Raw genomic sequence first — 144,179 nt, 5'->3', positions numbered from 1 at the left:
TCAGTGGAGTGGGAGCTGAAAGACACCCTGGTCTTCCTGTGATGATGATTTTCCTTTCCAGCAAGAAAGGGGAGAGAAATGAAAAAAATTAAACACTTGTCTCACATGAAACATGCTGAAAGCTCACTGGTTAGAAGCCACAAGACCCAGATCTGGAAACATCAGAAGAACACAAGAGATCTCTATATAAACCATTACAAGCTCTCCTAGTCTTCAAAATGCAGTGAGATGTGTTAAATGCTACCAAAAACTGGCTGACTACTTATTTCCATTTTCTGTGCTGAAATACCACGGTGGCTACAAGCAACTGAAGCCCACATAAATTAGAAGCCCAAGCCAAATTTTCCAGCAGCTATTCTAAATTGCATCCAACCAGAACAGCACTTGCTCCAATTTTGCTGTTAGCCAGGGTTCAGGAGAACAACTGAACTTAAAGGATTTGTTCCACCATGGCTGAAAGTTTAAAGCATCTTAGGGAAGTATGCTCTTAAAACTCCAGCTATTAGAGCAGCTACTTATTCAGCACCTCTGAATTAAAGGTTTGAGGCCAAAATGATCTTCCACCCCCTACAGGCTCTGGAAGGAACATGCTCCCACCACCATGGCAAAATGTTCTCAGACATCCACTTGTGCGGGTAAAAGAAAAAAAAATCGGGCATATTCTTGTCTTAATAGACAGAGGAATTATTGATTGCACATGAAGAAGACAGAAGATACTTATTTCACCCCTGAAAAGTTAGTCTTCACAGAGACAGACATTCAGAATACTCTTTCTAAAGCTGGAAAGATTTGAAGGCTGCTGCGATCTTGGTGAGGCAACAAGTATTAATCAATTATTTCCTTTTTCTCCTGGGGAAAGATAAAGAGTTTTCTACATTGGAATTGCTGTAGCAAAACCGACTATACACACAAATCCAGAGAGCTGAAGAACAGTGTTGGGAATATGTGACAGCTAAAGGCTTGAGTGAACCTTTGTTCAGCAAAGACTTAAGATCTGGGGTAATCCCAAACGTCCAGGATTTTATTATGAAGTGCCCAATAATGTGACTGCAGACAAACAAAAAAACTAATTTGGCTCCTTGAAGTCTTCAACCTGAAAGCAGATAGGCTCACCCTGAGAAGATGCCCCTGAAAACAAGGGAAGTAAAAATAATTAGAGCTGTTGTGGCCTCCTTGAGCTGCCTTCAACCCTGTCTGGACTGCATCCCTCCTACAAGTCTGACTATCTTCTACCTTTTTGTTTATTCTCAATGTCAAGGACATGCTGGTTTGCTCAGGAATATGGACCAGAACATCAAGAATCTCTCCTCTGATCTCAGGGTATCCCATGAAATTAGGTAAAAATCAGGCTTCAGGGGAGTATTATTGTAAAGTAAAATAGATTTGCTCCTAAGCCAGCAGAAACATTCAAATTTTTCTTCTCCGTAAAACAAATTATAAGCTACTCACCAAAATTTGTCAAGTCCCGCTTTAACAGCAGGATAGCAGAGTATTCACACCCACACCAAGTTTGCATCCTGGGAAAATTATTTTTTTAAAACTTTGATAGATTAATTTTTTTGTTTGTTTGTTTGGTTTTTGTTTAGACACCAGAATGAGGCTGGATAAACAGGTCTGAACCAATTTGTCAATCTAGCTAAATTTAAACAAATATTTAAGCATTATTTTAGCTAAAGAAAACTTTTAGTCCTTAAACCTTCTTGTTGCCCTGGTCATATTACTAAAAAGATGTTACTTGAAACATTTAAGCAGAATTAAATTCAAAACCTTCATACAGGATCAGCTAGAAGATTTAGGACACTGCATTACTAACACAGAGTAAGATTTCCTATGGCATTGACATCCTATGACATTGAGATCCCTCCCAAAGTTCAGCAAGGTTTGGTCATCTATATCCCTTGGGCTCCTTGGAACTCTACCCTGTTTTGATAGATTCAAAACAAATACTTCAAAAGGTTGATTTATTTCTTGTCTTCCAGCACTTTCCCTTGTTTCTAAAGGAGGACAAAAATTTAAAGAAAAAACCTCAACACCTAGAAGACAGTTGTCTACCCCAGGGTGAATATAGCAGCAAGTATCTTGAATTATTTTGAAACTTTCTAGTGATTTCTCCAGAAGGAAAACCAAGCCCTCACTCCGGGGAAGGAAAGAAGGGGGAAAAAAAAAAGAAAGCAACTGATGGCCTCCAAGAGAGGGCAGTGTCAGACTGGGGATGATTCACAGAAAGCATTGCAGTTCCACCTGTTTTCTGCCACATTTTACTGTGTGCATCTAAGAATTTGATGTTTAAATACCACCACCCATCCAAAAATTTTGGGTAAAAGTCCTGCAACTTACAAGCTGGCCTGCTGCAAGTTTCAAAGGAAGGAAAATATTTCCATTTTACAGATGCTGTAACATAAGGAAAGGTGCTCCACACATGGATTTAGTCCAACAAATATGGCTCATAAATACTGCTCACCTTTAAACACACCATCAATTTTATAAAAGCCAACTCACTTTGCTTCCAAGTTCACCACCAGCAAGGTCATAGTGAGATACAATCACATAGATTCTGCAATATCAAATACCAGCACAGCAAAAATGATTTAAAAATTTGTAATTTATGTAACATATCTCCTCAAAGACAAAGGTTCTCTGGGACTTTTTTGTTTGGTTGCTTTTAAGTCACTAGAAGCTAGCGAGTGGCTATGCCAGCCCTACTGTCCATTTGTCCTTCTGAGCAGAGGCTTGACTACCTAAACAACTGGAGAGAGAAAACTACACCAGACCAGAGCCTTTTCTACTTTTCACCAAAGCCATGGTGTCAGCCCCCAAATACAGCCCAGTATCTTCTTTCTTGCCAGTGAACAGACTGGCTTCTGGAAAGATGCAAACCTTTCCACTAATTCCCACCACTTCACACACCTCCAAAGCTTTATTCCCATCCTTTTAATACTGATATTTCAGCCAAAGCACCAACTGACTGATGGCACTCTCCATGCCCTGTGGAGACACCACATGTTGGGTGATTACACTCAGAAGACAAAAATAATAATTCCTAGCTGGAAATAACCCAAGTTGTATAAGCCATTTACCTCTGCTCACAGCAAGGTTGAAGGCAGAGCCAGCTGCTGGCACACAGGAAGCAGCACCCAGAGCTCTGGGCACCAGAGGCAGTGCTGCTTGTGTTGGAGCCATGCAGAGCAGCAGCACACTGGGGACAGACACAGGCTATCCCTCAGGAGCACTGCAGAAGTGCTCACCAAACTAGGGATGGAGGAACAGCTGTGACCATGGCACTACTTCAAATTATTTAAGTAACAAGACCCTGATTCACGTCCATGAACCTCCTGCTAAGACCCTTAGTCTGGCTGCACACCATCCATCACATAACACTTTTGAGATTCATCTGCTCCTGCCCTGCAAGTGGCAAAGCCCACAGACAGGTTCAGCAGTCAGAGAAACTGGAGTCCAGTCAGTTTTGTCCCTTCAACTAGAATCACCCTCATCATCTCAGAGATGCACCTCATACTTTTCTTACACCTCTCTCCCTAAAGCATTAACACCTTTGTTTATGCTAGTGACCAATTTCAATGAAGTTCAATTTCATTAATTTCACTAAGATGGTGAAAAAAGTCATACACCCATGTTTTTTCTCCAGTGAGATTGACCCATGTGGAGTCAGGAGTTTTAGACAGCAGTGAAACTTTCAGGGCCAGAATACAAAAAAAATGAATGCAGGGGGGAGATATCTTAATGAAAATTTAATTTCTTTAGTGTGATTTCAAGGTTGCATAAGAAAACACACAAGGACCTATTTTCCCGTTTCTCTCACTGAAGAGGTAAAAATCCTCCAAACAAACAAATACCCTTTGCTGCAACAAACTCCACTTTTGCTGCAAGAAAATTCCACCATGGGAAACCCCAAACAACTTTTATCTAAGGTGGTGCCCAGTATGCAGACCCAAAAGGTTTTGGGTCTGAAATGATACTTTTACAGCTACAATATGCCATTGGTCTCTACAGTGATAATCCTCTTGAGTGCTTTTACAAGCCAGAAGAGCTAAGCCAGCTACCACTGAGGTTAACAGAATGATTTTCACTGGTTTCAGTGAAAGTTAGCCTCAGTGCTACATGGTAAGGTCGTTGGATAAAAGCATCAAGGGTGGATTTTAAAATTCTCTCTGCAGTAATAAAGTAACAACATATCTCAGGATATCATGGCTTTTAAGGAGCCAAATCCCCATTTGAAAACCCCACATCCAAAGTCTGGTATTTTAAGTCAATTGAAAGGATTTGAGTCCATGAAGTGCTAAGCAATTTGAGTTCCTAAGCTCCAAACAAGTAGGGAATCCCAGAAGTGCAGTTAATTACCCTAACCACAGCACCACAAACACCTTATTTTTAAGAGAAAATCCAGGAGCACAGATGTTTATGCAGACAGGTACATTTTTGCAGAAAGGTAGTATCTTGCTTTTAAACATGCAACACCTGTTGAAGCCAGCAGTTATTCAACCAAGCACACACAAAAGATAATTCAAAAACCTTACTGTAATTCAGGTTAAACGGATCTTGGCCAAGAAAATGGAAGATGACAGAGAGCACTAGAATTTAAGGTGTGAGGCTCTTTGGAGGAGCCTGAGTCCAGACCTGGCTATGATCAGTGGCATCCCAGGTTCAAACACTTACCCAGTCAGGCCCCAGTTCCCATCACTGCGAAGAAGCAACTTGCATACACAAACCCATACTTTTTACACATTAGTATTGTATTTTGGAGATTCTTCCTCAGAACTGTAATGCAAGTGGGGACCTACCTCATTCTGTGAGACCTACAAAGACATTTATAAAGCAGAAGGCAGCAGGCAGGATCCAAAATATTTATTGCTGCAAAATATAGCAGCAGCCTATGTCTCAGAGGACCTGAAAGCCTCTTCTCCCCACTCCCCCAAACACAGAGTACATACATTACACCTAGAAGCTGGCTACTCATGTCTGCTAACAAGTGTTGTACTGGCCTTTAAGCCAGTCCCAAATGGCCTTGGAGCAAAAGCATCCAACTGAGACCAATAGGAGCTCTATATTCAACTAGCAGAACAGCACCAAACTCTGCCACAGACAAATTACTCCATAAAACCAATGGGGCAGGAGTCCTGGCAGATGCCTTTACTGACAGCCTCTTTCCTCACCTGTTCCTACCATGCCCAGGGTGACAAGGGGCACACCTGAGCACCTGGGACACTGCTGCAGCTCGCCAGAAACAATTTCTTCTCTTCCTATCTCACCTCACCCCTAAGAACGGCAAACTGAAAATCATTCTTAGCAAGTTAGTACAGGTTTTCTATCTGAGCAGCACTTCTGGAATTGCATTGGTGAAAATAAGCAAAAGTAACATTACACTGTCCAGAACACGCAAACGCACCCACAGCATCCTCCTCCCTGTTACAGAATAGTTGAAATCACTCACCCTTGCCGGGCACTGAAGGTCTCCAAAGTTTCTTTGTGCCTCGCTGCCAGGGCCAGCCGGCGCTTTCCCCTCACGGTCACTGCGATGTCTCAGCCCGCCCCCGGAGGCGCAGCCGGCCCTGCCCCGCTCCGTTCTGCCCCGCTCCGCTGCGCTCCGCCGGGCTGGGCCGGGGCGGGGCTCCCGCCGCGCCCGTCCCGGGGCACTCCCGGGGCACTCCTGGAGCACCGGGACCCCCCGAGCCGGCAGCTCCCGAGCTCGGCCAGCGAGCCCCGGTGCTGTCCCGCCTTGCCGGAGCGCCCGCAGCCGCCAGCTGCCTGTGGCTGCGCTTGGGGCACGGCGGGAGCCAAAGCTCCGCTGCAGCCCCGGCCGGCCGAGCGCTGCCCCTGTTACTGAGCGCCGTGAGCCATCGCCTGGAGCCATCCTCCCTCCCTTCTGCTGCACTGCCCCGGCCTCGTCCCCTTTCCTTAGCCTTCCACTGCAGAATTAAAAAAACAGGACGGTTTTGATCAGGTTTGTTAAGCCTGTGTAGAGGTAGGAGCTCACCTTGGGCTCCGAACGTCCTTTCGAGCTCTGCAGTCACCAGTTCACTGAGTCGTCTGTGCAAACTTTTGGCAACAAACCCTAAAGCCCCCTCCAGCTCTGAGTTTAGAGAAATTTCTGGCTAGAGGGTCCCATAATGAAGTTGCTAGATTCGAAAAAAGTTTCAATTAACTAGTGAGTCAGTGCCTTCCTTCTGCTTCCACATTTGCCCTTTGATTTGCTGCAGCCTTTGGGAGAATGCCAAATAAAATACGTGAAATGTAGCCTTGACTGAATTAACAAACTTTTTGTTTTGCCAAGGTCAGTAATTCCCAACTTGGGTACTAATAAATCACAAATTAGTTGCCAAAAATGTGGGAATTATTATTACTGTCAATCATGAATCTGGGGCTCTTCATGTGGCTTATGATATTTTAGCTTAAGGTACAACCCTGATAGTAAAAAAGCTTTTTTTTACCTGCTGTGGTCTCTTGAAATCAAGCCAGCTGTAAAATACTGCCCACTTTCAGGCTTAAAATAGCTGAAACCACCATTTCCTGTGGTTTCACATGAAACCATACATTTGGTGATGAGTGTGCCTACTGTTGTAAAATAAGGGCACAGGACGTGGCCAGGCAACTCAAAGGGGTTGTTTGTCAGCCCAGAGAAGGGCAAGAACTGATCACAGCCCAGAAGGGCCTGAAGCAGAGAGGGAGGATTTTGGATTTTTCTGTCCCTTGCTGTATTGCTACTTCTCATGACTTTACCAACAATTATTTTTCAACAGCTTTTTGATCTGCAGGTCCCAGAAGCTAGGCAGCTACACAGAAATTGCCACTTAAAAAAAAAAAATCTTGCTTTCATCATTATGGGAATAACTTTGGAAGTATAGCATGGGTACCCACAATGGCTCAGAAAGAACCTATCAGGGGAAGGCTAACCGATTTTGCTCCTTGATTTTATGATTTAGGGATATATTTAAGACTATTTAGTGTTACTTCCTGTGTAACTAAACTGAAATGTTACTAAAATGCAAAAGATTCATTCTTCCCCTCCCCAAAAGTTAACATTGAATAAGGGTTAAAGTCATGCTTTTGTGCAAACTCTGTATTCTGAAATTTTCCATGGTCTTATATCCATGCCTGTGAATTTGAATTAATATTGGATACAAATGGTTATCACCTTTGCTGCTGATGAAAATTCAGGGGTTACCAACAATGAAAATAAGTATTCAAAGTTGATCATGGTACTATAAATCATATTTCTATACAGGTTATGTACAGAAAACGTTGTCAGATTCAGCAGAAAACAAGACCAGCTTTGCGACCCAGTTGTCCGGGTAACATTCTTATTGTTTCAGTGAGAGAAGAACAGAGATTTGAAAACAGCTTATTTACAGGTCTTACTCTTGAGTAATTTTAAAAAATAAAGTCAAATCACCGCCTCCCACAGAAAAATTAAAGCAGTGAGGGGGCTTAAAGTGATTTTCCTGTTTAAACCACAGTGCAAAGAGAATGCAGACTGAGACAATGCTTATTTAAATAGAAAACAGTAAGGGATGTACATGAGGATATACAGATGAATTATGCTCTGATCCTAACAACCCTGAAAGTTTGATAAGACTGTACCTACTTTAACCTGACATACCATATGGTGGATGACTCTTTACCTTTTCTCAGCTGGAATACCCTCCACTGAATGACTAAAGTTGTATGGAAAGGGTCCAGTCATGTTGTCACTAGACAAAATACCTTTTATTTGGGTTATATTTGATATCTTCCCTTATCAGTATGGAAACTTCAGAAGTCACAGTACTTCAGCTACAAAGAAGGTATGTGGTCCCTGGTCTATTGACGACAGAAACTGTCTGTAACTGCAGAGGGTGGCACAGCACAGAGGACAGTGCTTCTGTCCCAGGGGCACAGACAGCCCTGGGGCAATGCAAGGTGCCTGCCCAGCAATGGAGTGAAAATACAGCAGAAAATTAAATTCTCCTGAGCACCTCCTTTCAGGCTAAGAAACTTGGCTCTGAAATCTCTCTGTGATTTTTTTTTTTTAAAGGTGAGCCCAAGTCACCAAGGAGATAAAATAGAACATATTCCAAAATTATTTCTTATTGGGCATGACTTTATTTGGATAGATGAATGCCCTTGCATGATGCCAAACATGTTGGCGATATGATGTCAAATCAGTCACAGTTTTCTTGAGGAAATCAGTTCATTTTCCATAATTTGGCTCCTGTGTGAATAACAGCTGAAATCCTCCATGTATGATTAGTGTAGTGAGGAAAAATAATTAAAAAGCAGAAAAATAAGGGCAAAGAGAGTATAATAAGCTGCATTTTTAAAGAACACTTTTTCTTATTTTTGTAATAATGCTAAAGCATCTTCAAGGATGTTCTGGAACAGAATGGGGATATCTATGTGCTGACAGAGATGTAGGTTAAGGAAAGGAGTGACTGAAGATAATGTAGGCACAGACCTACAAGGCAGACTGGAGCCCATAGGAAAGTGGCTAGGAGCTTAACTCTCATTTATGGTTATCATGTTCCTTGCCTAGAAATTAATTTTAAAATGGATACTGAATATGGGCCTGTAGGTAAATCTTCCAAAAATCTCACCTGTAGGCTTTTGAGGAGAGAATTTGTCAGCAATCCCTTGTACAGTACTCCCTGTGGAGTTGGCTAGGGGCCACCAGGCAGTAAGAACAGTGTATCACACTTCTTTAAAATGTAACATAACAAATAACCTTTTGGTAGCTCAGACAAGGAAATTTTTCATGGAAATCTACCTTAGATAGGGGGGGTTCTTACTGTCTCGAGTACAGCCAGAGCACAAATTTTGGGGTATTGTCTAGTCCTTAGCTAGAAGTAAGTCCCATCCTTTTAACTGACCAGAACTAGGCTGACATTTCAGCATGTGAACTGAAAGTCAAACCTCTTGTTTCCAGGTTTGTAGGACTTGCTGCAATATATAGAAGTGGGTATGAGACATAGATTTCATATCTTAGAAAATATTTGGGTTTATACTAAGTCAATCAAATTGTTCATTATTGAGTCTGAGGAAGAGGAGCAGAAGAGGAAGAAAATAAAGCCAGTTATTATGGTGGCTAACTAATGTCCAAGGACAGGGCAGGCAGGAGGTAACAGACTCTTCTTTCCAGGTTTTCCATACAGAAAATGTGAAACCAGCTGTCCCAGTTCAAGGGCCAGGACACAACCACCACAGAGATTCTGCCCTTGGCTGACTTCATGACTGGTGTGTTGCCACAACAAACTGATGCTTATTGTTGGCAAGGTCATGTTCTGTCACATTTCTGTTTTGACTGCTGGGGCAGTATCCAAGCTCCTTGAGGGGACAGAGCTTACCACCTCCATCACAGACCGTCCTACTCAGGCACTGTTTTCTCCCCTATAAATATATCTACATGTTGTAGGGAAGCTTTCTGCCACAATTTGTGTGCTCCCCAGACTCTCCTTGTGCACAAGCTTTTTTTCTGGGAGGCAGGTTTATTGGATCAGAAAAAGCAACATGAAAATGGCTATCCCATTTCAGCCTTCCTGAAGAGTTTCTCATCAAGGTGTTGCACTGAATCTCATAAATATAATTAATCCAGGAATCTCTGCTCTGTTCTCTATTTCCTACTGTAGATACACCAGCATTACCATTTCCCAGCTGTAAACTGGAATTCCTTGCAGGAACTGGTCACAAGCTCACAGTGACTTTGTGATACAGCACAAATGTCTGTAGTGAGGTAATGTAAGGCCTTTAACAATCTTACAAAAGTCTTTCTTCTTTGTTATTCAGGCATAGGGAGACAAAGTTCTTCTGCTGTTATTAGTCTATATAAACTTTCAGAAAAGGATCTATCAATTACAGTTTATAACATATAAATAAACACAGCACCTCAGTTGCTTTTTTGCCCTGTTCCATCTATCATACACACTAGTGCAAAGTGAGTATATTTGCTCAGTAGGTGATGTGTGGAGAGCTGCATGACAGATACAGTGAAGATAAGAAAGACTAATGGAGTTACTGAGACCACTTCCTGTTGAATCATTTATCAAGTGTTCTGTCAGTTTACAGTTTTTTCAAATCCCAAAGCACACTGAAGACAGAATGATACACAGTTCTCCAGAATTCCATTCATTAGTTCTAACTGAATATATTAGTTTTTAATTGCTTTTGGTGCCAGCGACCCAATTACCTAGTTAAACTATTATTCTAGTTACTGAATAATCAGTAAAAGAGCAAGAAGGGATAGAGGGTACATGTGTATTTGCATATTTACCTTATGCTTTCCATATGTGTATTTTCTAAGAAGACACTGAAATGGAGCTATGGCAGTCTCTTTGCTTTAATTAGTTAGCTTCCCTGAATTCCTTATGGAGAATGCAGATATCATAATGCCTTAAATGCTTTCTAATTATGTATTTGTTCAGCAAGTCTCAAGACATCCTCATGAATTTCTTTCCTCATAAATCTTCAAGAACTGAAAAAAGGATTTTCATCTCTGTCCAGGGATCAAACCTTGTAGTGCAATCAGGAAATCAATTTGGTTTTGCTGAATGACTTAATTGGCAAATGGGAGGCATAGGATACTGTTTGGCAGACATTACAGTAAATAGGTACATACAATATCCCTCATTCTCCATGTACCCAAGACTTTTCAATTTTAAACATGCTCTTGGTTTACTGATTTAAAATATGTCTTGATATTCAAACCAGAGAAGAAGCTAATATCACTTCTTCTTTCGCCCAAAGATGAGGCTGCTACTTCCACTTACAAGTTATGGTCTCTCTTGCTCTGTTTTACTTTCCTTTTCTCTCTCCAAACTTCTTGTGGCTTTGCCAGCAGAGCTGAAGTTAAGTCACAGCAGGACAGTATATTGTTTTCGTCACTTCTGCTGCAGTTATCGCCAATTTTTACTTTGATTTCCTTTTTCTATAAATTTTCCATAGTTGCAAGGGCCCAGTAGGGTACATAACTGCATATGTTTCAAGAGTTAGAGATGTTCATGCCTGAGTAGCAATTGTCTCTTCACTATGTATTTCAATATCTGAAGATAATTTCTCAGTAAAGCCTGATGCATCTCATACCAGCAACTATGCTGAAGGCCAAATTTAGAGTAGGATGTCAGTAATAAGGGATTGTGAGTAGGTGCAAAGAATTCCAAAGGAATTCCAGAAGTTGAATTTTTGCTAGTCAGCCACTGAAAAATTTCTACAAAATATTTAATAAATGGGCAAATCAGCAAATGGTGTTGTATGTAGACACCAGCTGTTTCAGAAGACTCAGGTTAGACAACATTCCAATATACCGGATCAAAGCACTGTTATTTGGAAAAAATGAGATAGGGCTGGCAAAATATTTCCTTACATTGCTGCTTTTAGGCTGTTAAAGTAGCCAGGTTGTCTTCCTTAGATGCCTGTCAGGAAATAAAACATTAGCTGCTCTGCAGGACACACACTATTGCTATAGATTGTTTTGCAGTTGGGTTAATTTGTGGTTAAAAAATTAATCAATAACATTGTTAATGGTATGGTAAGAGGAGTTATCTCCTCTTTACATATGGGGAATTGAGCCACTGGCTAAAACAAATGATATATCCAAGCCTATTCTTTAATCTTACACCCTACATGTGCAACCATCCTTCTTGGCTCATATTTTCTCCTTCCAACTGCAGCAATAGATAAAATAAAATTCCTCTTAGAAAGGAAACAAGTATCAAAATTCTCATATGTGCATTGCTTTTTAAAAGCAGCCAAAGGCTAAAGTGCCTCCTCTATGAAGTTTTCGATCCATCTCCATGAACTTTTAAAAATTATTCTAGCCAGCTGTGCTTCATTGTTCCTTTTAGTGAATTTTGATGACCACTCAGAATATACATTTGAATTTCCTGAAGATAAGCACAAATGTATGTACATACACCCTGGCTGTACATAGATAACAAAGACAATACTACTTAAAGTGTACTGAGAGAAAGTAATCTAATTTTACCATGAAACACATTCTTTCGTTTTTTCTACAGCTTATCTGATAAACTCAGGATCTGTTCCTTTGCCAGCACTGGGTACTTCACTTTCATAAGCTGATTTATTACAGTTTCTTTTCTTTGTGCACCAAGAAAAGAGGTCTTCAATTTTGTACAAATAGTGAAAAACTATTTACCTGTAAAATCTGATTACCACATACAAACCTACTTACATATCTACATATATGGCTATTTTAAGATGTTTGTTTGTCATGAAGGACAGAACAGGAAATATATATAATCCTGTGACCCATTAGGGCACATTAATTTTCTGAATGATAGTTTGGTTGAATGATATTGGTGTTTTAGTAATTTGTGAAGATATTAAAACCCTCCAGGGATCAGATTATCATCTAGACTGGTTTAGCAAACCTCATTTTCTTCCATGAGATTCCACTGTTTTTCATCATCCAGGAATTTAACCTAGAATAGTTCACAAAAATTCTTAGGCACTATAGATAAAGCAGTGTTCTTTTGCCCAAAAGATAATGACATACTCAAATCCAAGTAACTTCTTATATCAGTTATTTATGGAATGACAGAATTGTTTCATTAGGCCTATATTTTGGAGCTTCCTTAATTTCACACTTTACTCTCTACTCATTAAAATTCTAACTACACTTCAGAAAAGCTAATTTCTTGAAGCCTGGGACCAACCCTACTCAGTTTGGTGAAAAGGTGCAGCATGGCTTCTCCCATGACAGGTATTGAAACAATACTGTCAAGCTATCTAAGCTTGAAAGAGACTTGAAAGATGAGTAGAAGGCTGTGCATGTCATGTCTGACTCCTCTGAGTAAGCAAAGAAAACCAACATGTGCCAACAGCCAGCTCAAAAGCCTGACCAGTTTTTTTTTCCTGAAATTCTACATTAACTTCTGCAGTTTTCCCAGGTAATATTAGAAATTACCTCTGAAAAAACCATAAAATTATTTGCAAAACCTGAGCTACATTTGCTGCATGTTTCACTGCAGTCAGTGTATCAATTCACTGAAGCATTACAGAAATTTTTACTTCCAAATCTATTGCTCCATGTTCTAAGCCCCAAGTTTTGTTCAGGTTCTGGATCATTGCTAGAGTCTGAGCCAAGAAAAAGCCAATCCTGAAAGATGAACACATCCTTTCTTCTGTTGGCTGTTCCAGTGCTATGGAAATTATTTCTCCCATTGCTTACCCACATGAGTTTCACAAGTGCCTGCAGCTCTGCTGGAATATAGGATTCCTTCAGAGACTGGTAGCTGACAAAATGGCATTTTTTCCTGTATAAATGTTGGTTGGGTGTTTCACATTTGAGATACTTTCTACTTTTCTCTCTAGAACCAAATCTTACTGCATTTGTTATAGGCATCGAAGCTGGCAAATCTCATTTTTTTGAATATTCAGGATATGTGTGTTCAGATGAAACAATTCAGTAAAATTAGGGTTTTCAGAAAACTGAGCATCTACAATGTAGCTACTTGAGAAGCCATCTCCAGCAGTCTGAGAACAGAGAGGTGCCACACATGCTGTTAGCAACTGGACCCTTGCTCAAGCCTCATACCACCACAGAGCTGGTGGATTTACTTGGATACCTGCTCTTATTATCCTCCCACTCTGGGAACTGGCTCACGATGACAGCTGTACTTAGAAGAGCCCCCACACTAATACTACTCACATTAAATGTCAGCCTAGTTACTCAGCCTGCTCCAGCTCATACTACGTGGTCAGAACTGCCTCAGAATGACATTAACATTTGAGATGTGCTTCTGAGTTATCAGCAATCCTTCTCCAAAAAAAGAGTTGTTACTTTAAAGAGAAAAAAATCACTTCTCAAGCTATCAAAACTACAACATCCCTTTATATTTGGATATGAAATACTGTGAACATTCTCCATTTCTTCTCTTTTTTCTAATATATATTTATATACACATCTGTCATTTCTATCAGCTTTTGGGGTGGTGCTTTCCTCTTTCAGACTAACTTTACTGAACACTAATATATCTGTCTTGATACACATATGTCCCTTGTCCCAGAACATTACCATATAAACCAAGGTCAGATGATTCAGTTAAAAGCCAGATTGTTCCTGGCACAGCTCTACTTCTGTAAACGGAGCACATTACTTATTTATCTAACTTTTTTTTTTTAAACAAAGCAGAATTCCAATAAGAGCAATGGAAGCACAAAGTACTTCTCAGTCCACTGGTTGGAAGTTGATAATTCAGGACACACATATAAATAGCTATTTGGGACATGATGCTTGGCATTTTAGAGAAGATAGGCAAAAAAAGAAGGCATGAAAATCCATGTAGGACAAAGATACAAAAGTAGAAACAAGTCAAATACTTGGACTGAATAAAGAAAGCAAGCTAACAAATAGCTTTAAATGGCACTTGCTCCCAAAAACAAAAAAAAAAAATTAATATCGCTGAGACTCAACTCCCTCCCAGAGAAGCTCAGAGAAACAAAGAACAATGGATGACTCAGAGAGGAGCAAAAGGGCAATGAAATATTAACTGAACATAGACACTCTTGATGTGAAAGGCAGTCTCTGTCTTCAGTCTGCATTTGTGTTTATTGCACAGAGAGGAAGGCAGCACTGCACCATCCCAGGGCACGCATCCCCTTGGCAGAACGTAACCTTGCTAACATCGTGTCTTGCAGCTCCCTTTACATTCTCCCAGCAAGTTGGACAGGTCCTAGACAGCATCTGCCTTCTGGGGATTTTCGTTTACTGAAAAATTTAATAAGCAACACAAGATTACCCACCCAGCCTTTCCAGATGGCTCGAGATCTTCCTTCTTAGTCCTGAGTGTAATTCCTACCAGCACAACTCATCTTTGTCATTGAGGCTATCAGCCTCCTGTTTCCTTACATATTTTCTGTCAGCTAAAATGTCTAGAGAAACTTCCTAAGCATCTCCCTTTTTCAAGAAGCAGATCACAGTTTGCCCTTCAATACTTCTCTGAGACAACTAACAGATGTTCTTTTAATGTTAACTGGGACATCTCCACCTGGTAAGCACATGGCCCCATTCCTCAGCTTCTCTCCTGCTGTCCCAAGCAGCCATCTCTTTAAATGGCAATTGTGGGCTAGTGCAGAGGGAAAGGCTGCAGCACAACCTGCACAGCATAAATCAAAGAATGGTGCTGGCCATCCAACACCATCAAGCTCCTTTACACCTGGTTTAAAAGACAATACTTATAAGCAATGACAGCCTTATATAATGAAGAAGCAGAATGCTGTATGACCCTAAAGCGACCTGCTGCAGTTGTCATTCCTGCTGCCAGATAAACTACTGTGGCAACATAATAACAGCAAAGAAAATGCATCAGTCTGTAAGGCTTGGCAAACCATTCTGGAGTGAGTCCAGAAATGACAAATGTGTTTGCAGAGCCAGATGTAGCAGCATGAAGTGATTAGGCTGTATGGACAAAGACAGAACAAACTTGAGGGAAGTGTCTATCACCAATACAGTTATAAATAATTGTCATGTTGGGAGATGGAGCACACATGCTGAATATTGTCATGATCTGTGTCTCTAGTTAAATAGCAACTAGGCAGCCTTGGAGTAGATATGGATATGTAACTGGACAGGAACAGCCTATAGGAGACTTTCCTCCGTTACTGAGCTTGCTGCAAAAGCACACTACATTGAAAAACTTCTGGTGCTCTGCGTGTGTGAATTTTATGCCTAATTATTGCCTATATTGTCTAGATGGCCACCTAACATATAATCAGTATCCAGAAACAAGCAACAGCATTGCTAACTTACTCTTGGACACAATTTGTCCTGCCTTACTCCACTTCCAGTGGAGAAGCTAAAAGAGCAGCATCTCATCTAGATAATGAAAAGGAAACCAAGAAATAAACAGCTGTGGTGAGAGAGCAGAGAATACCTGCTGCAGCCCTGCATTGCATGGCCACAAACTCTTGCTGCAATTTGTGTTTGCAGAGAAGCTAAACATGAGTCAGCAGTCTACTTTAACGGGGGAGGAGGGTCAATGGTGTGCCAGGCTGCACTAGTGAAAGTGTAGACAGCAGGTCAAGGGAAGTGCTTATTCTCTCTGTTCAGGACTTTTGAGATGACATCCAGAGTACTGTACCCAGTCTGAGCTCCCCAGGGCACAAAAAGACACTGTGAAACTGAAGGAGGTCCAGTGGAGGTATCCTAAGAATGACTCAAGGACAGCAATACGTGAATTAGATACCTGTATTTGTTCAGCCTACAGAAGAAACGTCTGATTTGGTGGTGCAAGTTCACATATTGCACTGAGAAGAAAATCTAGAGGAGTGAAGAGTACAGCAAGTTATAAAAGAGGGCTTTCTTTTCCTGTGGATATGCCTTTTCTCTCATGGAAGGAGAAAAACATATCCAGAAACTCAGTGTTTAATGAGCCAGATATTAAAATATCTTTTTTTTTTTCAATTTCTCTTTTTTTTTTTCCCATGGAGAAAAAGGAAGAAGAAAGTACATTTATGTTATTGTGAAAATCCAAAAACCTAAAGACTATTTTGAAAGTATTGTAAACTTTTTTTTCCAATAGTATTGTGGCCATCAAAAAAACATGCTTTCTTTTGTGTAAACCACAGCATTCTCCAGAAATCAATTAACTGAGAATGAAAATAAATCTTTTGCATCCACAAGAACTCTTGATTTTAGCACCATTTTGGTGATAAATGCCTGTTTAGATCATAGACATATGATGTGTTAGTATTATGCTCGAGCTTTCAGAAAGCAGAGATGAGGGTAAAGGTTTCAAGTCAATACATACCAGCACAATGATATATAATAGCTATGCTGTATGACCATCAGGTTCTCTGCTAGCAGTGGTAAGAGGAAACAAAAAAAGAAAATAGAAGGAAGAGATATTGAAGCAGAGTTACGGCTGTTTGACACTCAATATCTGAAGGAAGATGAAAAAGAAAAGAAATTATGCTCAAAAGAAAATACCTATAAAAGAGAAAGTAACCTGTGTCAGATCTTAAGAATGGATGATGGATTTACTATTAGCTCAAATAAGCTCATTGCTATGAACAGTGTCCAAGCCTTTCAGACAGTATCTCTATAGTCTGATATTTTCCAAAAATGGGAAAAGCAGTGTGAATAGGTCACTGGATTGACCCATAGGTATCCCATTAGGATAATATATGGAAAAATATGCCTAAATGAGCATTTGTCAAAGCTGATTAAAGAGCCTTATCTGCAAAACATCTGAAAGACTTAGAACATCTTTGAAGCATGAAGTTTACAGAATATTATGGAGGATGTGGTAGGATTCAGAAACAAAAATCCCAAAACCCCTAAACATAAAAGGTGTTTGAGGAGGAAATGGAGAAGACATGTTGAGAGTCAGCCCACAAATCTGTAAGCAAGGATGGGGAAAGGAAGGCTGGGCAGGACACAGAGGGGAGTATCATCTCCAGCTCAGTTGTGAAATGCTTCTGCATTTTGCTAACATCTCCTTCCTTCAAAAATTACTCTTCAGAATCCTCTTAGTCTCCTTTAAATTAAATCAGGAAATATGCCAATAGTGCAAACACATTCACAGACAAAGCCAAAACACTCCTTGGAAAGCTCAAGTAGATGAGGTAGATTATTAAAGTATGATGAAGTATGATGAGTTCTGCCCTGAAGAATGAAGGTGAAAAGTTCAGAAGAAAAAAAATATTAAAATAGAGAAATATATTCAGACTGCTGAGAATAATTGACTTGATAGATGACTTCAGTTTTTCACCTATCCCCTAAGGAAAGTTATCCCATCAAAGTGACCACCTGACACAGATTGTCAGGTCCTTGCGCCATTACATCCTCAGGTCCTTATTCCCCCTTGCTTCACAGAGCATCAAAACTCTAATTCCTGTGGACATGGGCCTATTATGTGTTTTGTCTACTTTGCACAAAATAGGACCATAAATCTGCCTTCCATTTTGACATCTACTAACACAGTGATTTGACTGGTCACTTGGAGTGATGTGGACATCCAAATCCATATCTCCACTCCAAACCAGATGAAGGATGCAAATAAATCCAAATTCTACATTTCAGTTTTTCGAAGAATGTCACAGCTTGAAACCCACAGCTCCAGCAATCGTGAATCATATGAGGAGAGCAAAAAGCTGTCTATGAAGAAACAAAAGAAAAAGTCTGTTCCTCCACTTAACATTTTCAGATGGTTATCTTGAAGGTCAGAATACTGATCAGTAACTTTTGAATTCCATTGAGCTACAGTTGAATGCCGTAGCTCCTATGTTTCTTCATGGTGAGTCTGATTGCTGATTATATTCACATTTCTATTCTATGCACATTGTGATGGTGCTACATGAGTACTTTCATCTGCTCTTTGAAATAGCTTTGACATTAATTTTGTTCTTCTTTTTGTTTCATTTCTTTTGGATATCCATGAAGTTATTCAACAATGAGTACATCTGTCAAAGCCCAAGCTTTTATAGCTTTCCCTGTGGAAAACAACAGGCTTTAAGGAGTTTGAGCACCCTCATCTGTTCTTTCTATCACTTCTGTGTACTTAGCAGTGTAGACTCATGCTCTTTCAGGATTTCTTTTTGCCCAATTTCTATTACAAAAGAAAACTGTCTGGCTGTCAGATTTTTTTCCTGTCTCGGTTCCTCTGAAATACAGTTCTTATGATTATTCCTTTTTGTTCAGTTCTTCAAGTCTGTTTCACTTCATATTCTACAAAAGAAACACAGATCATCTTTTCTTCTTTTGATGCTCTCAGTTGTCTTCATTAAAACTGTTGATAAGAAATGGAGAACCTAGGATGGGGCAGAATAATCAGATATTTCAAAGGTACATTTGTGCTTAGCTGTTCAGTTCACAGGGAGGAGAGAAATGGCATGAGGAAATCAATACCTTAGAAACACATTGTGAAACTCACTTTAAAACACACATAAATGGTGAATGTCTATCTAATGGTGACAACACTTCAGGGTTTGCTGCAGGCCTGCTATTATAGTCTGACTAAGATTCAAGCTTCTGCCCATTTTTCCATCTCCTCCTCCTCTCTTCAGGGGTGACAGCATCATCTTCCTACTCACTACACATGAGCAAGGCACCATCCTTCCTCATGCCATCTCCCATATTCCCTTATATCTTGCCTCTGTTTAAATGTTACTACTCCTTTCTCCACAGCTTTGCAAAGACCACCATGTTTTGCCTGAGAGGCTGCCAAAGTGTTTCTCCATGGGCCTATAACCATTTGCTTGACTATGCTCACCTCAACCTTTCCAGCTCTGTTGCCTCCAGTCTTTTCACCACTTTGTCTATGCCAGACGTTTTCACTACTGTTCACTTTACCCTTTGCCTTTGTAACCAGCTCCACCTTGCTTTCTTTTTGCCATCTTACTACTTTAAACATAAGCTTTCTTAATGCTTTAAAGACTGCTACAAGGTAACATCATAGATCTCCTTTGATACAAAAATGAAATCTAGCCCATGTTATTTTTCTAACAAACACATCCGTAAATAACTTTCCTGATCTGTCATGATTGATACGTGACACAATATGAAAATCGCTTTCAGAACTCAGAAAAGCTTCACCAGCACATTCTTCACTTTCCTTCTTAAGTCTTTTCTTCTCCAGGTCTTTCAGTTAATCATAAATATCTTGGAGGGTGATCTAAGACCACTCTATAGCACACAGAATCACACAGATAAAAAGGCATCTCCCAGCACAGGAAACAGGTGTCACCATAGGACACGAAAGGACACAAGTGCACAGCGCTGCTCCCAAGGTGAAGAAAAAAGGGAAATTTATTTTCTGACTCCAACATTTATTGTTTTCCAAAGTGACAGTGGATTGGAGGGTGACAGTGCCACCTCTCCAATGACACTGGACAAGCCAACAGTCCATCAAATTTCTCCTCCTCCATAAAAGAATGCAAAACAATGAGTTATTTACAGAAAGTGCGTGAGAAAGTTCATTACAAGAATGTCAACATCAGAAGGCTTAGAGAATCTTAAAAAACCAGGGGGACATCCAGGAGATGGGCAGGAGAGAAAATAGGAAATGTGGGTTAGAAATGACAGCTTTAAATCAGGTGTCAGGTAAACTGCATATTGACCTGGCTCTACTCTAAGCTGCATAAATATGAGAAAATTCAACATCATCCAGTATTCCAAGCCAAAGAGACAATGGGGTCTGCAACCCCACAGGGAGAATCCTGGTACAGTGGGTGGGCAGCTCAAAGGTAATAGAAATGCTGTCTAGTTTCATGTTTACTCACTCTTTTTTATGTGGACTTTGAACTGTGGCAGAATTTAACACCTGTAACAGGAAGAGTTTACCTCTTCTGTTTGACCTTTTCTTATGAAAGATTTTGTCCAGGTTTCCTGCACCTGTTAAATAAAGAGATGTTCAGACAACATCCACTGGCTTACTTCAATTGATGCCATTTTGAAAGGGCACAGAATTATGCAAGCTTACATGACAGTACCCTTAAGTCCTTTCTTTAAATTTTTATATGCAGCTCTAACTAGAAACCTCCAGTCCTGAAAACAGCAAGAAAGACTTTAAAGGTTTAGTCATGATGATAGAGAACCCAGAAGACAGAAGGGGATGCAAAGCAAGAGAGTTCATGTGATATAACAGGACTCAGAAGTGAGGTAAGCTTCAAAAAAATGAAGTGTGACAGTAAACAGTCCAGTTTTCCTAGCCTTTTTTTTCCTGCTTGTAAGTACAAGTGACCTTTGCTTTGAGAAAAGAAAGGCAAGCATGCCACAGTCATCCTGACAGATGTTTGTACCATCACTTAGAGCTCAGTCCCACATTGCTGGTCTGGCATTTGGCACAGATGACAGGGCAAGACATTTCAAGCAATGGAAAGGATATGAGCCTTTTAAATTGATAAATAAGTTTGTGAAAATGACAGTCAATAAACTAGTTAACATTGACAAGCTTTAGAGATGCTAAAATATAAAAAAAGGCGAAAAAATTCTATCTTATTCTCACTTTCCTTTACTGGGTCCCCTCTGTCTTTTTTCATTCTGATGTTAGATATCTGGGTCTTCAGTCTCTGCTTGTCAGGAGGAAGCCATGCTGAGGGTTAAGAGACCCTCTTTTTCCTCTAGTACAACAGAACTGGAAGAAGTTTCCTGAAACTCACCACTATCTTCAGCTCTGATATCTGACTAAAGGAAGCAAGTCCATTTTTCCCTTCCTTGCCCCAGGCTGTCACTCTTCACAGATGCCTGCTGTCTCATCAGTGTCCTCCAACAGGCAGATTCTTCTATACTTCCCTTCTCAGCCAGTTTGCTGTGTGGTACCTTGAATATACTGTTGCACCCTCTGCAAGGAGGAGAGGCCCACAGCCCATTCTCTCCTACACTCCCTCTGGAGCAATTTCATACAGCCACTTATCTTTCCAGAATTCCTTGCTGTAACTGCCTGGAGTGTACAGCCTCAAATCTCTTTGGTGAGAGGGGACTATAAGCAAGGCATGGCAGAGGTTGGAACCTACACCACACAGGTTACATTTTTTTCTGAGGCAAGGGAATACTCATTCAGTCAGCTCAAAAATGCTCTGTGACTGAATAAATTCTGAGGGAACTGAAGAGGAGATTAGAGGAGCAAATCCCAGGCAAGGGAAAACAAGCAGTTGTGATGGTTAATAGACACAAGGACAGCTCATAGGAAAAGAATAATGAGACATGGAGCATGATGTAACAGAAACAGGCCAGATGGCAGTACAGCTGTGGGGAAACTCTGCTAGCTCTGAAATGAGTCCTCAGTTATTCAGGCTGCTGACTGCAGACCCGAGCCGCTGACTGCTAAACAAGCTCTGCTTGTCTCAAGCAAGGGGCAGTTTGTTAACAATTACCCAATTGAAAGCAAAGTGGAGCAGGTGATAGTAAGAAATCTGCTATGGCACATCTGATGAAGAGCCATTCAAGAATGTCCACAGCCTCTTTTTCTTTCTATAACACAGATTTAGAGATACTTTAGAAAGTAGAAATATAACTTACACTTTAAATAAATCAACAGCTAATAATTTTACTTGGTACTGGATTATCCAGTTGACATCAGTTCAGGAAGTCTTTTGAAATCATGCAATACCTGCATGGATGACTCAGTGTGAAAACAGGAAAATTAATCCAGAAAAAGTTTGAAAAAAATAGTATTTTTGGAATTTCTGTGATATCTGTGAATGCTTCTGGTCTACAAGTGATAAAAGCCACAAAGGCAAAAATTTAACACTACTCTAGGTCAATTCTCATGTGAATCAGAATAATTCTTCAGAAACACCAGTGCTATTAAATTACTAATTTTCATGCTAGAATTTAGCAGCTACCAGCTACCCAATATACAGCATGGTGCTGTTGTTACAGTAACAAGAGTTAAATGGAGCAGTGTTTCAGTTTTAGAACAGTGTGCTGAATGTATGTCCCAGAAGTCTCTTCTGGGGAAATGGATTATGCAATCAAATGCCAGTCTCCAAAGGAGTGAAAAATGAGAAGTAGCAATGATTTCAAGGGACTGTGCATACAAGTTCCTAGAAACTGTGCAAACTCTACAATTGCCTGCAAGGAGGTTGTAGTAAGTAGGGGGTCAGTCTCCTGGGTAACAAGGGATAGGACAAGAGAAAATGGATTTGAGTTGTGCCAGAGGAGGTTTAGATTGGATATTAGGAAAACATTCTTCACCAAAAAGGTTGTCAATGTTTTGAACAGGCTGCCCAGAGAAGTGGTTGTGTCCCCAGCACCAGAGGTGTTTAAAAGACGTAGATGAGACACTTGGGGACGTATGGTTTAGTGGTGAACTTGGCAGTGCTGGATCAATGGCTGGACTCAATAATCTTAGAGATCTTTTCCAACCTAAATTATTCTGTGATCCTATGATTCTATTACTTAAGTAATCCTTTAGGATTTAAAGAAAAAATCTGCAGCTGATATAAAAGTATATAGAATATTGCTGTTTCTGCCTCTGGTAGTGGAGAAGAACTTCATGCACAAGAAAGGCAGAGTTCAGTGCCAGAATATTCAGAGACATTTAATATTCATCAACAAGCACCAGCTGAATGGTTTCCCTAAGTAATGCCATTAGTCTGCAATTCACTGACATTCTCCCATGCAGTTCAAATGGTTTTCAGTGGATCATGACAAGTGTCACTGACAAGTGCTTGCCCTTGATATATTCATGGCTGAATGTCATTCAGGTGGGAAGTCCACCACTGTATGAGCAGTGCTGAGGAATGCAGAAACAAGGCACTGGCTTTCCCCACCTGATGAAATCCTCCCACATGTATCATCAGTTTTTACTCTTTTTGCCTTGCAACCTATTGAAACATCACAGGACATTTACGTGTCCCAAAAGCAGAGTGCCTTGTTATTTGCATTGCTTTATCATCAGGCTCCTTATCCACACAGAAAATGAACTGCTGTTCTTTTTCATTGACATGCATCAGCTGTTTGTTATTGTATTGACTCTGTTCTACATAATTTAAAAATCTTTGGAATTGTTTACTTGCTATTAGATCTTCCTCTCCAATATCATCCTTCACCAAAATTTCTGATTGCAATCCACTCTGTTCAGATGTAAGGATGAATGGCAACTTACAAGAAGGATCAGCCACGTGATAAAAGCTGTATGTGTTTTTTTCTGGCATTTCACATCTGAAGAACTCATTCCATCCTTCAGATGGCCTATAGGCCCAGTAAAATATTTCACTGATAATAAACTGATTTTAACCAAAACCCCCCCAAAATTTAACTGAGTATGGTATAAGAATGGATGAAATGAATATCCACCACAGCATTTTGTCAGCTCCTTGGGAGCTAACAAACTCTCTTCTCTGATGCTATGTGCAATACCATCTTAAATACCCCAAGCAAGAGCGATCTGACTTTACCATGAGAGGTTATTCTAGAGTATAAGAGCTATTGCCAGGAGCATTGGACATGGTGCATTTCTCTCTCCATAATTCCAGCTATTTTCTCTTCCAGCTATTACTCTTAAAGGAAGCCACCACCAGGGAAAAAGGGAACCCTTACTTTTTAAAAGTAATGGCATGTTCTTCTGTTGTGCTCCCTTGAAACAACACTGACCAGTTATATCAGTTACATTAAACAGATTTCTGTCTGGCTGCTAAGCAAGGGGAAAAAAATAACAAAAGATTAGGGGAGCAAAGAATAGATTTGGGAAGAAAATACTGGGAAAGATTTAAAGGATGACTGAAGTTCTCAGGTAAAGCCTTAACATACTGCTGGGATCACCAGAGCATGGCATGGTTATTCAGAGAGCTGAACCTGTTCACTGAGACACTCTGCATTATTTTTACACTGATTAGGGCCAACTGAAGGGTATAAAAGGGATTACAAGGCATGGCTGCATATAATATCTGAGAACAAAACTGAGGAAGTCAGTTCTAGTCTTTTCTTTGTAATTCAGCCTGAATTAGACAAAATCCCTACTGTGAGCCTAGAAACAACTTAGAAAGAGAATATTCATGTCTCTCTCTAGTCATAAATCACAGTGCTCATTTTAAAAAGTTCTCTATGAGTCTCGGCTTGGCATGACTATAAACTATTTAGATTATGCAAGCTTAGACTTTGCCTCAAAATGAATGGGCAAAAAGAAGAAACGTATATCAAAACCTCATTCCCACTTCTGAACTCAATTTGGTAAATAGAACCAGCCATAAATCCTGCAAATGTCCTTGACTAGCTCTTTTTCATTAAACTTTATCACCCATGCAAGTCTGGGTTATCAGCTGACACACACACATACTAATAAAGAGGAAGAACTTGTACAGCCACTGGAATAAGAATTAGGAATGTTATGTTTGATTTAGAGTTTGATGCAGAAGAAACAGATTTTACATCTGCATTACTGGCTCAGTGCTGTTGCTTTGCAGCTAGGTTGACATTTTTCACTTCAGGAAGAAGAAAGTTACTGCCAAACTGCAGTTTCAGTCCACTAATTTTCTATTGCAAGGGGACACTTAGACACCCACTGTTCAATAGCATCACCCCATTTCACCATAAATCATCTCTCTCACTCCCCTTGTGGGAGTCTTTGCAGCTTACATGATCTCTACAATCTTTTTCTCTAAAACCTCCATGAATTTCTGTTCTATCCAACTGTTCACTGTTTACATAAACCCCTCTCCTGAGGATAAAGATAAATATTTCATCATCTGCAGCTCTCTTAGAAACCTAGAAGAAAAGGGAATACTAGGCATGGTTTCCTGGACAGACTCTGATCTCCACACACACATTGTTTTTTGAAAAAATAAATAAAATCAAGTCCAAACAAATTATTTACTTTATTGAGAGAATAACTTCAATTTCAATATAAGGCCCTAAAGAAGATTACTGATTGTGTTGAAGATCTAGGTCCTTCAGGATCTGAAATCCTGAAGAACTTCTTCACAGGTGTAAGAAGTAACTCTAGCTGATCGACAGGACCATGGAGGGCAGTGAGGAATTTTACCTTTAGTTAAAGAGTGAAGATATATACTGCCAGTTTTAGCTATGGCCTGCAGTCTTATTTCCATCTCAGTCCCTTTTATGAATCTATTGTCACACAGAGTTCTCATGAAGTAATTCCACTGAGGAGGGTTTGTTTTTTAATGTCACTGAAAAAAACAGTGTTTTTACACAGAAACTGTCATGAGAGCTATCCCCTGGAAAGTTTCATACCTGCATGTGTTTCTCAATGTACACAATAACCATACTATTATCAATATACAATTATACAACATACAATTATAAAGAGATACCAGTCATATGACTTCTAAATTACAGCTGAAACAATTTGTGGTGAAATAAAGGATAGGCATCTTGCACCGAGCAGCAAGCAGTAACAAGAATTCTTAGCTATTTTCAAGATCAGAAAATTCTGAGGACACAATAAAGAGCACTGACAGAAGCTTAAACACTTTGCTACAACAGAAAGCCAGAGCTGTCTCTGGGCAAACACCTGCCTGTTATCAAACACCTTAGCTATTAATTTCTTGTATGGTGAGATGCATGGAGAATACTTCCTTTCTCTGTGCAGGGTGAAAACTTGAGAGGGCTGACCAGCCTTAAACCAACAGATTTTTGTAAACATCTTGGCAAGTCAGAGAAAAATGTCAAGTGTTTGGAAATAAAAGAACAGGTGATATGATTACCCCTGCAGAAAACCAGAAACTAACCAATTTAATCTCTCCAAGCAGGTCTTCCTGGAGTGCATTGTTAACATACCCTAAAGTATTGATAAACTGTGACAGTTTTAGAATTCTTTTCCAAACACAAAACATTGTCCAGCCATTCAGACTGAGGTCTGAGATGACTATGTGCAAAATACCCATCCATTAAAGTCTAAATTTAGATTCCACAATACACAGCAGGAACAGGACGAGGGTTAGGCACAGGCCTTCCTATTTTCTTCAAATCTGGGGCAGAAAGGATCCTCTCTGGTCTCTGGCATGATTCAAAGTGACTTTCTGTCTTCTTACAATTAGAGCCTGCTTCACTGAGCCAGTGGCCTTTGTGGAATTGTCTCTTGTCCTACTTCCTTATTCTAAGGGATGTCACCTTTGTGGGTGAATAAGGTTGATTATCTTCCCTCAATAGAGAACTATTTTGAATTTATTTTTTTTTTTAGGGAACCCTGTTAATTATCCATGTAGACTGATGGCAGCTGAAGCAGACCCAAGAGTCAGGTCCTACACACATTATTAAGGATTCCTTTCAGGACAGGAAACCAGCTTGATACTCTTCCTTTGTTAATTCACTTTCCTGGGTGATGAAATGAGCTAAATCGCAGGTGCTGGCATGTGTAGTGGAAGCGTGCATAGGAACAGGAAAAGCGGAAGAAAACTGCTACAATAAAGAAGAAATTAAAAGAAGCAGCAGTGCCATCAGGACAGGGAAGAAGTAAGCAGCAGATTTAGGGTGACAGGCATGATGATGCTGTAAGAAAAGAGGAAACAACATGCATTTCAGCATACATAAGTTATGCATAACCATAAATGATAATTGAAACAGCCATCATTAGAATGCCTAAGAGGTGAAGCATTTCCTATGGGATATAAGGGTAACAAAGCAAGAAAAATAAGAGGCAACCATTTAAAAATACTTTTCACCATTTCAAGTAAAATGAAATTTTTTATATTTTCCACATGCCACTTTTTTTGAGAGCTTACTTGGTATATGGGGGGACATCTGTGTATGAAGTCCATGTAACAGTAATGTACTTAATGTATCTGATAAAAAAATCCATTTTAGAACCTGTTTTATATATTAAGACACACTAGTCTTTATTCTGCTCAAAATACCTCCTTGAGCTTAGTGGAATACAGAGCCTTCTGGGCGAACAAACAGCTGCTCTGATGTGAAAATTCTGTGCGTTTCTGAAGAATTTTGGGAACAGTAAGGATAGGCTTTCTAGCCACCGGTGAAACGTGCCCAGTTTTTCCGCTCCCGGGGCGGGGGAGGGAGGCAGGTGTCGGACGGAGCTGGGGGCAGGACGGGGGGTTCCTCACACGGAGGAGCAGCCGCGGAGGGAGGGCGGAAGGTGCCGGCGGCCGGGGCCAAGGAGAGGACACTCAGGCACACAGAGCCCGATTTAATCGCCCCGAAGCGCCGCCGGCCCGGCCCCGCCGACGTGACCGGCGCGGCGCGGTGGCGGCCCCGCTACGTGCGGCCCCGATCGCCGCTTCCCGGGGCCCCCCCGGCTACGTGAGCGCCGGCAGCGCCCGCGGCGGGGAAGCCGGAGCTGGAGCCGGAGCTGGAGCCGGCCCGCCCGGCCCCTCCGACAGCGCAGTCCGGCCCCGCCGGCGGAACCGGGGCAGCGCCGGGAGGAGCGCGTCGCGCACGGAGCAATGCTGGCCTGCGGAAGCTGAGGTCATAGAACTGGGATGAGCCCCAGTCTGTACATTTCAGGGATGAAGAATCGCAGTTTATGCTAGAGACTGAGGATAGATCAATTTGGAAGTGACTGAGAAGGAGGGATGCGGACTATGACCTGCCCTGCTTGCAGCCGTGAGAAAAGGATACTGCGTCCAGCTCTGGACTCCTTAGGACGAGAGAGATGTGGAGCTCCCAGAGAGGGTGCAGTGGAGGGGCACAAAGATGATGAGGAGTCTGGAGCATCTCTCTTATGAGGAGAGACTGGAAGCTGGGCCTGTTTAGTCTAGAGAAGAGAAGCCTAAGAAATGATCTTTTAAGTGCATATAATTATCTCAAAGGCAGGTGCCAAAAGGATGGGGCCAGACTCTTTTTGGTGGTGCCCAGCAACAGAACAAGGAGCAGTGGCCATAAACTAAAACACAGGAAGGTCCATCTCAACACAAGGGAGAATTTCTTTACATTGAGGGTGTCAGAGCACTGGAACAGGCTGCTCCAGGAGATTGTGGAGTCTTCCTCTCTGGAGACATACAAAATCCACCTAAACACATTCCTGTGTAACCTGCTCTAGGTGACCCTGCCTTAGTAGGGTCATTGGACTAAGCTGATCTCCAAAAATCACTTCAAACCCCAACAACTCTCTGATTCTGTGAAATGTGATCCTAGGTGCTCCCAGTGTGAAATGCCACAGCACAAGTGTGAATATTCAGTAGGCCACAACTGAGATGCTACCTGCAACTCTGGTTCAGTCATCTGATTCTGGTCACTCACACTCAAATACAGGTGAACTGGGACGTGCATACCTGCTGAGAAGACTTAAAAGCAAGATAAGGAGGATGGAATCTTTTGCAAAACAAAAGGAGAGGGAAGAGTACTGAATACTTAGCTAGCTGGAGCTCCATCAGTTCATGACAAGTTATATATAAAAGTATATTTGCAGCAGCAGGAAAATTGGACTTAAGCAGGGTGTCATTTCCAATCTTCTGGTAGGTGGGCCAGAAGTGTCTAGATATCTCAGTGATAAATCATGCAAATAAGTAAATACACAAACACACAAACAGAAATGACATTCCTAATGTACTTATGCAGGGGCCTCCAACAGCTGTGCAAATGTGAATGCCAGACACATATCTATCACTCAGCAAAAAGCCAAGCAGGAATTATTGGCTTCATGTAATTGCTGTAACTGCTGTATAGGGAGGCTGAGTATCTGGAATGAGCCTATTCCACAGGTTTTCTTGGCAGTAACCACAAAGCTCCACTGGGCTGGACTAGCAACATACAGAAGATCTGAAGTGCAAATACCCTGCCTGCTGTAAGAACCACCCACTGCTTAAGATGGGATGAGGGCCCTGTCAGTTTCTGGGGACTGGCCTATGCTGTACTCTAATGCTGTATTCTTTAGAGCCTGGGGATAACAGAAAAGAATCAGAAGCTTCTCTGTCAATTAAAGCAACCTTGAAGTGGCTCTATATTTTGCTTGGGCACATCACAACAATGGAACAGTGTTCCCCCTAAGTGAAAGAACCATGTAACTGGGGGGAAATAAAAAAAGTGTGTATGAGACAGAACTGAAAGAAACCACAGTAACCCTTAATTCTCTTCTACCACAGTAAACGCAAGTCTTCATTTACATTCAACCAGCAATAAAAATTGCTTTGCATCAGCTGTCCTTCACTGGCCCATACTTCCCAGATATTTGTCCATGCTCTCAGCATAAGCCTGTAACTACAGACAATCTAGTGAAAAAGCAGACACTTTCCTTTGGCCCATAAAGAAAACACAAAACAAAACCAACCAGCTAGAAAAACTCAGCTACAGGCTTTTAAGAATTCATCAAAGAAAATGTGTTGGCCTACCTATGTAGGCACTGGCCTCATAACAAAGGCCGGTTCTCAAAATACACAGCAGCAGCAGGAAAAAAAGTGAAGTCTCTCCCTGGTCTCACTCACTTCTTCATGTCCCACACACCAACCCAGTGGTCTCAGGCAAAGCTAAAACACAAATCTTTTCATCTAGAAACCATCATTCTCCCATTAGGCCTGAATTCAGGGCTGAAAAAAATCGTAGAGAGCAAATAATGCATCAGTCTAAAATAGGTTCTCTGCTTTTTCCACTTTTCACCCACAGGTTATATTTCTGTTCCTTGAACACCCAGCTTCTTCCCTGAAGCATGAGAGGAGCCCAGCAGAGCCCCAGCACTTTAACTTTCTAGCACTCCTGATGGCCACAGCCTTCCACTTAGTGGGAAGCTGAACCTGACCTTCCTCCATTATGCTGGGTAAACCTTGGGAGTCTCTCCCAGCTCTTTCATTGCTTTGCTACAGGATTTGTACAAGTGAATTCCTTTCTGTCAGTTTTCTCTACTAGAAAAATAATGGTTCATTTTAGTCTCATGATGTCTGAGTGTCTTCTGAGTCATGAAAGGTTGAAAGTCAACCAGAGAGAAGACATTCCCCATGGAATGACATCTGTTTACATAAGTTTTATTGCATAAGTTTTATTGCAGTTGAGTTATTGGGCAGCTTCAGCTCATAATTTTTAATCCTATCTAGTTATGTTCCTGCAAACAAATCTCCACATTTCATTTGCCTGGGAAATTAAATAAGTTTGGGGTTTTTTTAAATGGCATTAAGCAATCTGTTTCCTACAGCAGATATAATTTTTCCTCTCTGTGAGGCATTCATCATGACACAGGACATATAGCAGAAAAAAATTCTGGGCTGGACTCTGTAGCATTGCTGTTGAGTCACTTACACCATTGCTAGCAGCCACCAAGTGAAATGTTTGAAGAAACTTTTTCCTGGACCTGTATAAATGATGTCAAATGCAATGCACTGGAGCATTGTATATTGTGTTCTTTCTCACATGTTCTAGGCTTCACATTTTGGCACAAACATATAATTTCCCCACATTTCTAGGCAGTAGTAATATTTTTATTTAGGCCTGCATCAAACAATTCTATAAACTCATGTGAGATCAAAGCTTGTCCTAAATAACTAAGAATGACAGGTAGGAAAAACTATTTATTTCAAATTTATGAAAGCTGGATAAAGCTATAAAATTGCTGTACTGTGGAAAGGTTAATACTGTAGTGAATCAGCAATTTTCTATCACAGCTGGTGTCATATAACTCCCTGAGAAGGGAAAAATGCCTATGTGAGTCACTGCCATTAATAGCCTTCCACTTAAAAAGGACTGAAGAACTGTCTTAGAAGAAATGCACGACTGCCCTAGCACCCAGTGGTCTGTAGGAACTGGAGATGTGTCATGGAAAAATCCCAGAAAAAAAAGAAGGAACAAAAAGCAGGAAGTGGCTTTTGAAAACAAAGATGTTAAGAGTTAAGGGAACTCAAAGGAGCACACTTTGACCAAGGGAAGTCTTTTGACCATTGTACTAGGAGAAGGAAGAGGTACTGAGTTGTGAGGGAAGGAGATGGGGTTTGGAGTACACACAGACAGCGAGTGGCAGCCTACCTCTTGGGAAGAGGCGGGAGAGAAAAACATGAAGCTGAGCAGATTCTTCATGCCACAAAAGAAGTACATGTATGAAAAAGACGAGGCATGGGAATATTGCACTTATGGAGAGATGCAGGAACTCATAACACCTGCAGTGAAATCTTCCCACAGAAACTAAAAGGCATGTTGTGTCCCTCATTGGTGGAATTGGGTTTTTTACCCAAGAAATCTGAAAAGCTGTGGGTCTTTGGTTTGCTATTGTATCAATTTCAAGAGTTTGCTTTCTTCTGTCTTCCAGTTTCCTGCATAATCAATCTCACTGTATTAGGATGACTGTACTAAATTACCTGGTCTTGGCCAATGGTCCCACTTCCAAAATACTTTCCAGGCAGAGTAGCATCAGAGCCAACCTACAGTCATCACAATTTGTGTGTTCATAACCACCTACTGCAGCTGCATCTCCCTACAGAAAGCAGAAAAACTTCTGGGCTGTGATAGGAACCTAGAAAACAAGGTAAAATGGTCATAGGGAAAGGAGCATCTTCATGTTAACCTTTGAGATGATTTCCAGTTGTGAGTTTGCACTGAAGCAGAAGAGAGCACAATTTATGAATCTGTTTCTTCAGCATTGACATGGGGCTGAAAGGACCACTGCTACACCCTTCAGCAGTGGAAATTTCTGTTTTCTCTTCCCCTTGTGAGGAAAACTGAGCAAGCAGAGAGGGGAAATGGCCCTGCTTTGTCTCCTCTGTGCAACCCTCAAGCCCCAGTGAAGACTTGCCAAGCAGCATCTCAGGTTTTTGGTGCTGATATACTGAGGACTGGCAGGCAGTTCAGTGTCCTGTTCTCTAAGTAGGTGCAATGGGAAGGAAGAAGAGGCACTACTGCTTAGTTAATTGCTCTTTATGGACTGGCAGGGCTGTACCCCTTTTTAGTGGTCACAGGGATAACAGCATCTCAAAGTTTTAGGGGAAAGATGGTACCAGTGACCTACAAGTGGGGAACAACAAAGCAACAAACAGTGGTGCAGCTGCCCTTGGTTTTTCATTATCTCCACACTGACATTAGATGCAAAAAGAAACCATGAGAACTGAGCCATCAAATAAAAATGCTAATTGATGTAAATTAAAGCACAATTAATCACAGGTGAAAATTATGCTTTTTAACTGTCCAGAGAGTACTGCTATTGATGCCTAAGCACTTCTTGTGTAAAAGCAATAATGTCCCAATGTGTTTGATTAAAGAAGGAATGTTTGCCAATAACAACAGATACAAAAACTGAAGCCAAAAGTTTAAAATGGTCACACAATATTTTCAGATATGAGAGTCATGTTAAACTGTGACTTAAAATTGGCAACAGCTATTTCTTAAGGACCCTGTCTCTTGGTGACATTACTCATTAACTCAGTCCTTCACTGTTGACTCATTCAGACTCTGTCTAAGCAGGGAGAAGCTTACATGCTTCTCTTTTCAGCTATGAAATGTAAACATTTTTATGAAGGCAGAAATTGTGGTTAACATGCTACATGCTTGAAATTACATTAGAAGTCTCATGACTTAGCTGAAAGTAGCTGACAGGAAGAAGAAGAAAATGAGAGCTCCCTCAAAGCATTAAATATCTATCTCTATACCAAAGGTATGCTTGTGTATAGAAGTTATTCAGGCATGAGGTCTCAGAAGAAAAAGCCCAGTGATGCCTCTTCAGTTCAGCAGAAAGCTTTAAAGTAAATAGTAATCCAGTAATAAGGACCTCACTTGAGAGATGAGGAAACAGCCTAATTTAGAGAAGGGACAAATTGTGTCTTCCATCACTTAGTGAGTGTCCTAATCCATAGGCAATAGATGATTCTAGGATTGGAGTTTCTCCTTCTGTAGCAACTTCTGTTGTGATTCAGATAGTAAATATGGAATTGAGAAAGGCAGAAGGAGTTGGGCCTTAGAGCTAAGAGTGGTGTTCTAGGAAGTCTGAGACTGATGACACTCTGGCCTTCTGGACTCTGGATGCAATCTTGCACAAAGCTCTCTTGTAAGCAGTGAGTACTTTGGCTGCCATGCCTAGACTTACCAGATTCACCTGGAACATACTTATCCTGTCCCCTTAATATTGCAATATTGCAACAGGGGATTTGGTTCATCTGCACCTGCATCCTAATGGGCTGTTTTCCCTCTGACCTAGTTGCCAGACCTAAAACTTTGATTGTCTAGGTCAAGCTCAGATGAAATTGGAAAATCTAAGCATGTCATTAAAAAAAAAAAAAAATAAAAAAAAAAAAAAAAAAAAAACAACCTTGCTTTCTGGAAAGTTCATGGTTTCTTTTGATACAAAATGAAGAAATACCTTCAAGACTTCAGAAATTTTAATGGCCTTTTAATGGCAAATTATTTCCTTACAGTTATACTGCAGTTGTGGATAACTGGGATAACTGTAACAGAAACACTGAGAATGGTATGAATGTGAATTGAGTGTGGAAATTCTGAAAGGGACCCAGCCACCACACTCCCAGCCACCATCTTCCTAGGGCAAATCAGGAGCACCCCAGGAGCTCTGTGTCATTATTGCAGTGAATGAAGCCTGCCAGTCCTAGGACTTAGACCCAGGAATGTCTGCAGGCACCCATTTTTCAGTCATCTTGGGTACATTCACGTCCTCCTTTGCCTTAGGAAAACATTCTGGCCTATTTTGGCCAGAAAATTTGTGCATCCATTCTCTATGCTGTCCCTCAGAATTCCAAAAGCAAAAGTTTAGGTGCTTGACTGTAGTGAATCTAAAAGAAGACAACTCTAATAGTCCAATGGATGACTAAGGACTGTCTTAATGTAATAAATAAATAATGTCTTCAGTCCTAGCTCTTTGTCATGCACAACAACCAGTAGATGGAGCTTATTTACCAGCACTGGAAGAACCAAAAAGCCTCAATTCCAGCATTTTTTGGATGGTAAATAGCAGCAAGTCACATCAATGACAAATTTATGTACTGTGCCTTACAGTGCACATCTTAATGTACAGCACTGGCCTTGGTTGTGGCATTTTGTCAGTCCTTGAGTTTAAGAGACAACCCCTTGTGTCATGGATCTCAAGGTCCCCAATACAACTGGAAAAAGAATTACTAGATTAATGTATCTTAAAATGGCCTTATTTATACACTCAATAAAAAACATCTGTAAAAGATGAAATGTGTATACAGACTAAGACATATAAGCACTTGTGTGCAAAATTTTAAAAAATGTGGTTTCTAAATGAATTGTTTCTTCCCTCTTACCATAGTTTTCTGGCTATCAAGAACCTTTTCTTTCTAAATTTTCTAATTCCATTTCATAAAAGAACTTGTATAAGAAAATCTGTTTAAAAAGGAAAATGCAAAATAATTAGCACATTTCAACCATCTCATCTAAGAATGCTGCAGATTTTACTTGGGCATTTCCTGCCTTGAAATCTGTTTTGGCATTATCACACAGAGGTGAGTAATCTGCTGACAGCACTTCCTGCTCCAAGAGTCCCTCTGGGCTATGAAGAACTGGTTTAGGACTGACACATTGGCTTTTCTCCCAGCTCCAGCACCCAGGGAAAATCAGAAGCCCAGCCAGTAGTCACTAAGCTTGGGGTAGTCTCTGCTTCCCAGCACCTCAAGAGGGGCAACACAAATGGCCCCAGACCTGGGGAGGCTCCAGCTCACACTAACAATTGTTGTGGCCCCTGCGGGACTCCAGAGTGTGGCCCCAAAGGTAACTGGACAATTTTGCTCCCGTGCCTGCAATCATTCACCTCTTGCCTGCAGTGCACAAACTGAGTAACAGGGTAAAATTCTTTAGGTTCCTCTGCAGCATTAAGCTGTAGAAGCATTTTTTTCCCCCCTGTGAAAACTGGATATACAAATCAAAACCAGTACTGCTGGCTCTTACAGATTCTATTGTAAATCACAGCCATCAGTCAAGCAATTACACAGTAAACACTTTCAAGTTTCCAGCTCTCATAGTGATGAAACTCCAGAACAAGTAGCTCAGAAGCCAGATAACATTTTAAAATGCTCTAAGGCTCTTAAAAAGAAAAATCCCATGAGTTTTAAGTCAATCATGATGCTAGGATCTGAGTCATGATTTTTGAATATTTAGCACAGGTGGGGAAATCACTGGTTTTGTAGCACTAAAAAATGGTGGGTGCAGTCCTGAATAAGAGTGGAGCACCAGCAGCCTCGTAGGAGCAGCCAGAACAGTGAAGGACAGCACAGACAGCAGAGGTTCCAACACTTTGTAGATTTTTCAGCCCCTATGGCACTTTCTCAGAGAGGGTTTTGAGAGTGGCAAAATCATGTCCACCTCATAGCAACAGCACGTCCATGGCGAACTTCATCTTTGCTCCCTTAAAATTCCTTGGCTGGCTCATTGGTATCCAAGCAAAGTTTGCTTGACTGATGTATCGACTACAAGCTCTTTCAATGACTTTAAAACATGGTGCTTCATTTTCTAAAATAAAACTGTTTCCAAAGTTTTGGTTAGAGACAGTTTAAAAGTTTTAACTTATGAATATTGAACCAGAAATTCCTGAGGACTACAAGTATAGTCTTAGAGATCTGTCACTTTCTGCCTTACATATAGGTACTCACTGGACATATCATAAGCTAGAATATCCCAAAGCACACTCTTGAAATTGACACAGTAACAGATTGACTTGGATCTTCACAGGTTTGTTGTCTGAGGTTATTTAACCACTGGCATATAGCTTTGAAATGGAAAGTTACCTGTTACCTACTACAATTTTACCAAGGAAAGAACTTTGGTTACTTTGAGGGTCTCAATAGCTGCCAGTCACTAAAGTAAGAATTAGAAGAGAACAAACATCAGAAAACCCTCTCCTTTCTCAAAAGAATGGCATTTTCTCTAAACATGCTGTGTTTTGAATCCTTTTAAGTTTTCCATTATTTCAAAACCAAAAAATCCTTGAACTGCAAACAAAACAAATTAAAATTGTCAAAATAACCTTTGGAAGAAATGTGCATCTCTCTTTTCATGTGATTATGTGAATGCTCACTGTCAAGGACCAGGAGTTCCTCAGCCAGGCAGTGCTCAAAGTAAACAGATCCTTTTAGGCATCTCAGCAGGCTTTAGCAATTGAATTGTTTAGTCACTGGAAAAGAAATATTAACTATGTGTGAGATGGTGTTGTGTGGAAAATCTCACAGTGAAAGGCCAGTGTGCACAAAGGAGACAGAGGAGCCCTACAAGAATCAAGTTTATTCGAATAAAGGGAGAGAGGCCACTAGGCCATATCCCCACGGGGCCTCTCCCAAGTCTTTGGAGGATGCAGCCTCCTTTTATCCTACGTTCCCAACTGCATGTTGCCCTCCTCCTTTCCCCATTGGCTGAGGTTCTAGGAAGATACAGCCACCTGCTACATATTCCCCCTTTAATATGTATCTCCCCCATCATGCATTCTGTAACCATTAACATTTGTTCTAAGCCGACCCTGGGCAGAGAACTTAATATTCATAAATCTCTTAAATCTGTGCATTTCCCCCCAAAGTTCAGAAGTTCAGCTTGTGCTCAGTTCTGCAACAAATTGTGCAGCTTGATTTTATACAGACACAAAAACACATTCTTCCAGAACCTAACAGGTTCTTTCAGATCAAGTCACTTGTGAAGACATGAATACCCATTTCTCCTGTCAGTGTCCTAATGACTCCCTACTCCATGCTTTGTCACAAGAGGAAGATGATCCTGGCATTTCAAAAGCTGTTGCATTTTTTTCTTTGATTGAGGCATAGATACTTACTTGGAAAAGTAGTATCTCTGGAAAATAGTCCCAAAAGGAGCTGGCACTCTCTTCCATCTTTATTAGTGGCCATACATAAATTACAGATTGTGTTTCTGTTGCTTGCCTTCAGAGACACTTTTCACTGTGGCTGACAGTAGTTGCTGTAGTTTAGATAGGAAAAAAGATAGTGGCATTGATGTGATTTTGGCTTGATGTGGTGTCTCTAGATCAGAGTTTAAAATCTGTGCCTGAGGTTCTTCAGCAACGTGAAGAGGACAAGAGATTTCAGAAATGGGTGTTTCGTCCTCTTGGTTAGCATGAGTGAGTGATAAGCCTCATTGCAGAGAGTGCTTTGAAGCTGGAATCATTACTCTGAGCATGAAAATCTGTTGAGAACTTTCCTCTGCCAGCAGAGGTCATGACAATATTTCCTTGCATGTGGAAATCTTTGCTGTTCATTTGCTAATTCTCTAGCATGTGAACATATGTAGTGTTGGTATCCATCTCCAGAAAAGTGTTAGTGTTAATTTTCTGGGATTCTCCACTGCCAACCACCTCCTGCTAAGGATTTTTACATTTACTTAAAGGACTTAAGGATTTCATACCTGCCATGTGAGGTGAACTCTGGCTGCCTCTGCCTGCCCATATTTGTGAGGTTGCTGATGTTCAGTAGTTGCTCTTTTTAGTGTCTAAAGATGCCTGAGAAATCAAGGCCACTTCCTCACAGTCAGGTAGTCCTTGTCCCAAAGACCTTATGAAGCAGAAACTTTAGAGAGAGAAGAAAGAAGTTTTTTCCCCTGTTCTTGCTGACTGACAAGAGTTTGCCTGACATGATACCTTGCTGTGATACAGGCAGAGGGGAGAAAGAAACATAAAGCACAAACGTGGTTCTAGCACATGTAACCTCTTTATTCTGGGCAACCCCAAGAGTGACCCTGCCCTTCAGCACTGAGTGTGGCAGGACATTAACTGCTAACCACCTATGTGCCTGTCAACAGATGGGGGTGACAAACAGAAGATGGAAAGGAAGGCATGGATACAAAGACAAGGTAAAGAACAAAGTGAACTGCTGCAGAGCAGCAGCATCTTATGAAGTACTCCTGCACTTTCAGGGACACCAGGAGATACAAGTTGGTGGCCTATTTGTGTTATACAATGTGCACAGTACATCTAGGAAGTGACACTGTTGAAGTTACCACCACAGGAGCACTGTAGTTACCAGTACTTTACCAACACATACATACTCATAAAACCCAGAAATATGGATGCCTTATAATTTACTAATATTTCTTTTTGGTCAAGTTTGTCAGCTGTATTAGGATGAGGGCTAGGAATCCTGATGTTTCTGTCAGAAAGAAAATCTGCTCACATACAAGTGAAGCCACCTGTCTTTTGTGAAATTCCAGTGCAAACTCCAGTTTGTAAATTGTGTAGTTGAATTTACACAAGATGCCAACACAACCTTGATATAGTGCTCCGTGACACTTACCTTGCTCAATATGTTTTTTCAAATCACTGTGGGGAGCACTGAGCACACTGCAGCAAAAGGGAATAATGTCAGGAAAACTGCCTGGGTTTTGAAGGAACCCAGTACAGTATTAAGGAAACACTGGGAATATAATGACTTTTCTGTCCTTTGGTGTGATTAAGCACATAAATGCTCTGGGTTTAAGGGCACATTGGTAACTCAAATGTTCTGGTATTTGAAGCTGTAGTATGTATGTCAGTTTAAATCCAGATAGCCAGGGATTAATATCAAGGCTTATTTTAATACAGAAACCACACAGGATTAAATGAACTACTTGCTTTTCTTCTTGTACAGAGAGAGTGAAAATAACTCCTGAAGAGCTCAAGATTTATGCATCATTTAAGTCCTGTTCTGATGCTGCTAAGTAGAGCATTGTGATGTATGTCTGCGTAAAGGTGACCTTAGCACAGCAGGAGTACCCCAAGGTGTTTATCTGGCCCCTGCCAGGACATGTGAGAGAACTGAAACTCTTCTTAAAGACAGATTTATAGCACCAGTAAGAACCTGATGAGACCAACAATTCTCCAAGGGTTTTCTGGCAAAACCTTCAACATAAGTGTTTTATTTAAATATTTATTGAATTCTGTACTGTGTCTCATAAAAGGTATTTGTCTTATTTAAATGTCTTTTACATGACTACTTTTAAATCTTGCTTCTAATCTAACCCCTTTAATCAAGATCTTTTTATTTTAAATTAAACCACTACATGGGGATTGTACAGTTTATTGCTGATTTACAGCCTAAACCATTGGTTTTCGACAGTTTTCCAAAATAAGACCCAGGCTGCCAGAGACTGGCATGATGGAGCTCCTGCTGGAGCCTGCCTGCCAGCAGATGTATAGCAGTCTTCCATGGACAAATAAGATTAAATTCCCTTTAAGGTCAATAGCATTGTTCACTTGTGCTATTGAAACAAAATCTCAATTTCAAAGAATTTAAATTCATATGTATCAATTATGATGCTCTAGTCTGATTTCTTTCAGACAACTGACCAAAGTAATCTAGAAATTCCTATTTAAAGTCCAGAGCTCTCCTCTGAAAAGTAGTCAAGCTTCTAGGAAGACATCCTTTCTTGTCACAGAAACTATGAACAACACGGAATTCAGTAAACCCAACTATCTTTCACTGTTAAAAACATGCAGATACATGCACGAATTGTATCAAGAGTTTCAGATATTCATAACACTAGATCACTCCTAGCTTTTTTGAGTCTTCCTTCCCATGGGGTTTATTGCAATCTTTGCATGCACAAAGGCTCTGATTTATTTTTTTTTTACTTCTTATGGAAATTGTATTTTGACCAGCAATCATGACACTGAATAAAAGCACAGAATCTAGACACTCTGAGTTCTGTGATTCTGTGGGAGCAGATAAAGGATACTTGTGGCTATGAATGACAATGTGGGGCATTCAAGCCACCCTTCCAGTCACTGCTGCCTTCTATGGGTCCAGAGAACCTAGAGTCCATGGGGAAGCAAGTAGGAAGGAAAACACCACACGTGTTAAATCCCCAGCCTTTTCTATCAGCATAGAAAATAGTCACAGACCAGCTCCTGACACCAGAATGCAGGATCAGTGCATTGCTGCCAGTCTGAGGGATGGATAAATGCCACACTTAAATATTCACAGAAGAACTGAAATGATTTAGCTAAAAAGTATTGCAGCACATTTCTTTAGTTCAACGAGTGTGGCAGTGTGTGTACCTACATACTCTGTACCAGGATCAGGAAGGTTTAAAGGGAACACAGAGTTAAACTGGTGCAATATCATCCCTCTAATGAACCTGATCCATTTCCTCTGTGTAATGAACTGGCTTTCAGACTCCACTGCCTTGTCTGCACCACCACTTATACTGCCAAGAAGAGGGTACCTTACCAAATCAGCGGGGGGATATTTCTTATCAGATGAAAAATCAAGGCAAAACCAAGGCAAATCTAATAATGACTTAATGCCTTTCCTGTTTGGTTTTTTATTTATAAATCAATCCAGGAAATGGCAGTGGCTATAGGTCAGTATGATTGATCTCCATAAGTCTATGGGTATGGGAGTAATTGCTTATTTGACATGTGTGTGTGTCCATCAGGTTACTTTGCTAAGCAAATTCCTCTGTAAATAATCTTGTCAAATGACACAGGGACAAATTCTGTCCAGCCTGTACTTTATATACAAGCTGCTAGCAATTCTAGGACTGTTTCTGTAGATCCTAGTGAAATGAAATCTTGTCCAAGAGTTGACATGACTACTACCATCTTACCAGGTACAGTGAAGATCCTTGCTGCATAGTCCTGTATAACAGTGCTGGAGCAACTCTGGGATGCTGCAGCACCTGGATGTCCTGCTACTGCAACAGCTGACTCCTACCCAGCTCACAAAGCTACAGTCCTTAGGGCTGGCAGCCTGAAGAGGCAGAGAGCACTCAGAGGATGCAGTATTTCACAGACTTACCCCTGGAACACGGCAGGCATCAATTATGTGTGTGACACACGCACGGGTAATGCACCGCCTCTGCAATTGCTCTGTGCTGCACTGTTAGGGAAGGTGTTAAGCTGTGGAAAACAAAAGGCAGGAGGAGGTGAAAATTGAATGAAGGTCGATTTTATTTCTTTTATACAATGCCAGAAAGGTCTAGTTCCTGGCCTTTGCTCCTTTGAGACCTCCCATCTGAGACATGGGCTGCATGGAGAAGTACATGCCCCACAGATAGCCAGCTACCTGTGAATAAGCAGAGATCTTATTTGTCTAAGAGTTCCCTTGCTAAGTAGCACCAGTGTCCTGTGGACAATGGAGTGCAAGTTCTTGCCCTGCAGTCTTTCTTTAGCCCCAGGAACAGGGAATCCAATGCATCTACAAGATTTGAGGTAATCAGAGGCCACAATGCCATGCACAGACACATGAGAGGAGCTGGGATCTGTCAGAGTTCCTTTGGTTGTCAGCTCTATTCTGATACATACTAGAAATATTATCCCTTGCTTTGTAAGAATAAGCTTATTTGCTCAGGATTTGTATTTGAGGCATGACTCTAACGCTGTCTGCCTTAGTCATTCAGCAGGAAATCTGCAGTCTCTCACTGAAATTATAGCAAGTCCCATATTTGCTCTGTATATGTTATGTAAGAGTTACTATTCTGGGCTATGCTAAATTTAAAAGAGAAATCTATCAGGGACTCCCACCAGCAACTTGGACATTGAAATGTTCAGGAGAATCTCCTTCTTTGATTAGGCAGATTGTGAGCAGAAAGGCAGAGTTTGAAGCTTAATTTACATCCCAGTTCAAGTCAAAAGAGAAAATTGTAAAGCCCTAGACAAATTGTCAATGATACTGTAATTTAATTTACCCCCAGAATAAAATTTCAGTTACAGTGACACACAGCATTTATAAGGGGGCATATCCTGAGGTCCCTCACCAATAGATTAAAATCCTTTTCTAGACTGGTTTGGGAGGGTCTGGTGTACACGTGATACAAACCATAGATAGCCTATAGTCAAGCCATGTAGGCTTATTAGAACCTTGTGAAAATAAGCTCTCTTCACTCCTGAATGTTCATGGCTTAGGTGGGGCTCACACACAGACCTTGTACTGCTTTACCTCCTACAAGTGATTTTTAACTACTTTTAAGTAGTTAAAATATCAAGTGAATGCCACAGAATTTGTGATCGATTGTTTGTTCCTTTCACCCTACCCACATTCTACTAAACAGCAACAACAATTGGATAACTTCTTAATTTACCAGCACTAAGACAATTATAAGAGGGAAGAAAGAGATAAACACTAGAAGCTACATGTTCAAATGTTTACTGGCACCTAAATGTATGGCATAAACCTGTAGAAACCTAGATGTTTTGATCAATGTTTATAACATAATGAATACACACTGTCTCTGAAAACTTTTCATTTAATGACATAGGACAGCAGATTGTAAAAAGGCTTGAATAACTCTTTTTGGAAAGCTTTAGCAAGAAGGCACATAAAGTGAGACTCCCCAGAGGATGATGTTTGATGTGACAAACAGGTCAATACCTAAAACCGTGACTGATCCCACTCTGCTCTCTATCCTGCTCCAGGCAATCTCATTCAGTTCAAATCCAGCTCCAAAGGCTATGTAAGGCTTCAAAAGGTGCACGAGCTTTCTGTCCAGCGTTTCCTGAGGTGCTCTGTGCATGGCAGAGGGGGAAGCCTGTTCCAACCCGGGCTAAGTCAGTTTGCTCCACCAGCACCAGGGTGACACTACCGACTGCCACCTGCATTTAAGGAATGATGGAACTGGCCAACAGGTTATTTTCCCCAAATACTCGCTTCCAATTCAAGGTTTTACCGTTAAACACCTTATCATGGGCCAGGCTAGGTGAAAGAAAGCCCCTGAGGTTTTTAAATCTCGGCGAAACGCTGAGAGTTGTGTTTTCAGCTCTCATTCAGGAGGAGTAGAGCACAGGCTCACCGTGAACAGGAATGGTGCATATTTATCACCGTGGTTTTTCACATGTTTGGCAACCGGTGTGTTGCAGCGTGACCAGCAGTTCTTTGCCGCTGATGGGTTTCCACCGGGAAGGTGCCTTCCCACACGCTGGGAAGGAGCTGGGGCTCATTGAGACACCCGAAAATCCCCATCTCCACCCAGCACAGGGAGGCATCACAGGTGGGCTACTGAAACTGCTGCTGCTTGCTGTGCCGACAATTAGGCGGCCCGACAACACTTTGAAACGCTTGTATTTCTCCCCATAACAAGAAGGACAACGTTCCCCTGAGCCGGCGTCGCTCCCGGGCCGGCGGTGCCGCTTCCCCCCGCCCCGCTCCCGCCGCCGTCCCTCAGGGGCCACAAGATGGCGCCGCGCCGCTCCCAACATGGCGGGCGCGGGCCGTGGCAGGGGGGCCGGAGGTGTTGCGCTGCGGGGCACTGCTCCTTTTGCCGAGGGAAAACGCGGGGCCTCGGGTGTGACAGCCCTGCCCTCGGCCTCAAGTGCCACGGAGGGGAAAACGCGGGGCTGCGGGTGTGACAGCCCTGCCCTCGGCCTCAAGTGCCACGGAGGGGAAAACGCGGGGCCTCGGGTGTGACAGCCCTGCCCTCGGCCTCAAGTGCTACGCAGGACACGCAGGGGAGGAAGGCTTGCTGGGGAAGAAGGCTCAACCATCCCAGCACACTCCAAGGGACTACAAGACCCTCGCTTGTGGTCAAGTAGTAATACTTGACACATGTGTGCCACACATGCAAACTTCTTGTCCGCAGATTTTCAGGTTTTAATTTTCCTTTGTGTGAAAAACGCCAATCACTTGTTTTTAAAATTTTAAAAGTTTAAAAGTAATAAAATGGTTATAAAAATAGTAATACAATTAGAGTAATAATAATTTTGACAATTTGAATTAGGAGAATATGAGACAATAGAAACAAAGAGTTACGGACGTCCGGGTACCTTTTTCTGGGCAACATAAGCCTGAAAAAGGACCCCGTTAACAAAGGATTAACCCTTAAAAACAATAGCCTGTTTCATATTCATACACCTCATACATTATGCATAAATTCCATTCAAATACAGGATTCTGTCTGGTCATCGTCAACTTCTTCCTATTCCTAATGGCGTCTCCTGAGCGAAGTTCGTTTCTCCTGATACTGGTGCAATAAAGTCTCTTTCTCTGAAAGATTTAGGTGTCCTGTGACTGCTATCTCAGTGTGAGTCCTTTCTTTAAAAAAAGCATGCTACATATCATAGTTTCTATTTTAACATTTTGTTATAACCTAAAACTATATTTAACACACTACTTAAGAGAATTAATACAGCAGTACTTTCTAACACAACAGATATAATATTAATTTTAAGGTTTGTGAAAAGCCAATCCTAAAATACGCATTTTTCACACTTTGTTTAAGAAACGAAGTAATTACACAAAGATCTTCAGCAAAGTCCTGTAATGGGTCAGGGACAAAGCAGGGCACGAGCAGCAGGGCGCTGAGCTGCTGGTCCTTATGGGAATGCTCGTGCTTCAGCTGGGATACTCCAAATAACCACTGCTCTGTGCAGCCAGAGCTTTTCAAGCCAAGACCTTCATGGAGCTGAAAGCCAAACGTGACTGAAACCCCGTGTGTATCAAAAGTGGAGAAATCCCAGCCAATTGTGGTGTGCTGTCAACATTAACCAGGCTAAGTGGGGTATTACAGCTCCAAAGAATCACCACTGCTCTTATAGGTGAGAATAATTGTACCACATTTCAATCCAGCACCAGGACAAAGAAAAGAAGGCTTAGAGGCAAGTAGTTGCACAGAAAATTCTTAGTTTTTATCTTTTGGAGAAGCTATATGGAAAATTTCAGGTCTGTAGTCCATGAATAGCTGCTAAGTGCAGCCACATTAGTGAGAAAACTCTAAAATATACAAAAATCTCTGCACTTTTAGAACACTTCCCATTGGTGTAACTTGTAATGGGGATCAGTGCCAACTCTGGGATTTTAATTCAGGACTTTTACTTCTCAGCCATCTGGGTTCCTGTGTAACAGTGCTGTGATAGAAAATTATCCCCATGTAGCCAATTGCACCTTCAGAAATTTGGGAAAGGTGGGCTTCCCCCTCCTGCTGAAGTGGTGTACAGGCTGTTGAGAGAGTGAGAGAGTATCATACTGGGTTTTCCTCCCAGGACCCTTCTGGGAATTGCATAATTCAGAATCTGTGCCAGAAGGAGTGGATGTACTTAGGAGTTCACTCAGCACTCCTGGAAAATCTTCATAAAGTTATATATTCTTCCTGGATGTTCAATCCTCCTGTGAAATCACCCTGCCAGAACATCCAGAGTGGCTTCTGGGACAGCACCAGGGCAGAGATGGCCTCCTCGTGGCTGCAGCATCTCTCCCAGATCCCTAGAGGACATCAGAGCTTGCAGCAGCTCCACTCTCTGCAGGGTAAACCTGTGAGGAGTCATGGAGGCTTTTCTTCCCTCTGCTGTGCCTCCTGCGAATTTTTTTCCTTGGGAAGGGATGATCTAAGCCCACGTGATTTGGGATTCAATGTTTTTACCCTAACAGCAACCGTAGTGCATCTCCCAAGCAGAGCTAAAGAGTTTTGCTTCTCTGCCGCTGTTGAGCAGCTGTTAATAGCCTGTACAAAGTGTATCTCTGTGCCAAAATTCAGGCTTCTCCTTTAAGTAACTTACAAACTAGCCTTCTGGAAATGCCTTCTGCTTATTTAAGTGCCAGCACTGCCCTCATCACTGGGGGAGGAGGGGAGAGAGCTGAAATATGAGGTCATGCTCTAGTCATGTGACTGCTGCAGCATCTGTCAACTGTGATACAAATACTAAGCCATAACTGTGCATTTATGACATTCAAACCTGCTCAGCAAAGCCTCTCCTCCTGTCTGGTGCCTTTGTCCTTTCTCTACTTAAAGATCCTCTTAAAAGTTGCCTAAGCAAACTTGCACCACAAATCACGGAGCATACATTTTGGTGGTCCTGTTGTACTGAATATTGCATTGTACTACAGAAATCACATTCTAATTAAATCCTTCCCCTGCAAAAAGCTTCAGGGCAGTCTCTTGGGCGGGACAGTTTGGAGTGGCAAATTTAACCACTGTGTTTCAGGAGAGCTCTGAGCCTGTTAGGCTGAACAGGAGTGAATGCAGTCCCCTACCTGGAGAAAATGGGGTTTCTGACCTTTTTCCAAACTATCTGCAAGATCCTCACCTCAGCTGCAGTGTGGCTGTGGAGGTTATGCAATCACTGGATAAAGTAGTTCAGGATTTGGGGTTTTTTTTCCAGTGACTGTATTATGACTACAGGGATAGCCAGATCCATAGTGGGTTACGTCAGGAGGTGCAGCAGCACACCACTGTTTTCTCTCTTTCTCTGCAGCCTGCCTTCTGTATTGCAGACTCAGAAGCATTGCCAGCACAGCGTGGACACATTCCCATTGTTTACAAGTTTCCATTTTTATTTGGGGAGCCATGGCAGAGAAGAATGAATACAGATTGTGTACTGGGTAACCCCTGAATTATTAGAATCTCAGGATTTAATTTAATTTAATGTAATTTGATGCATTTAATTGCATAGGATCCAGCAATATCCAACAGTATTTGTTGTGAGTAGTAAATTCATCAGAACTGTGCAAGGCCCTATAGATTAGGCCCTGTATGACACAGATTACACCCTATGTTAGCCAAATGTAGATTTTTTAGGAAAAATATAAGAACATTATGCCAAACCAGAATTCAGCTATCTCAGCAACTTAACATCAACAGAGGCCAAGGTCGATGCTTTGGGAACATTTATTTCAGAAGAGTGTTTTTTCTCCCAGAACATTGTAGCTCTTTTTGGCAAAGTTGAACAGTTTCCTGAGTCAGAGGTGGCATTTAGATCATCATATTTAATAGCCAAGGGTGGAATCATCCTTCACAAATCTTTCCAATCTTTTTAAAGCACGCTTAGCCATTTTTGTGGTTACAACTGGTGGTTATGAGTCACAGCAGCATTAAGCACCATGTTAAAGCAATTGTTTTCCGATTGTTTAAAACCTGCTGCCTGGTAATTTCCTTACTTTTCAGTTCACATTTATCTCATCTGTTAAACACTATAAAACCACTGGTCACATTTGATGAGTTATAAGCTGATTCATGATTAACTCCACACTCAGTAGAGAATCAGAGAGAAAAGTAAGCAAGCTATTGAAGTGGAAGGAAGGACTATGATCCTTGCTGGCAGCATTTGGGCTGTCTCTGACAGCTAGAGGTGATGTGGGAGAAGAGCTGTACTCTGTAGCTACCCTACAAAAGCCATCACATACCCCAGAAGAAATCTGGCAAAGGGGGAATGCAGAACCTCTAAGGCTCTTGTAGCTGTTCATTGGAAAAGGTGAACAAGGGAGAAGAAAAGTTCACTTACAATTTCCCCTCAAAGCTTTGAGTTCCTTCTGCTGCTGCAGAAAGAAACCAGACACTCAGCTCTGTGCTCCTGCCCATATTCCCTCAGCTGAAGAAGATGCTTACCCAGGTGACAGTGAGTGTGAGGCTAAGGCAGCCTTAAGATTCCAAGTAGACGAACTCTAAAGATGGATTTAGATGGATTCTAAAGCATCCTGAGGATGTGTTGGCCAATAATGCTTCAAATTGAAAATCGCAATCTCTGGGAAGTCTGTGATCCATAAATAATATTTACAGAGCTTACAAAAATTAGCAGAGGCTGATGCTGGCAATGGAAAAGTTACATGGACCTTGAATGTAATTCACTAGCAGAATCCTTAGTGACTAACCCAGCTCTGACACAAGTATCAATAACAGCAAGAGTGACACCATCCTTTAGATATACTCAAATTTGAATTGGCCTCATCCCATGCTTTTCGTGTTATAATTAACAGCTGTGCTATGAGTGTGGCATTTGTAACCAAGTAGGGACGAGACTTATATCATACCCCTTGACAGAAAATGGAATTGTAAGTCTGACATTGACACAGGAGAAAATTCAAGGGAAGAGACCAGTAGAAGATAAGGGCAGGCTTCACTTTCACTCCTAGGTATTTAATGAGTTAAGCAGTGCTGTCAGGCCCAGCTTCTCACTTTGGAAGGTGCAGCACAAGCTGAAGGCTGTGAGTTCTGACTGTCAGCTGTAGCAGTTCATGTGCACTCTGCCCTCTGCTTGTCTGCTGGTAGCTTCTGACTCTTGCATTTGGCATCACTGCAGGAGCTAGTCTTTTCAGACTGAAATCTCCTTGAAGACAGCAATATCTTACTGTAGGCCATAGTATGACAGACCCTCTAACTGCAGCAGGAGCTGTGTTACTATGAATGTCTTTGTTTGTATATGTCATATTTTGCATTTGATAAATAAGCTCTGCAGTGAGAGAGATTTCCAGATGCAAGAAATTCTCTGAGAGCTTCCTTAATAGAAAAAGCATTTGATGCTTGAATGAGCATAGTAACAAGTTGGCACTGCATCTAAGCCTTTTATAACAGTTTAATTCACACCCTCTCTCCAAATGTAAATTAATCCAGATTGGGAAATGTTGAAAATCTGAAGCAATGTATGTAATTTGGTACTAGCATAGGGGTGGGGAGGGAAGAATAAGAGAAAACATCCTGCTCAAATCCTTGTATGAGCATTAAGCCAATGTTTTTAAGCTGCCTGGTCTTGAGACTAATAGCACTGCTGACTCCAACAATCAGAAACTGAACATCAGCTCCAAACTTCCCTCCCTGGACCTGCTGAAAAATTTTCTAGTATTTTAAACTTTACAGTTCAGCTTCCAGTGAAAAGGATTTTTGTCCTTTTCAAAATCAAGAGGGCAAAATTTTTAATGAAACCAAACTAAATTTGGAAATTATTACTTCAGAGCATGGATTTTGAGGAAAAAAACCCCTTCCAATAAAAACAATAGGGCAGAAAAATAGGACTCTTGCAAAAGAAGTACCTGCTGTGCATGTGTAGGAAAAACACACAGATACAGACTGAATCGTGTTTGGAAACACTTTTGTTCAGTTGCATGGCTATTCTGTAACACGGCTCCATTTTTTAAAAGAAAATTTTCCCCTCTAATTATTGATTTTTTAAAACCAGGCCAGTTCCCATTGAAACGTTCCTAGGCACACCCTAGCAGAGCAAAGGCTGGCATCCTGCAGTCAGTCAGACAGGTGGCAGGGCTTGCACTAAAGCTGCCATTAGCATAAGCACTCCCTGGCTGCTTCTGCTTTTAGCACTTAGCCCTTCTCCGAACTCTTTGGAAAGGATGGGTGTATCAAGCCCTGAAGGTGGGAACCCTCTGGGGGGTGAGTCTGTGTTTGTGGAGGCGATGCAAAGGAGGTGGAAGGTGTGAAGGTGTTTTGGTTATTGTACATTACTGTGTGAGAGAGGCATGACCTCAGGAACAGGACATACTTGCTGCAAGAGAAGTAAATTTGTGGAGATAGCAGTCTTTGTGGAATTAATGGAGATGGCAGCACCACAGCATGCAAACACACAAAGCTGACTTCCACATAACTGTGCTGCATCCAGCTCTACTGCCAGGAAAGGACCTGAGGTGGTGATGTTATCTCTGATTTCAGAGTATGGGTTGTTCAAAATTAAGGGTGTTCATAAACACAGCAGTGTTACTACCTAAGGGGGAAGGTGGCCTGTATAACTTTCCTCTGATGACTTTATAATGTGCAGTTATTTCTGCAGATGCTTATGTTCCTATGTCTGTCTCTTTGCATTTCTTGTGGTCAGTAAGAGAGATTCTAGAGACCTACACAGAGGAAGTGGCAGCATCTTTATCTTTTCCAACCAGAGGATAACTCAAAGAGTGCAGTTCCATGTCTGAAAACATGAAGGAGAATTTTCTACTGGCTTTTGGGATAACATGAAGCTCGATGGTGAGTAAGGGAACTGGGATTTGTCTGGTGCCAACAGACAATTCTAGAACAACTCAACCAGCTTGAAATTAAAAATATTTACAACCATTACTCCCAGGATTTTGGCAGCCATTCTAGTGAACAGATGATCATATTACTTATTTCTGGGAAAGGAAGGGGGCACACATTGTAACATGTGAGGAGGTGGCCAGTTTCCTTTAGAAATTTGTGAATTCTAAAGCAAGCCTGTTTTGAACTGAGAAGAAACAGCTCTCTGAAAATATTTTGCATGGCTTCAATCTCACATAATAACTGGTTGCCACAGAAATCTTCCTCAGGGAGACTGTTGGAGTTGTCTGTGCTTGAATACCTTTTTTTCCTCTCCTGCACTGCTCAACTGCACAAAGGCTATGTAAAATTTATTTCTTAAGCAAGATTTGCTTTGTTTGGATTCATCTACTGACCAAATTCAGATATCACAGGAGCTGATGCAACTGGGCTGATTCATGCCACTGCTGAATTCTTTTCAAAATCTATTACTATAAGCTGAAGTCTACATCAGCTTTTATCTCCTTGAGCTCTTGATATTGTCCAGCATAAATCACCACTTTTTGATGATAGTTTCATGCCTAGAAGGAGCAGTGACTTTGGTGGCAGGTGTGATCCTGCAAATTCCTGAATATTCATGAACGCCTCCTGAGGTATTTCACCATTCTTAAGTTGGCACATAATGTCCGTTTTCCCATGGAAAACATTTCTTCATGTTATTATTTGAAAATTTCAAATGCTTAAATTGACTTTAAAAGATTTTTTCATTGCTCTTTCCACTACAGTGTTTTCCAGCCATCCTGGAAGAAGAGTTTTCACGTTGTGGAAACAAAAGGTCAAGAAGGTTTCAGTTACCCTTGAGAGGCAGCTGTGGTATACAAGTTTACATCAGAGGACAGAAGGGGTCAGAGTGTGCATCCCCTGCTTGCACTGGCACCGCTGGTCCTTCCTCTCCACTCTTCTGTCTGCATGACTCTTTTGCCACAGCATTTCCATCCTTTCACAGAGCTCTGGAACTGAAAAATTCAGTAATGAGTTTGTGGCTGAGTTTTGACAGAACTTGAACTAAAGGATTAAATTATCTGGAGTCCTAGGTAAAGACTTAAGCTTCACTCTATTTATACACAGCTTGGATCTGTTAATGTACCTCACAAAGAGCTCACTCATATACTTCTCAAAACTCAGCTGTAAAATGTGCCAGAGAGATCCACCAAGTATTTTGTGAAAGTATCCTTTTTCTTTTTTTTTTTTTTCCCTGAAGAGATAGAAGTTGAGCTCATTTGAAAACTGGTGCAGTGTTTTAGGCTTCAAATACATACATTTGTAAAAACTGGTTTCTCTGTATATACCTGCAAAAGGAGGCAGCTCCTTGCTTCTGACTCTCATTAAAAACAGATCCCAGGAGATCAGTAAATAAAATAGCAAAAAGGTGGTGAACACCATACACCTGCTATAAAAGAGTTAGTCAGCAGAAAAGTGTTCAAACCAAACTACCATCCCCCACACAGAAAAAAACCCAACCCAGTCTACCAATGCATCTAGTCCAAACCAGAAACTTCAGGACTCTTCAGAATTTTTTTCTCATCCTGAATCACAGACTGACACATTGCAAAGATGCTCTCTAAATATATTTTAAGAATCAAGGAAATAGTGAATATCAGATCTTTAAAGCATCTTTCCTTTTTACTGACTGACAAAACCCCTTAATTAATGCCAAGTTAGGATTTCCTGGCAGTAGTTGGAGCTCTTATAAAATATCAGCTTCAGCAAAATTCAGATTTTTTGAAGCCAGGAAATACAGAGTTTAGGTCAACATTCAAGCAACCTTTATTTTTCCCTCCTGGGAGCTGGCAGTGGGAACAGGGAACTGGCAGTATTTGCTGAGCTGATTAATGCTGTGTGAAATGGTAGAAAACTTAGTAAACTGATAGCAGGGGAAATGGGAGTCCACGCCTTCAGATGGGGCCTCAGCCCCACAGTGTTCATCACTCCTGTGGGTGGGATCAAAAGTGCAAAGTAAAGAAGGAAAAATATTCTGTGGGCTTAATATTATGTGTGTGACTAAATGGTGAGTCGGGGGAAAAGATAAAATTTAATTGTCATGGAATTTATATCTAGGAAATTGGGTCAGAGCATGCATGTAAAAGAAATGTCTCTTTGAATACAGTCCACTTTTCCAAAGGCAAGAGGTGCCTGAGCTACAGTAGTTATATACTATGTTCTCTGAAAATCACTCACTGAGAAGGTGAATTATTTCCATTGCAGGTATATAAAGGTTGAATTGAATATTGCTTTATTATCCTCTGTATTTTCTGGTTTCTGAGAAGTTCAAATTATGCTGATATTGACTTCATGGAAGCAACTGAGGAGCTTTAACAATAGGTCAGCAAAGTTTTCCAACAAAGTGATGTTTTCAATAAGGAATTTTCTTTTTAGATCCTGGAAGTTCTTTAGGTGCTTGTAGTTAATATTGCAGCAACAGCACTAATGAAATCAAATAAACATGTGACTCTGAAGCCCTATGGTTATATGGTTATATGGAAGGAGGTTGTCACCACTCATGGAAATCTTTGGCATGTAAAGTTATCAACACCATGATGAGAGAATCCTCAGAAATTATGGTTCCTCTTTTATTCCTATACATACCTAAGAAGAAAATGATCTCTTCTCCCTCCCCTCCATTTCCCATCAGGACATATAAAACTCTGCCTGAGAAAATTTCCAGCATGTTCTTTTCTTCCAGTCCTATTAAACCATCAGCTTTCTAGAAGCTATTAGCACCTAAGGTGTTTCTAATGTTTCATAGCGAGCTGCTTACAGCCCAAGCTCCCCTGCATATGCTGGATTCCCCAAGCCTGGATTTCTGTTCTCAGGTCTGTTTTTAATGCCCTCCAGCTTTCTCCACATGCCACATTACATGACAAGTTGTTGAAGAGAACAACCAAAGAAGGAGCTGTCTTTCCCTAGCAGAGCAAGGTGTGCTTGGGTCCTAAAGCAGCAGTGGGGGTACTGTGGGGTTGCCTGCCTTTCCACTTGTTTCTCTTGTTCTCCACCTCCATTTCCCAGTATCCCATCTACTACCACAGCAAAGATGTTTGTATCTTCACCATTTGGCTTTACAATTGAATCTTACTGGTGTACAGAAGATTAACTCATTTAGGGACTTGCTTCTGTCTGTCAAGCAGATCTAGACTCAGATTCAGAGAACCTGTTGAAAGAAGTCCAAACTTCATGAAAATTCAGACTTGAATCCAGACTTTATCAAAGCTTGGGGAAAATCCAGATGTCAGTTTTAGGGTCAGATACATTTATAACAAATGGAATTTAAAAGGTAGTTTTTCATGCATATACATCTAGAGCTGGAAGATTTGTTGGCTGGTTAGTTGTTTTTTGCACAAAGGGGAATATTACCAGATTTACCAGAATTAATAAATAATAATTTCTGGTAAGAATCAAGGGAAATAATTTGCTTTGAATTAGTGGAGCTCAATAAAAATGAAATTTGGAACACATAGGCCTTGCAATGCCTTGCAATGATGACATTTATCCTAGTAAATTAAACAAAGTCAGAGTATATTATCAAATGTTAAAGCCCAGTTACCAGGACTGTAACATCCCTAGAATATTCTTTGGGGTAGTTTTGAGTGCAGCAACAGCATGATTCTGCCCGGGAACTCACCAACGCCACGTAGGAATCAATTTTAACTTTCCAGATCCAGATATTCTGGGGATTAGTTTTGTTTCAAAACACAGGAAGGAGTCAATATTCCTTTCTCAAATCATCTCCCATTCATGTAACAATATCTCTTTGGTCTCTGGCAGTGAACCAAGGTTTAAGATTTTATTTCATTCTCTTTTTTGGTACACCAGGGTACATGACAGCCATGCCAGACTATGCAGTATTGAGTGCTGGGATGAGTCAGGGATGAATCAGAGGTGGGTATTTCGTAGCACCTGTGAAAGGGATGCTCTGATGCTGCGGGGGTGTATGGAGCCATAGAGGGGGCATCAGCTGAAGAGGTTGAGTGCTTAGTGCTTTCTTCTGTGCCTGGGAATGGGGGTGACTTGGACAAAAAGCCCCATCATGATGCAGGTTTTATTTCCAACAAAATGTCTGGTGAACTGCAAGGCATTGTTATCAGGTTGGCCTGAGGAAAAGAATTGCTGCTTCTTGACACTTAACCCAGTGCTAAGTAGCTGAGTAGAAATTTAATTCTGCTCAGGTTCCTTCACTGAATATGAAACAGCACCAAGAGAGCTTTGGCATAATTTATTTTTTATTTTAATACTCTATCTTGAAATGCAAGATTTGTCAAGAGACCTGTGGGAGGCAGGTGCCCTAATCTCACCAAGTTTCCAACAGATTTATTCTCTCTGGTGCTTTAAATCCTTGTGTAGAAAACTGAATTTTATGTTGGCCTGAATAAAACACAAGATTAACTTAAGGCATGGGCCTGGATCTGTGGACTATCATATTTGAAATTTAGTACCCTCTCAGAAGCTATCTGAACCAGACACTTTTGTTTCTTTTTTTGGTTGGCTGTTTCTTTTTTTATTTTTCTTAATATCTCTTTTAACCCTGCCAGGAGTATGAGGAGGACATAAGCTGTTCAGAGGAGCAAGTTAACTTTTATGAATATTCTTGAGATTTTCCTTTGTTCTAATTAGCAATGCAATCTGAAAATTTTGCAGTCCTTAAAAACCCCAAAACTTCTTCAAGAAAATGAAGCTGATGGAAATGTTTAATGATGGCACCTTTTCATTTATGTTACACCATATGCTAACACTATGCTAACCTAAATTGAAGCATAGTGATTTAGAAATTAAAATGTTTTACACTGAAAAAAAAAATCAAATGCTTTGAAGCTGTCAGAACATTTGTATGGCTTTCTTAAAACATTTTCATGGAATTGACATGACTTCAAGAGGTATTCTTCTCAAAGGACATGATTTTTCAGAGAAGGTATTTCCACTGATGTATTTTCTTTGACCACTTTTAAAGCTCCTGTACTAGAGTTATTAAGAAAAAGCACAGAGTAGTGATTTTGACACTTTGCAGTGGGAAGTGCAAATTTATTTTTGAAATATTGTATCTCGTTCCCAGCCATGCATTCTAGTTTTCGCCTTGGTGCTACTACTTCACGTTTTCTATTTTGCTACTATGTTGCTTTTGTGAGAACTCCCATCTCCGTTACATCCATGCAAAAAAAAAGAAATGTTAATACAGAATCACAAGCTGCAACAGAATGGCAGAATGAGACCAGACCTGTGCTTGAGCTTTCCAGGTAGGGAGCAGGCTAGGTTGCTCCCTGAAGAGAACAAGCGATATTTCCTCTGTTTGCAACCTTCACCCCCATTGGGACAAGGGGGCCACTACAGATACAGTAAAGAGCCAGTGTGCTCTAGCAGATGACCTAAAATGTGCCATCCTGTCATTCTGATTTCACATAGTGCTTGCCCTTGCTTGGAGGTATCACCATGTTCTTGAAAAACATGAGGAAGGCAAACTCGCAGCTGTGACCCTTTAAATTAGGAGGAAATTAGAGTGGAAGCTGACATTCAGAAGGAATTAGATCTGCAACTATCAAATTGCCTATCCTTTTCTGGCACATTAGAAATATGTGATTTGTTTCCTCTGTATTAGCTGAGATACAGACACATTCTCGGCATTACCTAATCTTGGGCAGAAAAGCAAAACTGTAATGAGTCATAAACTGTAAAAGTGGTGTTCTCACCACTTATGAAAATTATTCTGACTAAAAACCAGGGTTGTCTTGTATTCACTGAGGTGTAACCTTCTGCTTAGGGACACCTCTGCTTGAGGATGAGAGATTGATTGTTCTGAAAGACAATATGGTGCAAACAGGGCGTTCCAATGTCATTGCCCTTTCCACTGACTTTCCTAAAGACTTAACATTCCTTGTAAGTCTAGAAGGTTTTTAGAGAACTAGAGAACCATGGCTGCAATCCTCCACAGGCAGGGATGCCTAGAAAGAAATTAATCCTCTGATGGACTTCACGGGAGTAATTTGGGTGTTTTTCATACTTTGCTTTGAGCTTTGACTGGGACCTGGCATTTTCAGGGGTCTTTCCTCAAATATTGGCTGTTTCCACGAAGTCATTTCAGCCAGCATGGAAAGATGTCCACCTCTGTGGTGAGATGCATGGCCACAGGCTAGTGGTTCACAACACTCCCTGACAAAAAGAGGCACTGCAGTTTATCTGGCAGCTGAACAGGGGAGTTGGGGCAGAGACTTGCTGGAGTGTATTCACAGCACAGAGTGCACAGAGTGGCAGCACAGTTGATGAAAGTAACAATATTGTGTCAATTTCTAGGTTAAATTCATAGATGTGTTAATAATGGACATGGACACATCCATATTTTCAAAATGTGTTTGATTACATGATTAATACCACTTATTCCCTGGTTCCATAGACCAAACAGGTCTTTTGCTGCTTGTACTAAAGCCTGGCTCCATTCCTTTCTCTTCTATGATCCCTGCTGCTGGTAATACAGATGAGGGATGTTTTGATCCTGCTTCATTGTCCTGTGCCAGACAATGTGCCTGTGCCTGTTCTCTCTTGAAAAGTCGGTGTACCCCAGAAATTTCTTCCAAGAAATGTTCAGCTGCACAATCATTATGGAGTTTCACTAGACTTGTGTCCTCATAGGCTTCCCGTCATTTATTAGACCTTCTCCTCTACATGCTTTCCCCCATTACTGACCCAAATTGTTTGGAACAGGACCTCTTTCTAAGGATAATCTAGTTAAATTTCTTCCTCTCAATGAGGGCTCAGCCTCATATGCTTATAGCAATCTTACAGAAATCCTACAAAGCAAAATTTTAATTCCTTAAATGAAAAAATTGGCTGTTTAGTACTCATATGTGATACTAAAGTAACCATTCAGTGCATAGCCTAGAACTACTCAGGACGTGTCCCTTTTGTGAAAATTAGGTGGAACTGTTTTCTCATTTCTGATCACCTTTATAGCAAACAATGAGGAATAAAAATACATTTTAAGTATCACTAAGATGATAAGAATTTATTTTTAACATTTCATACCATTTTATTTTACGACCTTATGAAAGAAGTTAGGGGGAGAAAAGCTAGATTGGGAGTCTTTAATAAAGATATTTTAAATAATATTTGTGATAGGCAATTATTTTGACACTGTATTTGTACTGCTGAAAAATGAAAGCGTATTACCCAGAACAGATTGTTAATCTATGAGAAAGAAGGATGTGATAAGGTATCTGTTGTGCCAGTACAGCTGAATTGAAAACCTCCACTGAGGCAGTTGGTTGACACTGAGCAGATTCTAGCACATTCTTGAGGAGCTGCTGAAAGCCAGAGAAGTTTAGGACAATAAACAAATTCCCAGGAACTTTTGAAATGAGTATTCTCCTTAGAGCTGCACCCTCCTTGTCCCACTGCTGTGGGTGCTGGCTGGAAAATGACATCTGCAAAGGGTGAAAAACAAACCAAATAATTATGCTGTGCATGAAACCAACAGTCCTACACCCCTATGGATTGTTCCATAGAGCCATATCACTCTTGTTAGGACTCTTGTTCGGTTTTTCAAGGTCCCAGTCCTTCAGCTATGTGATTCCCTGGCTGTACAACCAGCCAAACTACTGAGGAGAGAGCCAAGGTGCGTGTTTCAGTTTGCCAGTTCTGTATCTTCATCTTCTCTAAATATTTAGTGCGGACTAATTTGCTATGCATTGTCTGAGCAAGATGGAGGACTGGATGAGAATAATTTGGCTGAGGTTGTGCAAGTTCCAAATGATGATTGCAGGATTTGGGAAGCAACACTAGCAATTAAGCAAGCAGCAGAGTGGAGGAAGTATACTTCCCACTGATTGTGCAGACTGCAGCCTGGGCTGCTGCTCAAGAATGTAAGTGTGGGGTACTCCTAAATGTATACATTGGCAAGCAAAGGGGAAGGGGATGTCGCCTGGGCCACTGAGTATCTGCATGATTTCAAGTCCCTCATGGATACCTGGAAACCTCCAAAGCAGTTTTCCTGGGTGAGGTGCCATAACTCACCCTGAAACAGCTACTCCTGCAGGACGTATCTTCTCACTAGGAAAAGTTGTTTTCTGGGAGACTTGTGTGCTGAATCCTGTGCTGGCTTCCAGTTGACTGACTTCTTGGTAAATCCAGCTTCCTTTTAGAGCTGGCATTTCCCAAGGGCTCAGGAAATACCTCCTGGGGCATCTTCTGTCCCTTCATTGGTTTGATGCTCTCTGGATGAGAGAGCACCGGAGCAAGCAGTCTTGGATGTCCTGCTCACACCCTCTGTGGTCTGAAGGCACGAAAGCTTGATTGACTAAGCTGAAAAACTTGCAAAGTAATAACTTTTGTATTTTGTCCTGGTTTGGAAATGTGTTTCATTGAATATTCAGATAAGCTTTGTGCAGTGTGGGATTTGCATTTATTTTCTCCCTGAAGCATGTCAGATCAAATAGAAACACAAACTACACAACATAGAGGTCTCCTTGTGGCTTGCACTGTTGTGTGCCATTTCTGTTGTAATTGGATAGGGCTTATAGCATAAATCTGGAAAAATTTTAAACTAAAAAAGGCAATTGTTTCTGTCTGACTGTAGACATATTTCACATCACTTGAAAATGTGAAGTTGGAAACAGCTTGCTAAGGTGACAGCCTAGTGCTACTGAACAGTGGGACTTTTGCCACTGACACTAGTGGGAGCATGATTTCACTCATTTTTCATGCAGCATTTCTTTCTAGGTCTTGTTCTCTGGTCCTTTAGCCTTGACACCGAGTATTCAAGCCTGTTCAAATGACACACGTTGGTTTTCCTCAATCCGTTTCCACTACTGAATTTAGACCCAAAGCCAACAAACTCAGCGCAGAACAAAATCCTTTCGCATCCCTTTGATTATTTTCACGCTTACCGGCACAGCTAGGGGCTAATAGCAGAGGACTTTCCTTTGTACGAGCAGGGCGATGGTGGGGGATCACCACAGAGCCAGCGCTGCTTGCGCGGGGCAGGGGGTGCCCGCAGCGCCCAAGTAACTTGCGGGGCGGGGAGGCGCGGGCGGCTGCCGTGCATGCGTGTGCGGGCAGCGGGGCCGGGGCAGGGCCGCTCTCGCACAGCGGCCCCGGCCCTGCAGCCCCGCCGCCCGCCCGCCCCTCCCGGCTCCGGCCCCGGCCCCGCTGCCGGGCGGGCGCTCCCTGCGCGGCGCGGCGCGGCCGGGGGAAGGCGGCTCCCGCCGGGCCCAGCGCGGCGGCGGATGGCGGGGGGGCCGCGCCCGGCGGGGGCCGGCGGGGGCGCCCGCTGAGCGGCGGCGGCGGCGGCGGCGATGCCGAGGGGCCCGGCTCGGCGGGGCGCGCCCGCGGGGCCATGAGGGCGGGCTCCGGCCATGGCCCATGGCAGCGCGGCGGTCATGCTGAAGTGCGTGGTGGTGGGGGACGGCGCCGTGGGCAAGACGTGCCTGCTGATGAGCTACGCCAACGACGCCTTCCCCGAGGAGTACGTGCCCACCGTGTTCGACCACTACGCAGGTGAGCGGGCGGGGGGTCCCGCTACGGCCGGGGGCGGCAGCCGCTCTCTGCCCTCCCTCCATCCCCCGGCCTTGCCCTGCCGGGGGGGCCGGCACAGGGGTCGGCCGGGCTTGCCCCCCCTCACCCGCTGTGTTTCTCCCCCCTCGCAGTCAGCGTTACCGTCGGCGGCAAGCAGTACCTGCTGGGGCTCTACGACACCGCCGGCCAGGTGAGTGCCGAGCGCTGCCCGCGGGTCCCGGCCCCATCCCCCCGCCCGCCGGCGATCCCGGCGCTGAAGTTATTCGCAGGGCTGTGGTCCGGGCTGGGCGCTTCAGAGGAGGCTTGGCGGGGGTGGGGGGCGATTGATAAAATCCGGCTTTAAAAGAAAGCCATCGATCCAACCTCGATTCCCGAGGGCGGGCAGGAGGAGACGGGCTTTATTTTTAGCGGTGCTGGGGCCGAGGCGCCACGGCATCGGCCGGCGCTGGGCTGCGGGGATGCCCGGCGCCTGCGGGGCATTGCTCCGGCCGGGCATGGCCCCCGGCCAGACGCCCTCGCTCGGGGTGCCGACCCTCCCGCCGGCTCTCGGGGGGAAATCCGCCCCGTTCGGCACAGAGGGCACACGCTGCCTCCGCCGCCTCGGGTCGGATGGAGAGCTAGGCTGTCGCAGCTTGCCTTGGTTGTGGTTTACAGCACTCAAATAGCTACTAAGAGTTGTTCGAACTAAAGGTGGAAAATAACAACATGTAATTCTCAGCCACTGCCTTTGAGATAACCTGGGTTTCTTTTGCTGTCCCAGACAACTCAAGTGATTAATTTGGTTAAGATCATTACAGCCAGTTGTGAAAGATGCTGTGATGTCAGCATGGCTCTTAAATAACTTTAATGATGGATAAAATACTGGTTGTTTGGAGGGGTCACTGGTCTAGTGGTTTCTAAAGGGCTCCATGATTCAAATCATCTCTTCCTTAGCTTAACTTGCATGGCACCAGCCAGAAGCCAGGTTTGGTCTCCAGGGTTAGAGTACTGTCTGGGGATCGCTTATTCGAAACCGTTTGTGAAGAGCCTGAGCCCAGGAGGTGCAGGGCATATACAGAAACACAGCATGGGTTTCGGTAAAGTTGTGTACTCCCTATATTAAACTTCTTCTTGCAGTGTGAGCATGTGCTTTGGTCTCACATGACCTCAGACATGCTTCCTTGTTGTAAAGAGCAACTCGTAAGACAATCTCGCTGAAGTCGCATAGACTGAAGCTGTAAATTTTAACCATGTTGTTCCTGTACTTAATTGAACAACTGCTGCCTGAACTAGTGTACCTTTTTAGATCTATATATAGCCTTGAGTTAGGGAATCAACATTTAACCAGTTTTATATCTCTGTTAGGCCTGAAATCAGTAAAAAAATTAATTCCATGAGAATTGTAGGAAACAGCGCCATTTCCAGAAAGCTGATACCCGGAAGGATCACACTCTTCCTACAAAGACTGACTTCATGCTTGTCATCTCCCTGATATAAACACAAGCTAGTCAAATTTATGCCAGCTAAGTGCGTTTCTTACTACTATCACAGTCCTGTTTTTGAATAGTAATTAGTTCAGGACACAGCTTTAAAATGTTGTTTAAGTAGGTTGCAAAGTGAGGATCTAGTGCTCAGACAAAGCAATTGGTTAGTGTGGAGCTATTTGGGTTTTTTTTATAATGAGCATTGGAAAGTGTGAAAGTGACCCTAGCACTTCTATACATATGCACAGTTTATTTGGGGATGCTTGTTCTGGGCTTGTTGCTGTTAATGTATGTGTTAGCTCTGTGTAACCTCAGCTGAGGTGGCTTTGTGGTACCCACTCTGCCTGAATGTGCTGACTGCAAACACAGGTGACCTTTGGCCTCCTCAAAAGTCAGTAGGGCAAACTGGCCAGTTTACAACAAACAGCAAATTAAGGTGTTCCTGTTACACTAAGAAAAACTTTTCACTGTGAAATTGTATATAGAGAAAGTTGAGGTAAGCTTTTTTCCCCAGTTTTTGAAAAGCTGAAATCTTAATTCTGAATTCCAGGGCAGTTTTTGAGGCACCTAGAAATAGATCTTGTTGGCCTGATTCAGAGGACCCTCAGTTCACAAAAGGTGTTTTAATGAGGCTACCTTTACAGATATATCTGGTCTTGGCAAAACTCCCCTTTTAGTCAGACCTGTGGTACTGATAAAATCTTTACCACTATCCCCATCCCACTTCAGCTTGTTTGGGGAACTGGTGGGTGCCAGAGACTGCCCACAGGAGCCCCATCCCAACATCCAGTACAACTAAAGAAGGGAGTCTGTATCAAGATGCCAGTCCAGCAACTTCATTCAGTTAAAAGCTGCTTTGTCAGAGCAGCTGACAAGCCTGTCTTCCCAAAGCTACACAATAATAGAAAGCTTACATTAAAACTTAAATATATAAAGAGCAGAAAAGACATGAATTGATGATGTCTTCTCTGTGTTGGGGAAACAGCATGCTGTACCTGGTACATGCCTGCTGCTTCCACAGACTTCTGTATGGATTGGACACATTGCTGCCCAAAGCTAGAATTTCTATGCCAGCATGCATCTGTGCTTTTGTTTCTAATTCTGTCAGCCCCAAATAATTTTACTGTAAGATGGCCTGATAGTATAGTTTTATAAAACTTGGCTCTGTGTGATCACTGTGGTATCTAAGCAGTTCACAATCATCAGCAGGTTTATACTTCCAGCCCTGGACAAAGTAAATAGGTCCAATCTACAGATGTCAATTCAGGGGGAAGAGGAGTGAAAGGGGTTAAAGAAAGTTCAGATAGTGACTTACTCCAAATGCAGAAAGCTGTTAGCAGAAGAAAGATTAAAGACAAGATTTTGATTCATAGCTAGTGCACAGCAAGCTCATCACCCTGAAATACTGGCTTATCAGTGTGTGGGTCTCTTTAACTTGCGTGGTTATGTATTTAGCAACTTGTGACAGACTTTGCTTTGGCAGAGGAGTTGCAAGCTTTTGAGTTCATCCAGTACTCACTTCTAGCTCGCTTCCTCACAACACACACAGGATCACATGTAGTAACTATAACGATGACATAAGGCTGCATATCTTCATGAGTTTAAAGTAGGTTGAAAACAAACCTATTAAAATCCCATTTTTTTCCCCTGGTAATATATATATAGCAAGGGAAAATGCCACTAGTAGTTCACAAAGTTCAGTTTACACACAGGCCTTTGAGTGTTTGTGAGTTCAAGAAGGCTTTTCTCTGTCTGAAAATACTGAGGCCCTGGTTCAGCAGAAAATAGCCAGTACAGCTGCTGGGCTGTGGAGGCTCAGAGAGCCCATTTGGGCTTGCAGCTGCGGAGGCAGCCTCCCATAGCAGGCAGGTGGGTGGGAATTTGGTGCCATTCCTCCAGCAATTCCTCCCAGAGGTGGAGCTAGGAGCTCCTTTTAGCCTTGCTGCATACAAGGGGTTAGAGCAGGTCTTGGTTTCCCCAGAAGATGAGAACTGTGGCACCTACCTACACTGAAGACACATCAGTGCACTTGATATTTAAACATGAGGTGCCTGTGATGCCTCTGGCTTTGCAGCAGCCTCTTCTGAGAGACTGTGGGTCAATACTGCTCTTCATTGAACAGGGGTGCATGGCAAAATCAGCTTGGGAAGAGAACCATGGCTTCATCAGGGGTCTGTTAAGATCACCATGTTTGAACTGCTGGCAAGTGATTATCATTTTGCCCTTCCAAAATATCAGAAGTAATACTGCCAGGTCTCAGGAAGTTAACATTTTTGGAGGATGTGGCACCTCTTTGTTAATCCACAAGCACTAACAAAGAGGTGCCACATGTCCCTTTGCCATGTCCCAAGTGGTCAGAGTAAGTGGTAGGACACACAGGAGTTGCCTTTTGGGGATTTTGCTCTATATTAAAGGCTGTTGTTTAAAATGAGAGTTGGGAGTCTATCCTTCTGCCGGTTCCTTTTACTGTAGGATTTTAATTCATGGTGTCCCTTTCTTCCAGCGTGTGCTGACTGCATACAGGAGGAAGCCTTGCTCTGCTCCTGTGTCTTTGCTGTAAAGGATGGCTGAGATCTAGAGGAAGGATGGGGGAGGCTGCAGTAGCAGAGCCTGTACTGCTTGTGTTGCTCTGGGAAGAGAGATGCTGAGGCATGGCATGACTGTTTTGTGCAGATTTGGCACCAAGCCAGCATCTGGGCAGAGCAGGGTATGGTGAATCTTACTATGGTGCAGTGCCTCATTATAACATTTCTATCCCTCAGCATCACTTACTGTTGATACTAGAGGGGCCTGGCCAGACAAAGCTGAGGTGAACTGTGTTCCTTGGCGCTCTCCTTTTATATGTCTGCCCTAAACACCCAAATACAGGGTCTGATAAAATGAAGCTCTTGGTGCCTTCTCACCTGTCCCCAGAACAGTACCACAACACATGGTATTCACAAGCACAGAACAAGCCACTTCTTTGCACATCTCAGCCCAGATGGTCACACTGGTTGCAGCCACAGCCATCTTAATTCAGATAAACTGATTTTTTTGTTGTAACAGAAGGCCTGATGCTAAAGCAATTTTATATTTAAGTTGGTCAAGCTGCTGAAGTGTATAAAGTTAACTCAGTTATTAGGGAGATGAGTGTCTGCATTAAGGAGAGGTGTAGAAACAAATGGTTATAAATGTGAAGGTGTCTGTATGTGAGGTGTGGTGATTAAAAATGGATAGTTCCCAAACCTGTGGTGGTTGCTATAAATAAATAGCAGTAATCTTTATACTCCTTCCTCTTTGTCTTGGCTTTGGAAAGAAGCCCTGGTCTAGCCCTAGGTACCACTCCAGTATCTTACTGAGAAGAGAGGCAGCTGCTGCTCTGTTGCAAAATAGAAATGTCCCTCCCCAGAGCACACTGCTCCTTCTGAGTTGCCCCTACCAGGCAGCTGTAGCTGCAAATGTCAGCCTGGAGTGAAGCAGTCTCACACAATGCAAAGCCTGCCACCCTTTACTGCAGAGGTGTAAACACCGAGCCCTCCAACACGATTTTGGCAGATCTAAACGTGAAATGTCAGCAGCCAACATCCTTTCCCCTTCCTGCCCCCCCTGTGCCTCCCTCCTCCCACATGCATTTTGCCTCGCTCCCTTTCCATGTCCCAGCCGAGCTGGCAGCTGGCACTGGGGAGGCTGGGAGCTCATGAGCTCACTCCCAGCCCAGCGTGCTGGCCTATGAATAGCTCAGCCTCCGCTGAAGCTGCTCTGTGCCTCAGGATGTTGCCAGCCACGTAGATTTAACAACTGGATGTATGCAGATAAAATAAAAACATGCCTAGATTCTCCCTTTGGAATTTAAGTTTTTCAGTGTAAGAGGAGGTGAAGTGCCTGAGCTAACAATCTCTGTGCTTAGAGCTCTCTAGATAAGGGTTTAAGCAAAGACAGGCGTTCTCTTTAAAAGGAAAAAGACTTATACCTTCAGATTGGTTATTAAAAATGGCCTTGCAACAATAATACTGTCAGTGCAAAGCCTGCATCTAAACGCCTCTGCGTGAGCTGTGACTCATGCTTTGAAAGCACGGCAGCTTTCCTAGAAGGATAGGTAAGCACTGTTATCGCCAGATGGGGAGGTGCAGAATGGGAGATGGTGTTCTGAGTTCCCAGAAGCAGCCACTAGATAGATGCTGGAAACTCAAGACAGTTACATTTCATTTTCAGAGTGCCGAAAGCCCCACGGTACTTCTGAATAGTGACACTGAGTTATGTTCAAATCAAATCTAAGGGATCCACTTGAAAATGTAGATCCAGGATATCTTTGCCACTTTACCAGCAAGTTAATGGCAGACCAAAATGAAGAACACAAAGCAAACCAAGTTTGACAGGTTCTCTGAAACTTCAACTTTTGATATCTTAAAAGCACATTTTTATGAAGACTACTGACCTAGGATGGACCCTTGCTAAAGGATTACATGGCCAAGTAAAAAGCCCTTTTTTCCCAGGTTAAGATATGCTTTAGTTTGTGACAGAGAACTGTCTGAATTTTACCAATTTTTAATTTCTTTGAGGCACAGTGGCATCCTACAATGCTATCTAAACATGACCAGCTAAAAGGGCAACAGTGAATACAGTTACTGCTCTTCCAGCACACTGTTATTGCGTATCCTCTTACTTCCCAGAGTTCATTTTAAGATGGTGTGTGCACCTGCACTCAGCTGAGTATCAGATAATCTACAGCTGTGCTGCAGGAGGCAGGGGTGATGGAATGGGACAACTGGCTAAGGTAGCATGGCTTGTGGAGTTTTTCTGATAGAGAACATATGAGACCCTGGGAATTTCTGTCAGGTCCATACTCCGACTTCACCATTGAAATCTGTTTTCTTTGCAAAGAACTCTACATATTTTGGTAAATAGGAGAAATATAAAAAAAATGCAGTTTTCACTTATAGCCTAACTCCTGATTCAGCCTCCAAACTACATCTTAAAAGAAAGTAAACAAAATTAGATGGAGCACTGTCTCCATAGCATGGACGTGCAATGTAAAAGGGTGTGTTAGGGTCTAATCCAAAGCTCTGTGTTAGCTGGCGCTCTACTGCTGATTTCAGTAAACTTTGTTCCAGTTCCTTATTAAGAACACAAGGACAAAGTGGATGTAAAACCTACTTCAGCAAAGTTTTCTTAGTCCTGGGCATTCAAAATGATGAGCCAGTTCCTCCTACCCACATACACCACTACCCCAAAAGTCTAGGAAATTAAAATGGTTTTGCCCTTTGCTGCATGTGGGTTTTCTTTAAATCTTTGGCCTTCATCTATCTTCATGTATCAACCTTTCTCTGTATCTGTGAGGTACTAGAAATTAGTCTTTCATTTAAAGGGGAAAAAGGATGTACTTTTTCTTTATAGAGACTCCAGGAACCTGGTAATTAAGAAATAATACAAAGCACACTGGTTCAAAATCCTGCAGTTCTGTTGTGAATAATAAACTTCAGCATCTCAAAAATGGATGCTTTGGGGCAGAACTTCGGGACTTTTTTTTAAGACTCCAAATTAGCACTTGCATTTCTAACAAAATTGCTCCTCCCCTAATGAGAAAAAATGCAAAATAAGGACACAGAGGAGAAGAACTGTGTCTATTTACTGCTCTGTTCTGGGGTTTTATAAGCAGGCTATTTGTTTGAATTGGTGATTGGGTGAGTTGTGTTAAGAAAAATGTCTGAGTGCTACGTGACACTTTCAGCAGCTCTGAAGAGGTTGTGTCATTTGACACTTTACAGTTACTGTCCCCAGTCCGTTTTAATCCTGCTCCATGCTGCATCTGTGCTGTGGCACGTGTGCAATAATTCTTTGCTATGCCAGGCACTCGCTGGTGTGCACATAGAAATGCAGGTGGCAGCATTATTCTCCAGAGCAAAGCAACATCTGTCAGCATCCTAGGTGAGTATATTGCTCCACATGAATAAAACACAGATTCAGAGTACCTCAGGCAGCTTGTGCTCTAAATTAGATGTAGTCACGAATACTTTAAGATCGTCATTAGGACTTAGTGCTACTTCCTTGTTGGTCCTATTTCCAGTTGGCATTCAGTGTTGGAGTCAACAAGGGATGGATGCCAGGTGTGACCTGGGATGTGTCTTTAGTTATGACCAACAGATAGGCCAGCCACAGGCAGTGAGATGGCTCAAAAATTCCTCACTTAAGAAAAACTGCCTATGGTTTTTCTTTCAATTGCCTTAACATATGCTGAGTGTTTTATCACATTCTTCAATGGGAGCTGCTAGCCCTAGCAAATGGGACTTGATACAAAACAAGGTACAGAAGACTCTTAGGAACTCCTTTCATTCCAGAAACTCTTTCACTGTGATGTGTTCATTCAAGGTGCACATGATGGCCCTGGCACTCTCCTGAGAAGTTGTGTGATGGGAGCTAACCTTGAGGAGGCAGCAAAGCTGTAATCTTCTATGTGTTCCTCAACACTGGACTGAAGAATGTGCTTTTGGGGTTCATTTGTAAAAGGTGAAAGGGAATGGGACACCTAACTGATCAGTGTTCTTGTCTGATCAGTCTTTATACAGGTAGCAAATGAAAAGACATATCTGATATTATATGGATAACTGTATTAAACCAACTCTACTCTGTAGGCTGTCTTGCCTGTGACAACAGGTCATATTTTCTGTGAAAATAAAGTCAAAGAACCTATCTTTCCAAAGAGCAGATTCTGCAGAGGATCTGTCCAGAACTCCTGTGTCAGGGTGCATTTTATTTTTTAACTTTATTTGCTGCATCTATAAGAATGGAAAATCCTGATTGTTCATGGCTGCAGACACAACTGGGGTGAATTCCCTTCCTGGGGAAAACAGAAATCTGGTGTGTTTAAAATGCTGTTCATAAAGTCACTGACAGTGAGAAAAATGCAGAGCAGGACTGAAATTTCTCATGGACAAGGAGTGAATGGGTTTGTCCATGCCAGCTACTCTGCCATTTCTTAGGAGCTCCATAGTGGGTAAACAACAGGTTTAGGTGAAGGTGTTCAAGTGAAACTGTGCCTGCAGTCAGCTGGATACATGTTCTGTTGATACAGATGCTAAAATAATATAGCATAGGGAAAATTCAGGGACTTTCACTTTTAGAAAACCAACCAGCAAGTTGAAGTTCTCGTGGTGATGGAGAGAAGGGAGTGTGCTATTGAGACCATCTAGGAAAGTACTTTGGCATCACCACATGGCAAGATGTAGCATTTGGACAGTACTGAATTCCATATTAAGTCTAGGATCAAATCTGATCACTTAAAGGCAATTTTGTATATAATAAAAGAAATATGCTGTCCTTCCTGTCTCTAATGATCTAAAATTCATCTTAACTAGGCTTCATCTTCCAGCTAGTTATTTCTGTCTATCCAGAAAAGCTTTTCAGAGATGTAAGCAGCTGCACAGTTCTCAAATATGCCAGGGGGAAAGTTTTGTTATTAAAAAAAAAGGTAATTCACAAACCCTGGGCTTTTTCAATGTATAATTCATATGTCCTTTGAACAGTCCTCCTCACAGGAATTCAGAAATGGATTTAGATCAGTTTACTTCATTTTTAGAATACAATGGAAGAGCACTTACTCTGCATACTTGCAGACTTTTCTATAAATTAAAAATAGATGCTGGGCCCAAACCAACAGCTCTTTGCACTCTCTGGGAAACCTGCGCTAACAAACCACAACAGGACAATTCTGCTTTCTTTAGCAATGCAAGCTATATCCTCAGAAGCCTGTGAAGAGACAGAGGGTCTGTAGTGCACTTTTCCCCTGCAGCCAGGGAATAATCACTGCATCTTTCTCGTTTTGCATGTTCAAAAGCTAGGGGCTACAGATGTAGACAACTGAAAAATCAAATGCAGTCATCAGCATAGCAAAGCTTGGGTCGTGGAATTGGCTGAGCAGACAATGCACTGTCAGTCCAAACTGCAGCTTTATGCCAAATGGTCCTGCATTAGTGGTGCCTTGTGAGTGGCAGTGCCAGGAAACCCACATCCTGGGGGACGCTCCACCCTCCTTCCTTGCAAAGGGTTACAGTGTTACACAGCCCAGACTAAAAAATCTGAAGAGTGTTTTTTAGCCAGAGAAGCAATTTATGCTTGGCATGGGGCAGTACAGGCCACTTCCCTCTCTCTCCTCCCCCACCAAGCGTCTTGTAGAACCAGAAACCACAGGGTGATTCAGCGCAGTGAAGTCTGGTTCCTGGGGTACTTTTGCAGCAAGCAGCTGCTTTCAAAACCTTTAGATAGAGGCTTTGCCTGGTGCTTGTGGCAAAGCTGCAGATCAGCCTTTAATTCCAAATAATTTGGGGGAGATGGCGATATGTGACCAGAGGTAGCTGTGAGTTGTTACTAAGTCCACTTTTATGTACATCAGTCATTATGGTTCACTTGTTATGCTTTCCAAAATATTACAGGGAAAAGTAAAAAATGCAGTCTTGAAAGACAGGTTTGAAATGCATTTCAAAAACTGAAATATGGCAATTCATAATAAGAGAAGACTTCTGACTCTTGTTACTATGAAGTGGTTAGAACAGACTTTTACCAAGGATTTTACTCTGCAAAACTCTGCCTCACTGCACCCCTCTGAGCAGTAGTGATTACCCTTTGCTGCATGAAGGTTGGATTCCTCTAGCAACTCTGCCTGATGTCTATTTTTGGCTTCCCCTCTAAAAACAGATGGCTGGGAGTGAGAACCTCTCCTTACGATTGCTGTTGTAAGCTGTGAAAGCAACAGATGGTTGCTAACACAGAGATCACAAACACAGAGGTTTTGAGCTCTGGTTTTTCTTCCAGTGGTGCAAGCTTTATTTTGTTTCCACCCATCCACTTTATACCTCTTGGAATAGAAATAGGTTTATCAAGGATACATCAGTATAACAACTGAAGATGCATTGTTAAAATTTCATTCCTAAACTGCAAAACACATAAAATAATTCATTACTTTGGTTCTGTCAGAACAAGACATGAGTGTGAATTAAAACATGACACATCTTAGGCTCTTGTGTCAGTGTTAATGATACACCATAATTTGGTTTTTCCTATTTTCTTAAAAACACTAGCAAAGAAATAAAAATCAACCAGACAGATCTAGGTTAGCATTGTCTTCATGATTTGCAATGGCAGATCTGAGAGGCCTGGACTTCCTCAAAGGTTTTGGTCAAGGTGTGGGAAGTGTTGGCTGCAAAGGGCTACCTGCCTTCCATCTCTCCAAAGTGGCCAGAGAGCCCCCAATACCATTCCAGATGAGCAGGAGGCCTGTGCTCTCACACTGCTGACAGAGGGGTGTCTCTGCAGACAGACTCTGTCTGTGTGTCCATCACTTCCACTGGAGCTGGGAGGAGCATGATACCATAAATCAGGGGAGCCACAAGGTCTCTACTCACAGAACCTCTGTATGTCAGCACCTTGCACCTCAGTGTTCTAATAAATATAAAGAAATAGTGCTTTCTGTGGGTCAAGAAGGTTGTCCAGAAATTATTATACTCCACTTTGTCTGAGTTTATTTTTTTAAAATATCCTACTGCACATAAGCTGTGTACATCAAAGGCTTTTGGAGTGCTTTGCAAAGACTAATGCATTATTAAGCTAGCAAACCCCTACAGATGGCAGGATGCAAACAGAGAGAGGATAATGATTTGCTCAGGACTACATACTGTGCCAGTGGCAGAATTTGGAATACAGTTTCCTTTTCTTTAGCTGTGTCTCAGCTGATATCCATAGAACTGGGCAAAAGTATCACTTCAAAATCAAATGCATGACTAGAAATGGGACACTGTGTTCTGCTGTTGGTCTGAGCAAACCCATGAAATGAAGAATATTTTAATGCTGTGGAACTACAATACCATTCCTCTGTCTGCATACAAAAAGTTTCCCAAGACCTCTGTTTCTGGACAGGTAAATGTTGAAAATAGCCAGATTTTGGACATGTTAGAGCAAATCCTCTTCACCATTCAAACTACAGTATTCAAACAAAGACAGCAGAAAATCTCAGGCAGATGATTAGGTACTGTAACATGGAAAAGGAGATCTAAAGGATTTTAAGGAACCAAGATAAAGGCAATGCTAGACATACCTTCAGCCTACTATAAGAAGACATGGGAATTTTAAAGCCTGAATTTCCATTGTTCACTTTAAAAACAAAACCCGCTGTTTGTAGTTGAGAAGCCAAGTCCTTAGCTCCTTCATCTCATCTCCTTCTTTATGTCTGTTGTCTACTAGCAGCTGTCCTGGCTTTCCACAGGGATACTAGGGAAATTATGAACAGCCCTGCTGTAGTGTCACGTCCTTTAGAGGGATCACAGCTCCAAAGAACATTAATTAAGTCAACATTCTTGTATCCAGTTTTGTTTGAAGTTAATATAGCCCTCATATTTTCTGTATTCACCTGCTTCAGCAAATAATTTTTTTTAAACTCCAGAGTATGCTGGAGAATGAGCTGTTTCACTATTAAGCCTCAAGTTTTTGAGACTTATACTGACTATTTCAATCCTTAGGGGCTTTCTTGCCCATCTTATTCACATTCTTAAAATATTCCTGCTAATATCCTTAAATATTTTTAAAGTCTAAATATATATGCAGTGCCTCCCCCAATCAGATTGTCTAATTATCTAATTGCTGTATAGTGTGGTATGTACATGCACTCAAATTGGAATCTATGTTGACTGGCTAGTATAATCAATTTTGCCATTGCATTTCAATTTAGAATAAACCACATTTATTTCCCTTACACTAGATTGAGGAAATAAATTATAGTTGAAGCAATAAGATTTTTCCAGGCTTCTCTAACATTCAGTCTAAATTAATTTGGTATTTCAGATTCTTCTACCAGTTGTAGCAGTTATGCTGGCCCAATACATCAGAGAAAGTTTACAGGTTTTATTGCTGTTTCTAAGGGGCTGTTGGGAGGCAGGAGGAGTCTTTAAGCCCAGATGTCCTACTAGGTGCTGGCAAAATTTAACCAGGGTTTCTCCCAGGAGGACTCAGGACCAGTGTCAATACCAGTGTCAATGCACACCTGATGTTCAGAGCACACACAAGGTTCAAAGGAGAGCCTGAGAGCACTGGCATGTTTCAAGCAGCAGGGCTGGTGGGTATAGCCAAATTCTCTGATAATTTAAGGAAGCTTAAATGCAGTGAAGCCACTGCAGCAAAGAGCACACACATCTTTGGCTGTGGCACATGATGTATCCAATCACATTGTACCTGCCATCTGTTTAACTCTTAATTACACCTGCCCACAGCTGGCCCAGTGCAAGTGGAACAGGGTATAAATCAAAAGGCACACAAACAAATGCAGGAGCAGGAAAGGAGTTCACACTTGAGATTGGCTTTAAGAAAATTATTAATATTTGCTATGAATAAAAGGTCCATCTGTAATTTGAAACGGATTAACTAAAGAGCTATTTTAGGGTTAATGGACTAAGAGTAATTTCTGGTGACAGTGAAAGGCTTTCTCCATTCCAGCTTTTAGTGCAGGCAGTATTCTAGTTATCCTAATCCAGATATGAGATTTTTAGAAAATGCAGAGTATAGGGATGGCAGCTCTTTGGCAGTAGGAACAAATTACAGCTTTTAAGTAGATTTTTTAAAAATACAACTTATTCACTAATACCCCACATATGATTTAGAGCTGAATTTCAGAGCAAATGATGGGTCCACTCCATGGTGTTTTCATGCAGATTTTGTACTCCAGGGAACAGAGTAATTGGTAGTTGAGAAGTTTCTTTCAGGATTTTAATCTCCACCCCAGAAAACAGAGTGCAACCCTGAGCAGGATCTAGCTATATTCAGCAGTAGAAGTGAAACATAAAATACATGTCTAAAAAATCTAACTGCATGCTAAAAGAGTTTTAACTTCCTGTGTTGGTGTTTTGAAGTTATTTCTGCTTTCTATGATGAATGTCCACACATTTGGAAGAGACATGGTTACTGTTTCTTTCTTCTGAATCAGGGCAAGAGCCTGACACTGGCAGGGAAAAGGCCTGTCAAATGCTGTAGCTTTGAAGTGGTGCCATTTACTCTGGTTGTGAAACTGGGAAGCCCTGTCAACAATTAACATGCTCTAGCTAATTGACAAGCCTGTTTACAAAGCTAGAGTGGATACTCAAAATGGCACAAGAGTATGACAAGGAACGATCACCTCCTTGCTACTGCAGAATTTCTGCCTGTGCTTATCGTTCCTCCAGTTCATGAGAATAACAGCTCTCTTCCCACAGCTGCTGACTTCCAAATGGAAAAATGAGCCAAGCAGAAACTGCTCTGACGATGTTCTCACAGTTTTTCTGAAATTCAAGTGACCATGTTTAAAACCTAACAAATCAATGAAGGGCGTTTCTGAGGGTGTGACTATAGGTTAATAATCTGGTAATGTGGCTGTTCCCAAGGAAACAAAAATTTAATTTTCTGTCTCATTTCAAACATGGACTTGAATTACATTTCTGCCTCTATGTTTAATGAATGAATCATTGCAATATTTGTGAGATTTAATTAAGATGGGGAGTTTACATGGAAAAAGGGAAACTGCTGCAGCAGCCCTAATAAACTGGTGTTTACTGTGGAAGGTATAAATCCAGCATTTGTTAGTGTCACTGCAATGCCTGGCCTCAGTCTTAGTTATCTATGTTGCAAAAACCACCAAAACTCTATAGTAGGAATGGTAAGGCATTGGTTCACTGCCAAAGACCAAAGGAAGCCTTGCAGAGAGAAGCTCTGCAGAAGGGCATGCTCCCTGTGGCTGTTAGCTAAAACATGAGGCAAAAATCCACTTTCTCCCTTGCTAGAGAGAACTCTGATTTACAAGAGGGGCAATGCTCCTAGGTACTTGTCTTGCCACAGTATGGTATACCCTGGCAGTAGGACTGCTGACTTTAAATGCTGGGGCTCTAAATGTCCTAAATAACTTTTTCACACTAACTCCTCTCCCACACTCCCAACAAACAAATAAACAAAGGCATTAATATTCCATAGTGTTCTTGATTCTGAATTTCTGTTCCATCTAATCCTTTGCTGGGCTTGCTAGAGAAAGCACAGTCAGACAAAAGAAGTCCCTTCTGATCCTTCCTACTGCCCTGAACACTAGGAACAGGACTGTAAGGTTTCTAAGAAACAAAATTCTACGGAGGGCTTTAAATATCACCTCTGTGTATGATCCAAAATAGAAGATTTAAGTGCATCAAACAGCCTTAATCTAGTATAGCTTTGTATAACCTGGATGACTCTACAGCAGTCACACCTGCTCATTTCTCTACAAATAGTAGTCTTTGATCTGCAAGTATGTTTGAACCATAAGCCTTTTGGTTTTTTCCTGAAGTGAAAACTTTTTGAATGGTAATCATCTGTATATTCTCATGGAGAAGCACATTTCTATCAGTACTAACACATTTTTCAAAATATTTACATTCACATATAGTTATCTTCATACGTAAATTTTGCTCTAACAGCAACACTAACTAACTTGGAATAGTTTTAAACATTCAGAAAGTTTGCCTCAACAACCTTCATGAAATACAAATACAGTTTCTGAATATAACTGTTAAAATACAGGCAACAATTTAATATTGCAGATAACAGAATTTTTCTTCCTTAGGAAGACTATGATCGTCTGAGACCTTTATCTTACCCTATGACCGATGTCTTCCTTATCTGCTTCTCAGTGGTAAACCCTGCTTCATTTCAAAATGTGAAGGAAGAGTGGGTACCGGAGTTGAAGGAATATGCACCTAATGTTCCCTTTTTACTAGTAGGAACACAGGTATATTTGGTTCTGTTCTACTTTTATTTAAGCAAATAGGATCATTGTATGATGCCTTTTCTCTGGGCTGGAAGTTGAGGCCCAACAGGACCTGAGCAGCACCTCCTTCTGCCTTTGGAGGAACAACCCTTACAGGTGGCAGAAAAACACAGATACGTGCTGTTCTCCAATGAGCTATCCCCATTTGTTAAAAAAACTTATGTCCATTGTAAACATGGTGGCAAGATGGGCTGCATGTCTCCCATGTGACTTTCTAAAAAGTCACGGGACTTATTGAATAAAATTGTCTGCTCATGCCCATGTTACTGGAATTTCTTGGGTTTACAACTATTAGTCACATGCAATATTTGCTGAAGCAAAGGAAAAGGGGAGAAACGAGACAATTTCCTCTTGCTTCTCATGGGTAGTGGACTGGGCTTCATTTATGAAGTGACCCACATGTTGGTGTTACCTATGGGTTAATCTTTCTGCCACTGCATTTGGTGTTCTAAGATGATCACATCTAATTGAAGTGCTGAATTACAGAATAAATGTTTCTTCCTTCTAGATTGAAGGTTCACAACTTAAATTGAGGGCTCTTGAATCAGGAAGGGTCCACAATCTGAATCATGCCATGACTCCATTTTTATAGTGTTAATATTCCATTGAATGATTCTCCTTTAAAAAGAGGGTATCATTGCCTGCTGACTTTTGTTTAGAGAAAGTATTCCAGCATGACTTCAATCTTTCTTGCTAGATTGATCTCCGTGATGACCCAAAAACTCTGGCAAGACTGAATGATATGAAAGAGAAGCCCGTATCTGTGGAGCAAGGACAGAAGTTAGCAAAAGAGGTAAACTGGATACTCCTAAATGAAACCAAGTAAAAAAGAACAAAACAACAAAACACCCCTATTTCTACTTGACTTAGTCTTCCTTTACCACTTTTTGCATATCTTTTAGCAGTCCACATATGAAATCTTGTGACTGCTTACCAGTTAACAACACTTACTTACATTAATGAGTAGACCTATGTAATTATACTTTCTTGTCAGTAACAGTTCTAATTTTCAGTGTAGACACTTGTAAAAGCTATACAAACTATGTAAATATTACTCAAAGATAATTAAAATCCATAGACTGGTGGAGGTTGGAAGGGACCTCTCCTGCTCAAGCAAAATGTTGGAAGCATCTTTTAGACACTATTTGAGAATGTTATACTACCACTGTAACTACTGTGTGGATAATGCTTATCAGGACACTTACAGAGCATTTATTTTTGAAACACAAATGAGTAATGTAATAATTTTTTGCTCTTTAATTATCAACCATATCTTAGGCATCCACTGCCAATCTATAGAACTTACTTCTTTCCCACAGAAACCAATCAACTTAAATACCTTCCAGATCTTTGGACAAAAGATAAATATTTATTTTCTCCTACAGGGGGGTGCACATTCAGATAACTTTTTTTAGATTGCAGCCAAACATTGTAATGTTGCTATAGGGGGAGAAAAAAAAAGCAGAAGTGCTCAGATGGAATTGAACAGCTGAGACATACTGCTATTGAATTGACTTATTTTCTTGACAGATAGGAGCCTACTGTTACGTGGAGTGTTCAGCTTTAACACAGAAAGGACTGAAGACTGTTTTTGATGAAGCTATTATAGCCATTCTAACTCCAAAGAAACACACAGTGAAGAAGAGAATAGGCTCAAGATGCATAAACTGCTGTTTGATCACGTGAGAGACATTTGACAATGGCCAGGCTTACTGTGAAATTCTACTGATTTTAAATACAATGCATTAAGTACATAGTGAATTTGTTCCAGGTTTGAAAGTTAAACCTACGTTTCTGCCTTCTACAACCAGTGAAATCCAGAGGAATAAAATCAAACTCAACGAACTTGTAATAAGAAGCCACCACATCTGTTACAAATATTTTATTCAGACTGGAAGGTACAATCTCTCAGGGTTACACAGTCTAGAGGAAGCAAAAACTGCACCATGCTGAAATGGCATCTATGTGATTTTACTGAGTGGAGATGCTTGGCCTGAAATACTCTAACTGAATTTGGACAGTTTTCTGCTTTGACTATATATATATATCTTAAAAATCCCCAACTTTTGCACAGCCTGTATGGAATCTGCACAAAGAAATACCTTGTCTCTTTTTGCTCCAGTTATCTGCTTTTGTATGTAAGCTGCTTCCGGTTCCAGTGTATCCACAGAGGTGCAATAATCAGACCAGCCATATAGCCAAAGGTAGCTCCGAGGGAACAGGAGATGGGCCATACCTGAGGGGAGAACACAAGGCAAAAGCAGACCATGAGGAAAAGGTCTGTGGTTTTTGTACTTCATGAGCACAAAGTCTAGGTACTGAGAGACAGTAGTCTTATTCTACTTTAAAGCTTGATGTGCTTTCCTAAAAATGCCAAAAGTGTAACAATCATCTTCATGAACACTAAATGCTGTTGTACAGTTTTTAATTAATATGCATTAAGATGTAAGCAGGCTTCTGGCTATTGCAGACTTTAGTTTGATAGTCCAAAAGCTATGTGGAAAAAACCACCCCTTAGAAGTATTTATATCCCCAGAAGCATTCAGCTGACCTGACTTCCTACTCTGCTGTACACATTTGGGTACCTACGGATTTCTCAGCAACTTCTCCTTTCAATCTCTCATGGTGTTTTGAAACTTTCAGGTGTGTATAAAGGAATTAGTATTCAAATAAGGCCAGAGACTGAGATAGATAGAGGTTTGTTGGCTTTTTTTTCTTGAAAAGTATATGAAAGGATAAATTTCCCTCTGGCTAGCAGTAGGGAAGGAACACAAATTTGGAAGCTGATCGAACATCTTGCAGATCATCAAACTTGTAGTAAGCCAGTTATGTCAAAGAGAGCTTTAATTATATGCTCTATTTTCAACTATAAGAAAAGGAAGCCAACTCAATAGGTCTGACTCACTTTACCAAACCATCTTGTACTGACCCAGAGTAGTAATAGAATTCTTCCCTGCTCTTTTTTTTTTTAATAATTGGTATTGATTTGCAGGGAGGAATGGCCAAACCAAGACTTAACCAGTTTGTTATCAGATGTAGCTTATAGTACCAGTCCACTACAGACTGCATTTGATGAAAGTCTCAATTAGGGCAGTAATGAATTTATTTATTTTCGAATAAACGGAATTCTCAGGCCTCTTTAAAATTCTCCTTTGCTTTTCTGTTTTTTTTTTTTTTTGCAAGGACAGGTTTGTAGTTCCTGCTCTACAGAGCATATTCCTAAAGCAAGTATGGACTGGACTCTCCTATTCTTTTGTTTTTTGAAATTAAGGGGGATATTTCCCCCTTCCCATTGTACTTGAGACTGAGAAATGCACTAGACAATACAAGAAATATCCCAATCTCCAGCCTTCTTTTCTACTTCACTTTGACTTGCAATTCATGAATATCAAATGAACTTACTCTTAATGGTACTGGTTCCTCCTTTCATTCATTTTCCTAGCTCTGATTCTTCTCTTTACTTCATTATCACTTAAAAGAATATATTTATTCACATCCTTTGATCATGGGAATTTTAACTACAAAAAAGAATAATGTATTTTGTCCTCTGCTCTTTCATCTTCAATCTCCTCAGTTGTTTCATCTTCACATTCCTTAGCATTTACAGCTTTTATTTGTTATTTGGAGGTCTTAAGGAGTGTAGCAAAGATGATTACTAAACAAGGTGCCTTAGGTACTCTTTATTGACCTTGTTTCATTCTTTCACTTTCATACATTCTGTCTCTGCTGCTTTTGTTGCTGAGTATTTCAGCAGTTGCCTCTCAAGCCAAAGATTTGCTTGTTTTCATTCATTTACTGTGTATAGTAGATCATCTATAAAAAGCCTTGAGAGGCTTTGGCGTGGTAAGTACTTACATGCATTTGAAACTCACATAAGTTTGTGGCCTTGGCTAAACTTACACTTCAGGTGGATCTTTTCAACTTTTAAACAAAATGTAATTATTTCTAGCATTTTGCATATTACACTTGTCCAAAGGACAAAACAATAAAAAAGTCTCTGAAACCCTTCTGCTCACTCAGTACTGTTCAGATGGAACACAAGTCATACTTTTTTATCCACTGATGAAGTCAAATACCACTCCAATATCCACAAAACTATGGACAAAGGCTTCTTAACTCGGTGGTGCTTTTACATCAGATTTGCTGAGTGATCAATGATCAATCCTTCATCAAATTTTTACCTACATTAGGTGAATTTGTAGTTGCCTATTTGCTTTCCAGAACTATAAGTAGATGACGGACTCTGAATTGATCATATTCCCCTAATTAGAGAGCAAATATCCCTGATGACCCAATGACCCTGTATATTGTGCTATTTTGTGTATAGTGGGTGATTATGGTATGATTAAATACATATCTGATGATTGTTGTAGCCTCTTTCACCTGACTAAACTGCAACTTGGGACATGTTTTTTCAATAGCTGTGTAACTTTTAATACCAATTATGCCTCTGTCTGTCTTCTAAAACATTCAATTTTTGCTTTGGTTTTTAAAAGTCAGTGTTACCTTACAAAGTTTCAAGCTCTCTCTCTTAACAGTTGAATCTCTGACCTCGGAACACTCACAAATGGCAGGTGGAAAAGATAGGGAACAAAGGGAAGAAAACATAAAACATGCCATCTCCCCATCTATGAATAAGACAGAAAGAGACACCACCTCATCCCTTCTAGTGGCATGGAACAGAGGGGTACTAGGCCAGGCACTTATTCTTACAGTGCTGCTTGGACAGCCCAAAGTAGTTCTGAGGGCAGTTTGGCCTTTTGAAAACTCCCTAAGCACAGCAGTTAAAAGCCTGGACTTAAGAGTGTTGCTGTCCTTCTGCCATTTTCTCTAACCCTCAAGACCTGGCAAAACCCCCTAACAAACAGGTAATAATAATAAAGGTACCACTTTTGCACCTTTTGTTCTTAACTGATGGCTTTTAGGCTACATATAGCCTGAGGCACCCATGGGTATATCTAAAGCAGCAAGTTATCAAAGACAGATTAAGATATGGCTCTTAAGCACAGCAGCTGCACTAAAATAACACCACTTTCACATGATTTTGGCTGTCTACAAAAATGGGTTGTTTCTTTCTGTGGAAGTGGGTTGCTTTATTTTGTATTAGCTGCTGGCCTCATTTTTCTGAGACCCAATCACTTTCTTCTGGACCTTTTTAAATGACTTTGACTTACTCCATTGGCCTGCTTTTGCCCCCTCTTTCATATTATCTCAAACTTGTCCTAAAATCCTTGACTTGGTATGAACTGCCTGTAAGTGATAAAAATCTAAGCAGCAAATATCTGTCTGCCTGTTCCTAGAGATTCCATTCTGCTTGCTTAAAATATGAGACTTGTAATACACCCCTCTCATCCCCTGAGAACTTCCCAGCTCAGTTCCTCCTACATCATGCTCCCTTCTGCCTTGAGGAAGCTGACATATCCTGCCCCAGTACTGCTGTCATGTCTGGGCTGGGTCAGCAGCAGGGGAATAAGATGTTAGGCCACATGGCCTAGCTACACTTCTGCTGAGGGGAAAAAAGGCTGATAAGGAGAGAAAAGTGTGGGGAGTGCAGGAGATAGAATAGAACATTTTTCATGAAACTGTCATGAAATGCCTTATCTGTCTCAGCAGCTGGAAAGCATCAGCTACCTACCATTTTCACAGCCTAACACAAGAAGAATCAGTTTTTTACATATCAAATGCATGGTGAAAAGGGCAATTTTAACAACCTGTAGATGATTACTAGGAACCTGAACAGCAGCTTGGCAAAAACAAATCTTACCTAGAACAAAAAATGCATTTTAATGGGCAGAGCATGAGGCAGTGTTTAATGCAAAGCAATTCTGACTTCTGCTATTCGTTTAAATTCCCTTTTTGCCTTTTCATCAGGCAGCAGTGTTAGGACTTCACAGGAATTTCTTCAAGCTAGCTTAATAAACCTGCAGAACTGCAAGGTTTTTAGTGTATATTAGAACTCATTTTAAGAACAATGACTCAAAATAGGAATTGCCAACCTTTCAGGACACAAATGAGCTAGTTTTCCTCAGTGCTCTTTAGAACAGCTAAGATTCTATGATGTGAGAATGCTTAGCACACTGCATGGAAAGCAGAGCATGTTGCAGGACCCCAGCAAGGTAGCCAGCTCTGCTGGACTGTGCATGCAGCTGGCTAAACCAGAATTCTGACTGCACGGCAGTTTTGTCATCCATTACGAGTCTTGCATCCCATGCAAGGGAATTACATAGACATTGATAAGGACACAAGGGCCAGAAGCTTATAGACCACAGGAGCAACACAAAGTTTTTAAAGATATTATGAAGTAAGCAGCTGCCTGCTGGAACTTTGGTTATACAAATGCAAATACAGTGGGGCAATCTACTGTACTTACTCTTCAGTAAACTTAAGAGTGTTTTTCTCATATCCCTAAACACAATTTTTTGTATGCTTACTGTTTCAAAAAACTAATTTCTGACTGTCAATTAGAAGGCTATGTAATAATTTTTGTTTCATTTTAAAACTGAATAAATGAGCACAATTATTTTCCCTTCCTGTTTCTAACATGCCTTAAATTCCTGATTGTTTAGTCTGTACTGTCTCAAAAACTTCAGTACATGCCTTTAATCTATTTTGGTTGCATGCACATGTTAACTACAAGTGTCTTATCACATTGTACAGAATGTGTGTGTTGACAAGCACACACCAAGAAGAAAGTGTGAGGCTTTTTTCAGGCTGGCATTTGTAACTAGAAGTTGATTTCATGGATTTGTGCTCTAAAGTTATAGCAAGCATAACAGCCTTTGATCTCACCATTAAGGTTTACATTGAGAAAACACATTATTAAATAAACAATGATAACCACACTAAAGTGGAACAAGCTTCTACCTCTGTTTAAAACAACTCCAATTGTGCATTATCCCTTGTTCTCATATTAAGCAACTTCTCTTATAAAAAAACTTTCATAGTAGGAAGTAAATGCAAAAAGGAATACAAGAAGGAAACTCTCTGAGTTGTGTTAAGAAGAACCAAAGTAGAGTGAAAGTTTAAAGTCCCATTTCAGCTTACTTGAGTAAGCACCAAGAACTGTATGCAAGATTCTCAGGATTATTTTTCAGGGTACAAATGTCTGAGAGCTATCTAAGGCTAATATTTACAGTCATATTGGCTAAATTACATGGCAGTCAGTCAACTCAGGTGAGCTATATCAGCACTACCTATTATGCTTGCAGTATCCACTATGAAGTAGGAATATAGCAATTTTACTTCTACCTAATGATAACACTGTAAGCAGAATATTGTTTCAAAGTCACCTTTTACCACTTGTAACAGGCACTACAGATCAAAATTATGCTACCAAAAAACCCTGGATGTATGGGAGGGCACGCACACAACAAACACAGAGACTGATATAAAAGTGTGTTATCAAAACATGCAATAAACTGAGGAGCTAAATAAAGTGAGCTAAATCCAGTTGTTGTCAGTGGCAAATGCTGTACCTGAAATAATAGTTCCACCACATATAAAGTGTGCTGATCTTTAACTATACCACATTGTTCTGCAACTAGTTTCCTCAAGCTGAGTAGAGAAAGGATGTGCCTAGGAACTTCTACATCATCCCCTCCTGTTTCAGTGGTGGTGTGTTTTGAGGTTCCACTTCTCAGTGACACATGAAGCCAATATCCTGATCACATGTGGTTATTAAAAGCATTCCATCAACTTGAAACAGGCAATCTGGAAAAACTAAACAACTGTAAAAACAGAAGTTATTTTCTATTTCTTTGTAGAACTGTCCTGGCTAACTGTAACCCTTACATACCCATTGAGCTTCAGCAGCCTAGAGGCATCTTGAGATGGATGTACAACTCTAAATCATCTAGAACAGCCTTACGTAAATCATCACAATTAAGTATTGCAAACTGCTTTAAAAATTCTGAAAAATAGGATAACAATCTCAAAACACTGGCAAAATTAGTCTACCAGTCTAACTGAAACATGCCTGGCAGAACAAGTCCTGTTAAGTTTGTTGTTTTGTTCTTAATACAGAAATGTAACTACTGTAGTGCCTAAACTGCATTTCTGTAAGGCATTTATCTTTACCTTTGTCTGAGATAAGCTGAATTCTAGACCTACAAGCAGGAATAACAACAGACTAGGCATCCCTGACCAACTGTTTTGCATAGTTACAAAATTTTTCTTAAAGCTAGCAGAGGAGTAACATATATGGCATGCTTAAAAAATGCTTTAAAAACAACAAAATAATGAAAAAAACCCAAATCATAGGACACGCAAACTGACTTTCAACAATATATTTTATAGTTCTAACAGAAATGCTTTATATTTTTTTCATCTCCATTCTCAAACATTATTCAGAAAATTAATGTTAGTTTATTTCTGAAACAATATTCTGTTCCTGTTAAGTAATATTTACTTAGCATAGAAGTTGTTGTATGCTTAAAAAATGCAATTAACATTATTATTTTTAAGGGTAGAGAGGCACACTAATCTGAATATCCCCTGTATGCAATATTTTTCAAACATAAACATGGAAAATAAAGTGAAATTTTCTGAGACATCTGTATTTATCTCAGTTTTGTTGCATGTCACAAGATGCACCTATAAAGAAGCAACATGTTTCCTTTGCTTTGTAAATAACTAAGGATGAATTTGGGCTTTAGTCATTAGCAGATCAATTGGAATTCTTCTTATGAAATTCATCATCAGGTTTACTCCCCAGAACCCTGAAGTACTTGGAAGTAAAAACAAATTCTAGTGAAAGATAAAGGACGCTGACATCTGATTTTCTGACCAGGTAAGACCCAGGTAATAGTACAGAAGTACAACTTCTACTGATACATCTCAACCACAATGTAAAGCAATGACTACCAGGTAATTTTCCAGTTCTTCTATGAAGTTTGCAGGAAAATATGATAGACTCAAAACAGACTGCCAAGGGCAGGGAAACAGTAGCAAAAAATGAAACCAGTGTTGCTTTTTCTTTGAAGGACCCAAAGCAGAAGAACTGTGGTAGGTGTGAGCGTGGCAATTCAGGTAAGTATCTCACAGAATAGTGCAGACAGCTTTATTTAATACTCTGCTGGGATTCCAGCATTCTCCAACTGCCTCCAACCTCTTGTTTGCTTTAGGTGAGTCACTACAGACCACTTCCATTTGAAGACCTTTCTATCAACAAACCAGACTTCACAGAAGCAGCTTTACATTCCCCCATTTGTGAATGATTTTTCAATTGAAAAGTTGACTGCAGACACCAGATTTGATTAAGTGCTAAATTCCAATTAAGTGGAAAAATATGCCAATTCAAGAGACAGTGAATTTTTCTGTATAGCTTGTTTCATATTATGTTGCTGTAACAAAGCTAAGTCAATAGCATTTTTTATCCCACATTTCTGTACCAGCTGGATATTTTGTGGTTTTGACAACTTTTGACTTTCCAGGGCTGCCAACAGAGCCAAAGGGCAAAAACAAAACCCTTCTGGTTTGCTTTATCAAGTGATATTTCTCAATTATTTCTGATCCATCCAGTTCTTGTAGTACCAACCTCCATTTTTCTGTGACAATCTGCCAATAATGAATTGTCTGAAGTTACAGGTAGCAATGCAGCTGTGTTTCTATTGCATGTTGTTACACCACAAATACTAACAACAATCAATACAAACATCAGAACCAGATTTTGCAATAAGCAGGCCTAAAGGCCTTAACATTGCTCTCTAAAATAATAATAACACTTTAGTCTTCCCCAACGAAAAAGATTTAAACCACATTTTCTGCTTTAAAGCAGAACCACTTCCACTACAGATCAAAAAACCAATTGTTTACAGCACAAAGGCTAAAATACAAAAAGGAAAACAATCACTAATGAAACCTCTTTTTATCTCAGAAGCTGGTCTTGAGTTCAAAGACTAAGCTGCTCCCTTTGAGTCCATTTTTGGACAGGAAAAGGGTAAATCCAAAACTGTAATCCTCAAGCTCTCTGTTTTTAGGCTAATACGAGAAGCAGCTGATGTCAGAAGCGCAACAGCTTAATACTTTCCTCATGCAGATGTCTAGGAGTAATTTGGTTTTGACTGGGTTCTGATTACTTTTAAGTCACAATAAGGTCTACATTTCTTTCAGACCTTGCTTGGGACTTAATCTGTAGGTGCTCCCCTGAACATTCCAGCTGAAGTTCTGTGGAGTTCTATGCAAAACATTAGTCCTTGTATTTGGGGGAGATTAAAAAATATTATTATTATTAATCCTGCAGCTGCATTATGTGCAGGTATTTTTATGTTCAGTAAGTGGTTAGGTCACTCAGGGGCAATCAGCACTAAAAATCATCTTCACAAAGTAAATAGTTATCTGCAAAAACAGCAGACTCTTTTATGAGCATCTTTCCTCTTTCCCCTGTAAGAGATTGAAGACAACACAGAAAGCACTTTTCCTCTTTTATTGTTATAGTGAAAGAATTCACTATGAGTTTCTGTAATCACCTGACATCAGGTAGCAAAAGGAATACTCTTGCAAAAAGGGGCTTTGTGCCAGTGCCCAGTGAACTTCTGAAGAACACAAAAGTCTCCTGGTTCTGAAGATTTCTGAGACAGCTATGCAGCCACTACATGCAATACCTGGGTTGCCGAACCCATACTGTTCAGCAGGAAGAGAAAGACAAAAGACATCAGCTGTTGCATGAATTTGTGTTTCCCCAGAACCTGATTTACAATATATCTCTTGCCTGAGCTGGGCAAGCTGGGAAGCAGTGTTTTCTGGGCAAATACTGAAAATACCTAGGCAGGACCCTGCCCCCACTTCTATGGTTTAGTGACCAATATTTAAGAGATCACCTTCACAAAAATATTAGATTTTTAATAGGTCACTGAAAACTTCTGAGAGTTGTGAGCAGGATCCTTGACAAGCTATTTTAAAGAGGTTGATTTCTGCCTTGAAGAGCTGTTACAATTTTGGTGCTTCACTGTGTTGCTCTGCTGAAACAACTGGACTTGAAAAAACTACATTACATTTTAACAAGAACTTTTTTCATCTCCCCTAATACAGCAGATCTCAAAAACTCAGCCTTTAAAGCTGCAGTTTCAGACTGCTGGAGTGGCAGCCTGCAGGACTGATAAGCAAACACTCTACGGCTGCTCTTGAACTGCCCACATCATTAAAGATCAAGCAGGTCAGACTCAAAGTGGAACAAAAAATTTCTTCCCCCATCCCACTATTCAAAACTCTATAATGTGTAAGATGGAGAAGTGAGGATGGGAAAAATGAGGGGAAGGGAAAGAACAGCAGCAAATGCTCTAGATCTAGGCAAAAGATCTTTGATGTCGAACTTGAGTCATAAAGTCTCCCCTGCTAACTTTGGTATCAGGAGTATGTCAGAAATGAGGGTGGAGAGGGTGAAGAAAAAAGGAAATTGCAGACATACAGGGAGCACTGGGGAGTATTCACACCCAGAAACAGCCAGTGACAAGTCTGAGTATCTGAAGTTTCTGCAGATGCTTTGCTGTTCTGAGGAGTCATTCAGTATCATTTCAGATATTTAAGTGTAGATTATAGAGCTAAATTTTCAGTCACGTTTGTCTTTTATTAACTTGGAAGACTTTTCAAACAGCAAAAGTTTTCAGACCATTATCAAACTTGTGTCTCCCACTATTGGAACATGTGGGAATGGACCAAAAGCTAAAAACTAACTCTACCTAAAGTATCTGTCTTCAGCTATTAGTGTCTTTGTTTTGTTACTCAGAGCCCCTTGACCTAAGTTTTCCTCATATCATTGGTGCATAAAAGGTGGAGATTTTATACACAGCACATTAGCAAAGTCTGAGATTTTTGGGAATAAAACAACACCTGCCAGATGAGACATGCTATTTTAAAATCCCATCTGATTAAGGAAAAAGTAAGCGCCTCTCATCAGCACAGGGAAGTGAGAAAGACTTGGAAGGAGATTGCATTTCAGTGAATTCCTTGATTTTTGGGTTACATTCATGTCTGTCAACAATTAATTAATGTCAACACATACATATGCCAGATTGGTGGTTAAATATCTAGCAAGAATAAACCAAGTGTTTTCAGGGAAGAAAATATTTTGCTTTAAATATTAACTTACTCCTTCATTATTTTTGAAATACAAATTGTACTGTCTAACTACATTACTGCAATGAAAGACTAATGGCATAAAGGCTGTGAGCTACTCACAGAAGATAAACTTTAAGTGCAGCTGCAAGCCACAGCATCCCTACAATATCACAGTGGAAAGTGTGCTGCCTGTTACACTGATTTCTGGAAGAAACCTCTGAAACCATCTGCTGAAGAACAGGCCTGGTAGACACTACTCAGCCAAGAGTGAATGAGTTTGGTAACCAGACAAAGTTAGGAAACACTGAGCACATGTAGGAAGAAGCTGTTACTAGTGCCATCATTTTATGGCAATTGCAGACTTCAGTTATGTTTAATTGAATCACTTCTCCATGCCAAAAAACATAGTAAGAAATTAGCATAAACATTGGAATTCATAAAGATAGAATTGCAATGCCAGCTTCACATTTCTTCTTCTTCAACTAAAAAGCTAATGTTTGCCTTCCTTTGAAATCACAAGTGTTTAGTACAGTGCTTTGGCTACACCATTTCCACAAACTGATCTAAATCCATTTAAAATACCTTCTGTTAAGTGCTTTTATGGAACACAGGGGGGAGCTAAAACCAGGAAAGCATTTCTTTCTCTACCTGTGAACAATAAAAGCTACTAGACTGAAGGCAAACTTGAAGCCATCTTCATCATCTCCTATTTCTCCTCCAGCTCGTCTAGCTTCTTCTTATCCAAATCATTAGAGCTCTATTCCATTATAAAATTTGCATGCAACAGACACTCACAAGCATGTAATAAAGAACCTATTTAACTGGAAGCAAAAATAATGCATTTTACTTCCTTACACCCTAAGCACAGATGTTTCCAAAGAGCTGTTAAAAGTTTGGCATAACTCTGTAGGAGCAGCTTATGACCAAGTACAATACACCTGAACAGCTTGAGAGCAATTTTGTGTAGTGTGCCTCTCCAGAAAATTAATATTTTGTACCTTTATGGTAAGGGTGCAGATACCAACCTGCCAAGGCCGATCCCAGTCAAGAGGAATGGGAAATGCTCCAAACCAAGCTCCAAGTATACTGCACACAGAAGTAATCTGTAGACTGCTTTCCCATATGGACATAGCTCTGTAAAAAGTGTGTTAGAAGTTTTCAACAATAGCAGAAGTTACCATGGCAGAGAGTTAGATCAGATTTCTCCCCAAATTTTTGAGGCTACAAACGGACACAAAAATTCACATATTTGATAAATAGCATGAAGGTTTCTCCTAAAACATACAAACTGGAAGTAAAAATCTAAGTTGCATAATTTATCTATAATTACAATCTTTTAATACCACACTTTCAGGATTTGTTTTTCCTTGAGATGTTTACTGCAAAAGCTAATTTATGTTACTTTGAAACACTGCTAGACTGAACAAATAAATCTATCTCAATAGCTGTGTGCATTGCAGGGAGAGGCTGACATGGAAGTGTACTGTGGGACTGTACAGAAAAGCACAAGCACAGTCACAAAGGACTCTGTGGTGTAGGCATATTTGATGACTACAACAATTCAAAATTTAACACAGAAGTCCACTATGAGAATATTTCAAAACAAGTTTCCATCAACTGAAAAGAAACACTGCAAGTAAATGTAACTGCACATTGGAGTCCTTCGGTAGCAGTGCATCCAAGTTCAAGTACACTGGCTGCAGGATAATTTTTTGCACACTAAAGAACTCTTACACCACCACTCATGGCACACATTATAAGAGATGTTAAATTACTGCAGTCCTCAGTTTATAGCCTTCTGCCACTGCTGATTTCAAAAGTTTTAGAAAAGCTGGATTTCTGTTTAACAGATGATCGCTTACTACCATCAATGCACCAACTGATTGCTCTGCTCAGGCCATGAACATTTGGGTACTTGGTACCAATTAAGAAAAGAGCAACAGAAGTTCAGAATGCAGTAGGGCACAGTTTCAGGACAGCAGAACCAGACTAGTAGAATCACTGCTCCAAACCAGTACAGCAGGAGAGCTGAGTTTAAAGTTTGCTACATCTCAGATTATAAATGTACACCTGTTAGCTTCAGCTAATGAAGGAAAAAAAAAGAGCATTTTTATAGCTCAAAGACTAGATGCACAGTAAACTCTGAACTTTGCATGTGCTGTTTAGGTTGGATGACATGAACACTTGGTTTTGAAGAGAATAAAATTTCTTTACTTCCAAGTACACACTGCTGCCCTTGCTATTGACCAAACTGCTCACAAGTTTAAAGCAAACATTTTTCAATATTTGCAGTAAAAAATGTCTTGCAGGCTACAGTACTGACAGTGCAAGGTTGACATTTTGAGCAGAACTGTTTCTTCTCCAATAACATGAACCCTTTAACTTAAAATACTCCAGTTCACAGATTCTTTTACTGAAAAGTCCTGATGTAACTGGAAAACTGTTTAGGAGTCTGCACACAGAAAATTCTTTTGAATTATTTTCAGAAGCTGAATAACTGATCAGGGAGCTGTCAGGCAGAACAAGGAAGAGAACATTCACAACAACCTTAAAGCAGCAAAAGAGACAACAGAATACACCAAGGACTGACTGAGGTACAGTTATACCTCACAAGACATCTTGTGTGTGTGGCAGATTCACTAGAGACTGCTGTACCATATGGAGAGATCAGACCGAGTTCCAAATGCAAAGCAACAGAATTAGCAAGGCACGGTGCCCAAGTGAAAAACAGCCATTGGCAGTTTGGCAACTATTTCAGCTGCTAATTGAACCCCTCTGCAGCAGGGACTGGCTACCCAAAGGCAACCTGACTTGTCCTCCAGCATCATCCTGAAGGAGCAATCACTTTTTTAAGTCATTACTTAAGTACTCACTTTTCTTCTTGGAATGACTGACACTGGGATTTTTGAAGCTATTATTTAAACCATCACATAAACTCATTTGCATAAGACTGACAACTGCAGCAATGTCTATAAACTTTGCATTTTCCACATTTCTTTCATTTAAACTAAGATAACCCTGCAGACAAAAGTAGCAATGATTAAGATAATAAACGAACACCAGCAGCAGAAAGGTCTTTAAAAGCCTAAAGTAATCATTTAACCCCTTCAAGTTACACAGTACATTCAGTTCCACATCGAATAATGTTTGAATTAAGAGATTAGCTGACAAAATAATCTATTGAGACCGCTCCTTCACAGGCAAGATTTGGAATTCTTGGCTGCAGCAAGACTAAATACTAAGGAGCCCTTGGTGTGTGATAATGCCTACATTTACAAGGGGCATTTAATGTTTGTAAGAGTATGTAGTTCACAAACAAAGTGATAAAATAGGCATAATGAAAACAGGAAGAAGCCCTAATGTCATGGGTTTTTTACTATGTTTTGGCAACATCCAAATAAAATCTCTACCCTGATTACACCTTATAATTGCTATTATAATTTCAACACAATTTCTCAGAGCAGTGATTTGAAACAAACAGTCTCCAAGAGGAGAGAGAGGAAAAAATCCCCAAAAACTGGTTTCTTAAAGACTGCTATGCAGGAGGCTATTTCAGCTAAGTTACTGAAAGAGCATTTAAATAACAGCCACAAGCTGCCACGAATGCTGATAACCCTTTCTGCAGCTCCCACTTCCCTGTAGCCACTCACAGCAGCACAGGACAGAGAATGAGCAGTGCCATGACCCTGACATCAGTCACAACTCCCCATGGCACAGTAAGGAGCCCAGAGATGCTGGTGTGGGCCCACTCCTTCCCAAAGGCAGAATTAGTGAAAAGGGCCCTATTTATAGCTAACTAAGAATGGAAGGCTTTGTCATGTAGAATATACAGACTTTTTCTCACACATTCTATGTGCACATAGGCTTAAGGTTACTTAAGTCTAAATTGCACTCAGGTACTTAACAACAATTTGTTTTTTCATACTAAGCTATACACCTAATCAGACTTTCAAGCAAACTGATCCAGTGCAATTCAATTCCCTAAATTCTGCTTTCAAGGAAAGCAGCTCTGTTGATTTCACCTAACCATCCTTTTCTTTCATTTAACCTGTCCCACCTCATTCCACATGGTTAAGTTAGAGACAACCTTTTAATGCATCACGTCTATACTCATCTCATGCCCAAATCTAAGATGTTCCAATTTCAAATGAAAAAACACAGGATTATTTTTAAATGAGCAGCTTCCTACAACCCATAAAAAACCCTGCTACAATATTTCTTTGTAGTGTATATTCACTAAAAGCGTGAACAAACATCATTAATAATAAACATTTTTCTCATATAATGTCACATGGCTCACTAGTAAGAAGTACTGACAAATCCTCACAGCAAAAGTGTCAAAACAAGACAACTGCTTCCAATGCAATGATTGTGCTGAAATTGCATTAAGATCTAGACTAGGAAAGGAAGAAATCAACAGGCAGTCAAAACCTACCTGGCACAAAGACAGACTGATATTGTCATACATCTGTTCAATTCAGCTGTTATTTCAGATGCAAAACCTCCATAGATGACCAAGTGAATCAGCAAAGATTTATTTTGGCTAAATGACTCCTTGCTTTTATTACAGTATATTTATACTTCCACTAAAAAAAAAGTGTAAATGACTTGAATAAGGATTCAAGATATTTTTCAGTAAATTGAGAACTGAGATAAACCAAAATGTAATACCTGAAAGCAGCATTAAAGTCTCCTCCTCTAAAGAGTGCAAACCAAAAATAATTCCATAGGTCAGCAGTCTAATACAACCTTTTGCTGTCTTCTGAGATGAGACTTCACCATTACAAACTACTAAAAGGGAATGAATACTAAAATCTCATTGAATCTCAAGCATATGTGAAGCCTCTTTATGTCTCAGTGTATTCTTTCAACCTGCTATTATTTATGGAATGACAAAAGGCAGAAGAAATGGAAATCTTCTGAAAAATACATTCTCCTTGATACACGCTAATGCCATGGCCACCACTGGAGGTGAAAACACTGTTAGAAGACTTGTTTTACTTTAAACATACTCCTGAAAAAATTAATCCTTGAAAACTGTGACACTCAAAACAGCTTTCTTTGAAATTAAAAAAGTGAGTATGGGTTAATATCACATAATTAAGAACACAGTAAGTCTTGTGTAACTCTCAACATTATATCCAAGTTTAAAACAGTGCTTGTGTTGACTTTCTATTCCTACTTTAAAAGTCGTATTTACAAAGGTACTACTGGATCATGTGCAAGATTCGCCATGCACAGCTCAGTGTCAGTCTCCCCTTTATCTGATAACCATCATAGAGAACTGCACAATGTTTTTACTTCAGTAGAATATATGCTGGAAACTTTACTTCCTTCAAATACATATAAAGTGAGATTTAGCATCTGAGCACCAAAAATAAAAAGCTGTTTTTCTGAATCAGTGTCTTCAAATAAATCTTTCTTTGTCAGAAAAGCTTCCATATATCTGTAACCACAAATACAAAAACCACCCATCATCCAGGAAGTTTTCTTTTCTTTACAAAAATTCCATTATATATTTTTTACACCAATTCTGTCAGTTTCTATTCAGAGAAATATCAGAAACTTTAGATTAGGACTTACCCATTTTTACTAAATACCCGTATCCATGCCTGTATGTTTGGTCCCAGCAAACACAAGCATTGTAAAGTAGTAAATGTAGACAGAAGAACTGCAAACAAAAATGTCTCAGTCACTAACCTACAAAAAGAAAAAGAATATTACAAAATTAAGTGAGGTGGTTGCTAATGTTCTAAAAGTTCCAAGATTCAGGAAGAAAAAAGCCCCTCTAACTCAACTTGAGAAAGCACGTGTGCTTTCTTAAACCTCTTATTAAAGAATGAAATTTTCTTCTTACTCTGTAGAATAGTAAAGGAAGCTGGAAAGAGTTCTGCTGTTATCTCAAGAGTGAGATGTAGCAATTTTTAAAAAACCACAGGTGTACTTCACATAGATCATTAGTTCTAAATTGAAGTGTGCTAGGACACTTACTCCATTCTTCCATTTATTTTTCCAGTTGTGACAGCAACCATGAAACCAAGCTACATGAAACTATTGTCAGCCAACTACTTAGTGTATCTCTCAACACCCAGGTTGCTTCACACTTCTTCCTTTAAACTTTCATAACAGTTAGAACACTAATATCAAATGGATGAAAAATAGGCAAGATGTGTGGTTTAGAATCATATAGGGAAAATGACTGAATGAAGCTCCAAAAAGTGTTTGTGTCCATATGTTCACCATAAAAATTAAAGTAAACAGTTGTTTGTAACTGTGTTACAATTTTTATTTACAGAACTTTCATTCAAGAGCTGGCTTCCAAAAAAACCAACTGAACAAGCAAACAAAAAAAAAACCCCAAAACAACCCAAACCCAAGAGAAAGCTGAAACAGCCACCCTTCTTCCCCCAGCTAGGAGCTGATCCCTTAACTTCAGTGTACCAGAAAATTCCCAAGTACTTATGCCAACACCTGCAAGGAGAGCTGCCCCTTAGAATATTTAGAGAAAGAGAGGGTCTTCTGACTTACTCTATGAGAGGTGCTCCATAAAGAACAATAATCGCATGAAACAGTATGCAAGACATGAAAAAGTATATACAGCATTTTAGAAATCTGGATATCTAAAAAAGAGCAATGAGGTATCAGAATAATGCTTCAAACCAGAACATAAGTAACACACACACTCTATATCTTATCAAGAGCACTGTACTCAGATTGCTTCTTTCATTTCAGCTGCAGCACAATATAATAGCATGGCACATTTCAAAACAGTTTTCCTGATATTAATACTTTAAATAAATAATTAAAAAACATCACACTCCACCTACAATTTTTTGTGTATCCCATTAAACAGGGCAAACATACAAAAAATATAACCAGAAATTACAAGATAACCAGAGGTAATTTTATTGGACATTTTTACACTTCTGTTTTACATCTGACTGTCATATCCATTGATTAAAAGGCAACTCTCACAAAAAGTGAAAAAAATTTAAAAGCAAGAAAATACACAATATAAAAAAGTCTGCTATGTAAAGAATCAACATTACATTAACTAAAACTACATGGCACCTCCTGAACTTGGCATCTTAAATTCTGAATATATTTGAGAAATATCCATAACTTTCTATAAGTCTGCAAAACACATAATATTCAATGAACTTAAACGAGTTTCTGGGTACTCACTATATCATGTAGAAGAAAAACACTTGATAAACAGTTCTGGTAAGGTCTGTTCTGATCAGGTCACCAATGCAAAATCCATAACTTTCCTTGAACCCTTATTTTTCTATATTTATTCCTTTCTATATTTACTTCCTGGGATGAAATCTCACCTAGAACATGAAGTGTGCTTCATATTCAAATCACAGATGGTTAAAACACTAGCTTCCTTCTCATCATGGTTTTGTGCTTTTCACATCCTCCTCAGTCAGCAAAACTAGACAGGAGCTTTGCACACAAAGATATGCTGGCAGGGATGATTACTTAAATGCTTAAAAACCACCTCAGAGCATTACATCTTGCCTGGCTCAGCAAGTCAGGAGTAGAAGACTATTACCCCGACTTCAAAACTCTGGGGAATTCCCTCCCTGCTGGGTAAGTCATGTGCTGCTCCAAAATCACTCTGTTCCAAAGTTTTTCATTGGGATTCATATCTTTAATGCTCCCCGTTGCAAAGTGTAACTACAAAAAGCTTCTCCCAACTTTAGATTCTTCTGTATGCAAATTTCATCATTTCATCCTTAAAATGCAGACATTTTAATATTTTTCCATATGATTTTTTTAGTTGTAGCATAGCATCTCTTTTGTGTCAGATTCTGACTTTTTTTTTTCCTTTTAAAGTTATTACAAACTTACAACTACACACGAGAAGTGTGTGATGACATTTTTTCCTGGTATATCCACTTATCTAGAAGATAAGCCAGGCCTGGACTGCAAAATGAGTTTTGAGCCATTTAATTTTGCCACCACACAAATTCTTGGGACTACAAACAACGCTGCACTGACAAGAAACAGGAAAGCACAGAATCACTCACCTGAACAGGTTATTTACAGGTAGAGAAAGTTTAACATCATGAAAATACTGAAAAATTTGTTTCAAAAGGTGCTGCACTCAACTCACTAATGGAAAATGAGACAAATCAAAAATTGTCTTCTTTCTCATTTGATTACTTCAGAGAATTTGCTTCCCCTCTGTATTGCCTGGTAACAACTTAAGAATTTTAAAAAAATAAAAAAATCTTACCTTGTGACCAAAGGAACGTCTCTTAGGAGACTGATTAGGTTTAAGGACTAAGTGCAAGACTATATTAAGGGTAGCAACACAAACAGAACAGACACACAGCCACGTGAGGTGCGTTCCCAGCACGCTGAATCCGTCCAGAAGGAAAGCGGGCCCCAGCGTGGCCAGGACGACGGCCAGGGCGCAGAGCAGGTTGGCAGCCAGCAGCCTCCGCACCTCCGCCTCCCTCATGGCGTCCGGGCAGCGGCACCTGCAACACACCGAGCCCCGCCCCGTCACCGCCGCGCCGGGACCGCATCCTCCCCGGCCGCGGCGCGCAGGGCAGGGCTCCGGGCCGGGCTGGGGGCCAAGGGGAGCATTTTGGGGCAGGAAACAGCGTTTGTTCAAAATAAAACCAAACCCCGCGCGGCCGCGGGCGTCGCTCCCGCCTCTTACCGCGGAGCGCGCGGCGCCGCCCGGCTGCGGAAGGCGGCGGGGCCCGGCCGGAGGCGCTTCCGGGGCGGTGCCGGAAGCTCCGGCGGCTGTGGAGGAGCCGCCATGGTGTGCGACAAGTGTGAGTACGGGGCTACGGGGGGCTCTGCCCGACCCGGCGGGCCCTGCCCTGCCCTGCCCGCGGGGATCCAGGGCTGCCCTGAGCGGAGCAGCCGCCGCGGATCCCCGGCTGCTCAGGGCAGGCCGCGGGTGGCGGTTGCCGGCAGGGCCCTGTCTGAGCTGTCGTTCTTCATCTGTGGAGCGTATTAATGTGCATAGTTTAAATGATTTTGTCCTGTATCAGCAATAGCATGAGTGGCAGGACCAGGGAAGGGATTTCCCCGCTGTACTCGGCACTGGTGAGGCCGCATCTCCAGTGCTGTGTTCAGTTCTCACTACAAAAAGGACGCTGAGGTGGCGGAGCGGGTCCGTGGGAGGGCAGCAGTGCTGGTGAAGGGTCTTGGAGCATAAAGTTTGATGAGGAGCGGCCGAGGGTGTTGGGGTTGTTTAGTCTGGAGAGATGGAGGCTCAGGGATGGCCTTATCGCCCTCTTCAACTCCCTGAAAGGAGGTTGTAGCCAGGTGGGGATCGGCCTCTTCTGCCGGGCAACAAGCCACAGGACAAGGTGACATTGTCTTGAACTGGGCCAGGGGACGTTTAGATTGGACATTCAGAAGAATTTCTTCCAAGTCCTGGAGATGAGACATGGGAATGGGCTCCAGGAAGGTCCCGGGCTGCTCAGGGCAGGCCGCGGGTGGCGGTTGCCGGCAGGGCCCTGTGTGAGCTGTTGTTCTCCGTCTGTGGAGCGTATTAATGTGCATAGTTTAAATGATTTTGTCCTGTATCAGCAATAGCGTGAGCAGCAGGACCGGGGAAGGGATTTCCCCGCTGTACTCGTCACTGGTGAGGCTGCATCTCCAGTGCTGTGTTCAGTTCTGGGCCCCTAAGTACAAAAAGGACACTGAGGTGGCAGAGCGGGCCCATAGAAAGGCAGCAGTGCTGGTGAAGGGTCTGGAGCACAAGCACTTGTCTTTGATGAGGAGCAGCCGAGGGTGTTGGGGTTGTTTGGTCTGGCAGGGATGGCTTTATTGAGCTCTTAAACTCCCTGAAAGGAGGTTGTAGCCAGATGGGGATCGGCCTCTTCTGCCCAGCAGCAAGCCACAGGACAAGAGGACATTGCCTTAAACTGGGCCAGGGGCTGTTTAGATTGGACATTCAGAAGAATTTCTTCCTAGTCATGGAGATGAGACATGGGAATGGGCTGCCCAGGAAGGTGCTGGAGTCACTGTCCCTGAAGGTGCTTCAGGAAAGACTGGACATGGCACTCGGTGCCAAGGTCCAATTACATGGTGGTGATTGGTCACAGGTTGGACTCGATGGATTCAGAGGGCTTTTCCCACCTAATTGACTCTGTGCTTCTGAGTTTTTTTCCTTTGTAATGTTTCCTTATGTAGGTGAGAAGAAGCTTGGAACAGTGATCACTCCTGATACATGGAAAGATGGTGCAAGAAACACTACAGGTAACCTCAGCAAGGTTTAGCAGCTTGGTTTTGAGGTATTAGAAAACCAGTTGGGCACCTGAGCTATGTTACCATCTTAAGACCAAAACTTTATATTACTAATCAAGTTAAATATTAAGTCATGTACTTGCCCTCCCATGCTGATTTAATGCTCTGGGAATTTATTTGTCCAGAACTGTTCAGTATTGAATTTGTCTGGTTTTGTTTTCTGTTTCTTTTCCTTCCTGCATGGGAGGACAATATATAGAGTATTTAAATGGAGCATAAAGTGTTCTGTTACCCTGTCCCCTAATGCTGTGCTGAATATTTTGTCTCTTTTATCTCTCTTTGTCACTTTATTTGCATATGTGTAAAAGTTGTAAATGATGATGTTTAAAGTATGCCTGGAACAAGATTATTGATTAATTTTTTTTTCTGTAGAAAGCGGTGGTCGTAAATTAAATGAAAACAAGGCATTGACCTCAAAGAAGGCAAGGTTAGTACTTAACACTGATTTTGGCTAAGAACATCAATTAGCAAACTAACTGAGGCCTGTTTCCTGCATAGCTGGGCAACCACTCCAAACTTGTCCAAAATACACTTCATAAATTAAAATTGCAGAGATTATGGTATTTGATTTGTTGGTAAAAATACATCCATACGTATTTCATGGGTGATTTCTGCTCAGTCATAGAGTATTTTATTGCAGTTCTCACTGGAATTGCTAGGATTTGGTGCTGTTGTATGAGAGAAAACGGGAATACTTATTTTCTGTGCTAAGATTGCCAGGATAATCTCTTGAGCATTTCCTTCATGTCTGCAGGACTTTCTGTTTGCAAGGGGCCAAGGAAGGTGTTTAAGTTCAAAGTCATGTAGTATCTTAATAAAAATAAACATTTTTAGTTCTGCTTTCATGAAGTTGTTGTCTGTGATGGAAGAAATGTCTCTTAATAGGGAAAGTGGGAGCTTTTATGCATACTTTGTGTAGCCTATTAGAAATAATTATTGTATGTCCCTTTTCTAAATTACAGTTTTTGCTGGAGTTTCTGATTGCACCCTCTGGCTTAGACTTTTTAGGATGAGGCAGAAAAAAGACTTCATTTCAGGAAGCATAAATAAAATATTTTTCCTTTTTCCCAGGTTTGATCCTTATGGAAAGAACAAATTTGCAATATGTCGGATTTGTAAGAGTTCTGTCCACCAGCCAGGGTCCCACTATTGTCAAGGATGTGCCTATAAAAAAGGTGAGTTTCACTGAGTGCCAAAATACCACAGTTTGGCTTGGGACAAGAGAGGAGGTAAAACACTTAAATTTGTATTTATGAAGAGAAGTACAACACTTAAATTTGTATTTATTTATTAAGATGAGGTTTAATTGCTATCTGCAGCTACTGTTAGGCAGGCACAGGGAGCATGGAGTCAGACTCTTAGGTACACAGTAATGGAATAAGAAATAATGTACACAGGTTAGAATGTGGGAAGTTCTAATTACGTACAAGGAAAGCAATTTTTGAGTCTGGGAGTGATCAAATACTCTGGTAGCAGGAACCATCAGAGGTTGTGGGATCTTTACAGCAGGTATTCAGAGAATGGCTTGAACAGTCCTGAGCCAGGACTGTTCTTTCTTATCCAAGTTGGCTGTTTTGAGTGGGGCATGACAACAGACTGAAGGAGATTTTTCTAAACCGTTGTCATTCTGTAATTCTGCTTCTTTTGGAATGTTTCTGGTGTCTGAAACAGTACATTTGGAAATTTAATCTTGGCAATTGCTTAGAGAACTGTCATCTAACAAGTTTGATTTTCCTCAAAGTCCCAAAGAACCCCAGGTCTTCTAAAACTCAGTTGCTTGTTGCAGTCTCTTTTCTGGTCCCTTCTCTCCCATTTTTATAATAACTAAATCTAAAAATCCTGGATGGAAAAAAGCATCATGAAGTCAGTTACATGATTTAATGCTAAAGAGTTCTTATAGCATGAGGTGAACTGATTTTTAGGTGTAGAGCTACAGCTCACCAGCTTTGTTTATGAAATTAATTGTTCAATAAATATATGCTGTGTCACTGTGTCAGTGGTTTAGCAGCCTGCTGTAGGAATGTTGCCTGCTGAGTCCTCCCTAGACAGCTGCCTGAATCCCATACTGTAGAACCTTGTACTCATTCTAAAATTTATATCTGCTTTGGGTGGGCTTCAGGATTTGATCTTTCTTTGTGTATCTTTCCAGGCTGAACCTGTTATCTTCATAAAATTAAAAACTTTTTTAACTGAGGTTCTAGCTCTGACCATCAAAGATGTCATTAGGGCATACTTCTTGAAGCAAATGCAGTCATACAGCTCAGTGCTTCAGCTTTTGCATATCTCTGAAATTGGGAGGCAATCTCAAGTTAATTAATCCTCAGTTTAAACCTGAAGTCAGTATTTAGTGGGCTGAATTTTGGTCTTCAGAGTAAATCATGTGCCATGTTCTCTGCTGTTCTCTTCCCTAATGGACTGCTAGAAACGTGTCCAGTCGTGATGTCAGTCTATGACACAATTTGGAGAAAGCAGCAGTAGATCCATTTTTTGTCTGCAGTTGAATGTTTGTGTGAATTGAGGTGTGGTCCTGCCAAATAAAAGACTTGGCACCTTTCTGCTTTGAAAGGAGAGGGAAAGATTGAGACAACCCACCCCTCTGCCAAACTTGTGTACATTTTGGTATTCTGGTCTTTTGACTTGACACTCTTATAGAGTTTAGGACAAAGTACTTTGGGACATCAGTGTTCAGCACTTCAACTGTCAAGTATTCTTGGTGTTCATTGTTTTTCACTTCTGCTCTATAAATACCTTAATTCTATGAAAACATGTTCTGAACTTCCACAGTTCTCCAAAGCACCCCACCTGTGAATGCCCCATTTAGCAGTCAGTTGTTGGTGACTGTGTTTTCTTAGTCGTGCTGCCGTCTGCCCATCTCAGGCCTGTTTGTGTACAGGAATTAAAATGATTAACAGTACACCATTTCTACCTTTTGGTCAGAAGTGAGTCTTTCTTGGCTCTCTTCAGGCATTCCAGCAAATTAGAGAGGCTTCCAGCAGTATTGTGAATGATAATGCTCTCAAAATAGAGCTTATTTTCTTCAGAGGAAGGATTACACACAGGCTGCACCTATTAATTTGTACTAGAAGTTACAATATTACTTCTAAGTTTGTAGCATCTATTGAGAACTTGTCTGAGAACAGATAGATTGTTACTAAGAGCTCATTTGAACAATTTCTTGGGAAAAATGCTTACAAAAACATAGTGACTCTGTTTTTGAGAAAAGATTTTAATAATTTTAAAATCACTGACACTTTTTGTGTACTTATAGGCATCTGCTCAATGTGTGGCAAGAAGGTCTTGGATACGAAGAACTACAAGCAAACGTCTGTCTAATTGTACTGACTGGTCTTTTTATGAACTTTACCTTCTGTGTCTTTGTACAGTAACTTTTCTCTAAAATGATTTGTGAATATTACTTTCTGGATGACAGTACTTGGAATGAGAGGAAAAGACAGCCTGTTTGCCTAAAATGTACATATTATTGTTGTTGTGGTTATTGTTGTTTTAGCACTAATGTTGACTGATATTTAAAGGTAATGGCTTTCAGCAACTGTTAGAGTTCAAAGGGAAGGAGAAGAAGCAAGTGGATGGGTTGAAACTAGATTGCCATCAGAACAGAGATCTTTGAGATTAGTACTTTTTTTTTCCCAATCACAAGTCTTCTGCTTGTCTCATGGTCATGTTTTGTAGATGTATAAAATACAAACTTGCATCAAATCATTAAAGCATCTTCATTTAGTTGTATGCCTGTAAGTATTTATAATTATTCTAATCCCAAACTATTATGACCTTGCTCTTCAGATTTTAATGCAATTGTCCTGTTGTATTTTGTTTCTGCCTACAATATGGTTGGTTAAATCACAAATTGTTAAGCTAGTGAAATCTGGTGTGTTGCCCTGCCAGCAGCCAAGCCCCACTGCTGCTCCCTCACTCTCCCACCATCAGGACTGAGGAGAGAATTGGAAGGGTAAAAGCCTGAAAATGTGGGATAAAGACAGTTTAATAGGGAAAACAAAAGAGAGAATTAATTCACTAGTTCCCATGGGCAGTCAGGTGTTCAGCCATCTTCAGGAGAGCAGGGCCCCATCACCCATTATGGTTTCTTGGGAAGACAAACTGATCACTCAGAATGACCCCTTTGCCTTTTCCCACCAGTTTATCCACTGGGCATGGTGTGTCATATGGTCTGGAGTGTCCCTTTCGTCAGCTGGGGTCATCTATCCTGGCTATGTCTCCTCCCAGCCTCCCAGGCAGCCCCAGCTTCATTCCCATTGTGGCAGTGCAGAAGGCAGAAAAGGCCTTGGCTCTGTGTAAGCCTGCTCAGCAATAACAAAAACATCTCTGTATTATCAACCCTATGTTCAGCACAAATGCAGAACACAGCCCCAGTACCCCACTAACAGTGAGGAAAACAAGCTCCAGCCCATCCAACACCAGCACAGGCTTCAGGACTGATCAGCTCTTCCCTTGTTAGCCCCCAAGGAGACTTTACATATGGTATCAGGTGGCCCAAGGCAATAAAATAGTGAGCATCAATTTCTAAATATCTCAGTCTCATCATATTCTGAGGTAGTCTGTCTTTTAAATACTGGGTTTGAGTTCTGTGATGTAATTGCTTATATACATGTCAAATTTAAAAGATGAAAGCAGGCTGCCTGCTTTCCAGCTCTGGTTTGATAATAGGAGTCAGTCTCTGAACATGAGAGGCTGGCTGTGGCTCTGCAATTCTTTTGTCTTTTGCTTAGTTTCTACATATTAAAGCAATTCCTGTTATGGAGCATAATAATTATTCCTCTGCATGTATTTTAAGAAAATTATTCATTCTTAATTCATGGTTAATTTTTAATTCATTCTTAATTTAGGGCGAAGAATTATTAATTCTTAATGCATGGTGAAGTTTTTACTAGAACTATTAAAGTGTTTACTCCCCTGCATCCTCCTCTTGGCAATTTCATGCTTCTGCAACTGTCTTTCAACTGTAACAGAAAAACTATCAATGAGAATTTCCCTATGAACAGAATCTGTTTTGGGTTCCTTTTTGTTCCATATTATTACAGAGGAAACTACATGGCTAATGGAAACTGAAAAAATTGCTGTTCCTACTGTAGGACAAAATGAAGAACAGTGGCCTTACAGTTACCCTCTTTGTTGTTGCCTTCCTGCCTTGCAGTTGCTGAAGAGGTAATTATTTTTGGCATTTTATGTTTGCTGAGAAGCTTTGTCAGGATAGTGGAATGAGCTGGGCCTCCCCAAAGAGAGGAATGCTGCTGCTTTTTATTGCAAAAGCTTCTCCTGCTGTAACAACTGCATGGAGATACATGGATTAGCTAGCTGGTGATAGCTTGGTGCTGGCCACTTGTTTCCAAACACATCAAGGAATTCCCATTATTAGTGTATATGACACATCCTTTATATGGGTGAGAAGAAAATGTCTGTAATTGGCTTCAAGTTTCACAGCAAATCTTGTCAGCAGTGTGTGTGACAATTTCAGGTGGCAGGTTCTCCAATAATCGCTGAACTCTTTACCCTTAATGGATATGTGCTATAGGATTGATTTGTGCTATTCTGTGAATAAAACTTCTCTTCCTAAAACTGGCCAGTATCTCTATTTCAAAAGCACGACATCATAATTCTTGAATGAATTGAATGTTTATTGCACTCCATAAATACTGGCATTGAACGAATTCCTCCTTTTGAAGGATGTATTGAAGATTGAAGAACAGCAGGAATTTAAATACTGTGATGCTTGGTTCATATTTTTTTTTTGTGAATTGAGCTTTTTTACATTTGTTTTATTACTGGACAGCTGCTTTTGCATGTTAGAATCTGTTTTTGTTGTAAAAGGACAGGTTTTGATTTGATGGGATTTTTTAAATGGTGCATACAAACTCTTCTGGTTTTTTGGTGGTTTTTACACACTCAGGATCTTTCATCTGTAGCTCTTAAAGCTCCTCAGCTTCATGAGAGTATCAGTTCCAGAGATCTGTAAATTTTGCTGATATAACGATCACCTTTCAGAAAAGCTTATTTTTTGAGCATTATTTTGAAGTTTCACTGCTTTAAATGTAGATCACAAGCCATCCATCTCCTGAACCTCAGTTCAGGAGAGATGCACCACAGTTTAAGGCAGCCTTGGCAGAGGAGCACTTAAGGGTAGCTATTAAACTTATATACACCCTCTGTATAATTGAATTGTCATATATAAAAGCATATTGTTGATGCTAAAAATGTTTTTTAAGCATGGGATGTCTTTCTTGAGATATTATGCAGTGAAAAACAAAATTTGTAATGAAAAATTGCCCATTTTGTTTAATGTACTGAAAAGAACACAGTAATATTCCCAGATGATCAGCCTGTCCTCTAAATCACAGGTTACATAAGAGATTTGTGCTGCCAAATTTAGTAGGATTAGAGTTTTCCTTGGTACTGCTGAATTCTTAGTGTATACTGTCCTTGCTCTTCCTTTGTGTGCTCATTGGCCAGAACTATTACTGAGCTGAGTGTAAGCAATGCAAGTGCTCTGCATTTTGGTGCAGAGTAAGAAGAGAACAGATTGGCTACATAATGTCACTGTGACTGGAGAGGCCAATCAGCTGAAAATTAAACAGGAGCTGTTGAAGGGTCCTTGTTGTGTCAGGGTATTCTCCCATTCATTCCCATGTTGTTTTATTTTTTTAACCCTGCTCTTCCTCCTGCAGAAGCTAGAGAAAGGACCATCCAAGAATTATCATTTGGCAATACTGTTCCAAAGCATTAAGTCTGTTTTAATTGTTTTCTTGTAGAAATGTGGTGGTGGTTTTTTTCCTCTTTGATTCATTCTGTTCCTTCATCAGCAGAATAATAACCAGAAAGACTTTGTCTTGTACAAGGACATCACTGTCCATTTTGCATTCAGTTTTTCTTGAAAATGGCCCCGACTTGCACCAAAATCTTCCTCCTTTTTTTTTTGTTTGGTTTTTTTTTTTTTTTTTTGGCAAAGTAGGAGATGTGCAGGTTTCAAATATTATGTTTGTTGCACCTGCTTGTTGTGGCATCACTCCTATCATCAGCCCATCTCTCTGCAGTGCCTCAGATTGGACAAATCTTCCAGCTCTGCTCCACCCAGAGATGCTCTGGCTGTGACTCTGCCATTCTCCCCACAGCCCTGGGCAAGAATGGCTGGTGCCTTTGTATTATCAGTGGTCATTAAAGCTACATGCAAAAGTTGAAACACAGTTGTTCAAGGTGGAACCATTTTGCTTTATTTTCCAAATACAAAGCTGTAAGTTTCCTAGACACACAAGGTTCCATTGAAAGATGATAGCCAAGAGACAAGCTCTTTGCATCTATAATGACAAAATTTAGTTTATGATAGGGCCTCTGTGCTGTGAATAAGATTCTGGAGCTACCAAAGTCTTTAGAATTCCCCTTGACAAATCATTGCTTTTCTTGGATTGGAACTGGGCTTGCTGATTTCGTGTAAGTATATATGGCCTAAAGATGTGCCTTTTTCTGTCATTTGCTTTAGCTGTTGAAGAATCCAAGAGTGGTTTTTGGCACTGACCTACCAGTTGTTTAATAAAACTGTCTATTCAATGAGCACTGGTTCAGCATGGGATCATGAACATACCTCCTTTGTTTATGAGTTTCTCACTTGATCACTGGTTTAGAAATAAATGTGGCCAAGTGCAAAAGGGAATAGTGATGACAGGAAAACTCTCCCTGAATATCATGAGAGAATGAAAACCTTGCTGTATCACAGTTGAGGTTTGCTATTAAGCTAAAGTATTTTTGCTCTCCCAGTCATCAGAACTGGTTGGACAGTATGAGAAAGCCTCATGGCAGCCCTTACAAATAACAGACCCATGTGTTTTTGTGGGGTTTATAGCTGTGTCTCATATGAAGACCAGTTGGTTTTGTACTGCCTGTCTTCCTCCCAGATGTGTGCTTTTATGGATGAAGTTGTCATCTGAAATTCATCAGGAACTGGTTTTTTATCAACTTTTATGGTAGGGGCCATAGTTGACTTTGCAGAATGTGTGTTCATCGTGTCTGGGTTATGCAGAAAATCCAAGTGCTCTGTTGACAGGGAGTGCTTACTTCTGGCACTTAAGGGCAACAGAAAAAGCTGTGTTCAAGGAACCTGGAAGAATCTGAAATCTTGCCAAACAAATCTTGCCAAACTGAAGAAAGAGATGGGTGAAGTATTCTCCATGTGGGTATTGCTAGTAAAAGGTTACTTTATTACATGGTTCAGGAAGGCACTACTGACATTTGATTTTTTTGCCTTGATGCCATTTGTGATAAACAGCAAGTAGATTTTTCAGGCACTGGTGATTCAATGACCAAATAACTAACTAATTAGGCAGCCATTTTCAGACTGGCTTTCTAATAGAAAGCTTCTCAAAACTACTCCTTCCTTTCTGTCTCTCTCTTTGCACTAGAAGATGCAAACTGAACTTAGCAATGTTAGTGACTCATTAGGCATCAGCACTTCCAGCAAATGCACTTGCTGTGTGCTCATCTGCCAAGTGCCATTGGGAAAACAAATGTTGAGGAGGGTTTGTTTTCTGTGTCATGACAGTGCTGATGATTCAATATCAGGATTGTTAACTGTTTCAGGTCACATGCAAACACATAGAACTCCCATATGCCATTTTCTACTGGCTAATGGGTCACATGCATCTTAAATATATCATAACCAGCCCAGTCTCCAGGAAATCATTACTTGCTGTTGATTTTTGGTTCCTCCTTTTGCTGCCATAGAAGGTAAAGATTTTAAGTTGATACAGCTCCCAAATTGTGTCATGGATGTTTACTGTTCTGATATGTTTACTACTGTTCTGTAACACAACAGTGCAAGTAAGACTATGTGTGACAAAAGGCGTGGCTCTCAGGGAGTTGGCTTCTAGCCCAGTCTAATTGTCATATTTTATTGATCAAAATATTTAAATGCTAACTGGATTAAGCAAAGACTTTACTCTGACATCTCACATTGTCTGTCTTCCTGTGGGAGGCTTTTGAAAAAGTGATGACATGACATTTCAGTGATGAATAGCCCTCATTTTATGGCTTTCAAAAGCATTGTTTCCTAAAGGATGGGAAGTAAAAAAAAATCTGATAGAATGGAACAGTTATTCTACCGATTTTTAGATTGATTTAGTTTGGTTTGTTTGTTATCAGAATTGCAAAGAAATCTTTGAAAGATCAGGCATATTTTGTTTATGCAATGGTGTCAGCCTGAGTTTGAAGTGAGCCTGATGCTGTGACTGAGTCACTCTACTTTAAAATAAATCTTTGTTTGAATAGTGAGTTATTAGCAACAGTAATTGCTGCCTTATCATCAGAATATGTGAAATATAAATTCAGAGACTCACTAAACTGGCACATTTCCCAGCCTAGCTTAGAAATAGTGGCCAGGTAAGTAGATCAGTATGGATTTACATAAATTTGGTAGGGCTGCCCTGGAGATGAAGAAGAGAGGGTATCATGTACACAGGAATGTGTCATCTTGCAGTGCTGTTGTGGAGGCACTGAGCAGAGAAACTCCTGGTGGCAGCTAAAGAAAAATGTGTCTGCTAGTGAGGGCAACAGAATACAGGTTCTACAAGTCAAAGTACTCAAATTTAATTTCTGTGGCAAATTCTAAAACATTACAAACAGTGAACTGTGTGAGTGAATATTTGAAGCTTCTAGGAAAACTTTGTAGAGAGCAGCAAATGCAATTTATTCCTCAAGCTGCTGCTAATATTCACAACCCTTCCCCCCCCCCTTTTTTTTTTTTAAATCCAGATTTGCAGGGTAACAGACAAGCATTTATTACTGGTGAATTTTAAGTGCAGTACTGACAGTTGCACTGAGGAAAAAATAGATGACCTGGTATTATGATGAATGAATTAAAAAGAAAAAAAAAACATTTTTAAAGACTGTCACATTTATTATAAAAGAGAAAACGTTTGAAATTATTTATCTTAGCTGAATTAAAAACAAATAGTCATGCAAATATTAAGGTTATAAACCAGCTTGCCATCTCCATGCTTTTTTATTCTATGAAATATTTGTGAGGATTGTGTTATGGTTTGGTTTGGTTTTTTTCAGAAACAGCTGGGGACCAGGGACATTTTTTTAAGGGAATAATAAAAAGTTTCAAATCCTTTCCAGTGTATTACTGTATATGGCAAGGTCATGAAGATTCATTGCAGGTGAATATATAGGTTAGCCAGGTTTTGACAAATGTGCTTGTCACATGCTAGCTGTGAAATGCAATTCTATAAACACTGTTCAACCATGAAGTGCCATATGCTCTGGCTTTATTCCTGCCTTTATATTCATAATGAAAATGTCACCATTTGGACTGAGGGACAGAATGGTAGGAGTAGGACCAGTGAAAGTGTGTGGAACATAAGTGTGCTCTTCTGTCACTGAGCACTCAGTAAGCATTCATTTTCCCTTACAATCCCACAACAGGTGGATAAATAAGAACCACTCAGATGATTTGTGCAAGGCTGATGAGGAAGTTGGTGTCAGGTTGGGGTTGGAACTCACTGAAAAGAGCTGTAACACATGTAGATTGCTGGGAGGTGCCTTGTCTCTGTGTGTGCCCTTTCCATGGGCAATCTTTTGGTGCCTGTACAACCAGGGCACGCTGAGACAGTAGCTTGACACAAGAAGTGTTTTAGTGAAGGAATTAATTAGTTTGAGAAACAAGTACAGCAGAGTTTTCATTTGGGACTTTTTTTCCCCTCAAGGTCCATTCAAACAGTTTTCCATAACATTTTATGTATGTGTGTAAGTTTCATAACAGTACATAATACTTTGGGCTATGCCACTGTTCTGTTTGTGTAAACATTTCCTCTGTATAATCGGTCAGCTTTCAGCATTGATTAAAGTTAGGTAGGAATTGTGACATTTATTGAACATTTCATACATAAAACTATCTATTCAATTTGGTCTTATTTGAACACGTATATGGGCTATCGTATATACGTATATATCGTATATCGTATATATCATATATATATCATATATATATGATATATATATCATATCCAGTTCTGCCAATGATAAAGGCATATCCAGCTTGTTGTAGGGCATTTGTCAAGAAGATGGTCAATAGGATTACAGTGCTTTGAAGAACAACTATATCTGAAAATACATTTGCATTTGAAAAATGCTGTATTCATAATACTGGCAAAACTAGGAATACTGACTAAATCAATAATCTGATAGGAAAAAAAACCCTAAAATCTATAGATTCAAAATCTATTCTGATTCAAATTCAAATTAATGGTCAGATTTTCACACACTTCTTGATGTAGTATAGTATCTGTTTCTCCCAAGTATTGCGCTTCCTTTGGTTTAGAATTGAAAATAGCTACGTGTAGTTATTACTAAGTGTAGGGACTTAATTCCCATTCAATTTATTTCATTGAGATTTGGTGCTCACATCAAGCTGTGTAATAAGGTACTGCACAGCGTAAGGTACAAAATGTGGCATATCAGAACAAGTGGTATTTTTTTATATACTATCACCATCTGATTTACTGTTACTGCAGGTTTCTTTCCAGAAAAAAAATAATAAAAATTCAGTTTGCCATTAGTGGGTATATAGTGATACAATAGAAGCTGATTTTTTGTATTACCTTATTGATTCTTCATTCCCTTCAAAAAATGAGAAACTGCTTCTGAGCTGCAATTTCTAGCTAGTGGTAAATAAATTGTCTTCACTGGAAGTATGAGGCAGTCTGTTAATTCTTGACTGAAAATTTTTGATACATCAAAACAGGCTGAACATGCAGTACTTAGATACATTGCATGGTACTTCATTGAATGATACAGTGTATCATTCAATCCTTCTCCCTGTTGGTCTAGAAAATTGCTTTTGATTGAGGAAAAGGATTAAAAATGTTTTTTGAGGGCTAAACAAATACAGGTTTGTCCTCTTCTTTAGATTCTGCAGAAGGCCCCATAACATTTCTATGCATTAGAGAGTCCTAATTTCAGGATATAGAAACATTTCTGTGGGGGAAAGGGGCAGTTCTAGAGGAGAATGACTCTCCACAACCACATATCCATGTTTCACTGTAATCCACTTAACTAAATTCCAGCTAGTGACTTTTAGGTATGGGCACATAATTGCCTTGCTGTTTTTCTGGTGGGTCATGAATTCCAAAGGGCAGCTTAACAGGCAGCTGGTTCTGAAGCATTGTGGCATTTTTGTTTAACCATGTCAGCTGGGAATTTTAGCTTGCACCCTAATTCTGCCAGATAGGATAGAAGACAGTGGAGAAGCAGATTACATCAGTTCTGTGTTTTCTGGCTGTTCCTAGACAGGATGCTGTCTGGGGACAGCATAAACACCTTTTATAATCAGGCATCTTTTAGAAAACAACCCATAGAGCCCTTTGGAGTGGGGCTGAATCCTCAGGAGCGGGGCTTAGTGTTCTGAGTCCTCAAGGATGTCCTCAAGGTCAGCCAGTTCTCCATGACATCTGGTTATTGCCTGCTTATCTTTGGGAATATGCAGTTAAGTTTTTCTTCTGTACACTTTGTTAGTATGTGGGATAAGTTGGTTTGGTTTTGATTTCTTGTGTGGGAATGAGTAGGTGGTTTTAGATTCTGACAGTAAAATGTTACAGTGGCATTATGCTGCGAACAGTGAGAGAATACCTCATCTGTTTTTTGTTGGGTAGCTATGAATAAAATACTTTTATTCTCTAGCAGGAGTTTTAGGAGACTGCAGGGTGCTAACAGAACGTGAGAACAAAGCTGTGAAGTAGCTGCTTCTCTGATAGAGCTTCTCCAAACATAACACAACCACCACATATGGTAGCTCTAGTGTCTGGCAATTGTTTTTACTGTTGGTACTGTCAAACTGTTGGAGTCTGTTTCCATTTAATTCTTGATCAGCATGAGAAATGTCTTCCTTGGATTTGGAATCTCCTTGCAAGAATGCAAAAAATCATAGAACAATTAGGAGTGGAAAAATCCTCAAGGTCTTCAAGTCCAAACGTTGACCAAATACCACCATGCCCACTAAACCAGGTAACAAAGCACTAGGTCTGCTTGGTTTTTGAACGCTTCCAGGGAGTGTGACTCCACAACTTCCCTGGGCAGGCTGTTCCAATGCTTAAAAATGCTTTCAGTGAAGACAGTTTTCTTCATATCCAGCCTCAACCTCCCTTGGCACAGCATCAGGCCATTTGCCCTTGACGATGCTGTTTGTCAGCACTGAGCAATAGAACACAAGCATCCATACAGTGATTTGTTAAATCTTCAATCTGAGTTTAATATTTTAGAATATTATGTTTGGACAAATGTTCACAACAGTATCATTCATAATTTTGAGAACAGCTCTGAAGTGCACTTTTGTGCAGGTAAGCAGCAGTGCCCATCTCAAGGCTGAATATCCCACTGCATGTGAATTAGCCTAAAATGAAGCGCTGGAGCACCTCTGTCTCCTTGGTGGAGCTAGCTGCAAGTGACTTCACCAAGGTCGTGGGATCTGGGTTCAAAATCAGCTTTGGCAGCTTGAACTTGTGAAGTAGCATGGAGATGTTCCTGCTGTGCTCCAGGCACATGCCATCACACTGAACACCAAGTAATGAAGTGAGCTGTTGTGCTAAAAGCATTTGTTTAATGCTTTGCAAAGCCAGTAAGTGTAGTACTAATGAGGAGTACTGGGCTGGGAATACAAATGATTGTACACCACCATATCTAATCTGACAAAAAAAGGCATCAGGGCCTATTCATAATGTCCTATGTACTAGTTACCATTGCTATATTCTTTGTAGAATTATCTCTCAAAACATATTTGTTTAAAAAATACTCAGATGCTGTTGCAGTTTGGATTATGTGGCTGCTGTGGCAGTTCTGGGGTGCATTTAAAGAAGGCATTAGGGACTCCCAGTCCCATTTGTATTAGCCATGGCTCACTTTCTGCAGCTCAGCTATGGTTGAAACCATTTGCTTCTCCTCTCTGGAGAAGTCTATGAGGCCAGAGTTAAACCAGCACTCACTTATTTTAATACATATTTTAAACATTAATAAATTTTACAATCTTCTAGTGTCAACATATGAAAACTTTTTTTTTTTTTTTCTGTAAGGTGCCTGTCAGCCACAACAAAGAGATCTTATTTTACCAGTGTAATCTATTTCCAATGCATCATCAGCCTTGCTATCACAAGGCTCCAATATCACAGTCCATTCATTGCACTTGCAGTAGGAATACAGGAGGGTCTCTGGCACATGCTGGTTTTGGGTCTGGGGTACATGGACCATTTTTTCAAGTGCAGGGAGCATGCTCAGTATTTCATAGCATCAGCCCCTTCAACAGAAAGGAGAGCTCCACTATTGTGAGAAATCTTTTTTTCTACCCAGAAAGAGGCACCAGTCTGGAGGTTACAGGTATCCTTGGTTTGTTTGCAAAAGTCATCTGGCAAAGCTAGCAGATGCCCAGCAGGGCCATCAGCAGCTGCCAGTAAAGTATGTACATATGGTGGTCTGATCTTAACTAAGCAGAACACAGACCCTTCCCTTCACACAGGCCTCAGCTTCCTGCCAAGTCCCTGCCCACTGAGAGGTCTGGGCAATAGGAAAATATTTGCAGCATGCTCTTGAAGCTATTTCAGTTCAGGGTGAGGTGCCAACTCCTCAATTAAGCACCTCTCACACAGAACACCCTCCTGCCAATCTTTCTGCTTGTAGATGATGGCAAGTGTTTTGTGTGCAAGCTTTCAAGAAGTCTGATTGAGAAATGCTGTCACAAAAGATAGCATTTCTGTGGCATGAAACAGCCCTTCCAGTAAAAAGCTGCAATTAACCATATAAATGATTATAAAATCTTATTATGTAAACTGTAATTTCCTACAAAAAAATATTCTGAGATCATCTTTGTTACTGGTCTAAACAAAACACAGTCTATCATTGGCACTGTTCCTGTTGTCTGTTGAAGAGCCTTGCCTGGTATAAGAAAGGGAAATTATTCTCAGAACTTGAGGTGAAGATGCAGTTTCACCTGTGTACCTTGCAGCTGCTCCCTGAAGGTCATCTCTCTTTGTCAGGTTGGGAGCCACTGCAGAGCTTTTTATCTGCCAGTTTTGTTGTGACTCAAAGGAGGCACCTGCAAAAAGAAAGGGTCTAAGTGCTGAATAGCTCCTAGGAGTGATACTAGGAGGAAAGGTGATGTTTAAACAAAGTAATGAGCAGATAGGATTTCTGTGCCAACTAAATCTGTGAGGTGGCCTCTGACCACAGCAGTATAGGTGTGAGTCAGAGCCTGCAAATGCTGAGCTCCTAAACTGTGGTCTTGAAGCTTGCATGTCTGCCCAGCAATACCTATAGGAGATTCACTCCTGCATCTGAAACAGAGCCTAGAAGCTGTAAACAGGGCGCATGTAGAGGTATTTTACACCTGGGGTGCTAGGGAGCTGAAAAACTTAATTCCCTCCAGTTTCAGAATAACATTATTTTCATAACGTTGTGAAGGATGGAATGCCCAGGAACAATCATCCAGCTCACAAAGACAAGGTGACATTTTAAATGGGAATTTTATTTTGAAAAGCCTTTTTATTCATATAGCTGGGTTTTCAAGCTGATTTTATTCAGCTAATAAAGCACTACTTTAATTTTCTGAATGTTTTTAATATATTTGAATTCCAATTGGCATCTAAGCATAGCTTAACGCTAATCAGGAATCTAAAATAAATTGACTCTTAATAGCAGCTACTTTTTTCTAGAATGAAGTATAGGCATTAAAAATCTGAATAAATACATGCCATGTTAAATGATTGTGTATGAAAAGAAGGTGTCTTACTGATTAGCAAAATGAAGCCCCAAAGTAATATGAAGGCTATGTTCTGCTGCAAATGAGCACTACATTACTAATCAATGAGAATCCAACTCTTTCTGTGAGGTAAAAAGCCATGGAAATGGAAAACAATAAATGATCCAAGTCAGGAATTTCCATTTGCTGTATTAAGTCATAATTAAATCACTGGTTCAAATTATTAATCAATTTATTTTGAGACACAGTTTATGTGAATCTGGATTAGAAGCAGAATTTTTGCTAAGGAAGGTAGGTATATTTTTTGCATATTCCAAGTCATTCAAGCTGCCAAAGATTCATATGGAATAAATACTGGAGCTACACTGTAGCTTGGCAGTGTGTACATAGTAAAAGTATATGGCTGAAAGTGAAAAAAAAGAAAGTTCTACTGGTTAGGAAAACAAAAGAAATTAGTTTAAATGGCATTCCAGCAAATAAATGTAGAAGGTGTTTCAGTTGTGGAAGGATCTGAAGATCAAGCCAGTGAATGTAAAATTTGGATTGAGCTTTTCTGGCTTCAGGTAGAGACCCTTGGTGTAGTTTGCATAGTGTTTGCATGAGCAATACTTGCCCTGTTGTCATTAATTTCAGTGGGCATTATGAAAAGCTGAAGGAGAGCAGCAGCTTTACTCCGTCCTAGGCCATCAGCTTTCAGCTATTTATCTACAGAAGTAAATGTAACTCTTTCTTGAAGGACATCTACACCAATGAGCCCTGGACAGCTTTATGCCACAGATGCAACAACTTTCACATTTCACACTCCCCAAAGAAGCTGCAATTTAACATATACCTTTAAGGATGAGTGTTTTCTTTTCTGGTTTACCTCCTGGAGCAGTAAGAACTCACAGCAATTTTTTCCTGTTTTATTATTTTCACTATTATTTCCCTCTTTATTTCATTTTATTCAACACGGCCTCCAAGACTCTGAAAAACAGATTTTTCTATAAATAGATGGACAGTAAATAATGAAGGGTAGTGAGTGGTACTTACATGGAGACAGTCAGTATCCTTAATGGTCATCATCTCATCGAGACCTTTATCAAGACAACATCACTGAGTGTACATGAAAGCAGATGAACTTTTACAGGAAAGGAAATACCTGACTTTAGAGCAGAAAACTCTGTTTAAAGGGGTTTATGGTTGTAATGTGAAAAATGACCCATAGAGCCCCAATGGGAAATACAGGTGTCCATCCAGCCTTTGAAAACAGCTTTAGTGAAAAAACCTGCAGTTAAGTTGTGCAGTTACTCTGACCACACAGTTGTGCTAAGAGGAGCTGGGGGTTTGCATCCAGACCTGCTCTTTCCTTTTTCCCTCCATTGAAGAAAGTGAGAAATCTCCTCTGGGTGCAAATCTGTGACTCAGGAACATTTACAGTCTTAAACTTTTCACCTGGTTCTGAATATTGCTCAGAGTTCACAAAATTTGAATTCTGGCCAATTTCTGTCCCAGTCACAATGTGATAAATTTCTAGGGTTAAACTTTATTTGTTTAACTGTTTTACCAAATGCAAATCAAGGCAGAGTGAGAGGACCTTCTAAATGTGAAGTCTTAGAATATTTTCAAAATACTGAAAAACTACATGGATTTATTATACAGAAAAAAAAAATCAAATAAACTCTGAAAAATCAAACTAGAACCCCAAGTTTACAAGTAGTGATTGTGCTGAGGGGATAAGAAAATAGGTCTCCCATGCACTGCAGCAGTAGAGGAACCTCTTCACAAACATTTGAATTACAATGAGAGCAAAATCAAGTTGACACATAGAAGCTGTGATCCCCAAATGAAATATGAGTCACAGCAAAAGCACTGGATAAATAATTCTTTCCTTTCACAAATAAAAGGGTTCAGCCCAGAAAGCAGTGATAAAAAAGAAGGTAATTTTCCAGTATTAGAGAAAGTGAGCAGAAGATGGAATTTATTGAAGGAGATTTCCACAAAGTACCTTTCTTTTGTGCACACTTCTTCCCTGTACTGTCTTTCATTTTCTTCATTCAAGTCCTCAAGTCATTGCTGCAGTAATCCCTAAAAATGCTTTTACCAATTATTAATGAAGCGACAGTACTATCATAGCCTTAAACTAGCCCAAGAAACGAGCAGCTTGCCAGGGCAAAAACAGAGGTGAATCCCAGAAGGCCTTAGCCAAAGAAAGGGAAAGCACAGTCAGACTAAGTAAGAAGGATGAGCTCTGCAAATCTCTTCTCATCACACTAATTTTGATTACTTTTGGACTGCTCCCTGACATTTCTTTGGTTTTAAGGTCGTTGTCTGTGAGTTCATTCTGACCTGCTGCATGACCTGGTTTGGTGAACACCTCAGGACCACCATCACTTCAACCATCTTAGCCCAGGCAAAGTCCATGTGAACAGAGGTAATACCTACATCAAATTGTTATGCAATTGAAAAGGAAGCATCTTAAAAGGTGGCCCTGGAACAGATTCTCAGATAATAAACAAAATTGGGCATATTGTTGTTTGTTCTTATTTTCATTTCACTCATGACCAATGTGTTTGTAACTACTTGCTGATTTTTCTCTTTGCATGGGGATAGTTTTTTTAATTGGTCTTTAAATACTGACTCATAAAGGTCCCTACTAAAAGGCTTATCCTTTACATACTTTCAACAAAAGTAATAATAGGAGACTTTTCTAATCAACTGTTATGTGAATTTCCAGAATTAAAAATACCCAGCAGTGGCAGTGATAGAAATAATGTGTGTAATGGGTTTCCAAAGGAACATTAAGATTTTAAAGTTTACAAAATGTAGTCTTTGGTATTAAAATTTAGATTATTTTTCATCCATGTTATTAAAAAATGGAGAAAAGAAAATAAAAGCTTGGGGATTCATAAAATTATAAAACCCCTTTGGCTTTTGGAAGCAGGGCCTTTTAAAAAAATTGTCTTTTCCATTAAAATATTCTTTATAAGGCAGACTCATGAGGTTTAATAGGCCATTTTAGCAAGAGGATACCTCATTAAGTAAAAACGATTTCCCAAGAAGTGGTAATATGGTGCTTTAAGAAAAGAGGAAAGCAGCCAGGCACTGGCTGCATCCTTCATATTAGGAATGTCTGATTTCCCAGCCTTAGGAGGTGCATGTTGAAATCTCACAGTTCAGGTCTGCAGGGCATATTTCATGTACTGCAGGAGACAATGGGGGGAGAAGGTCCTGAAGATGTTGACAGCTGAGAAAACAACAAGCATTTTCCATATGAACAGCAGAGTGGCATAACAAAGCGTCAGAGCTGGTAAAGTGCTCAGGTATTTAGGAGCAGAGTATGATATAGCTGCTCCCTCAATAGTTGCTGTGTTGAAGAAATCTGGGTGCAGCAGATGAGCAGCAGATCACATCTAGAGTTAAGGTTGTCAGTAATCATTCTCGTATCAGTAATAGAGCCTTGGAATTCCAAGCAGCCAAAGATGTATGGTATCCTGTATATGACACAGGCTTCCCTCCAGAAAAAAACATGATCTGGTGCATTCTTACATAGTTTTGAGGAAGGTCTTCTAATCTCTCTTCCACTTTGATTTTATACAAGGTACAAGGCAGACTACAATGTTGTGGCTTTAACACCGTATTTAATACATTTGCATATGAGTTCATGATAAAACTAATTTTGATGACATGCTTGCATGACTCTTACCTTTTGAAATTTGACTTTTTGGAAAGCCTCTGGCATTATTGGAGTGCTGATTCTGTTGAGAGAAGTGGCCCAGAGAATGATTATCCAGCATAGTGAGACAGAGGCATTAATGACACTAAGCCTTGCAAAGTGAATCAGTCCTCCAAGCTACGAAGCTGATTTAAAAATCATAGCATTTTACCATGTATCATTCTGTGAGGAGAGACTTGGCCTTCTTATTTCTGAGCTCTTAGGATTTATGGTTTTCCACCTTTCTCTGTAGTTCTAAAAGCAGTTAGTTTACTTTTTTCCTTTTGTTCTTTTTTTTTTAAAGATGAAAGTGGAGAGTTTCACAGAACACTGGAAATTTAAATCTGTGGATTTAATTTAATTTAATTCATTCAATTGCGGCCAGCACTGGGATCCTACCTTCTCTCCAACTCAATAAAGACCCAGAAAGGGCAAAACCATATGGTTTTTATATTAGGTTTTCACTTTCTGGAATAAATCCTGGAATAAATGTCATTCTGATCTTCAGCTCTAGCTCAGCTTCCCCTGCAGTAAATGAAACAGCTCCTGCTGATTTCAGTGAGAGCTGGGGCAGGCTCTCACAAGCTGTGCTCTTTAGTCATTTCTCTGCATTCAAAAAACTGTTCAGTACTTTGTGACAGTTCCAAACCCATTTTAAATGTGGGGAACATATTTAAAGAAGAACTTTAATGTCAAATCAAACCAGCCACACAAAAGTGCCTCAAACAACTTCCTTTTAGGTCAATAAGAACTTTCCACTGACTTCACTGGGCATTGAATCAAGACAGAAAAATCAAAGCCATGCATTTAAAATCTGAATATAATTAAATAAAACTGATAGCCTTAAAAAGAAGTTCTAGGCAATAAGCTTCATACATTGCCAAACCAAAATTCAGAGTCCACGTGCACAGTAATACAAAAAAACCAGGCAGAGTGCATCTAAGTGTGTGTGTGAGTTGCTTTTATGCTGATAGCATAAGTGAGTACATTCAACTACAGCAGAAAATCAAATTATCCAATGTATTTTTTAGCTATATAATGTGTAAAACATACTAGATGCATCTTTTTTCAGGTTATTGCTGCAATCAATATTTTTCTGAAGTCCTCTGGAAATAGCTTTGGATGCAGTCTGGATCAGCACATTCAATCAAAAATTCCTCAAAGCAGAACTTGTGTGATGTCAGTAATAGATGTGTCAAATCAGGTCCTGCAGAAACTCTACACAAATGACATTTATTAGGCCTGGATTTTGTTAATGGCAGTGGGTAGGACTGCATTTGGCAAGCAGTTCAGGTAAAATATAGTCATTGTGTCCTGGAAGTTTGTCTGCTTTTTCCTACTGTCACTAAGATATGCCCACAGCTTTCCCCATCTCAGTCCTGACATGCTTTTGTGTTTCTGGTGTCCTTCCTTTGAACAGTCACTGCTGACAATAACAGCAATACCCAGACAAGATTCAGTGACCCCAGTCCACAAATAAAAGAGAAAACAGAAACTGCTGCCACCATAATCTGAGACTTCTGAGTGTGGTTATAGGTGCCAGCATTGCTACTATCATTTTGCCAAAGGACTTACCTAAGTACCAATAAAATGTCTACATGTGGCCAGAGAAGATGAGCATGCCACCAGTAATTCTGGGGATTTCTTTATAGAAGAAATGAATCATGTTTCAATTTTGACTCTCTGGCTTTTCTCACATTTCACTTTCTTCAAAGCTTTGTGTTGGACCAGGCTGTGTCTGCTAAACCTTCATTGTTCTGTGGGAGAGCTGTGAGTTTCAGTTATTATTGCAGATGTTTTTTTGGGTCTGAAACTGTTAATGAACGTTTTGCAATGGCTCAAGAAAGCTCTGACTGTGATTCATCAAACCTGTACTGAAAATTCTTTCCAGAGGCAGGTGTCCCAGACTGACAATGCATTGTGCTGTGCTGTATTGACAGGCTTTGAGATGTGATTAATTCTCTCAGCAGAATTCTGGAGGCTTTTAACTTGAATGGCTTTCAAAGCGATAAGATGCAACTAATCTTACAGTAGTTATTCATGCATTAATATACACCTCAGTGTATTTTTAGTTATTTCTTCCTGAAATTTATCCTCCAGATTACTATTCCCCCTTCCTTCTTGCCTAGCCATGTCATACACTCAGAATATAATGTTTTTCATGACTCATATTCCAGGCAAAATGCTATTCATCCCAATAGAGTGAAACAGAGTCTATTTCCCTCCTATTAATTGTTCAGATCATTTTCTCTATTTTCAAATAAATCTTACTGTTCTTCCAGCTATCTTCTAGATGAGGACCTCATCACACTTTGGAGTTTCATGGATTAGACTTTGTGACTTCACTATGAAGCATGGAAACACTAAGATTTGGGTTTTTCAGTTGAAAAATTCAGATATGGAAAACATATAATTTTCTTTAAATGGGTATAAACTGGTAAATGGACAGTGATCTGGTTAAGTATTTCTTTATTCCTTAGCTTCTTAGCCTGAGCTTAACTCTTACTTACTTGGAGCATAAACACGGTTTCTTAGGTGAACATGTGTGTAAAACTCATGTTTGTGGAAGAGAAAACTCTGCCATGCTATCACATAACCAGTTTTAGTTGGGAAGCAAAGTTAGGAAAGTCAGTTCTGACACCCAGGGCCATTCTAATGATCTATAATAGTTCAGTATTGTGGGTTGGGAGCACTGACGTGGTCTGTATCACACCCTGACTTTATTTATGTAAGCTGCTTGCCAGCTCTAGACAATGAACATTCTTTTCACAGTGTCCTCATAGATGTACTCACCAGTTCATCCCTCTTGAGCCTGAACATCAATCTGAGAGCAGGGGCTGTTTATCTCAGTCATTCCTGATAGCTTTTGAAGAATTATGATGCCTCTATTTCTAATCTCATACTGGGAGTGATGTAGTTGACCTGTGAATTATGTACTATTCAGGTATGTCTAGTGGATCTGTTGCTACTTTTTCTCTTCTCTCCTCTCACCTCCCATTAAAACGGAGAAATAAAACCCATTTATTTGATGTTTTGCTTGCTACTGGGAAAGTTTTGCTTATTGAGCATTGCAGCTCATTTATCTGCAGTATCATTTAGTTTGAAGACTTCTGGCTTTGGGCTTGAGTTGATGCTGTGTAGGTGGATTTGCAAGGACACCTAGAAATTGAAGTTAGCTTTTTGAAGCTATCCACTCTTTGACAGATGATCTACAGTGCCAATGGCAGGAAACAAGAAGGAGTGCTCAAGGGCAGGACTGCTCAACACCTGGGCAACAAGGCTGCATTTGGCCCACAAATGCATTGGTACTTTCCAGCTTGTGCTCATCTCCCAGCAAGGAATTTTAGTCCTGTGTCAGTGGGGCTCACCTGTGTACTCAGGACTTCCCTGGATTTTGGGGAATGGTGTTGCAGCAATCAGTTGCACAGACAGGCATGAGGTGAAACTTGTGGTAGCTGGTTCTCAGAACTGGGTTTTTAAACAAAGTCCTTATTTCTTACATGAGATGGATGGGTAACAAATTCATCTGTCACTGGGCCTCTCTTTTAAAGAAAGTATTTAACTTAACTTTGCAAAATGCAACTAAGTCAAAATGAGATTGAAATGACCTCACCCTAATTAGCTGATCTATACACACACATGCATTAGAAATGACCCAGTAGTCATGAGAAGTGAACTAATCTGCAGAGAAACTGCACAGGGGGTCATAGACTTACATAAGTTTCATAAGCAAAGCAAACCAAATTCCTGAAATATTTCACTGCAAACTGATTTCCAATTTTTAAAGTCAACTATGAGTCTACTTTGAACCTTCTTAGTGTCTCCACACTGAAATTAGTGGAGATCAATCACACAAATATCAAATAGGCCCCTTCAGTTTTGATTTATGAGTACATTTATGGATTGCATTAGTGCTTTTGGCTGCAGAATCAGAGCACAGGCTGAGTGTTCAGCAGTCAATCCACCTTACTCATTGCCAAATCCTTTCCAATGTCACATTTTCACATGAGAGCTCACGCGGCCTTCACCAGTTGTCTGAATATGAGGGTTATGCTTTCATCCTTGATGTAAGATTTTGTGTTTCATTATGTCTTCTGTTTCCAGTTGAGCATGCCACCCAGACCATTCTGTATTATTGATCTGTCCTCATTCTCCACATCTCCACTTTGTTGTATCTCCAGACATCACTGTCCATTAGGCAGAGATACATTGTTGTTTCCCCTTTGGAATGTTTGTGCCCACCACAGCTTCTGTACACAAGTTTGTTGGGGCAGCACAGCTCTGGTAAATGCAGGATGTACAAACAACACAGACAAGGTGCCTTCTGTTTGCTCAGCCTGCTCTGTGCTGGGCTGCAGCCCTTTGTTCCTGTGTCCTGGGGACTGGGTCAGCCATGGCAGAGGCACCTGTGGGCCGGTCATCCAGGAGGAACTTCCTGTCTTTGTGTGCATGGTGCTGCCACAGGACACACAGAGACTGCACTGTCGAGGCATCCCAGCCTGGTTTCCAGGGAGGAATTCTGCATCAAGTGTGGATCCAAGGATCCTTCCTAAAGACTTGGATCAGAAGGCTTTAAGAAGTGGTACTTTTCTGCCCTGAGAAAACAGACTCTCTGTCCAGTTACATTGATATCTATGAGAGGCTCCTTAGGAGCATCCTTCTGAATGCAGGATCAGGATCTAACACCTGTGCTGACAGATAACTGCATGAACTGGGCACTTTCCCCAAGACTCAGATAATTCCACACTTCTTGCATATCCTTGGCAGACAGACATTCCTCTTCCCCAGAACTCTGACTGAGTAGAAACAGGAAAATCTGGACTGGGAAAATTGAACAGTGTCAATAACTTGAAACAATAGAGTATTAGAAAAAAAATGGTAATGAGGTATCATATATTTTTTTTACTTTTCTTGCTGTTAATTTAATAACAGTCTTCCTGCAAACTATCAGTATTGTAGTCTCACAGATAACAGTTTCATACAAACTGCCTGAAGAAGGTATGATACTGGCTTGAAAAATGGCTACAGATTTTCCCCCAGATATTGCTGTAAAGCAGTATGCAGAGGATATTATGCATTTCTGATTTAAAGTTGGGGTAATTTGTTTCTCATTCCCAAAAGTTTGGTGGTATAGTGCGACCAGTAAGAGTATTGAATGAGCAAATATAAAATTTTCTATCCAAGAAAACACTAGGTCCATTCTGATAACACCCCTGTATTGAAACTTTGTGTCTGAATTGCTGTTCTCTCTTGAGACTCCAACAATAATTTAGATGTGACTTGGGTTACTTAGGTTAGTATCCTCTTGTACAGAATTTTTTTCCCTGTGACTTCCTTGGTAATGAGACATTCTAAGAATAGATTTTGAATTAATTCAGAACTACAGAACGACCAAACTACACCAGTATTGCCAGTAAAATGAGTATTTTCGTTGCTTTTCTTTATATGTGAACCCTTGGCACCATCTAGTGTTTGAAAATGCAGATCAGCTCTCAACCCTGAGTACAGAGCATCACTACAAAGAGCTTACAGCCAAAATAAAAGCTAAGAGTGCTCTGAACCATCACCTAATTAATTCCACACAACTGTGTTTTTCCAGTTACCAAATACAAATATAGATAAGGATACAGAAAAGACTTTCTGTGCTTGCGATTTCCCTTGTCTCTCCCATGACATTACAATGGAACTAGTAGATAATGTCAGAAAAGGACCTCTGTGTGCCCACTAGTGGCAAATGCGCAGTACTCTTCATGGAGGTCAGTGTGATGTTAGATAAATCTTCAAGCACAGCCTGGATGGAGAAATTATCTTCTGCTTCTGCTCTAGATTAGAGCTGTTCTGCAGCTTCTGACCCAACCATAACAGCAGCCCTTTGCATTCCACATTTACCTGCTAATTATTCCTCTTTCTAGGGATTGATGTTTACCTTCTGGCTCTTGCATAAAGCTTGGCAGAACCAAAGGTACATATAAATGTATGTAGTAGTACATGTGGCACTCTGCAAAAATCTACCAGCAAAACCTTGCTGTCAACAGTTTGCATTTCATGAGTTTGCTACCAAAGTATTTGTTTTAGTAAGATGAGTAAAGTATTGTTATAGCATAGAATTCTATGGCTGCTAACAAAGCTGAGAAACCACAGTCTCTGATTTCTGATACCTCTGGGCCATTACTTGCAGCAGCTGAGTGAAAAGATCTGTGTGAAATGTACAGTGTGGCTAGCCAAGTGTGAAAGGGAAAAATTGCTGTGACAGCAAATTGCACTTCCTTCTACGTGCTGTGAGAAATGTGGGCAGGCAAAAAAAAAAAAAGTGACATCCCTTTGTCAGTTCATGCCAGGCCAATGAAAGCTGGGGAGAGGAGATACAATTTTAACTGATAGCTTTGTCTTGTTCTTGTGGCTCCATGAATGTGACCCAGCTGCTGGTTATTGAGGTATTGCCAGGAATGGCTGGGAAAAGACAATCTGCTATAGATAACTAGAGCTAGAGGCAGAGGATGTATGGAAGACAGAAAACAGAGAGGATATTCAGCATTTAAACTAAATTTTGTGGATTCTCATACATATAGTGAATTTTGTTATGCGTGGAACAGCTTATGAGTGCTTTTCTGGAAAAGTAATCACCTTGACCAGAGAGTCTGGCCCATCATTAAGGAAATAATTGTGATTGCCTCTACATGGCTGTCAAATAATTTGACAGCTGGCCTAAGGCTGACCTAGTCACTCCTCACTGATCAGTGAGAGAGGCAGCACATTCAGGAGATGATTCATACCTCATCTCCAAGATATTTATTTTGTGATGGGGTGAATCCGGGGCTTGAAAGGTAGGGGTTTTTTCCCCAGATTACTGAAAAAACCAAAAGGGGTTTACACATGACACCAGTTTAAATGTTAGGTGGGATGAACCCTCTACTAATTTGGAGGTAGAAGCAAGGTGAGAGGAAGCCCCCTGAAGAAAAGCACACCATTAGTGGTGTGAACTCCCTCCTCTGGGCATTCTTCAGTACACAGAGGGTGAAAGGAATAGGGATGACAGTCTTGAGACCCATGACCTCTAAGTGTGTCACCTGACCTGCATGTGCTTGACATCTCTTCCCTACTGCCCTCTGCTTCATTTACTTTTGTTTCAGTCCATTTTTATTGTATTAAATGATCTGATGAATGCAAGGATCTACTCCTAAAACCAGCCTTTCTCGGGGACTGATTGCACCTAGATCCCTGTGGAAACAATTTGACAGCGTTCATTGAACTGTGTCTAGCTGGGTTGTGGCTGGTGGATGCAGGCCCTGAGGCCCTCTTCCCTCACAGCTGTCACAACATGATGGGATCTACCCCATGATCCACCCTCCTGTGTCCCTCAGAGTCAGCTCAGACCCTTAAGCAGGGCTCACCACAGCCCTTCTGCAGTGAAGCACCCTGGCTTACCTGGGTCACAAGCTGAACACGAGACACTGACGTGGCAGGATTGCAAAACCAGCAATGTTCTGGGAAGTTTTAATAACAGGACCACACATAAGCTAAAGAAGATAATTTTTGGGGTCTGTTTGGCACTGTGATTTTCCTTCCACATCTGGAATAGAGAGCCACATTTTGGGCACTGTGTTTTTAAAAGAATGAAAAACTAGAGAGAGCTGAGAGAAAAGTTGACAGGCAGTTCAGAAACCCTGAGCTGTGAGAAAGGATTGAAGGAATTTAGGCTTAAAAAAATGAGGAAACTGAGAAAAGGGAAATTATAGGAATCTGCTCAGTATGTTTTCAGTTTTCATGAAACTGATTCAACTGGCTTTGTACTTTGCAGGCTTTGCAGGTACGAAGTTAAGAAATAATTACCTTAGTTTTAACCAGATCTGGGTTGGCAATTAGAAAAGCTGTCAGGTTAGAACGGCAATAGTATGAGGGAATGCTGCTTGTGATTACTGCAGAATCACCTTAACTGGCAGCTGTTAATAAATAAGCATCTGTCAGGAATAGTGTGATTGACATTATTCTGGGCTGATGCTGGAGCATGGAGTAAATGATACCAGAAAATCCCTTCCAGCTATAGATCTCTAGTCTTGTTAATGCTGTTAAACTTCAGGAAAACCTGTATTTACTTTGCTCAGATGGAGTGACAGCTATACATGACCTTTCCCATCAATTTAATAATATGCCTACCCTTGTTTCCCCCCCTAGAGCTGGCATGCCTTGGCCGCCTCAGGATGTGCAAATTGCAGTGGTGGCAGGAAGCCCCTTGTGCCTAACTATGAACCTGTCTTGGACAATGATTGTGCTGCCTTTGTCCATCCATTTTTCACTTCTGTCCCAGATCACTGCCCTCACTCTCATCAGAACAAAGGAACTCTGAGGTAATTCAGAAATGTGCACTCCTACTCTGTTTTGTGTCATACACAGATCATGGCACGGCGTTTGGCCACTGTGTTGCTTTGTCTCAGTGAAAACACAGTAAGAACCAAATGCAGTTAACCTATTTAAATGTTTGTTTCACATGTATCTTTAAAGTACAGACCAATATAGAATGTAAGGTCCTGTGAAAGATACATTCCTCACTGAGCCATGTGTGCCATGTAGGAAGCACAGGGGCAGGAGTTTATATTTTATTGTAAAGTGACGAAGAACTTCACTAGCTGCCCAGAAATCTGAAAGATAAAAATTAGCTTTTTATGTCTGATGCAGAAACAGAAGAGAAGGGCAGGGGGAAAAGTTACTAATGTTGAGTGTACATTAACAAGATGCAACAGAGCCTTAAGAATGGAACATTTAATATGTTCCAATTTATTTGCTTAACACAGCTCTTTTCTAGAGAGACCATGCCTCCAACACAGAATGTATATATCAGAATTCAGTATTAAAAAGGAGTTCATACCTCACCTCCTGAGGTGTTTATAATTGTCAGTCATCTTGCAGCTTTTAGCTGATAGGAAAAAGAGAACAGTTTATTGTCTTACTGTGTCTTGAAGGTTTTATGTGCCTGGACTCATTAAACAATGACCTTGTCAGATAAGAGCTGAACAAAGGAGGATAACATAGCACTTCTAGCAGTCCTCCTGTATGGTATTTTAAACAGTGAGCTGTAATATTTAATAAACCAAATACACAGCCTTCCAAGTGGCAGGAGAGATAAGTAATGGAATAGCTAAAAGTACATCTGGTAGGATAGTTTCTTCCCTTTCTGTCATCTGTAAGGAATGTTCCCAAGACAATAAACTTAGGGTTCAACTGGAAAAATGGTAATTGTTTTCCACTCCTGTCATCAGGAAACTGAAGACAGAGGAAAGCATTTAATTCCTTTTATCACAACCACAGATGACTGTAGCATTCCCCACACCCCTCATACCCCCAGATTGCTTGCTTAGTGTTTGCATTCAGGGAATTTAACACTTTAGGATAGGTATATGCACTGTACAGGCAACCTGAATGTTCATGAGTGTAAAAAAATACAGAATTATTACCTAGGGTTGACTGTAACTGCATGTTACATTCCATGCCCTTTATTTCAAGTCGACCACTCAACAAGATTACAGCTGGCAAAAAATGAGGACTGAGAGGGATGTATTCAAAGTTCAGGAAAAACTTTCCAGCTATAACAGTTCAGTCTGGCAAATTCCATCAAATATTTCAAGGAAAGAGAAACTCCTTCCTGAAGCACACACTGTGGAAACACTGAGGTTCAGTTGCCTAATCAGAAGCATCTGTTGTCTTCCTGACACTTAGCAGACTCCAGCTGCTGCTGCAAAAGGGCTTAGAACACCTGTACATCATTCCAGAATTTTCTTTTTTTTTCGATTTCATTTCATTTCATTTCATTCCTTGATTTCTCATTTCATAAAGAATTTTCATTTCATGAAAAGAAATGAAATTTTGAGATTTACATGAGTATACTTTCACTCCATTCCATTCCATTCCATTCCATTCCATTCCATTCCATTCCATTCCATTCCATTCCATTCCTATAACTTTTCCTAAGAATTTTCTTTTTTTTCAGTTTCATTTTTTTCATTCAATTTCCTCTCCTGTCTTTTCATTTCACTTCATTCCTTCTTTTCTCATCTAATTTCCTTTCATGAAATGAAGAATTTTCATGAAAAAAATACATGAAATTTTGAGATTTTCATTATTATAATTTCATAAAGGTTTGGGCCATTTCACTGAACTTCCATCCATTCCATTGTGTTTAATTGTTTTCATTTCAGAATTGTCATATTTTCAGTTTCATTTGACTACATTCTGTTTACTTTCCTCTCTTTTTATTTCATTTATTATTTTCTCATTTAATTTCCTTTTATGAAAATTCTTTATTTGTATGAAAGCAAATGGTAACTCAAGATTTCCATGAGTACAGTTTCATTACATTTCTGTTCATTTCACTGCACTTCAGTTAATTCCTTCCACTTAATTTTTTTCACTTCATTCCAGAAATTTCTTTTTTTCACACTAACCTTTAAATAAGTCTGGGGCTGCAGCTGAGCTGCCCAACCCCATGCATGGCCCTGAAAAGTGTGGAGACAGCATTGTTATTAAAAAAAGGCAAATCTGTAAAGAGAGACAATGTAAAGAATTATCTTAAAAATGAACTTTATTTTGAAAAAATACAGTGGTCTGAAAAACAATTTCATATGATGTCATCCTAATCCTAAAACCACATTACAACACTGTAAAGCTTACTGACATTTAATTGTAATGGATCTGTAACACTAAGATGAATTTATCTGAAGAAATATTCGAAATGCCAGGACAATTAATGTAGTTACAATGGTCTCTACTCTGTTGCTAAGCCCCATAGTCCTCCCTGCTGACTTTTTCTCCAAAATAAATGTTAGCAATAATAGAGGCTAATATCACCTTACAAAGCTGTAAGATCATATATCATCAGAAAGGGAAATTCTTTTCCAATGAAAATAGAAAAAGATTTTCACATTCTCAAATGTCTTAGCTTTTGGCCTGTAGAGCAAAACCAACTCTTTTTGAAAAATAAAGCATTATTTTATGGAAAACTTATGCTCCTTCAGAGCCTAGGAGCTATAATAAGATACTTTCTTTAAATCATTGCAACTCTTAAAACAATAATGCAACTCATATGTTTTCTAAGCCAAATTTAATTTGTTTTCATAAATATCTCAACAAAAGCAATAAGTCTTTCTAGGAAGCAAACATGTGATAGGAGAACCCACAACTTTTTTCAGTGTCTCTCCACTGTAGGTGAGAGCAGTCAATAAGAGTTGAAAAGCATTCCAGAGGTAGAAAAATGTGTTGTGACAGAGTGAGTGGCACATGGGAATCCTGCAGCCAGTGTCAGTGCTGTTGCAGTGCTGTGCCAGTACTGCTCTGCCAGGAGCAGAAAGGAATTACTACATAAAAATAATAAAAGTTTTCACATGTGTTCAAATTATAGATGAATTCTATGGAAAACCTTTACCTTAAAAAACAGAAAGCAAAGTTTGAAGACCTTGGGAAATAATTTGAAGATCCTTTAAGCCTCTCTAACTCTGCTTTTTGTGCACATGAACATATTTACTGTTCCTCCTATGCAGGAGGACTCCTCAGGAACCTGGGCTTTTTCTGTGTCTCCCTTAATCACTTCATTTCTTCATAAGCCCTGCAGCCAGAAAGACTCATTGCAGATCAGCTTGTCTTATTCTGGCATGGTAGGGGCAGCTGGATTTCACTAACCAAGCCCTCCACTTCCAGTAGAAATACACCCAGCCTGGCTTTTGAAATGGCAGATGCCAAGGGATCCACAGGCCAGCCTTCTCCAGTTTCCCTGAAACCCTCAAGGTAAACCCAAGGGCTCTGGCCCCAAAAAAGAAGGGAGTTTACCTGTGTGGAGTGGGTGAGAAGTATTCTCTCAGTGTCCCTCTTAGTGGAGGGAACCTCCATTTATTGGGATAGGATTTTTTTTAACTTACATGCAGAAGCCTAGAATGAAACCTACAGAGTTGGGTAAGAGTAGACTATTAAAGATTCAAAAAGAATGAAAACTCCTTTTCAAACTTTTCAATTTTGACAATATTTACTTCAGATCACAGAAGTCACCAACACTGATTCTTCACCAATCAGCAAACCAACTATTTTTTTCTGTCAGAGAATCTCAAATCACACAGCAATGCTAAATGAACAGAAAATAAGAAGAATCATTTCTGTGCCCTTTTCTTGGCTCAGTTAATTGTAAAACACATTTCAGCCATATTACAGAAAGGCCTCTGAACAGATTATGAATCTGCCAAATTTTAGGCCCAAGGAAGGGGAAAATGTTTAAGAGACAACTACAGCTAATTCTTCATATTGAGAGAGTTTGATTGCTGCACCAGTAGGTATCAACTCATTCCAATAGCACCCTCATTCTATACTGTGGGAAAGGATGGCCAAGGCAGTCAAAGAGATTTCCAATTCATTCAAATTTGAAGGGTAGATTTAAAAAAAAAATCAATTGTCTTTATTTTACAGTGTAATGGATTTCTGCAGTCCTTTGTGAAACGCCTGAATTTATCAATGTAAATTCAGACCATACTTGTAAAAGGCCTGATAACTTTGTAACCATTCTGAAAGCAAAGTTTAAATACCAATAGGAATTAACATCCTCCTGACAATATGAGAACTGTGCTGTTGGCTACACATTAAAGCAAAAGTTTTGTTCTTATGTGGACTAAGGCACCACGACTCCAGACCAGTCAGCAGGGATCTCTGGATCTACTGTGAAAAAGAGGACAGAGCCTTGTCCTGAATCAGTTATCAGTTCATTGCTTTCTGCTCTGCATGTGCAGAAATCATAAAGAGGAGCCATTAAATTATTTCAATTGAACACTTGGTAGAGGTAAGTCTGTTCTAAGACACTGCTTACATTTGTAAGGGAAAAGAATAATAGAAAAAAAATGATCTTATGGAAAGATAAATGAAGTTATGTAGAAATACACATTATCACTATTAAATGAAAATAATATTTAAACTTATTGAGACATGAAGCTGTATAAATACTGGAGCAGGGTGAAAGGCATTCCACTATCATGAAGGAGTTACAGAGACTTCAGAAAACAAATGCACAGTTGTGAAAGTTCATATATAAACTTGCTATCTTGATACTGTCCATCACAAATATACAGCAAGTATTGGGAGGACAAAAAAGGAATCCATTACAAGCATTATTCCTGTTTTTTGAAAAAATTATGTCTGCTGTGACATAATCTGTTAACTTTTAGCATTTGGTACCTTTAAATCAGAATGAGAAACTAATGCAATCCACCAAGAAACTCAGCTAACAGCCTTCCAGCAACTCACCATCAAATTGGAAAAAAAAACAAACCAAAAAGAAGGCAGAGTTAAACTGAAACACTGACAAAACTGAGTTCCCAGTAATATGAAAAAAGAGAGCCAAAGCGATATTCCAGATGGAGATTATTTGGATTTACAGCAGTGAACTGTGTAAAACTAAAGAAATGGTAATAAAGAATGAAAGTCAATCTGACTGTTAAACAGAAGGGATAAGAAACAGTGCCACTGAGAGACGGGTGTGTTAGTCAGCAATGTGAAATGGGATATCTTTGCAAGAGATTGGCTCCAGAGCTGACAATCCTGCAACATGTCAGTTCTTTTGAAAGTAAAACCAGCAACTCCTATTAAATGCCAGCTAATCTGTAGTGAGTTATGGAAACGACTTGCCCATGCACTGTTACTTTACAACAGGGAACAGAGGAGGGGTGGAATAACTCTCTGCATCCCTCCTTTGCTCCAGAGGCTGGCTTTGCAGCACTGGCTCTGGAACTCTCCTGCTCTGGCAGTGGAGGCTGATGGAGGACTCCATGCCTCAGGGACATGGATGCTGCAGCACCTTTGCACCTTTGCACCCGAGCCCTGAGCCCTGAATCTCAGTGACAGCATCCAGTGTGCATTCACCAATTCCCTCTTCACTCTTAAACGCGCTGAAGTAAGGAATAAAGAAGATATCTGGGATGAGACAGTTTGAAATGGACTGCCTGCTGCCTTCACAACTACAAGTCAGGGTCTCAGTGCAGATCAGACAGCTTCCCTCCCACTGGGAGAGCAGCACAGCTGGGAAGAGGATCCCAGGCACTGCCCTGTCATACTCAAGGGCATTAAGGTGTCTGAATCTTTCTTAATGCTGGAAGAGTAAATTATAAATGTATTTTATTTCAGTGTCATGTTAGGCTACACATGACATTGACATTTACAGGCTTCTTCACAGCTCAGTTTCCAGTTTGCTCTCACGTTTATCTGGTGTCTTTATCAGGGACCACCTGCACCCCACATAGCTCCAGCTGAATTCTGCACTGCACTCACAGACAGCCCTTGGCCATATTAAATGTTTAACCTGGGATGTGGCAGAACCTTTTCCCTGCTAGGGACTGAAAGCCTTCTGATCACCTTTGACAGTGCACAACTTGACACACATTTTTACATTACCCAATAGTAACCAGAACAATAAATAAAATGTGTTGGCAAGCAGCCTGAAATAAAATCACAAGTCACACTGAGGCCTGACTCCTATCTCACCTTCTCTTGTTGTTTCTTTCTGTCTCACTCAGAATTTTAAAATCTTATTCTTCCTCAAAGCATCCATTTAAAGCTGAGATCAGGGAGTAAAAGCCATGGGCCTGAAATGCTTTCTTTTCTCCCATTGCCTAGAGATGCACAGCAACAGCTGGAAGGGGCCTTGTTCTTCTGGACACAACCCACAACTCTGAACTCCAAAATCTGGCTTCTGCTATTTCTGCATCAGCCTCCATTTGCCAGCCCATTGCTGTTGTTTGCTGCTTCTCTTTTAGTTCATTCACCCACTTTTCACTCTTCTTGTGCATCCTGTTTTTTACTCACACCCTCCCCTCCCCAGCTCTCTTCCCACACTGTTGCTCCTTCCTTTCTTCACCTTTGTAAACTCCAAGTCTTGCTGCATCAGCTTCTAACACCCAAGAGCAAGAACAGGGTTTTGACCTCTCTCTTCATGCTCATGTGCACACACCCTTTATGTGACTCTTATTTATGAAATACATACTTAATAGAGCAGTAGATGGTTAGTTACCTTCCTGCATCAGGTTGAGTGGAGAGATCATTTATTCACACAGGTCTCTGGAAAGGACTTGTATTGGAGCAGTGGTTGGTTCCCTACTCTGTGGTTGCTTGGTACCCCGTTCAGGATCATCCATGAAAGAAAGGACAAATTAGACCAGTTCACTCCCACAGGTAAAAGCAGCAAACGGTAATAAACCCCCCCTAAAAATAAAAACAAAACCAAAGCCAAAACAAAACCAAACCCAAAACAAAACAAAAGATCCACCAACCAACTCACCAACAAAACAAAGAAAGCAGACAAGAAAAAGTCCTTCAGACAGAAATCAAGGTTAAAGGTTTAGCAGCCAGAACAGTATCAGAGAGGAGAACTTTATATGACAAATATCACACGATAATCAGAAAAAAGGTGAAGTCAGATGTCTGAATTTTCAGAAGTCACATGTGTTGGCTGCCCTGTACAGCTCCTAGGGGAAGGAAGTACTTGTATTTAAAGCCTTATTTCTATATTGTTTCTTAAATTATACTTACTGCTTTTGTATAGTAATGTAGTTTTCCTATATTTTGTATATAGGAAAAGTGATCTACACCTGTTATATCTAAATCTCTTACCCTGTTTGAAGTACACCAGAGCGGAACATCTATCTGACATTTTAAACTAATGAGACAGTTGTGTACTGTCTTTAGCTGTGCCACTGTCAATCAGCTCCATTTTGTTTAATACACTGTGCTCACAAAATGTGTGAAATGTTTTCTCGATAGAATGGGAGTGTAATCCTGACCTTTAAAAAAGGGTAAAATTTAGATAGCTCATTCTCACTCTTGGCATATTTTACTGCTAAGACATATTTAGCACAGTCTTAAAATTGAAACTCTTATCAGAGCTAACATAGAATGGAAAGTAAAAGTCAGTAAGAATGTCCCTAAATTAAACTATCAGTCTTTCCCACAGTTCCTGTGATATGTTCCAAAAGGATGGCAGTCAGATGGTAATTATAAATCACTGCTTTCAGTTTTCTAACTTGAGTGTGGTCCAAGATAGACAGTGAACACCTCTGAAATAGCTTATACTGTCACCTCAAAGACTTCAGGAAGATGTTAGGTTTGCTGTCGTTCTGTAGGACTTACATGGCAAACTCTGAGAAGTGTCTTCTCACATAAGGCTTTTGTACCTCTTTACAGTTTGAGAAGGTGCTGGGCAGCAGCAGAGACTCTGGAATAACCTTCTGTGAACTCAGGAAGATGGTACTATACCATGTCATTCTTAAGTCACGTTTGAATTTTTTTTCAGGAACAGCACTATAAACCTTTTCTAAAAATGAAAGATATTGGCATTCATGGTGGGGAGTGGGGGGCATCCTGCCGAGTGGATTTTAGACAGTTTTTTCGATCAAATTCTATCTGTCACTAACTCACAGAAATACATTAATAGTGCTCAAAGGATCATGTATTGCACTCTTGATCTGTGAAAAATACAGACTGGGTAAGTTTCCTACTTGCAGTTTCCTCTTCTGCAGCTCACAGGATCTTGTGAAATGTTCCAGCAAATTCAGGCTGGAGTAATACTAGAACAGCTATAGAAAGTGTTGGATACACAAAAATGGAGCAATGGACAGTAGAGGCTCTTCCAAAAGGAAGCTTGAGAACACATAAATATATTTCAAACAAAAGTTCTAACCTGGTGAAATTTGTGCAGAGGCTTAACATTTTACTTAGTGACTAACTCTATTTAAATCAATGAGGCTCTTCACAGCATGTAAAACTTGACACATACACAAGGCTTTACAGGATGAGGGCCAAATATTTTTTTAAGAGTGTGACTTGCTTGGAAATATTCCAGAGGAAAAAGAACCATGTGGAGCTCTCTATAAAATTGTTGGCACCATTCTGCTTATTAAATAGACATGAATTCACTCAAACAAAATAAGGTCTAGACATTTATATCAAGTATGTGGAAGTTTGTGCCCATTCCTAAATTAAAAAAAAAGTGATAATGCTTCTAGATTTGTAGGTTGGGTTAAATTCTTGTAAATCTTCATTTAAAGTTTTATAAGCTTCCCTCTCTTACCTATTTTAGTATCTTACCTATAGTTTTTCTTTCAGGCTAAGTTTGTTCTGTGAGCCAGTAAATTGCTGGAAGTTTCAAAGGAAAATAATTTTTATTATTTACTTCATTATCTTAGATGTGGCAAAACATAAAACTTCCTATCTTACCTCAAGTTAATTCCATGCTGAGACAAGAATTTGTTGTTCAATTTGCAGCTTGTGTATTGAAGAGCGATATATTCATTTCAGGAACAGAGTCTAATTTTAGATCCATATTGAAGGTGTGATGAAAAGGCACTGAAATTATTTACCTCCCACCTGTTATCATGGGCATGGCCTTAAACTCCTTCAGATAAATGTGTCAACATTAGAGCTCTCCAAGAAAACAGAAATAGTCATTTGGCCCACTGAGTGCTGGACTGCTGGTGGGTAGCTGCTGCCAGCCCTTTAAATAAGAGGTCAGGGGAGACATGTGGAACATCTGGCAACAGCAGCTACTTTTGTTAATCCCACAGGCCACGGGTCACATTGAACCACAGCTCACAAAATCAGCCACTTTTAACAAAGCAGGTTTACTTGACCTCAAGGTGTCTTGAGGTCAGATTCAAAAACTTCTGCAGATGTAGACAGGAACCCAGCAGGATCTTCACAAGTCCCCAGGTGCTTGCTTCCAATTGGTTTCTCACTGGGACTGTTTTTGTAGGAATACTTTAAAAACAGTTCAAAAATATGGCATTAGGTGTCTTAAGGCACACAGCTTCAGGCTGCAGACAGCCAGGTGCTGCCTTTTGGGTAATTTGTTTTCAGCTAAAGCTAGGGCAGCTGTCCCATATCCATACCAAAGTCCTCTAGTCCTCCCAGTCTGGGAATGTAGGAGACCTGGATGGGTTAATAGGAAGAATTGCTGCATGAACTAGGTACATTTTAGTGACACAGAATTGCACTGAATGTCTTGGAATTCTTCTTCTGTAACAATCCCTGTGAGTTTTTCAACAGATATAGCACCCCACATATACAGGGAAAAGAATAGTTTCTTCACCAGCTGGGCTGGGCTTGATGCTTCAAAATCATCCCTAAAACAAGGATTCCTTCCCTTCTATAGGCATACTTTCCAGAGCAATTTCTGCATTCCTATTTTTAAAAGTTGCACATTTTGAAGATATGGGAACACATGCTCTTTGCAAGATAATCTCCAGCTCCTTCCCTGCTCCATACTGTCACACTGCTCAAAACCAATTTTAATGCATTGCTGCAAAGTCTGTTATAGAAATGTCTATCATCTATATGATGACTTGCCTGAGAAAAAATGGGGAATATTGCCAAGAATGGTAATTGCATTTTCAAGGTTGCAGAGTGTTTAGAGGTGAAAGTATTGAATCCAGAGCAATGTCCTTGAAAACTATATAGCAAATACAAGGATCAGCAGAGTAGCACTAGATGGCACTACAGTAATTTCCACTCAAAAAGCAGAGGCCAAGCCCAGAGAATGATGGACTCAGGTCCAGCTCTGAATGGGAAGCTCAGATTTACCATCCAAATTTTACTTGTGTGGCCTAGGGAGATTCTGGGGAATATGAGGTGTAGCAGTCTTTCCAAGGATTAAAATATAGAGCCTTCACTTGGTTGAAAACTTATATAATACAGATGATGAAGAGTGGAAAGCTACCTGAATGTTTTAATTTCACAAAGTGAGAAAAAAAGGTACCTGAAAATCTGTTATGTTCTACTGAATCCAAGGTAAGCATACCTAGATTCAGAATATCAAAAGGATTCTCACTCAAAAGTACACCAGAAGTGTTAAGTGTTGTTTGGGCAGACAGTTCATTGTCTGTCTGCAGGTACAAACTGCCTGTTTGTAATTACAGTGGTTTGTGCTTAAAAGTGAAAACTTGACTTCCTTGACCAAAATCACCTGGATTTTGGGATTAACCTCATAGCTTACATTTCCTGTCACACAAAGTTAAACGCTGGCTGTTGCCAATTTCTAGTAGTGTTTCCCACGGTGATAGCTAACATCAAAGCTCAATCCATGTCTTGTTCTTTTAACAGTCAATATAGCTCATTATCTCTAGCACACTGATTTGAGAGCTTTTGGAATTTTGCAGAGGTACAGTCTTTACACAGGCAGAACTGAGTGATTCTGTAGCTTACATTATCAAATACATATAGGACAAAATAGAACCTGTCAAGAAAGTCATACTCATTCTTGTAGGCTGAACCACTTTAAACTAAATTCATACGTTTGTGGCATTGAAAAAAAAACCAAACCATGGTCTACCTCAGATTTGAATTCTAAAACACTGTAGAACCAGATTTATAAATCTTGAAATTCCTTTAAAAGAAAAACCCAAGTGCAGATTATTCACTGCAACAGCACTACAACTTATTTTTACAATAGAATTATTTTTCTATTATTTCTATGAGTTATATTTTGCCTTCTGTTATGCTCCAGGTTCAAATCCTCAAGGATAATTATTATCTATTTCACTGGAATCAGTGGGAGTTAGATATTTCAAAGATAGGAAACTCTGACATTTAAATTTTAAGGCAAGTTTAATATGAATGTTTGAGTTTCTTCAAGTAAATCTTGTTCTAGTCATACAGCTACATATACTTTAGGGATATTGCCAGCTAAAAGTCCATTTACTTGTCAGTCAAAAACAACCAAAAAAAACCCTACTAGTACATTCCTTCACCACAAGAATGGTCTTTATCAATGGAAAGAGCCTGACTGGAGACAATATAATCACTTAAGTAAATAAGCACTGGAACCAGTAGTATTTGACCATAAGCTCTGCTCTCACCCAGCCACTGTGTGAAGGTTAACTCAATGGGCTTTCATCCCAAAAATGCTGAAGAGGGTTAAGAGCATAAAAATCTAGCATTGCACCCTTGCTTCAAACTGCCAACACTTAAACAGGATCATTTAGTAATAAATGAGATGCCCCTTGTGCTGGAATTGGACTGTTTGCCCATGCAAGGCTAAACCTGTGGTAAAGAGGAGAGACATGATCTCCAAAAACACTTTAAACTCTCTCCTTCAGTCATGAGCCACTGCTCTTTGAAACGATTCCTGTGTGGCTCTGAGCACATCCTGAGAAAAAGTTCTGGTTGTCCTACTTCTTCTAATGTGTTCTCTAATAAGGGCTCCTTTTAATCTGTGCTTTAAATCTCCTTTAATCTGGTCATGGTTTCACACTTTGAGATGTTTCCCTGAGGCCTCCTCTCACCTCAGAAGAGGCTTGAAAACAACCATAACTTGCTGCTTGCTTTCTCAAACATGTCTATGACTGTTTCTGAAGTCCCTGTTGGTGCTGATAGACACTTCAGGCTCCGTCCTAGATGCAGGAATGGTCTGTGTAGCTGGCAATGAAGCGTGGCACTCTCAGAATTACTTGGTGAAGGTCTGATGAGACATGCAGTTTATTGTTCCCTTCTTGCAACCTGGGTGACTTTGCCAAAGTCAATCCCAAGAACCCATTTGAAGTCCAAAATGGCATCTGGAAAAGATCCCCAGCAATGTGTTATGCCTGTGAGAAACAACAACAGTGCCCCAAAGCTCACTGTTTTCTTTGTCACCGCACCAGAACAGGGTGACACAGAGGTGGAAGAGCAAGGCAGCTCCAGTGGAGGTGTATCAGTGCCCATCTGTGCAGGCCTGGGAAGAGCACTGTGCTTGACAGATGTGCTCAGTGCATTGCTAGGGACATTGGCAAACCACTCTGGGTGTGTGGGTGTGTGGGTGTGTGAGGCAGGAGAGCCAGGAGTTGTCTTACCTGGCTCTAGTACCAGGTAACTCGCCTGAACTAAACCTATGCTCTCTTAGTGCCAATGGCAAGGTAGGTAGGCTAATAAATATATTCTGTTCTAACCTAGGAGACAAAGATTAAAAAACTACTTTAGAAGGTTATTAGCTACTATTTAGTTAGCTGAACATGTAATAAAAGTTTTCCCTCATTTAAAAAATAAGGCAAACAATCGTGAAATATTTTCAAAATATAGCACATTTGTGACAATCTAATTCCCTTCTAGGTTTAATATTCACATTTGAAACTTTTCCAACTTCTTCAATTTATCTATTGCCTTGAATTTTGTCCCTCTTCATTTCCAACCTAGCCTGTTTCACTGCTCCTCAGACAGCCTGGGCTACGTGGGGATCACCATAGTGCTGCTGCCCTTATTGAGGTGCTTGGGAGTGTTTAGCTGCAATCAGAAATCACATTAGTAGCCACTACCACCAACCATTACTGATTATCATCAGATTTTTATGAAAGTAAAATAGCCAAATCCTAAATCCTATATTGCTGATGTTCAGTGCTTTGAAAACACAGAAGTTGTTCAAAACTTCTTTGCTACAAGTCCGGAAATCTCCAAGTGGAATGAAGCCACCAACCAGAATGTCTCCCAAACTACCTTGTGGTAGGCACTGCCTCAGAAGAATACAGCCTGCACAAATATTCTTGGGGACTGTGCAGCTGCTTTGATTTTTTACACTCAAATTATGCTGACAATCAAGTGACCTGGACAACAAAGAGATTTTTTAGAGCTATTTTGTAGGTTGTTCGGTAAAAAACCTTGGTCAGCGTAACACAGCCCTCTTGATGCTGGTGTCAGGTGTCACGCGCAATTTTGCTTCACCTCTCTCCAACTAATGGTGATTTCTGCAGATTAAAATTGCTCTTACAAGTGCTGAAAACCAGTCTTCCATGTTGAATCATGGAAGGCATGGTCTGCCATTCCTGCAGTACAGTGGACAGTCAGAGGGACAAAGCACTGAAAATACAAGCCTGGCATGCATCTAGGTGGTGTTAACTGGGCTTCAACCCAACCTCCTCCTACTGTTGCTGCAGCCTGAAAAATTGTGCAAATGCATTGCTGCTGAAGAAAGGAAAGAAAACGAAACAAGTGCAGAGAACAGAGCCACCAGCTCACATTAGTATTCTGCCCTGGTGAAATGAACCAGATCCTTCAGACTAAACAGGCACAAACCAAGTTCTCCTCGGGAATACAGCTGCTTGAATAGGAATGGCTCTAATCTCAGCAGTACCACAAATCCCCTTTGAGAAAAGGAACTTTGGGACTCTAAATTTTTAATTGTTCCTCGTTTTCCGTGAAACAGCACAGTGCCTCAAGCACTCTAATAACATTGCTGGCTTGCTCTGCTGTAACAATCTGTAAAAACTCATCCAGTCAGATGATTTGGAGTTTAATATCAAATTGCTTTGGAGAACATTCATGGTTGGAAGTGCATAATAATATGTTTTATTATTGCTGTAAAAAAAAAAAAAAAAAGAAAAGCTAGAAGAGAAGTGGTTTGCTTTCATCCACTGGGGAGCTCTGCTTTGTTATTACATTCTGTGCAATATAATTAATGATTCCACAACCAGCACTAAAAAAAAAAAATGTTCCCTGGCTAAAATTTTCAAAAGTAACTAATGATTTGAGGTTTCTTTGCTTTTATGTATTCAGTTTGAAATACCTTGAAGATGGACCTGGTTTTCAGAAAATGCTAAGCACTGATTTTCTGCAAATGGTCAAGCTCCCTCTCAAAACCTTCAGACTCTGTCATTTTAAGACCATGGTAGATACTGTTTACTGGTGACAAAAGTATGCCAATTCATGAATTAGTAACAGAGCACCAGATTAGATCACAAATAAATCCATTTCAAAGGAAAAATTATACCTTCCTTCCACCTGCAAGAACAGACTTCTCAACTCTGGGATGATTGGAAGTTACTTAATGAAGAAACAAACAAGCAAAAGAGAGTAGGCTAGGGACCGGTTCTAGCAGTTGCTTTGTATTACTCAGTAAAAGAAAGATGAAGAATGCATACTACACTCTTGGGTGGTGCTTGGACATGTCAGAGAACTTCTGAGTGTCACTGCATGTGTTGTGCCTGCCTGAAGCTGTCCTGGAGCCTGGTTGTCCTTTTTCTGGCAGGAGGAGTCACTATTAACACCTATGCAAAGTGGGATCCTGCAACCAAATCAGAAAGTTGATGTTTCAGCTTTGATGTCGATGCTTATTCAAAGTACAGAACAATGGAGAAAGGAGTATCATAGATGTTCTTATTTCATCCACCCAAATGACTCAGCTTCCAAAAAAATCATAAAGGCTTCCAGGTCTTTTGTCCAGCTCAGCTGCAGTGGAGGAGGCAGAGGGAAGCAAAGGGCTGGAAAGAAAGTAACCAGCCCCTTCTGAGCTCTTCCTCCACCACAGTGATTACACTGGGGGTATCCTTATTTCATGCCCCTCTATTTCTAGTCATGTTCAATTAGCCCAGATGAAACAAACTTGGATTTATATTGTCCAGCTTAGTCCAGTCACTTCACCAGCCTTGCCTTTGCTTTGAAGGGCAGTCCCTGGCAAGGGCAGGTGTGCTGGATGTTCAAATCAACATTTCAAAAATCTATTTTTCTTCTGATACCTAAAGTTCTTGCATTCTTAAGGGCAACCTCGCCTTCTATTTATTTAGGCAAGATAGAACTTCTGGTCCTGTAAAATTAACATGATTCTGCTTGTGAACAAACAGATCACCAAGCTGTGACTGATTTTACATGTAAGCAAAGCTGCCAGAGGTCAGTGAAGGCAAAGCAGGGCAGCACTTGGTAGGTGAAGGTGCCCAGCAGGCTGGCCTGCTGATGAGGGTTCCTCCATTCTTAATCCTGAAGCTGTGCCATGTTGGGATTATTTTTGTTAGATTAGACACCAGACAAGACCCTGCATTTGCTCTACCTTTCCCAGGATTGTCCACTTTTGCTTTGCAGAAATCTCTTGTCCCTATTGCAAGTCCCTCTTCCCAAATCTTGTGGTTTATCTAGTACATGCTCATCAGCCTTTTGCTTCAAGGTATCCTTTGCTGAAAGGATTTATCCACAGACACCGAGATTTCCTCAGCAGGATAATGAAAGTGCTTATTGTTTTACTCCTCCTCTCTTTCCTTGCTATTATACTAGGTTTTCCATCACTAATTATTCTTCTCTGCCTGGCTGAAGGAGAGAGTAATATTCATCTCACTCTGAATGGAAAAAGACTGGAAGTAAGGAGGCAGCATGGAGTACTCACACTAATGATGACTGTCTTGATTCCCATGGGCAATCCTCTGGCTTGGTGTGTCACCACGGCCTAGAAATGCACCCTAGCGCAGGAAATTCCTGCCACTGTATCTGCACCTCAGTTCCACAGACACACAGATTTCTGGGCACAGATGATGGGTCTGCAGAGAAGGCTGCTTGCCACATCAGCCAGAATTTAAAAGTGCTCTTTTGCCTTGCTGAAGTCCAATTCAGTTTTACAGCCCCTGACACCGAGGTTTGGTATGTGGCTGTTAGGAGTGAGGACAGAACATGTACATTGACTAACTTCTTCAAATTTATTAAGTTCCATCTGGAATGAAAAAGTTTTATTTAAGATCATCATAAGATCTATGCCTGCATTTGCTTTCTCAGAATTGCTCTAGGCAGAAGAGAGGATAAATTCTGGACAAGGAAGTGGGAGAGAGGGCTTGGGGCCAGAGATGCAGAGGTTGCCAGGGTCAGACAATTTGCAATACAGAAGCAGGATCAGCCAGGGACACACAGAGCAGCAACAATCCAGCAGATTTGGGCTAAGGAAACATGGTTAATGTGGGGCTGGTGAAGCAAGCACGGTGGCCCATAGGACAGCAAGTGGGCAGTGTCACCCAGGAGTGGCAGACTGAGGGCACTGTGCACAGCATGCCCCGCAGCACTGCATTGTTGGCAGCACACACCCCGGGCTGGCGGCGTGCCTGGGAAATAAACACTGAAAGATGAAAGCAAGCCAATGTAGGAGGTAGCAGCCAGCTCAGTTTCCAGCCTCTGATCACCTTCTTCCAAGTGGTGTTTCCTCACAGCATCCCCATGTCCTCCTACAATGCACAGATCATTGCCCTCCATCAGGAAAATTAATTGCCATACGAAAGATGGGGTTGCCCAGAAATTTCCCCAGGGAATTGCTTTTCATTCAAGGGTGGGTACACACCCTGAGAAAGGTGATCTGATTTCTTCCAAAAGGCTCATTGCATCCTCATAATTTGGAACACCCACCACAGTCCATGGCTTTCTCATATCCTTCCCAGTGTTACAGACAGAGCTCTTCAGATGCCCCACACAGTAGTGCAGAGCAGCCACAGCAAATTCCATCATGCTTTGAGGGCTCAGAGCTGGTCCCTTGCATCAATGCTCCCTCACACAATCAAAGTATGTCCTACAGCTGTGTGGGTCAGGGCATGATAACCATGAGCTTGGACATGATAACCACCAGCCGCACAGTCTCCACCTTGCTGAGCTCTGCCCACAGCTTAGCTCTGCTGGTATTAGGAATTTTTCTTCTTGTTTACAGCATGTAGCAACCTATTTCCTTTCTTTTCCTCCATCCTATCATCAGATCTTTAAAATGAAACAAAGCAGTTGATTATTTCTCTCCAGCCAGTTGTAAGTTCTTTGCCCTAGTAGCAGGCCAGAATGGCAGGTGTTTTCATTAGATGAACACTGTTGGCTGAACTTTAATCCTGACAAAAATGATAAAATCAAGAGGACCTACTCTACAAATATAAAGAGATGTAGCAAATCTGAGGGTTTATGTTTCTAAAACTTTATAGTTCTGATAAGTTTTAAGTATCTAGCATAAAAATTTTTACCGCATACTGGAAATGAAAATGCTACCATTTGCTACAGAATTAATTAAAAAGTGAAACAGCCTATAAATTGAGGTTAAAACTGATTCATAGAACTTTTATACAAGTGGAGTCAGTGTTGGATAATTGCAGAAAAGACTGTTGTGGTTTAACCCCTGGCTTCACCCTCTTTCTATCTTCCCTTCAGGTATTTATACACCTGAGTAAGATCCTCTTCTAAGCCTTCTCCAGCCAGAACAGCCCCATCTCCTTCAGCCCCTATTCACAGGAGAGGTGCTCCAATCCCCTAATACCTGAGCGACCATCTGTTGAGCTCTCTGCAGTAGCTTTGTACCTCCCTTGTACTGGGGAGCTTCACAGGTTCAGCCTCACCAGTGCTGAGGACAGGAACAGAACCAACTCCCTCAACCTGCTGGCACCATGCAGCCCTGGCTGCTGCTATCCTTCTCTGCATCAAGGGTGTGTTGCTGGCTCATGTTCAACCTGGTGCCCACCAGGACCTTCCCACAAAGCTGCTGGGACAGCCCCCTGCACGTACAGGCACCTGGGGCTGCTGCTCCCCTGGTGCAGGACTTACACTTCCCCATGTTGAATTGCTAACCAGATCCTGGCTATGCTGCCTCTATATTTATTTTGCCTGTTGTTGCTATGTGTTAGCACATTCTTTCTTGCACTATTTATGTTGGGCTGCCAAGTGGCAATTCAGCTGCATTTGTGCGGGGTGCACATGAATCCTTCATGAGTGCTACCCCGCTCTAGAAATGTAAATTCACACACTGGCTCATCTGTATCATTTTGAATGCAACTAACATCCATTAGCTATGTTTCAATATATTTTTCATCCTCTTCCAAGGTGCAGAATTGCTTATACAGTGTATTATTTAATCTTTGGGGTTTTTTGATGGTAATGTAGAGGCTAGGCTGTGTTCTGTATACTGAAGTATTTTAAGTTGTCTCTTCTTCAGGCTAATCCAGGGTGGTTACCTCAAAATCTGCTCACAGGGCAAGTGTTGCCCCTTCCCCTGGAGCACTTGGTGGCTTCCACTGAACTTGTTTTAGTTTGTTGAGATTTTCCTTGCATTTTGTGACCCCAAACTGGATGCACTATTCCACAAGTAGCTGAGCAGAAATAAATAATCTCTTTCTTTGGCCTACTGGCTATGCTTCCAATTGTATGACCCGGGATGCTCTTGGCCTGACACTGCTGGCTCATAGCCAATGTGCTGTCCAACGAGACCCCACATCCTTTGCTGCAAAGCTGCTCCAGAGCCCATCAGTCTCCACCCTGTGCTGTTGCAGGGGCCTGTTCCTTCCCAAGTGCAGGACCTGTCAAATTTCCTTGCGTTCATCCTTGCTGGGTTTCACAGGCTTCCTATCAGGTCATTGCCCACCCGGTCTAGATGCATTTAAATGGCAGCTCTGTCCTTCAGCACTCACTGTTCCTGCTTTAGCACCACCTGCAAGCTTGTTGCGCACACGCTCTGTGTCCTCTCCAAAAGCCTCTGAGAAAGATGCCGAGGGAACCGGCTCCTGCCATTCTCTGCTTGCTGCTGCCTCCCAGTAGAGTAAACCCTGGACCCTTCCCTCCGAAGGGTCCTGCATCCTTCCTCATCTGAATGCACCGTAGTGTCCCAGTGTGCCTGCCAGACACAGGAAAATGGGATATGTTCTGTCACTTGGAATAGCAGCCATCTTTTTGTGCTGGTGCAGCAGAGGGCGATTCCTTTGCTGGATGTTCCTTCATCAGCGCTTAGGCCAAGCCATGGATGTGCTCTCCATTACACGGGGGAAGGGAGATGAAACTGCTTTGAATGGGGTATTGCTCCCAACAATATGCCAATCACTTGGGGTTTTTTAAATTTTAAAAGTTTAATAATAATAAAATGGTTATAAAAATAGTAATACAATTAGAGTAATAATAATTTGGACAATTTGTATTAGGACAATATGAGACAATAGAAACAA

The 144,179-nt window shown here is 40.7% G+C and overlaps 3 protein-coding genes across 8 annotated transcripts; 2 read left to right on the top strand and 1 right to left on the bottom strand.

Annotated features, from left to right (window-relative positions):
• Positions 1 to 59,240: 59,240 nt before the first annotated feature.
• RHOQ (ras homolog family member Q) lies at positions 59,241 to 76,470 on the top strand. 3 transcript variants are annotated; one of them, XM_064708950.1, is made up of 5 exons: positions 59,241 to 59,443; positions 59,593 to 59,651; positions 74,568 to 74,665; positions 75,402 to 75,497; positions 76,235 to 76,470. In XM_064708950.1, the coding sequence occupies exons 1-5, from the start codon at positions 59,283 to 59,285 to the stop codon at positions 76,388 to 76,390; spliced, it is 570 nt and encodes a 189-aa protein (XP_064565020.1). In that variant the 5' UTR covers positions 59,241 to 59,282; the 3' UTR covers positions 76,391 to 76,470. The 3 variants fall into 3 exon arrangements, with proteins under 3 accessions (XP_064565020.1, XP_064565021.1, XP_064565019.1); XM_064708951.1 differs by having other exon boundaries at positions 74,501 to 74,665; positions 76,239 to 76,470; XM_064708949.1 differs by having other exon boundaries at positions 74,501 to 74,665.
• PIGF (phosphatidylinositol glycan anchor biosynthesis class F) lies at positions 74,438 to 95,470 on the bottom strand. Of its 4 annotated transcripts, none has more exons than XM_064708947.1 (6): positions 95,004 to 95,389; positions 93,287 to 93,378; positions 92,342 to 92,458; positions 87,784 to 87,892; positions 76,807 to 76,940; positions 74,438 to 75,465 (listed from the first exon to the last, which is right to left on the bottom strand). In XM_064708947.1, exons 1-5 carry the CDS (start codon positions 95,229 to 95,231, stop codon positions 76,827 to 76,829), a joined length of 660 nt encoding a protein of 219 aa, XP_064565017.1. In that variant the 5' UTR covers positions 95,232 to 95,389; the 3' UTR covers positions 74,438 to 75,465; positions 76,807 to 76,826. The 4 variants fall into 4 exon arrangements, with proteins under 4 accessions (XP_064565017.1, XP_064565016.1, XP_064565018.1 ...); XM_064708946.1 differs by lacking the exon at positions 74,438 to 75,465 and adding an exon at positions 95,436 to 95,470 and having other exon boundaries at positions 76,572 to 76,940; positions 95,004 to 95,250; XM_064708948.1 differs by lacking the exon at positions 74,438 to 75,465 and adding an exon at positions 95,401 to 95,412 and having other exon boundaries at positions 76,572 to 76,940; positions 95,004 to 95,250.
• Positions 95,404 to 100,783, top strand: CRIPT (CXXC repeat containing interactor of PDZ3 domain). Its single transcript, XM_064708952.1, has 5 exons — positions 95,404 to 95,553; positions 96,926 to 96,991; positions 97,412 to 97,466; positions 98,111 to 98,214; positions 100,308 to 100,783. Exons 1-5 carry the CDS (start codon positions 95,538 to 95,540, stop codon positions 100,370 to 100,372), a joined length of 306 nt encoding a protein of 101 aa, XP_064565022.1. The 5' UTR covers positions 95,404 to 95,537; the 3' UTR covers positions 100,373 to 100,783.
• Positions 100,784 to 144,179: the final 43,396 nt, after the last annotated feature.

Source organism: Zonotrichia leucophrys, chromosome 3 (genome assembly GCF_028769735.1).
Source record: "Zonotrichia leucophrys gambelii isolate GWCS_2022_RI chromosome 3, RI_Zleu_2.0, whole genome shotgun sequence".
In the NCBI taxonomy this organism is placed as follows: Eukaryota; Metazoa; Chordata; class Aves; order Passeriformes; family Passerellidae; genus Zonotrichia; species Zonotrichia leucophrys.
The sequence above is the reverse complement of the archived record's forward strand: the minus strand, read 5'-3'. Positions and strand labels throughout refer to the sequence as shown.

Excerpts from the sequence above, each read along its gene's own strand:
- RHOQ (XM_064708949.1), top strand. The coding sequence starts at position 59,302 with ATGGCCCATGGCAGCGCGGCGGTCATGCTGAAGTGCGTGGTGGTGGGG. Across the intron at positions 59,444-59,592 it reads CGTGTTCGACCACTACGCAG|TCAGCGTTACCGTCGGCGGC; the intron begins GTGAGCGGGCGG and ends CCCCCCTCGCAG. Across the intron at positions 74,666-75,401 it reads TTTTACTAGTAGGAACACAG|ATTGATCTCCGTGATGACCC; the intron begins GTATATTTGGTT and ends CTTTCTTGCTAG.
- PIGF (XM_064708946.1), bottom strand. The coding sequence starts at position 95,231 with ATGAGGGAGGCGGAGGTGCGGAGGCTGCTGGCTGCCAACCTGCTCTGC. Across the intron at positions 87,893-92,341 it reads CGGGTATTTAGTAAAAATGG|AGCTATGTCCATATGGGAAA; the intron begins GTAAGTCCTAAT and ends CACTTTTTACAG. Across the intron at positions 76,941-87,783 it reads ACTGGGATCGGCCTTGGCAG|GTATGGCCCATCTCCTGTTC; the intron begins GTTGGTATCTGC and ends TTCTCCCCTCAG.
- CRIPT (XM_064708952.1), top strand. Across the intron at positions 96,992-97,411 it reads TGGTGCAAGAAACACTACAG|AAAGCGGTGGTCGTAAATTA; the intron begins GTAACCTCAGCA and ends TTTTTTCTGTAG. Across the intron at positions 97,467-98,110 it reads TTGACCTCAAAGAAGGCAAG|GTTTGATCCTTATGGAAAGA; the intron begins GTTAGTACTTAA and ends CCTTTTTCCCAG.